The sequence below is a fragment of the Malus sylvestris genome, chromosome 9 (genome assembly GCF_916048215.2).
Source record: "Malus sylvestris chromosome 9, drMalSylv7.2, whole genome shotgun sequence".
In the NCBI taxonomy this organism is placed as follows: Eukaryota; Viridiplantae; Streptophyta; class Magnoliopsida; order Rosales; family Rosaceae; genus Malus; species Malus sylvestris.
Genome location: NC_062268.1, coordinates 2381838 through 2520697, shown reverse-complemented (window position 1 = coordinate 2520697; position 138860 = coordinate 2381838). Strand labels below are relative to the sequence as shown.

General features: G+C 37.6%; 11 protein-coding genes, 2 long non-coding RNA genes and 3 pseudogenes across 17 annotated transcripts; 9 read left to right on the top strand and 7 right to left on the bottom strand.

Moving 5' to 3' along the window:
* The first annotated feature begins 2543 nt into the window (after positions 1-2543).
* On the top strand, positions 2544-3476 carry LOC126583609 (metalloendoproteinase 3-MMP-like). The gene has a single exon (XM_050248063.1). The coding sequence runs from the start codon at positions 2544-2546 to the stop codon at positions 3474-3476; it is 933 nt and encodes a 310-aa protein (XP_050104020.1).
* A 1581-nt stretch (positions 3477-5057) lies between these two features.
* Positions 5058-10068, top strand: LOC126583608 (uncharacterized). Of its 4 annotated transcripts, none has more exons than XM_050248062.1 (12): positions 5058-5229; positions 5349-5384; positions 6663-6818; positions 6917-7190; positions 7290-7389; positions 7809-7933; positions 8017-8098; positions 8243-8363; positions 8612-8769; positions 8859-9335; positions 9435-9529; positions 9768-10068. In XM_050248062.1, exons 3-11 carry the CDS (start codon positions 6675-6677, stop codon positions 9526-9528), a joined length of 1575 nt encoding a protein of 524 aa, XP_050104019.1. In that variant the 5' UTR covers positions 5058-5229; positions 5349-5384; positions 6663-6674; the 3' UTR covers position 9529; positions 9768-10068. The 4 variants fall into 4 exon arrangements, with proteins under 4 accessions (XP_050104019.1, XP_050104018.1, XP_050104015.1 ...); XM_050248061.1 differs by having other exon boundaries at positions 5349-5439; XM_050248058.1 differs by having other exon boundaries at positions 5349-6557.
* Positions 10069-18506: 8438 nt separating this feature from the next.
* On the top strand, positions 18507-21556 carry LOC126583605 (protein NRT1/ PTR FAMILY 5.8-like). Its single transcript, XM_050248057.1, is given in 5 exon segments — positions 18507-18693; positions 18775-18992; positions 19714-20206; positions 20209-20227; positions 20655-21556. Coding segments are annotated over 5 exon segments (1629 nt in total). The 5' UTR covers positions 18507-18641; the 3' UTR covers positions 21502-21556.
* Positions 21557-22651: 1095 nt separating this feature from the next.
* Positions 22652-23901, bottom strand: LOC126583610 (metalloendoproteinase 2-MMP-like). The gene has a single exon (XM_050248064.1). It carries the CDS (start codon positions 23866-23868, stop codon positions 22939-22941), a length of 930 nt encoding a protein of 309 aa, XP_050104021.1. The 5' UTR covers positions 23869-23901; the 3' UTR covers positions 22652-22938.
* Positions 23902-27539: 3638 nt separating this feature from the next.
* LOC126583613 (metalloendoproteinase 2-MMP-like) lies at positions 27540-28465 on the top strand (annotated as a pseudogene).
* Positions 28466-32311: 3846 nt separating this feature from the next.
* LOC126583607 (protein NRT1/ PTR FAMILY 5.8-like) lies at positions 32312-35308 on the top strand (annotated as a pseudogene).
* A 1313-nt stretch (positions 35309-36621) lies between these two features.
* On the bottom strand, positions 36622-37762 carry LOC126583612 (metalloendoproteinase 2-MMP-like). Its single transcript, XM_050248066.1, has one exon. The coding sequence runs from the start codon at positions 37732-37734 to the stop codon at positions 36805-36807; it is 930 nt and encodes a 309-aa protein (XP_050104023.1). The 5' UTR covers positions 37735-37762; the 3' UTR covers positions 36622-36804.
* A 9851-nt stretch (positions 37763-47613) lies between these two features.
* LOC126583603 (uncharacterized) lies at positions 47614-48938 on the bottom strand. The gene is made up of 2 exons (XM_050248055.1): positions 48904-48938; positions 47614-48264 (listed from the first exon to the last, which is right to left on the bottom strand). The coding sequence occupies exons 1-2, from the start codon at positions 48911-48913 to the stop codon at positions 47762-47764; spliced, it is 513 nt and encodes a 170-aa protein (XP_050104012.1). The 5' UTR covers positions 48914-48938; the 3' UTR covers positions 47614-47761.
* Positions 48939-53438: 4500 nt separating this feature from the next.
* Positions 53439-54938, bottom strand: LOC126583602 (uncharacterized). The gene has a single exon (XM_050248053.1). It carries the CDS (start codon positions 54738-54740, stop codon positions 53754-53756), a length of 987 nt encoding a protein of 328 aa, XP_050104010.1. The 5' UTR covers positions 54741-54938; the 3' UTR covers positions 53439-53753.
* A 1155-nt stretch (positions 54939-56093) lies between these two features.
* On the top strand, positions 56094-58592 carry LOC126583601 (uncharacterized). Of its 2 annotated transcripts, XM_050248052.1 has the most exons (5): positions 56094-56303; positions 56947-56982; positions 57260-57461; positions 57564-57636; positions 58331-58592. In XM_050248052.1, exons 1-5 carry the CDS (start codon positions 56119-56121, stop codon positions 58450-58452), a joined length of 618 nt encoding a protein of 205 aa, XP_050104009.1. In that variant the 5' UTR covers positions 56094-56118; the 3' UTR covers positions 58453-58592. The 2 variants fall into 2 exon arrangements, with proteins under 2 accessions (XP_050104009.1, XP_050104008.1); XM_050248051.1 differs by having other exon boundaries at positions 57260-57636.
* Positions 58593-64050: 5458 nt separating this feature from the next.
* On the top strand, positions 64051-65409 carry LOC126583600 (uncharacterized). Its single transcript, XR_007609788.1, has 3 exons — positions 64051-64441; positions 64564-64692; positions 64794-65409. It is a non-coding gene; the product is annotated as an uncharacterized LOC126583600 (long non-coding RNA).
* Positions 65410-70423: 5014 nt separating this feature from the next.
* On the top strand, positions 70424-72940 carry LOC126583599 (ferredoxin-thioredoxin reductase catalytic chain, chloroplastic-like). The gene is made up of 6 exons (XM_050248050.1): positions 70424-70769; positions 71136-71248; positions 71816-71865; positions 72014-72085; positions 72523-72583; positions 72687-72940. Exons 1-6 carry the CDS (start codon positions 70670-70672, stop codon positions 72729-72731), a joined length of 441 nt encoding a protein of 146 aa, XP_050104007.1. The 5' UTR covers positions 70424-70669; the 3' UTR covers positions 72732-72940.
* Positions 72941-81462: 8522 nt separating this feature from the next.
* LOC126583587 (senescence-associated carboxylesterase 101-like) lies at positions 81463-88150 on the bottom strand. The gene is made up of 4 exons (XM_050248027.1): positions 87963-88150; positions 86892-87252; positions 82695-83258; positions 81463-82475 (listed from the first exon to the last, which is right to left on the bottom strand). Exons 1-4 carry the CDS (start codon positions 87968-87970, stop codon positions 81615-81617), a joined length of 1794 nt encoding a protein of 597 aa, XP_050103984.1. The 5' UTR covers positions 87971-88150; the 3' UTR covers positions 81463-81614.
* LOC126583598 (uncharacterized) lies at positions 82963-100769 on the top strand. The gene is made up of 2 exons (XR_007609787.1): positions 82963-83110; positions 100689-100769. It is a non-coding gene; the product is annotated as an uncharacterized LOC126583598 (long non-coding RNA).
* On the bottom strand, positions 98911-105927 carry LOC126583588 (senescence-associated carboxylesterase 101-like). Its single transcript, XM_050248029.1, has 4 exons — positions 105763-105927; positions 104704-105064; positions 100273-100836; positions 98911-100052 (listed from the first exon to the last, which is right to left on the bottom strand). The coding sequence occupies exons 1-4, from the start codon at positions 105768-105770 to the stop codon at positions 99192-99194; spliced, it is 1794 nt and encodes a 597-aa protein (XP_050103986.1). The 5' UTR covers positions 105771-105927; the 3' UTR covers positions 98911-99191.
* Positions 105928-125810: 19883 nt separating this feature from the next.
* On the bottom strand, positions 125811-126770 carry LOC126582507 (senescence-associated carboxylesterase 101-like; annotated as a pseudogene).
* Positions 126771-138860: the final 12090 nt, after the last annotated feature.

Genomic DNA, 138860 nt, shown 5'->3' with positions numbered 1-138860 from the left:
AATTGGTTGTCCGAAACCCGTGTCTCTTGCCTCAATCTATGCTCAATGACTCTCTCCCAGAGCTTCATTGTATGACTCATTAGCTTAATACCTCTATAGTTCATGCAATTTTGTACGTCACCCTTATTCTTGTAGATAGGCACCAAAGTGCTCTTTCGCCACTCATTTGGCATCTTCTTCATTTTCAAAATCTTATTGAAAAGGTCAGTGAGCCATGCTATACCTGTCTCTCCCAAGACTTTCCACACTTCGATCGGTATATCGTCTGGGCCCACTGCTTTTCTATACTTCATCTTCTTCAAAGCTCCAACCACTTATTCCTTCCTAATTCGACGATAAAATGAGTAGTTTCTACACTCTTCTGAGTTACTCAACTCCCCTAAAGAAGTACTCATTTCATGTCCTTCATTGAAAAGATTATGAAAATAACCTCTCCATCTGTCTTTGACCGCGTTCTCTGTAGCAAGAACCTTTCCATCCTCATCCTTGATGCACCTCACTTGGTTTAGATCCCTTGTCTTATTTTCCCTTGCTCTAGCTAGTTTATAGATATCAAACTCTCCTTCTTTGGTATCTAGTTGCTTGTACATATCGTCATAAGCCGCTAACTTAGCTTCTTTCACAGCTTTCTTCGCCTTTTGCTTCGCTCTTCTATACCTTTCACCATTTTCATCGGTCCTGTCCTTGTATAAGGCTTTACAACATTCCTTCTTAGCCTTCACCTTTGTTTGTACCTCCTCATTCCACCACCAAGATTCCTTTTGGTATGGAGCAAAGCCCTTGGACTCTCCTAATACCTCTTTTGCTACTTTTCGGATACAACTAGCCATGGAATCCCACCTTTAGCTAGCTTCCCCCTCTCTATCCCACACACACTGGGTGATTACTTTCTCTTTGAAAATGGCTTGTTTTTCTCATTTTAGATTCCACCATCTAGTCCTTGGGCACTTCCAAGTCTTGTTCTTTTTTCTCACTCTTTTGATATGTACATCCATCACCAACAAGCGATGTTGATTAGCCAAGCTCTCTCCCGGTATAACTTTGCAATCCTTACAAGTTATACGATCCCCTTTCCTCATTAGAAGAAAATCTATTTGTGTTTTTGACGACCCACTCTTGTAGGTGATCACATGTTCTTCTCTTTTCTTAAAGAAAGTGTTGGCTAAGAAGAGATCATATGCCATTGCAAAATCCAAGATAGCTTCCCCATCCTCGTTTCTCTCCCCAAAACCATGGCCACCATGAAAACCTCCATAGTTGCCTGTCTCCCTGCCCACGTGTCCATTTAAATCTCCTCCTATAAATAACTTCTCCGTCTGAGCAATTCCTTGCACCAAGTCTCCAAGGTCTTCCCAAAATTTCTCATTCGAACTCGTATCCAACCCTACTTGAGGTGCGTACGCACTAATCACATTGATGAGTTCTTGTCCTATTACAATCTTGATTGCCATGATTCTATCTCCTACCCTCTTGACATCTACAACATCTTGTGTCAAGGTCTTGTCCACGATGATGCCAACACCGTTTCTCGTTCTACTTGTGCCCGAATACCAAAGTTTAAACCCTGAGTTTTCTAGATCATTTGCCTTAAGACCAACCCACTTAGTTTCTTGTAGGCACATAATATTTATCCTTCTCCTCACCATAACTTCCACTACTTCCATAGATTTTCCCGTTAAGGTTCCTATATTCCACGTTTCTAAACGCATTCTACTCTCTTGAACTCTACCCTTCTGTCCTAGCTTCTTCACCCTCCTCCGTTCAATAGGATCAAAGTACTTCTTTTGTGTGTCCTGTGTAAAGTTGATAGGAGCATATGCTCCCAAACAACTTTGAGTGGAGTCGTTCGAAAATAAGTTTCTATGGCCCCCTTGCTCATTTAACACTGCATCCGGGTGCCGATGGAGATACAGCGACCCTTGCTCACTTATCACTGTGCTCGGGCCACACAGCGCGTCACTTACGGGTGACGCCCTAGCTTTAGCGCGATTTCGTTCTGGATTCATTTTCATAAGGATTCGACGTAACTGAGGAGTGCCGGCTGTCGACTACCTGACGCCCTCCCCCTCCTCCTTTACCCGGGCTTGGGACCGGCAATATAAGATAAACTTACACAGACGGAGTTATATGGAATATTAACATCGACTACAAAAAAATAAAAATAAACTTTGAGGCACATGTTTGGTTTTAGGTCTTTCTCTATTACCCGCTGTGGTATTTATACTCCCAGCTGATATGTTTTATTTATTTTTTTTTAATTTTAAATGATCAAGATCAATATGCATTGTACATAAACTTGCTTTAGTCTTCCACCAATCACTCTCTCAGAATGATTAGTTTAATACCTAACTTATATGAATGCGTCTACATTTTAAAACTCACTTTGTTTTTCTTTCCGGCCATCGTCTCGAACGTCAAAGACCTATCTAGTTACAATCAAAGTCATGATCATACTAATTACTATGGAAGACGCTGCTCAGTCTCAATACCCCTCCAAATACCAAGCTTTTGCATCATCTAAAAGTACTATTTTCCTCTTCACAATGGCATCAAAAAGTACTCTTTGCCTCTTCACAATCACCCTCGTCCTCGTCTTTCTTTCTGTTCTCTCCCATGCAACATCGGCAGAAACCCGCAACCAGAAACCTTCGCCGTTCGAGTTCCTTAACCATCTCAAGGGGTGTCACAAGGGTGACAAGGTCCAAGGCATCCAAGACCTAAAAAAGTACCTTGAAAAATTTGGATACTTGAACGGCCATTCCGATAGTGATGACTTCGACGACATCTTGGAGTCGGCGATCAAAACCTACCAAGTCAATTACCACCTCAAGGCCACCGGAACCTTAGATGCTAAAACAGTATCAAAAATGATAATGCCGCGATGTGATGTCGCTGATATTATCAATGGTACAACCTCCATGAGATCCGGAAAGAAAAGGCACCCTCACCACCACGGCGGACATGGTTCGCCTCACACAGTTGCTCATTATTCTTTTTTCACCGGAAACCCAAAATGGCCTTCTTCTAAGTACCATCATCTCACCTATGCTTTTGATCAAAGCACCCCAACTGAGGCCTGGGACGCAGTTGCGCGCGCTTTCGCAACATGGGCAGGCAACACACACTTCTCGTTCAGTCAATCCCAAAACTATAAGAACGCGGATCTGACAATAAGTTTTGGTAAGGGTGATCATGGAGATGGGAACCCATTTGACGGCCGAGGTGGGATCCTTGCTCACGCATTTCCACCGACCAATGGGAGATTCCACTACGATGCCGATGAGGCGTGGGCTGTGGGAGCTGTGGCGGACGCTTATGACTTGGAGACTGTGGCCTTGCATGAAATCGGACATCTGTTGGGGCTACAACATAACTCTGTTGAAGGAGCCGTCATGTCCCCTGGCGTTCGTAGTGGATTTACCCAAAGTTTGCATGCAGATGATATTCAAGGAATTAAAGCTTTATATAACACTTGATTTCAGATAATCAAAAGTACTAAAAGATAAATCATTAAAGCTCATCAAAAGTCAGCCGTTCATAATTTTTCTTTCATTATCCAATAATTAAGGTACCTCACCTAGAGCGTACTGAGATTCGTTATACGTACTTTAAAGTTTTAGTAGCATATATATGCTGGAAGTTTGATGAGAATATACATCCTGGGAATGCTCTGGGAATGCTCTGGCCCCTTTCTTGTTTAACTTCGGAGTTCCTACGGAACCCGAAGCCAGTGATTTTCCAAAAGACGTCGTGCTAGGTAGAGATGAGAATATACATATAAGGTTTACAGGATCCACTCCCTGAGCAATGTGGGATCTTACAAAGGTAGTATCAAACTCAACATTCACCAAATTCAAAATTAAAATTTGTCGGTTACAAGTGTAAGAAATATCCTAAAGCGTAGTAGTAGCAACTTTGAAGTGAAACCTATTTATTTTGTTAGATGTATGAAAAGAAAACATATTTATTTATTGGTGGTGAATTGCAGGACAGAGATTGTGTTTAGCCATTTTATTATTTAAGTGATTGAGTCCTACCATGATTCTATATCTTTGTAGGGAAACCTATTAGATTTCTTTGAGGTCAATTGCAAAGGTTAAGATTACATAATCCTTATTTCACTAGGACTATCAAATTACTTATGTCGTTAACAACTCCATAAACAAATAGCTTACAACACAAGTAATCCAATACATCATTCATTGTCATTCACAACTTCAGATCATTTGCATGGTTTGCCTTCACAAGTAACACATGCTGATGAATCTCTCTCTTAGTTCAATTGTCAAACGTAACGCATCCAAACATCAAACGAACTCAAAACTTTATTGCTTCTGTTGCCCTAATTGTGCGGATTTATCGACACAAAAAGATGAACAAATTGTAACAGACTGAAAGGAGAGAACCGACCGGTTTGGCGAGTAAAAAACATGAAAACGAAAAATGGAAACCTTAATATTAAAAATGGTGAAAGTTGCATGTCATTATTAATGGAGATTGGACACTCAGTCAAAAGTGTTTTCTGCGTAGGATAAAGAGGCTGCTTTCTGATCATCATGGAATATTATTTTGTGGTAGTAGTAGCTAGTAGTATTATTGAGGATCTCGGAGATCTTTCAATCATGTCTGTTTATTGCATATTGTACGATCAGTTTTTGTCAGATGCTATTAATATTCAATTTGAAATAAAAAATTTACAATGATTTTTTATCGCATGATGTACGATAAACGAATACAATTAAAGAATTTCTGTCATTCTCACATAGAGGATCCTCATTCATCTTTTAGTATTGAATCTTAATTATATGGAAATTACGTGCACAAGTGTGGCACATGCATGTTATTGTTTGTGAAATGTTTACATCAAATCATTAGTTTTGATGCAAAATTATATATATACTAAAATTATATATATACTAAAAGAGAAAAAAGCCTAAAACACTGTTCATAGCACAGTGCACTGACGATTTTGCCCTTGCTTTGGTTCTTTTATTTCCTTTCTGCCAAAATCGCAGTTGGTGCCCGTCTCTGGCGCCACTCCTAATTTACACATGTTGTTGGTAATGTACACGTGTTCGTAATCTTGAAAGAAGAAGGCGGAAAAGCCGACCTTTATCCATTTGCTTCCAGAAACAACGAGCTCTCTCTCGCGCAGCAACCACAAGCTCTATTTTGGAGAAAGTACGAAACATCTCGACTTCTCTCTCAGAGCCCAGCTCGAGTCCTCAGGTAAAAAGGAGAAATGCTGATGGATAATTTTTCTCCGATACTTGATTTTCTTGGTTTGTTTCTACTGATCTTTTGTTTCTTGGGTTGATTGCACTTCTTTTTCGTTATTTTTGATTCAGATATGAAGATGATTTGTGAAGTTGCTGTGATTTCATGCTAAGTTTCTTTGAACGGATTTGAGAATTTGGGATCGTATGGGGTGTTTTGAAGGTTTTTTATTTTATTTTTTATTTTGGGGAAAAAAATGGTTAACAGGTCCTCTGTTAGGATTTTCCTGGCAAAGAGTATAGAGCAAGGGAAGGGAAAAATGAGAGAGACACGGATTGGAGCATTTTTTTTTAATACGGGTTGAGGCTTTTTTTTTAATTGATTTGGGGTTCTGTTTGGGTTTGGGGTTGTGATATTTCTGTGTTTAATTTGGTATTTCATAGTTTGGAGTTGAGCGGTTAATTTTTTGGACCTTATGATCTCATTTGTGATTATCAAGTGCATAATGGTTATTTTTTTTTGAAATGGTGCTCAGAATTATCACCATTTTTCCCCTTTAATTTTCGGTGGAAGCACTGTTCTCTTCATGCTAATTGTTGAATTGTTCGAACCAGTCTGTTGTATATATATATTTTCCCCGTTCCTCTGTTTGTTGTCTGTATAAGTACGAATTCATCAATTTATCAATTGGGTTGTTCTTCGTTTGTAATTTCATTAATTGGGTCTTTAGATACATTTTGTTGTTGAGGAGGTGAGATGTTGCCTACAGTAGGCATCAACTATTACAAAAACCTTTTTAATGAAGAAACAAGAGAAATAGAGACAATGAAGATTGTAATCAACAGCTGGGGGGCATAATCGTTTCTGATATCTTAAAAAGAATGAAAAACAAAACTCAATATTTGGATACAAAGAAAATTAGGAAGTCAGATAGATGTTAACATAATGAAAATAATTCCACCGCTTCCCTCCTCTAACTTGATGACCATCCTTTTGGAACAATGTTTGATGAGTTCTTATTTCGAATGTGTTTGCCTTACCATTGTAAATTGCTGGAGGTCCTTTTGTTCTTTATCTTGCTCACAAGCATATTGATATGTAAATGTATGTAATAATTTGTGTACTGATAGGATATATGCATTACACATGTTATGTTTGTTACTGTTTTAAAGCATTATTAGATAGCATGTTGCATATTCTTTTAATACTTACTTTATTATTGCAAATTTGTGAATCTTATACCATAGCAAATCTTATGAATTCTCTTTTTCCACTATATCCAAGGTTGGGCAGATGGTGTGCTTCAATGTATCATTTTGATAGCTTTTGATAGCTTTTGTGTAATTTTTTTTCACTGCAAGTTTGTAAACATTTACATATTGCCAACATAGATTTTGATATATAAACACACTTTCTTTCTAACAATATATATACTTTGTCTGCAGACTTACAAAACAATGAGCATCGTACCAATCTGTGAATTAAAGCCTTTTAGAAACGATATGAAGATCAAAGTTAGAATATGCCGGTTGTGGAGACCCAAAATGTTTGGACGCCAAAACCAATTCAATGGCTTACAATGTGTACTGGTTGATGAACTGGTGAGAAAACCATTTTGTTTAAATGTAATATAGTTAAAACTATAATTTCAAAAAGAAGAGAAAGCTATAAATAACTCTTTATAATTTTTGTAATGCAGAATGATGCCATTGAAGCCTCGGTCTTAGAAGTAGACTATGAGATAGTAGCTCCAAAAATTAAAGTTGGTTGTATATATGAGATCACACGGTTGCATAGCCGTTCCAGTAAACAAACGTACAAGGTCGTACCACACACTGTACAACTATACTTCAATGGGAAAACAACTTTCAAACAAATACCAGAAAGACCTCCACACATTCCTGAGCACCGCTTTTATTTAGTGGATTACAGTGAATTGTTATCCCGTGTAGATAAAGTTGAAATTCTCACAGGTAATTAAACACATTTATAAACCTACATCTATATGCCATTTTTGTTTGTCACATTTTTTCATGCTATAATCTTATGATATTGGATTGCCAAATTGCAAGATGTTATGGGACATATCACAGCAGTGCAACCATTGGAAGAAAGAATGGTTAACAAAGAAAGACCGGAAACAAAATGTGACGTTCACCTTCAAAACACCAGGTAATCATTTTATCATGTGGTAATTGTTCATTAGACATTGAATACGTGTCAAGCGTATATTCAACTATAACATGACTGACATTATGGGAAAGAATAGGCAATTGTATTTAGATGGGTGGAATACAAAAACTATTGATGCGGGAACCTGAACCTATGGTGATCCATATGCAATTTAAGGTGATTTCATTAATGAGTAATCAAGTTCTGTTTTTAATTTTTTCTTCTTTTGATATGTGAATGTTGATTGTTGAAGAACTGAAGGTTGCTAGGTTGGTGAAAATATGAAGGTAAACGAGTTGGAAATGCTGTGCACAGAAATGGAGTGTTCTGCAAATGGTTTTCACACACACATATATGGACTCCAAAAGTAAACGAGTTGGAAATGTTTCTTAATATTTTGCTCTAACTTCTTTGGTCAGAAACGAAGAAGTGAGAGTTACACTTTGGGGAGACTGCACCAGGACCTTTGATATTGAAGTTGTAACACAACAACCATCAACAATTGTGGCTGTGTTCACAAGTCTCAAAGTAAAACGGTTCCTAGGTACATAACTTAACTTTACTTCTTTCCAATGTTTACATTGTATTACAAAAAAATAACATGCTTCCACATCTGCAAACCCACAGGAAACACAGTGCTTAGCAGTACCGGATGCACTTTGTTTTTCATAAACCCAAAAATACCAGAAGCAGCAAATTACAAATCGATGTAAGTTTTTTTTACCATTTTCTGAACAATATATATATATATATATATATATATATATATATATATATATATCACTCAAATAATATTAAAATTCAATCTCATTGGGTTACCACTTAACACAAAAATGTGCAAAAACTTTGCCAGTTCCAGTCATGCTTTGAAAATGATTCCAACCTCAGCACAACTAATGACACCAGATCAATTGGATGCCGCTGAAAAACTATCAGTAGGGCAATTGAATATCTTGGATCCAAATCTTTATCAGGTAAAATGGAATGCATTCCAAATTTAACAATGTTGTATATTTAACAGTGTTATATTGGTCTCAAAATTCATTTTTCTGGGTTGTCAGCTTTTGTATCCATGCAATTAGTATAATAGAAATTATGTTTTGATTGCACAGACAGTTTTCATTGATGTCTGAAACATTTCCTGAAAACTAGATGAAGAGTATAAGAATGTAGGTTCGTGTCTGTTCAAATTATACTCATCATTCTTTAACAAATATTGTAGAACACTCCATTTCTGTGCAGAGCCGCAATTGCACGGTTTGATTTGAGTAACGGCTGGTGGTACAAGGCATGTCTAATCTGCTTCAAACAACTAAAACCAAAGCCTCAAAGTGACCTGCTGGTTTGTCCAACTGATGATATTCAAAACCCTATTGCTTGGTAATACAAAATTACTCTGAATCTATTACTATATAAAACATAAACTTAATTATACTTCTTTATAAATAATCACATCAATTTCAACGCAGGTTCAAAGTTAGTTTAATTCTTGAAGATGCCAATGACGAAACCAATGCCATCATTATAGGTAAATCAACCGAAGAACTATTTGGAATCACATGTGAAGAATTAGTAATCAACAAAAGTTTCTGTGACCAAAATGAATTACCACAACAAATACTCCGAGTAAAAGGTCAAATCAAACTTTTCCAACTCAAACTTGGGAAAGTTAAAAGTGACACAAGCAGAAATGACTTGCTCATCCAAACTGTTATCAAGGATCAAACACAAATTCACCCTTCAAACAACAACAAAAATGATGAAGCAATAAGTAACCTTGGGAAGAAACATATGGTTCATGAAATGTTACCATGCACACCACCACTCTCACTCAAGAAATCTCTACCTTCATCTCCAACTGAGAGCAGTTCAAGTTCAAAGAAACGACAAAGGGAGCCAGTCAAAAAGAGTCTTTTCACCTCTACACCAACAAAAAAATCTAAAAGGTTAGTCTTTATAAAAAAATAAATAATTGACATAAACCTTTTTTCCATTACTAGATGTGCACTGATGCTTTAATCTCTCTTCATTTTACATGATCCAAGTGATACCACAAGTGGATACAGTGAAGAGACCTATGCATTTGAAGAGACCGATGACGAGAATGTAGCAAACACAGATAAAACTCCCAGTGAATAGAGTATGGATCCCAACACTCATAAATCAATTTTCTTAACAATTTTTTTTCCCATCTTCAATGAGTAGTTTCTCTAACACAGAACTATATCTTATAAATATTGCATAATATAGATATAAATATTTCATTTGGGTTGCCGATGAGACCAACTGGAAAATCTAGAGAGTTTATTTAGTATGGCTGCAAAATATATGCAATTTAGAGTCATTCAATTCTTATGTCAATGTTTTTTTTTCTTCAGTTCATCGTTGTCATGCAAGATGGAGGAGGCACCATTAACGTGAGGAGTTACGTATATGGGTGTCTTTAGTGAAACAAATCTTACTTTTTGAGCTGTACAGTTTTAGATGTAAAAGTCTCCCTGGGATAGGACCATAGCTTTTGAAAAACAATCTCTGAGGATGATATACTAACATCCTCAACTTTTTGCATGTAATATATAAATATAAATAGAACTCTCTGGCTATGGCGTAGGACCATCCCAATTTTTGTCGTGTAATATAAGAATGTAATATATGTATATCCCTTACTTTGGCACATAATTTCTCATGTATATAAGCCCTACTTTGTACACGTTTAAGATCATTTTGAAACCCGCAGCATCGCACGGCCCTCAATTGCTAGTAAATCCGATATGCGAAATAATTTGACAATATATAAGATGTTTATGTTATCATTTTGAATATACGAGTATTGTTTCCTAAATTGGTTTTATTTACTTTCCATTTCTCATATGAGAAATGTGAAGTAAATAAAATTAACTTAAAAATGACTGTTTTTTTTTATTGTCTTTCTGTTGGGTTTATAATTATAAAAGGCTTATTTTATTTACACATCACGTATTGTTGAATAAACCCTACATACTTAATACACATCACATTTACTTTTTCAATTAAACTTTATTTTAATACATCCCATTTACTTTCCCATATTACCCTCCCACCCCCATTCTCAACATACATCTTACATTTTCTATATACACCCCACATTCTTCACATCTTATAATACTCGGTCACAATCAAGATTGGAGGAAGATGAGGCTGCTGCGACTCTGTTAAAGGTGGCAAACGAGGTAATAAGCTGAGGTTTAATAACAAAAATTCGAGGGTAAAAGCAGCAAGGGAAAGGAGAACAATCAAAAGGTCTCTTGTAATGTGAATGGTGCTAGGACTTTGCCCATATTGGCAAAAACGTAGCTGAATGTTGATGTAGTTTCATTGCATTTTCATATGTAAGAAAAGAAAACACATTTATTTATTGGTGTTGAATTGCAGAACAGAGATTGTGTTTAGCCATTTTATTACTATTATCATTTCTTTTAATTGGGGTTATGCTATGAGACGACATATATAAAGAAATATTGTTAATTTCTTCGCACTCCATTCAAGTTCTAATCCGGTAGTTTTATCATTTTGCTTGCATTTGTTGGGAAGACAAAAAAAGTAGATAAATAATACGTTAAAAGTGATTTGGGTTTATTCAGAAATTTTTTATTTTTTATTCTAACCTAATAAGGTCGAAATTGGCATTGCATAATAGGGTGTATAAGTCATTTAATATCAAATTTGAATGTGAGGTGTTTTCAACAGTATGTGGTGTGCTAATAAAAAAAATCTTATAAAATTGTATTTTGATGACGATGTTTTTCGTTTTATTTGTTTAATAAAATACCTATTACCTTAAAAAACAATAATCACAGAGAAAATTCTAAAAATTAATGAACCTATTCTAACATGCCTTTGATGTATGGTTGGCAAAAAAACATGAATGGTTAAGTAAGCTACTTTTAGGGTTTAATTGCATGAAAGTATCCCATTTATTTATCATCCATCAACTCTATATGGTTTATATAATTACTAGTTGGAACTTAATTGGAATAACCTTGGTAATCTTCCATGTATATCACGAGAGATTTTTCAGTGTTCCCGTCATACGAAGTGGTACACCACGTGTCCCTATATAAATGGTCGGTTATGTGTATTAAAAGATTAATAACTTAAAAATTAAAATTCTCCACCACTTGCATAAAAACACATAATGTACCCTCCGTATTTCCGTCACAACTAAAATTGTACCTACTATCACATGATTCGCATCACATGGAACACAAAGCAGGAGGGCTGGCCCCATCCTACGTGTCAAACGCTCCACGTGTTCCATTATGTGGCACATATATCAGTAGGATATCAAACAATGAACGTTAGAGACTGACGTATGGGGCTTATTTTGTTGCATCAGATCATTGCTCTCTTGGTCACGTCGCCATGAAGACAACATGCCCAAAACTGAAAAAAAATAAAATAAAGTGGAATCCATTAAACTTTGATAGCTCTTTCCATTGCCTAATAATTTTGTGCGAGCATTGTTGGAGAGCTTATCATTATATATACAAAACATTTTCACAAGTGTTTGGGAAGGAAGGAAATATATTGCCAATGATGAAAACAACTCCGCCTATGTCTTACATGGCCGGTCCCAAGCCCGGATAAAGGAGGAGGGGGAGGGCGTCAGGTAGTCGACAGCCGGCACTCCATGATCACGTCGAATCCTTATGAAAATGAATCCAAAACAAGGATGAGGATGGAAAGGTTCTTGCTACAGAGAACGCGGTTAAAGACAGATGGAGAGGTTATTTTCATAACCTTTTCAATGAAGGACATGAAATGAGTGATTCTTTAGGGGAGTTGAGTAACTCAGAAGAGTGTAGAAACTACTCTTTTTATCGTCGAATCCGGAAGGAAGAAGTGGTTGTAGCTTTGAAGAAGATGAAGCATAAAAAAGCAATAGGCCCAGACAATATACCAATCGAAGTGTGGAAACTTTTGGGAGAGACAGGTATAACATGGCTCACTGACCTTTTCAATAGGATTTTGAAAACGAAGAAGATGCCAAATGAGTGGCGAACGAGCACTTTGGTGCCTATCTACAAGAACAAGGGCGACGTACAAAATTGCATGAACTATAGGGGTATTAAGCTAATGAGTCATACAATGAAGCTCTGGGAGAGAGTCATTGAGCATAGATTGAGGCAAGAGACACGGGTTTCGGACAACCAATTCGGGTTCATGCCAGGGCGCTCAACCATGGAGGCAATCTATCTCTTACGAAGATTGATGGAAAGATATAGAGATGGGAAAAAGGATTTACACATGGTCTTTATAGATTTGGAAAAAGCGTATGATAGGGTCCCAAGAGACATTCTTTGGAGGATTTTAGAGAAGAAAGGAGTACGAGTAGCATATATCCAAGCTATAAAGGATATGTATGAAGGAGCAAAGACTGCCGTAAGAACTCATGAAGGACAAACCGAAAGCTTTCCCATAACTGTAGGATTACATCAAGGCTCATCCTTAAGTCCTTACCTTTTTGCGTTGGTAATGGATGAGTTAACAGGACATATTCAAGATGATATTCCTTGGTGTATGCTTTTCGCAGACGATATAGTGTTGATAGATGAAACTCAGGAAGGGGTAAATGCAAAGCTTAACCTTTGGAGAGAAGTGTTGGAATCTAAAGGTCTTCGCCTAAGCCGATCAAAGACAGAATATATGGAGTGCAAGTTCAGTGCAAATGGAGGCCAAAACGAGTTAGGGGTGAGGATCGGAGATCAAGAAATACCAAAAAGCGACCGTTTTCGTTACCTAGGATCTATCTTGCAAAAGAACGGAGAATTAGATGGAGATCTCAACCATAGAATACAAGCTGGATGGATGAAGTGGAAGAGTGCATCCGGCGTGTTGTGTGACCGCCGTATGCCATTGAAGCTCAAGGGAAAATTTTATAGGACGGCAATAAGGCCGGCGATGCTGTATGGCACAGAATGTTGGGCGGTGAAACATCAACACGTACACAAAATGGGTGTAGCGGAGATGAGGATGCTTCGTTGGATGTGTGGGCACACGAGAAAGGATAAGATTAGGAATGAGGATATCCGGGGTAAAGTAGGAGTAGCCGAAATTGAAGGAAAGATGAGAGAAAATCGGTTACGGTGGTTTGGACATGTGCAAAGAAGGCCTACTGACGCTCCGATTAGAAGATGTGACTATGGGACAGAGGTTCAGGGCCGAAGGGGTAGAGGAAGACCTAGGAAAACTTTGGAAGAGACTCTAAGAAAAGACTTAGAGTACTTGGATCTAACGAAGGACATGACACAGGATCGAGCACAATGGCGTTCTAAGATTCATATAGCCGATCCCACTCAGTGACTTGGATTTTCCAAGTCTCCAACCGAGAAGTTTTCCTCACTCGGGAAATTAAGGGAACACTACCCCAACCTACATGCTCCACTCAGAAAGCTTCAACATACAAGCTTCAACAAAAGAAAATTCAAAGAACTTAGCGAAGAAGGCTTTGGTGTATTTAACACAATACGTTGAAATGAAGGAAAGCTTATTTATTGATATCCCCGATCAGCTACAAATATGTACATATACATGAGTCAAAATAAACACACAAGACGGAGCCTTCACAAAGGTTGCTTAGGAGAAGTCTCAGCAGTCGGTAGAGCCCCAGAAAGAGAAGGCACCGGAGGGGGATCATTTGGAGCCTCAGTACTAGACAAAACCCTAGAAGGAGGAGGCATCAGAGGTTGATCATTCGGAGCTTCATTACGCGGTACAGCCCCAGAAGACGAAGGCAATAAATGCCTTTGGAACAAACCCACAAATCTCTGATGATCAAGTAAAACCTGACCATCAGTTTCCTTCATCTGGTCAAGCTTCCTCTTCATGTTTGTAGCATAGTCATGTGCGAGCCGGTGCAACTGTTTATTCTCATGCTTGAGCCCTCTAATCTCCTGTTTGAGACTCATCACTTCAGCCGCCAAGGATTCAACTTGGCGGGTTCGAGCAAATAGGCGTTGGGCCATATTAGACACAGAACCTGCACACTGAACACTGAGAGCCAGCGAATCCTTAACAGCTAACTCATCAGACCGTTTGGAAAGTAGTCTGTTATCTTTGGGAGTGAGAAGGTTCCTGGCCACCACCGCAGCGGTCATATCATTCTTCATCACGGAATCCCCAACGGTAAGAGGACCAGTAGGGGAGACGAAGGATGGGCGCCATATGTTGTCTGGAGAAGGCGGGGCTGCCTCTTCAACAAGGTTCAAGTCAAAACGACGGTCGGAGGGGCCAGACATTTTCAAAGGTGTTGAAGAGAGAAGAGGTCGGACAAATCAAGATCTTAGAAGTGCAAGAATGAAGCTTCTACTGGTGGAGATTCAAGTGTGCTTTGGAACTTAATGTCAGCCTCTATAAAAATCTGCACTCGACGGAGCTTCAGAAATCGAAGAGGCGCCTGCTCAGAAATCGAAGAGGCGTTTGCTTTCTCAAAAGCTGGGCTGCTTAGAGATCACGAGGGTTGATCTCAGAAATCGAAGAGGCATTTGCTTTCTCAAAAGTTGGGCTGCTCAAAGACCACGAAGGCCGATCTCAGAAATCGAAGAGGCGCTCGCTTTCTCAAAAGCTGGGCTCCCTAGAGACCACGAGGGCCGATCTCAGAAATCGAAGAGGCACCTACTTTTCCAGCCTTGTCAGCACCCGTCACACGCACACTCAGCTTTGCAGAAATTATGGGCATTCTGTCGAAGACTTCTGGGGAAGTAGAAAACACATGAATCTTACTGTTCAATCACCCACTTCCCACACGCAACAATAGCTCATGGGTACCACAGATAACTTTGCCAAAGTTCTCTGCCAAAGTTGAGCACGTGAAGCTTGCAGCTCCCACTACATCGCTCTGACCAAGAAGGGTAAAAGAATAGCAAAGAAACAGCACTAACAAAGTTTAGACCCATAAATTTTGAAGGTCTAGCTACCATATTATTACCCACAAGGGTAAAGGAACAGTACCACTGCTGGATAATTGGAAAGTCCCTGTGTGTCAACCTCTGTGCTTCGTGGCAAGGTAGACTAGCAAACATGCCCAACCTTTACTCACATTCGAGAAAACACTCCCAATAAGATTGCTTGCTCCAAAATCGAAGAGGCACCGTCCTCCGAATCTCGAGAGCCAGACTCCCAACATGACTACTTTCTTAAAAATCGAAGAGAGGGTAAAGGAACAGTACCATTGCTGGATAATTGGAAAGTCTCTGTGTGTCAACCTTTGTGCTTCGTGGCAAGGTAGACTAGCAAACATGCCCAACCTTTACTCACATTCGAGAAAACACTCCCAACAAGATTGCTTGCTCCAAAATCGAAGAGGCACCACCCTTCGAATCTCGAGAGCCAGACTCCCAACGTGATTACTTTCTCAAAAATCGAAGAGACACTGCTCCCCGAATCTTCGAGAGCCAGACCCCCAGCATGATTGCTTTCTCAAAAATCGATGAGGCATCGTTCTCCGAATCAATCGAAGAGGCGCTCGCTTTCTCAAAAGCTGGGCTGCTCAGAGACCACGAGGGCCGATCTCAGAAATCGAAGAGGCACCTACTTTTCTAGCCTTGTCAGCACCTGTCACACGCACACTCAGCTTTGCAGAAATTATGGGCATTCTGTCGAAGACTTCTGGTGAAGTAGAAAGCACATGAATCTTACTGTTCAATCACCCACTTCCCACACGCAACAATAGCTCATGGGTACCACAGATAACTTTGCCAAAGTTCTCTGCCAAAGTTGAGCACGTGAAGCTTGCAGCTCCCACTACATCGCTCTGACCAAGAAAGGTAAAAGAATAGCAAAGAAACAGCACTAACAAAGTTTAGACACATAAATGTTGAAGGTCTAGCTACCATATTATTACCCACAAGGGTAAAGGAACAGTACCACTGCTGGATAATTGGAAAGTCCTTGTGTGTCAACCTCTGTGCTTCGTGGCAAGGTAGACTAGCAAACATGCCCAACCTTTACTCACTTTCGAGAAAACACTCCCAACAAGATTGCTTGCTCCAAAATCGAAGAGGCACCGTCCTCCGAATCTCGAGAGCCAGACTCCCAACATGACTACTTTCTCAAAAGCGAAGAGAGGGTAAAGGAACAGTACCATTGCAACTGGCAGCTCCCACTACCGTGCTATGACCAAGCAGGGTAAAGGAATAGCATTACTACTTGTTGTTAGGGAGACTCCTATATATGTCGACCTCCATCCCCAACGGACAGGCAGACCTGCAAAAATGCTCAACCCTTCATCATATCTGAGAGGGCACTCCCAACGAAGCCTTTCGAAATATTCAGCTTTCTTTCCCCCCGATAATACCTCTGCAAACAAGCTATACTAGAGCAAGAATATCTCATATCATCAGGGTTAAAAGCAAGAGTATCTCATATCATGCTTTTTCCCTGTCTTTTCCTTTGGCCTTGTTTTTACCTGCAAGACAAGGAGAAAGAGAGCAATCAGTCAGCACTTGGAATCAAGCTTCCAGCCAGGAACTGACTGCCTGGAACCCCTTACCTGATTACTTACCTGGCATTGCTCTCGAGTACTCATCTTCAACATCTTATGTTTCCAGGGAAGATTCTGCATCTGCTTGAGGAACAGATAGGGCAAGTGCGAAGGATACAAGGAAGCATGTGGAGACAAGCGTAACAGCACACGTGCCGATACACCCATTACTCTGTCAAAAGCAAAAGTATCCCATATCAGTAGGGTGGAACGTACTCTAGATTTGATGGACTTGTTTTGACCCTCAAATTCTTCAGTCGGCCTTATACTCTGGAGGAAACCAGAAAACCCTCCAGCTCAGTTCAAGAATAAGCCTGTGGAAAGTTACTTCTTCAAAAGCAAAAGTATCTCATATCATCTCTTCTCATTTTTCTTCTCTTTATCCTTCATGCTGCTGCAAGATGGGGAGAAGGTGAACAATCAGTCGGAGCTCTGATTGCTTACCTTGTCTGTCACCTCTTCCAGCAGACCCCCTAGCTCGGCGACTTGGGGGACTCCTACTACATGGTTTGTATCGCGCTTGACCAAGCCTGAGACTACAAGTAAGCTTCAAGTGAAATTGATACATTACCTTGTGCATCTCCACCAGTTAAAGATACCACCCCTGGATGGAGGAAGAGTACTTTCAGAGAAGATGCCACATCTACCTATGAGACAGATAAGGCAAGTCAAGACGACACCACACTCCGATACTTAGAAGTTTCGTGATTACGAGATCATTCTCCCACAATATTTCCTAATGTCATTTGTACAAAACCATTCACTTGTACTCACTAAAGGAGAGCTTGAACCTATGTACTTGTGTAAACCCTTCACAATTAATGAGAACTCTTCTATTCTGTGGACGTAGCCAATCTGGGTGAACCACGTACATCTTGTGTTTGCTTTCCTATCTCTATCCATTTATATACTTATCCACACTAATGACCGGAGCAATCTAGCGAAGATCACAAAAAGCGACCGTTTTCGCTACCTAGGATCTATCTTGCAAGAGAACGGAGAATTAGATGGAGATCTCAACCATAGAATACGAGCTGGATGGATGAAGTGTAAGAGTGCATCCGGCGTGTTGTGTGACCGTCGTAGGCCACTGAAGCTCAAGGGAAAATTTTATAGGACGGCAATAAGGCCAGCGATGTTGTATGGCACAGAATGTTGGGCGGTGAAGCATCAACACGTACACAAAATGGGTGTAGCGGAGATGAGGATGCTTCGTGGGATGTGTGGGCACACGAGAAAGGATAAGATTGGGAATGAGGATATCCGAGGTAAAGTAGGAGTAGCCGAAATTGTAGGAAAGATGAGAGAAAATCGGCTCCGATGATTTGGACATGTGCAAAGAAGGCCGACTGACGCTCCGGTTCGAAGATGTGACTACGGGACAGAGGTTCAGGGCCAAAGGGGTAGAGGAAGACCTAGGAAAACTTTGGAAGAGACTCTAAGAAAAGACTTAGAGTACTTGGATCTAACGGAGGACATGACACAAAACCGAGCGCAATGGCGTTCTAGGATTCATATAGCCGACCCCACTTAGTGGGAAAAGGCTTTGTTGTTGTTGTTGTGGTAGGAATATGAAAACAACTGTAGCAGCACAGTAATCTCCGAATGATGACAGATTTATAGGAGAGCTAAAGCCGAGCTCCGTGGCTATAGCTTAATACTCTAGTAGCTTCGCATCACATCAAAGCAGAGGGATCACGAGCAGCCATCCTTTGATATAATTTTGGACATCATGGCTGGATCAGGAGGAAAAAGACTCGGCTCCTCTTGCTTTCTTCTGATAGGTAATTTAATCATACTCTCTTCATGATATGAGTTTTACAGGCTAGATGGGTTAATTTTTGTCTGTTTATTTATAATTATAGTGATTGCTGGGATGGAGAGATTTGCATACAAAGGAGTGGCATCGAATCTAGTGACTTATTTAACCGATGTGGTCAAAATGAGCAACTCGGCAGCGGCCAAGACGGTAAACAGTTGGTGTGGGTTCACATCCATGCTCCCACTCTTAGTTGCACCCCTTGTCGACTCTTACTGGGATAGATATCCCACCATCTTGGTCTCTTCTTTCCTCTATGTTGCAGTAAGTGTACACATTCACTTTGTTTTCTACCTTCCCTTCCTTTGTTTTTGACAAAAAGGGATATCTCTAACTAGTTGAAAGTGAGATTCAAATTCTAGCGCAAGGTGTGCACGCTACACTGGTCAACTGACCTGACCCACATATGCACTTACTCTTTGATTCTTGCATAATATCAATGACTATCTATAAAATAGTTTTAACGAATTTAGGCCAATTATCTTGATCATAGGATATCATTGATAAATAGGAATTTCTATAGTTAAAAGTGGATGCATCTACTTAGGTATCTTATTGAACAGAAATTCCTCGTTTGCTAAAAGTTTAAAAGCTCAGCACAAATAATGTTTTTTTTTTCTTTTGGAATTTTTTTATCAAGATGTTGCTGATGATAGATTTAAAATGGAGTATGAGTCATCTGCACTAATCTTTTTTCCATTAGAATATAGTGGAGATTTTTAGAAATGCCTCTTAATTTATTGTTGAAGAATATAAAGTCATAACGAATGGGTTTACTGTTAAAAAAAAAGGTAAAAAAAACAAGTAGGTTTACTACTAATTGCACTGAGGTCTTTTATAAATAAAACCTCCGAACTACAACTACCGTTTATGATCTTTTTCTGATTTGGGCTCTCGACTTTCAATTTGGTCACGATAAATTTTTGCTCTAAATGTGTAGGAAAGGTGCAACTATAAGCTCACATATACATGGTTTTGTTTTTAGGGGCTTGTGGCATTGACATCAAGGGCATTCACCCGGGCAACACCTGCTGCAAACAAAACAAGTTCCAATTTATCATTTCTGTTTTGCTCTCTGTACTTGATTTCTCTAGGTCAAGGTGGATACAACCCATCGCTGCAAGCATTTGGAGCAGACCAACTGGACAGTGAAGAGGAACTTCCTAGCAGCAAAGACGATCAAAAATCAAGCAAAAAGAGAATGTTTTTTCAGTGGTGGTATTTTGGTGTTTGCAGTGGCAGCCTCATGGGTGTCACTCTCATGTCCTACATTCAAGACACTTTCGGTTGGATTATAGGTTTCGCCATCCCCATGATATCGATGGTTATATCGGTTGTGGTGTTTGTGTGTGGAAGCCGAATCTATACATATAGAGAGAATGATGAGGCCATGGATTATAAGCCTATTTTCAACATAGTTCAAGTCATCAAGGCAACTGCATTAAAGTTAATGAAATGCAGAATCATATTACCGAATGAAATAATGTTACCGAGCTAGAGTAAGTTAACTAATTTCTAACATGGTACTTCTTTTTGTGGTTTTAACGGTCAAGTTTACAATTAAAGAAATGTTTTTCCCACACCGTTTTTCTCCCATGCACTCCTCCCTTACCTGTTGGGTTGAATAAACAAGGGAGAATGAAGTGACATAAATAAATGGACGACTGCCAAAAGGAGAAAATGAGAGTGTGGATAAAAAATATTCCCTTAGGATTACGGAAACTTTAACGAAAAGCTTTTGGTACTGTTCACTTTAATGAAAAACCACATTTTTATACTAAAAAGTCAATCCTAATACTATTCACTTTACCCTTTATTTTGTCATTATCGTTAAAACTCAAAGTTTTTAAGCCATTTTCATTAGAATTAATGTACATGAATTCTGATGCTAATGATATATTATTTGGCTGGTTTTATACTATATAGGCTTCAAGAGAAACCGCTTTGCCGTCAAAATAATAGCAGCACAGCAAGCTTGGTTGGGAATCCCAAAAGTGGCTTCTACGTGCTTGAAAATGCAAAAGTGCTTTTGAGGCTTCTGCCAATATGGATTATGCTTTTGATGTTTGCAGTGATTTTCCAACAGCCTCCAACATTTTTCACCAAACAAGGCATGACGATGAAGAGGAACATTGGAAGCAACTTCAAGGTTCCACCAGCAACTCTTCAAAGCGCTATCACACTTTCCATAATCCTCCTGATGCCTCTATATGACAAAATAATGATCCCGATTACGCGTCTGGTTACGTCTAATGAAAAGGGTATTAGCGTGATGCAACGAATGGGGATCGGAATGTTCGTTTCGGTCATAGCAATGGTCATTGCAGCGGTTGTGGAAGCAAAAAGGCTCAAGATCAGCAGAGAAATGGAAATGCTGGGATCTCAACCCGAAACTGTACCGTTTAGCATCTTTTGGCTGCTTCCACAGTACATTCTTCTAGGTATTTCAGACATTTTCACCGTTGTTGGAATACAAGAGTTCTTTTACTCCGAAGTCCCCAGAAGAATGAGAACAATGGCCTTTGCATTGTACACTAGTGTTTTTGGGGTGGGAAGTTACCTGAGTACCCTTTTGATTGCAACAGTTGAAGCAGTTACAAGTTCAGGAGGAAGGCAGAGCTGGTTCTCCGATGACATGAATGAAGCTAGACTTGATAAATACTACTGGTTTTTGGCCTCACTAAGTGCATTGAGCTTTGTGTTTTATGTAATTTTGTCTAGGTGTTACACGAGTATGAAGGATTTGGACTTGGAAGATGAAATCTGTAAATAAAGCTCTTTGTAATTTTGTCCAACATATACATACCGGTACAACTTTTATTTGTTTATTATTTGATAACATTTGGGTACAGTTTATTTGATTGGAGAATCTTAATTATCGTCAGTTATATGCTCATAGGAGAATTTTTACCCGTTATCAGATAAATTTTTTCGTACAATAGGTATATTTATTTGATACAAGAAATTAAGAAACATTATAAGTTCATGGATTTTGACAAATTTATTTGATACAGAAAATTTTGAAAAATTATAAGTTCACGGCTTTTGATGAACTTACTAATAAGTGAACGTGGTGATCATCATCGATCCAATGTTGTATAGAGCTTTGATTCCACTAATATCATCCCTAGTCAATCTCCGGCGTGTGAAGCCAGAGCTAATGGTGGGAAGCATTACAGCTCCTCGAACAGAGAACTATGCCCAAGCCCAAGCAGATGCCCAATTTCATGCCAAGCCACAGACTACAAGTCATAAGCACCCGTCACAACATCCACAGCCCACCGTTCATCCGCGTCGAAGTGAAATCTCCCATCAGTAGGTGCAAAAGAATGGGCCAAGACTCCACGGTGGCCATCAAACGAAAAGTTCAAACAAATTTTAATTTTAATAAAAAATGACAAATAAAGGTATAATGAATAATATCAGGAAAAGGTAAAAATGTGGTTTTTCGATAAAAGTAAACAGTACCGGAAGTGTTTCGTTAAAACTCCAAAAAAGAATAATGCTCAACCATGTTAGTCAAACCATGTCCACCGTTATGGTGAGGTTTATTTCCTGATTGCATAGAGGTGGTGCCGTTGACAATATCCGGAACACCGTATCAAGACTTCATCATATTCCGTACAGTTTCCGCGTCTAGTTTTACGGTAGAATTGAGGCTGTAGTTAAGCTGGTAAGTTTTGATGGAAGACTCCAACTGGGAAGGAGAGGAAGGAGGAGGAGAGCAAAAATACTATTCTATCATCTATTTGTTATAAGGTATTCTTACAATCTTGTAGTTTTCTTCCCTTATAACTAATCTGTACACATATTGGCGGATTGGCCTCAATACAAAGAAGAATATAATAAAGAAAATTTTCAAATATTTTAGCAGAAACATAATTACACAAAACAAATTGACACAAAACAAATTGAAAGTTGCATTATATGTGCATGTTCCTAAAACATCAGAGTTAACACACGTTCAACATATAGAAGGCCAGACATCCATATTTCTATAAGCTTCAAAAGCTCCACAAAAAAAATCATATTTTCAGCATATGTATGCTGCTACAACTTTAATTAATTATTGCAGAATTTCAATACACTCAAGTTGAGGTACCTTATTTGATTAAGGGATGAAAAAAAGGGTGAACTTCAATAATAAATACTACTTAATTTAATGATTAATCTTTGAGTACTCTTGATTATGTGAATATGCATGTGAAGATCAAGTATTATATAAAGCTTTAATTCCTTGAATATCATCTGCATGCAAACTTTGAGCAAATCCAGTACGAACGGTGGAGGACATCACAGCTCCTTCAACAGAGCTATGTCGTAGCCCCAACAGATGTCCGATTTCATGCAATGCCACAGTCTCCAAGTCATAAGCACCCTCCACAGCTCCCACAGCCCACGGCTCATCGGCATCGTAGTGGAATCTCCCATTGGTCGGTGCAAATGCATGAGCAAGGGTCCCGCCTCGGCCGTCAAATGGGTTCCCATCTCCATGATCACCACTAGCAAAACTTATTGTCAGATCCGCGTTCTCATAGGTTTGGGATTGACTGAACGAGAAGTGTGTGTTGCCTGCCCATGTTGCAAAAGCGCGCGCAACTGCGTCCCGGGCCTCAGTTGGGGTGGTTTGATCAAAAGCATAGGTGAGATGGTACTTAGAAGAAGGCCATTTAGGGTTTCCAGGGAAGAAAGAATAATGAGCAACTGTGTGAGGCGAACCATGTCCGCTGTGGTGGTGAGGGTGTCTTTTCTTTCCCGATCGCATGGAGGTGGTACCATTGATGAGGTCTGGCACACCGCATCGCGGCATCATCATTTTTGATACGGTTTTGGCATCTAATGTTCCGGTGGCTTTGAGGTGGTAGTTGAGCTGGTAAGTTTTGATCGCTGACTCCAAGATGTCGTCGAAATCATCATTATCGGAATGGCCGTTTAAGTATCCAAATTTTTCAAGGTACTTCTTTAGGTCTTGGATGCCTTGGACCTTGTCGCCCTTGTGACACCCCTTAAGATGGTTGAGAAACTCGAATGGCGACGTGTTTTTGTTGTGGGTTTCTGACGACGTTGCATGGGAGAAGAGAGAAAGGAGGACAAAGAGAAAAGTGATTGTGAACAGAGAAAGAGTACATTTTGAAGCCATTGTAAACTACTTAAGCACTTATGATTAAGCAGATTGTGGATATATTGCAAAAGCTTTGTATTTGGAGGGCTATTTATAGGTCTAATAGCGAGATAAATTATTGCACAAATTGAGATTGAGCTGGGTCTTCAATAGTAATATGATCATGACCTTGACTATGCATGGCTAAGTCTTGCAAGGTTCGAGATGATGGTCCAGAAGAAGAAATAAATAAATAAATCGGGAACAAAATTAGTAGACTAATTCTTGGTGCAGACTCCAGAATATACGTATAAAACCAGCCAGTCAAAGAGAGAAACTGTCGGAATAATAAATTAAAGTTAACTAGAAACAAAGACCTAACCCAAAAATTCTACATATGCGTCAAAATTAAGGTTTTCTAACCTAAGTATGTTTCAAATGTTGTATAGTGGAGACACAATGAAATACCATTAAAAAAAAATGGGTACGTAACATCCTAGAAATCACTTGCGAATCGCTCTGTTTTTATGTATTGTTTTTAATTTGATTTTTCTGTTTTGTAAAATGGTCCATACGACTCCTGTGTAAGGGTGGTTCGGTATGGGATACCATACTGAAACTAGTATCCCGAATTCCAAATCGAAAATTTTCGGGACAGGAATTTGAAGACCATTCCCAAACCAAATTTTCGGGAATCCCAAAATATTTTTGGGATTTCGAGACAAATCAGGAATCCCAAATTGAAATATGAAATTATGAATTGTTCTTCAAATATATAATTCAAGAACCAGAAATGTCATTTCATTCACACTACCATTTAATCGAACACTCGCATGCCTGGCTATTTTTATCAAAGTTAAAATTCAAATTAATTAAACCCTTTTTGCAATCTGTTAAGAGATAAAAGAATCAAATCTTCTGAAATCATCAACCATGGTAGCAGCAATAATAAAATCCAAATAAATATTAAACAGAAAATGAAAAATATGCAAGGTGTAGGGCATTCCAAGTTGCAGAGCATGAATTAGAAACTACTAGCATCAATTATAAAAGAATAATATATATATATATATATAATATATATGTAGAAATATATATATAATAATAATTAATATTATCTATTTTTGGTTCGGTATGGGATTCCCGAAATATCGAGAAACCAATCCTGAATCCCGTACCGAATTTTCGGGATCGGTTCAGGATAGCATCCCAAAATTTTGGGGAATTTCGGTTTGGGAAATTTTTGGTTTGAGATCGGAATTTTTTCGGTTTTTTTCGAGATTTTTGGGAATTTTTTCCACCCCTACTCCTTTGTGCGCTCTACTTTGCCGGCCTAATTTTTTTAATCAAGATAAACTAAAACTAATCCCTAACAACAAAAAGGAATATATTTTACGTGTAATTGTCTTTGGCTTGTTTTTTTTTACATAGCAAGCATGAACCCTAGCCTTCACCATCATTCCTCTGCAATTCTTTTATTCTTTCTTCCTCTTCATCTCTTTCTTTTTCAAATCCTAAGCCTCTCTATACAATTGAAGGGGCGAATCAAAATATATAACTAGGTTTAGAGGATTGCAAATAATGTAAGCATATGGAATCTATGAGTTTAATCTTTTTTTATTTGGTAAACTATGAATTTATATTTTATGGTTGTGGATATATTTTGTTGGGTGTTATTATTATTATTATTATTATTATTATTATTATTATTATTTTGTTCCAGTTTATATGTTCATAAGTGATGATATGATATTCAATTATTCACAAAAGACAAATTCTATGATTGTTATGCATTGAAGATTGAAGGGCCCACAAAAAAGTAGCAATCCATGTGAGCAAAATTCTATCACTCTCCTTCTACCTGCGAATACACTTATATTCTCCTTTTATTATTTTTAATTCTTTTTTCTTAGTTATTTTTCTTGCAATTTGGCTAATTAATGATTGTTTTAAATTCCATAAGAATTAAAATTTCAAATTGATTTAACGTTCATGGGCATTGATGAGTGAAATTTTCAAATAAATTTTTTTTTTTAAATTGTATGATACTAATTTACTAATTGGTGTTAGGTAAATTGTTGTGTTATACATGAAAGTCAAATTATTCAGAGGGCAAAGTGGGGGTTTGCTTCTTTCAACGGATGAGATTGAGATAGGGGAATCTAATCCAACAAACGATTGATAAGTGATGAAATCTAACCTTGTCACAATTTGAACTTTTTAGGTTGAAGGGTTCATACAAAAAAAATTAAGATAACACGTCTAAAAATCTACTTAAGAAAAACTAACACACGAAAATAAATCATCGCTTAATCAAATTACTACATAAATAAATATATATAGCCCTATATAGAGCCCGAAAGATATAGCCCCTCATTAGAAGAGATTCTTTTATAAAGCCCCAAAGATTCCTTGGAGCTCAAAAATTAGTTATATCCATCACTTTTCTAGCCTCATATAGAGCCCCTCATTGCGGACGCTCAACAATGACTTGCCTAAGGCCATGTAAGTTGTCTTTTTTGAATTCTTAAATATATTATCATATCATCTATCATGAACATCTAGACTAAAACAAAAAAAAGATTATATTCATAGTCTTCTATATGCTTTCCTTGAGTTGCAATCTTCTAAACCTAATGATATATTTTGATTCACCCCTTCACCTGTATAAAGATACTTAGAAATTTGAAAAAGAAACAGACAGAGAGGAAGTGAGATAAAATGAATTGCAGAGGAATGATGGTGAAGGCTAGGGTTCATACATGCTATGTAGAATATAATTACACTTGAAATACGTTTCTTTTTGTTGTTAGGGGTAGTTTTAGTTTGTCTTGATTAAAAAAATAAAGACGGCCCCTCTTAAATGTACATGGTATGATCCTTTTTTTCAAAATAGAAAAATTGAATTAAAAACAATTCATAAAAGAATATCACACACGGGATTTGAAACACGAACCTAGGGGGAAAAAGCTTAAGTGTTTTAAAAAAAACATTGCTTTGTCATTATTTCTACATTTATTAAATATTAAATATCATATCTCTACTAATTAATTAAAATCTCTTTGTTAATCAAAAGAGGGTGAAAAGACAAGTTAGTCTTCTATCACAAAAAAAAATGGTGGGCAATAATGTACTTTCACAGATCCAAATTTTACTGTTTTTTATTGAAACCTCACCTACATGTGATGTTAAAATACCTCCAATATTATAAAAAAAAAAACCAAAAACAAAAACCTCCCACCTCCCCACGGTCTCTCTCTCCCTCTCTCCTTCTCATTTTCTAAAAAAATGTGTAAGCAAATGCTAGTATCTATTAAGTAAAAACGAAAATTTTGGACCCAGCGAAATCAGGTGCTCCCGTCAAAGACGGGTCTGTGAGCATACCCCTCAAAGTGCATGGATTTGTCAAAAGAAAAAAAACACATGAATTTGTAAGCAATGTGCCCAAAACAATGTTTTAACTTTACCAAGAACCCTAAAAAGACTAATTTGTGCGCTCTAAATCATCTCTATTCTCCAATTGAGAAAGTGAAAGACGCATTAGATGTGTTTAAAATGCCACCACAAAAATATAATGTCTCATTTTTGTTATACATATGGAACATTAACATCGACTACAAAAAAATAAAAATAAACTTTGAGGCACAAATAAATACCCCTCCAAATACCAAGCTTTTGCATCATCTAAAAGTACTATTTTCCTCTTCACAATGGCATCAAAAAGTACTCTTTGCCTCTTCACAATCACCCTCGTCCTCATCTTTCTTTCTGTTCTCTCCCATGCAACATCGGCAGAAACCCGCAACCAGAAACCTTCGCCGTTCGAGTTCCTTAACCATCTCCAGGGGTGTCACAAGGGTGACAAGGTCCAAGGCATCCAATACCTAAAAAAGTACCTTGAAAAATTTGGATACTTGAACGGCCATTCCGATAGTGATGACTTCGACGACATCTTGGAGTCGGCGATCAAAACCTACCAAGTCAATTACCACCTCAAGGCCACCGAAACCTTAGATGCTAAAACAGTATAAAAAATGATAATGCCGCGATGTGGTGTCGCTGATATTATCAATGGTACAACCTCCATGAGATCCGGAAAGAAAAGGCACCCTCACCACCACGGCGGACATGGTTCGCCTCACACAGTTGCTCATTATCTTTTTTTCACCGGAAACCCAAAATGGCCTTCTTCTAAGTACCATCTCACCTATGCTTTTGATCAAAGCACCCCAACTGAGGCCTGGGACGCAGTTGCGCGCACTTTCGCAACATGGGCAGGCAACGCACACTTCTCGTTCAGTCCCAAAACTATAAGAACGCGGATCTGACAATAAGTTTTGGTAAGGGTGATCATGGAGATGGGAACCCATTTGACGGCCGAGGTGGGATCCGTGCTCACGCATTTCCACCGACCAATGGGAGATTCCACTATGATGCCGATGAGGCGTGGGCTGTAGGAGCTGTGGCGGACGCTTATGACTTGGAGACTGTGGCCTTGCATGAAATCGGACATCTGTTGGGGCTACAACATAGCTCTGTTGAAGGAGCTGTCATGTCCCCTGGCGTTCGTAGTGGATTTACCCAAAGTTTGCATGCAGATGATATTCAAGGAATTAAAGCTTTATATAACACTTGATTTCAGATAATCAAAAGTACTAAAAGATAAATCATTAAAGTTCATCAAAAGTCAGCCGTTCATAATTTTTCTTTCATTATCCAATAATTAAGGTACCTCACCTAGAGCGTACTGAGATTCGTAATACGTACTTTAAAGTTTTAGTAGCATATATATGCTGGAAGTTTGATGTTTTTCAAAGTTATGGATTTCCTTTCTATAAATTTTCATTTTTTGAACGTTTTAGTTTTTTATGCACTTTTGTATAAATCATATATTTACTAGGAGTTGGGAAATAAGGTTGTCAAATCCCGGCCCGGCCCCCACCACATCCCGAGCTCAACTCCACCGTAGCACGATATTGTCCGCTTAGGGTCCCGGCCACGCCCTTACTGCTTTGTTTCTGGGAACTCACGCGAGCAGAACTTCCCAGTGGGTCACCCATCCTGGGAATGCTCTGGCCCCTTTCCCACCCATCCTGGGAATGCTCTGGCCCTTTTCCCGCTTAACTTCGGAGTTCCTACAGAACTCGAAACCAGTGAGCTCCCAAAAGGCCTCGTACTAGGTAGAGATGAGAATTTACATATAAGGCTTATATGATCCACTCCCCTGGGCGATGTGGGATCTTACAATCCACCCCCCTTAGGGGCTCGACGTCCTCGTCGGCACACATCTGGCCAGGGATTGGCTTTGATACCAAATTGTCACATCCTGGCCCGGGCCCTCACCATATCCTGGGCTCAACTCCACCGTAGCACGATATTGTCCGCTTTGGGCCCCGGCCACGCCCTCACGGTTTTGTTTCTGGGAACTCATGCGAGCAGAACTTACCAGTGGGTCACCCATCCTGGGAATGCTCTGGCCCCTTTCTCGTTTAACTTCGGAGTTCCTACGGAATCCGAAGCCAGTGATCTTCCAAAAGACCTCGTGCTAGGTAGAGATGAGAATATACATATAAGGTTTACAAGATCCACTCCCTGAGCAATGTGGGATCTTACAAAGGTAGTATCAAACTCAACATTCACCAAATTCGAAATTAAAATTTGTCAGTTACAAGTGTAAGAAATATCCTAAAGCGTAGTAGTAGCAACTTTGAAGTGAAACCTATTTATTTTGTCAGATGTATGAAAAGAAAACATATTTATTTATTGGTGTTGAATTGCAGAACAGAGATTGTGTTTAGCCATTTTATTATTTAAGTGATTGAGTCCTACCATGATTCTATATCTTTGTAGTGAAACCTATTAGATTTCTTTGAGGTCAATTGCAAAGGTTAAGATTACATAATCCTTATTTCACTAGGACTATCAAATTACTTATGTCGTTAACAACTCCATAAACAAATAGCTTACAACACAAGTAATCCAATACATCATTCATTGTCATTCACAACTTCAGATCATTTGCATGCTTTGCCTTCACAAGTAACGCATGCTGATGAATCTCTCTCTTAGTTCAATTCTCAAACGTAACGCATCCAAACATCAAACGAACTCAAAACTTTATTGCTTCTGTTGCCCTAATTGTGCGGATTTATCGACACAAAAAGATGAACAAATTGTAACAGACTGAAAGCAGAGAACCGACCGGTTTGGCGAGTAAAAAACATGAAAACGAAAAATGGAAACCTTAATATTAAAAATGGTGAAAGTTGCATGTCATTATTAATGGAGATTGGACACTCAGTCAAAAGTGTTTTCTGCGTAGGATTAAGAGGCTACTTGCTGATCATCATGGAATATTATTTTGTGGTAGTAGTAGCTAGTGGTATTATTGAGGATCTCAGAGATCTTTCAATCATGTTTGTTTATTGCATATTGTACGATTAGTTTTTGTCAGATGCTATTAATATTCAATTTGAAATAAAAAATTTACAATGATTTTTGATCGCATGATGTACGATAAACGAATACAATTAAAGAATTTCCGGCATTCTCACATAGAGGATCCTCATTCATCTTTTAGTATTGAATCTTAATTATATGGAAATTACGTGCACAAGTGTGGCACATGCATGTTATTGTTTGTGAAATGTTTACATCAAATCATTAGTTTTGATGCAAAATAAATCCGATATGCGAAATAATTTGACAATATATAAGATGTTTATGTTATCATTTTGAATATACGAGTATTGTTTCCTAAATTGGTTTTATTTACTTTTCATTTCTCGTATGAGAAATGTAAAGTAAATAAAATTAACTTAAAAGTGACTGTTTTTTTTTTATTGTCTTTCTGTTGGGTTTATAATTATAAAAGGCTTATTATATTTACACATCACGTATTGCTAAATAAACCCTATATACTTAATACACCTCACATTTACTTTTTCAATTAAACTTTATTTTAATACATCCCATTTACTTTCCCATATTACCCTCCCACCCCCATTCTCAACATACACCTTACATTTTCCATATACACCCCACATTCTTCACATCTTATAATACTCGGTCACAATCAAGATTGGAGGAAGATGAGGCTGCTGCGACTCTGTTAAAGGTAGCAAACGAGGTAATATGCTGAGGTTTAATAACAAAAATTCGAGGGTAAAAGCAACAAGGGAAAGGAGAACAATCAAAAGGTCTCTTGTAATGTGAATGGTGCTAGGACTTTGCCCATATTGGCAAAAACGTAGCTGAGTGTTGATGTAGTTTCATTGCATTTTCATATGTAACAAAAGAAAACACATTTATTTATTGGTGTTGAATTGCAGAATAGAGATTGTGTTTAGCCATTTTATTACTATTATCATTTCTTTTAATTGGGGTTATGCTATGAGACGACATATATAAAGAAATATTGTTAATTTCTTCACACTCCATTCAAGTTCTAATCCGGCAGTTTTATCATTTTGCTTGCATTTGTTGGGAAGACAAAAAAAGTAGATAAATAATACGTTAAAAGTGATTTGGGTTTATTCAGAAATTTTTTATTTTTTATTCTAACCTAATAAGGTCGAAATTGGCATTGCATAATAGGGTGTATAAGTCATTTAATATCAAATTTGAATGTGAGGTGTATTCAACAGTATGTGGTGTGCTAATAAAAAAAATCTTATAAAATTGTATTTTGATGACGATGTTTTTCGTTTTATTTGTTTAATAAAATACCTATTACCTTAAAAAACAATAATCACAGAGAAAATTCTAAAAATTAATGAACCTATTCTAACATGCCTTTGATGTATGGTTGGCAAAAAAACATGAATGGTTAAGTAAGCTACTTTTAGGGTTTAATTGCATGAAAGTATCCCATTTATTTATCATCCATCAACTCTATATGGTTTATATAATTACTAGTTGGAACTTAATTGGAATACCCTTGGTAATCTTCCATGTATATCACGAGAGATTTTTCAGTGTTCCTATCATACGAAGTGGTATACCACGTGTCCCTATATAAATGGTCGGTTATGTGTGTTAAAAGATTAATAACTTAAAAATTAAAATTTTCCACCACTTGCATAAAAACATATAATGTACCCTCCGTGTTCCCGTCACAATTAAATTTTTTCCTAATATCACATGATTCGCATCACATGGAACACAAAGCAGGAGGGCTGGCCCCATCCTACGTGTCAAACGCTCCACGTGTTCCATTATGTGGCACATATATCAGTAGGATATCAAACAATGAACGTTAGAGACTGACGTATGGGGCTTATTTTGTTGCATCAGATCCTTGCTCTCTTGGTCACGTCGCCATGAAGACACCATGCCCAAAACAGAAGAAAAATAAAATAAAGTGGAATCCATTAAACTTTGATAGCTCTTTCCATTGCCTAATAATTTTGTGCGAGCATTGTTGGAGAGCTTATCATTATATATACAAAACATTTTCACAAGTGTTTGGGAAGGAAGGAAATATATTGCCAATGATGACGAAGTTTTCATTATTGCTTGTTGGTAGGAATATGAAAACAACTGTAGCAGCACAGTAATCTCCGAATGATGACAGATTTATAGGAGAGCTAAAGCCGAGCTCCGTGGCTATAGCTCAATACTCTAGTAGCTTCGCATCACATCAAAGCAGAGGGATCACGAGCAGCCATCCTTTGATATAATTTTGGACATCATGGCTGGATCAGGAGGAAAAAGACTCGGCTCCTCTGGCTTTCTTCTGATAGGTAATTTAATCATACTCTCTTCATGATATGAGTTTTACAGGCCAGATGGGTTAATTTTTGTCTGTTTATTTATAATTATAGTGATTGCTGGGATGGAGAGATTTGCATACAAAGGAGTGGCATCGAATCTAGTGACTTATTTAACCGATGTGGTGAAAATGAGCAACTCGGCAGCGGCCAAGACGGTAAACAGTTGGTGTGGGTTCACATCCATGCTCCCACTCTTAGTTGCACCCCTTGTCGACTCTTACTGGGATTGATATCCCACCATCTTGGTCTGTTCTTTCCTCTATGTTGCAGTAAGTGTGCACATTCACTTTGTTTTCTCCCTTCCCTTCCTTTGTTTTTGACAAAAAGGGATATCTTTAACTAGTTGAAAGTGAGATTCAAATTTTAGCGCAAGGTGTACACGCTACACTGGCCAACTGACATGACCCACATATGCACTTACTCTTTGACTCTTACTTAATATCAATGACTATCTATAAAATAGTTTTAACGAATTTAGGCCAATTATCTTGATCATAGGATATCATTGATAAATAGGAATTTCTATAGTTAAAAGTGGATGCATCTAGTTAGGTATCTTATTGAACAGAAATTCCTCGTTTGCTAAAAGTTTAAAAGCTCAGCACAAATAATGTATTTTTTTTTCTTTTGGAATTTTTTTATCAAGATGTTGCTGATGATAGATTTAAAATGGAGTATGAGTCATCTGCACTAATCTTCTTTCCATTAGAATATAGTGGAGATTTTTAGAAATGCCTCTTAATTTATTGTTGAAGTATATAAGGTCATAACGAATGGGTTTAATGTTCAAAAAAATGGTAAAAAAAACAAGTAGGTTTACTACTAATTGCATTGAGGTCTTTTATAAATAAAACCTCCGAACTACAACTACCGTTTATGATCTTTTTCTGATTTGGGCTCTCGACTTTCAATTTGGTCACGATAAATTTTTGCTCTAAATGTGTAGGAAAGGTGCAACTATAAGCTCACATATACATGGTTTTGTTTTTAGGGGCTTGTGGCATTGACATCAACGGCATTCACCCGGGCAACACCTGCTGCAAACAAAACAAGTTCCAATTCATCATTTCTGTTTTGCTCTCTGTACTTGATTTCTCTAGGTCAAGGTGGATACAACCCATCGCTGCAAGCATTTGGAGCAGACCAACTGGACAGTGAAGAGGAACTTCCTAGCAGCAAAGACGATTAAAAATCAAGCAAAAATAGAATGTTTTTTCAGTGTTGGTATTTTGGTGTTTGCAGTGGCAGCCTCATGGGTGTCACTCTCATGTCCTACATTCAAGACACTTTCGGTTGGATTATAGGTTTCGCCATCCCCATGATATCGATGGTTATATCGGTTTTCGTGTTTATGTGTGGAAGCCGAATCTATACATATAGAGAGAATGATGAGGCCATGGATTATAAGCCTATTTTCAACATAGTTACCGAGCTAGAGTAAGTTAACTAATTTCTAACAAGGTACTTCTTTTTGTGGTTTTAACGGTCAAGTTTACAATTAAAGAAATGATTTTCCCACACTGTTTTTCTCCCATGCACTCCTCCCTTACCTGTTGGGTTGAATAAACAAGGGAGAATGAAGTGACATAAATAAATGGATGACTGCCAAAAGGAGAAAATGAGAGTGTGGATCAAAAATATTTCCTTAGGATTACGGAAACTTTAACGAAAAGCTTTCGGTACTGTTCATTTTAATGAAAAACCACATTTTTATACTAAAAAGTCAATCATAGGACTATTCACTTTACCCTTTATTTTGTCATTATCGTTAAAACTCAAAATTTTTAAGCCATTTTCATTAGAATTAATGTACATGAATTCTGATGCTAATGATATATTATTTGGCTGGTTTTATACTATATAGGCCTCAAGAGAAACCGCTTTGCCGTCAAAATAATAGCAGCACAGCAAGCTTGGTTGGGAATCCCAAAAGTGGCTTCTACGTGCTTGAAAATGCAAAAGTGCTTTTGAGGCTTCTGCCAATATGGATTATGCTTTTGATGTTTGCAGTGATTTTCCAACAGCCTCCAACATTTTCCACCAAACAAGGCATCACGATGAAGAGGAACATTGGAAGCAACTTCAAGGTACCACCAGCAACTCTTCAAAGCGCTATCACACTTTCCATAATCCTCCTGATGCCTCTATATGACAAAATAATGATCCCGATTACGCGTCTGGTTACGTCTAATGAATAGGGTATTAGCGTGATGCAACGGATGGGGATCGGAATGTTCGCTTCGGTCATAGCAATGGTCATTGCAGCGGTTGTGGAAGCAAAAAGGCTCAAGATCAGCAGAGAAATGCTGGGATCTCAATCCGAAACTGTACCGTTTAGCATCTTTTGGCTACTTCCACAGTACATTCTTTTAGGCATTTCAGACATTTTCACCGTTGTTGAAATACAAGAGTTCTTTTACTCTGAAGTCCCCAGAAGAATGAGAACAATGGCCTTTGCATTGTACACTAGTGTTTTTGGGGTGGGAAGTTACCTGAGTACCCTTCTGATTGCAACAGTTGAAGCAGTTACAAGTTCAGGAGGAAGGCAGAGCTGGTTCTCCGATGACATGAATGAAGCTAGACTTGATAAATACTACTCGTTTTTGGCCTCACTAAGTGCATTGAGCTTTGTGTTTTATGTAATTTTGTCTAGGTGTTACACGAGTACGAAGGATTTGGACTTGGAAGATGAAATCTGTAAATAAAGCTCTTTGTAATTTTGTCCGACATATACATACCGGTACAACTTTTATTTGTTTATTACTTTATAGCATTTAGGTACAGTTTATTTGATTGGAGAATCTTAATTATCGTCAGTTATATGCTGAGAGGAGAATTTTTACCCGTTATAAGATAAATTTTTTCGTACAATAGGTATATTTATTTGATACAAGAAACTAAGAAACATTATAAGTTCATGGATTTTGACAAATTTATTTGATACAGAAAATTATGAAATATTATAAGTTCACGGCTTTTGATGAACTTACTAATAAGTGAACGTGGTGATCATCATCGATCCAATGTTGTATAGAGCTTTGATTCCACTAATATCATCCCTAGTCAGTCTCCGGCGTGTGAAGCCAGAGCTAATGGTGGGAAGTATTACAGCTCCTCGAACAGAGAACTATGCCCAAGCCCAAGCAGATGCCCAATTTCATGCCAAGCCACAGACTACAAGTCATAAGCACCCGTCACAACATCCACAGCCCACCGTTCATCCGCGTCGTAGTGAAATCTCCCATCAGTAGGTGCAAAAGAATGGGCCAAGACTCCACGGTGGCCATCAAATGGGTATCCATCTCCATGAGCACGTTTACGAAAAATAGAAAATTAATGAAAAGTTTAAAAAAAATTTAGTTTTAATGAAAAATGATAAATAAAGGTGTAGTAAATAGTACAAGGAAAATGTAAAATACGGTTTTTCGTTAAAAGTAAACAGTACCGGAAGTGTTTCGTTAAAACTCCAAAATAAAGAATAATGCTCAACCGTGTTAGTCAAACCATGTCCACCGTTATGGTGAGGTTTATTTCCTGATTGCATAGAGGTGGTGCCATTGACAATATCCGGAACACCGTATCAAGACTTCATCATATTCCGTACAGTTTCCGCGTCTAGTTTTACGGTAGAATTGAGGCTGTAGTTAAGCTGGTAAGTTTTGATGGAAGACTCCAACTGGGAAGGAGAGGAAGGAGGAGGAGAGCAAAAATACTATTCTATCATCTATTTGTAATAAGGTTTTCTTACAATCTTGTAGTTTTCTTCCCTTATAATTAATCTGTACACATATTGGCGGATTGGCCTCTATACAAAGAAGAATATAATACATAAAATTTTCAAATATTTTAGCAGAAACACAATTACACAAAACAAATTGACTGTAAATACAAAACAAATTGAAAGTTGCATTATATATGCGTGTTCCTAAAACATCAGAGTTAACACACGTTCAACATATAGAAGGCCAGACATCCATATTTCTATAAGCTTCAAAAGCTCCAAAAAAAAAAAAAATCATATTTTCAGCATATGTATGCTGCTACAACTTTAATTAATTATTGCAGAATTTCAATACACTCAAGTTGAGGTACCTTATTTGATTAAGGGATGAAAAAACAGGGTGAACTTCAATAATAAATACTACTTAATTTAATGATTAATCTTTGAGTACTCTTGATTATGTGAATATGCATGTGAAGATCAAGTATTATATAAAGCTTTAATTCCTTGAATATCATCTGCATGCAAACTTTGAGCAAATCCAGTACGAACGGTGGAGGACATCACAGCTCCTTCAACAGAGCTATGTCGTAGCCCCAACAGATGTCCGATTTCATGCAATGCCACAGTCTCCAAGTCATAAGCACCCTCCACAGCTCCCACAGCCCACGGCTCATCGGCATCGTAGTGGAATCTCCCATTGGTCGGTGCAAATGCATGAGCAAGTGTCCCGCCTCGGCCTTCAAATGGGCTCCCATCTCCATGATCACCACTAGCAAAACTTATTGTCAGATCCGCGTTCTCATAGGTTTGGGATTGACTGAACGAGAAGTGTGTGTTGCCTGCCCATGTTGCAAAAGCGCGCGCAACTGCGTCCCGGGCATCAGTTGGGGTGCTTTGATCAAAAGCATAGGTGAGATGGTACTTAGAAGAAGGCCATTTAGGGTTTCCGGGGACGAAAGAATAATGAGCAACCGTGTGAGGCGAACCATGTCCGCTGTGGTGGTGAGGGTGTCTTTTCTTTCCCGATCGCATGGAGGTGGTGCCATTGATGATGTCTGGCACACCGCATCGCGGCATCATCATTTTTGATACGGTTTTGTCATCTAATGTTCCGGTGGCTTTGAGGTGGTAGTTGAGCTGGTAAGTTTTGATCGCTGACTCCAAGATGTCGTCGAAATCATCATTATCGGAATGGCCGTTTAAGTATCCAAATTTTTCAAGGTACTTCTTTAGGTCTTGGATGCCTTGGACCTTGTCGCCCTTGTGACACCCCTTAAGATGGTTGAGAAACTCGAATGGCGACGTGTTTTTGTTATGGGTTTCTGACGACGTTGCATGGGAGAAGAGAGAAAGGAGGACAAAGAGAAAAGTGATTGTGAACAGAGAAAGAGTACATTTTGAAGCCATTGTAAACTACTTAAGCACTTATGATTAAGCAGATTGTGGATATATTGCAAAAGCTTTGTATTTGGAGGGCTATTTATAGGTCTAATAGCGAGATAAATTATTGCACAAATTGAGATTGAGCTGGGTCTTCAATAGTAATATGATCATGACCTTGACTATGCATGGCTAAGTCTTGCAAGGTTCGAGATGATGGTCCAGAAGAAGAAATAAATAAATAAATCGGGAACAAAATTAGTAGACTAATTCTTGGTGCAGACTCCAGAATATACGTATAAAACCAGCCAGTCAAAGAGAGAAACTGTCGGAATAATAAATTAAAGTTAACTAGAAACAAAGACCTAACCCAAAAATTCCACATATGCGTCAAAATTAAGGTTTTCTAACCTAAGTATGTTTCAAATGTTGTATAGTGGAGACACAATGAAATACCATTAAAAAAAAATGGGTACGTAACATCCTAGAAATCACTTGCGAATTGCTCTGTTTTTATGTATTGTTTTTAATTTGATTTTTCTGTTTTGAAAAATGGTCCATACGACTCCTGTGTAGGGGTGGTTCGGTATTGGATACCATACTGAAACTAGTATCCCGAATTCCAAATCGAAAATTTTCGGGACGGAAATTTGAAGACCATTCCCAAACCAAATTTTCGGGAATCCCAAATTTCGGGAATCCATAAATATTTTTGGGATTTCGAGACAAATTGGGAATCCCAAATTGAAATATGAAATTATGAATTGTTCTTCAAATATATAATTCAAGAACACATTCATGAACTAGGAATGTCATTTCATTCACACTACCATTTAATCGAACACTGGCATGCCTGACTGTTTTTATCAAAGTCAAAATTCAAATTAATTAAACCCTTTTTGCAATCTGTTAAGAGACAAAAGAATCAAGCCTTCTGAAATCATCAACCATGGTAGCAGCAATAATAAAATCCAAATGAATATTAAATAGAACATGAAAAATATGCAAGGTGTAGGGCATTCCAGGTTGCAGAGCATGAATTAGAAACTACTAGCATCAATTATAAAAGAATAATATATATAATATATATGTAGAAATATATATATATAATAATAATTAATATTATATATTTCTGGTTCGGTATGGGATTCCCAAAATATCGAGAAGCCAATTCCGAATCCCGTACCAAAATTTCAGGATCGGTTCTGGATAGCATCCCAAAAATTTCGGGAATTTCGGATTGGGATCGGGATTTTTTCGGTTTGGTTCGAGATTTTTGGGAATTTTTTCCACCCCTACTCCTGTGTGCACTCTACTTTGCCGGCCTGATTTTTTTTAATCAAGATAAACTAAAACTAACCCCTAACAACAAAAAGGAATATATTTTACGTGTAATTGTCTTTGGCTTGTTTTTTTTTACATAGCAAGCATGAACCCTAGCCTTCACCATCATTCCTCTACAATTCTTTTATTCTTTCTTCCTCTTCATCTCTTTCTTTTTCAAATCCTAAGCCTCTCTATACAATTGAAGGGGGCGAATCAAAATATATAACTAGGTTTAGAGGATTGCAAATAATGTAAGCATATGGAATCTATGAGTTTAATCTTTTTTTATTTGGTAAACTATTAATTTATATTTTATGGTTGTGGATATATTTTGTTGGGTGTTATTATTATTATTATTATTATTTTGTTCCAGTTTATATGTTCATAAGTGATGATATGATATTCAAGCATTCACAAAAGACAAATTCTACGAATGTTATGCATTGAAGATTGAAGGGCCCACAAAAAGTAGCAATCCATGTGAGCAAAATTGTATCACTCTTCCTCCACTTGCGAATACACTTATATTCTCCTTTTATTATTTTTAATTGTGTTTCTTAGTTATTTTTCTTGCAATTTGGCTAATTAATGATTGTTTTAAATTCCATAAGAATTAAAATTTCAAATTGATTTAACGTTCATGGGCATTGATGAGTGAAATTGTAACATCCCACATTGCCCAGGAGAGTGATCCTTAAATGTATATTCTCATCCCTACCTAGCATGAGGCTTTTTGGGAGCTCACTGACTTCGAGTTCCGTAGGAACTCCGAAGTTAAGCGAGAATGAGGCTAGAGCATTCCCAGGATGGGTGACCAACTGGGAAGTTGCTCGTGAGTTCCCAAAAACAAAATCTTGAGGGAATGGTAAGCCTAAAGCAGACAATATCGTGCTACGGTGGTGGAGCAGGCCTGAGAAGTGATATGCCCCGGGTCGGGATGTGACAATTGGTATCAGAGCCAATTCCTGGCCAGAAAGTGTGACGACGAGGACATCGGGCCCCTAAGGGGGGTGGATTGTAACATCCCACATCGCCCAGGGGAGTGATCCTTAATTGTATATTCCCATCCCTACCTAGCACGAGGCCTTTTGGGAGCTCACTGGCTTCGGGTTTCGTAGGAACTCCGAAGTTAAGCGAGAAGGGGGCCAGAGCACTCCCAAGATGTGTGACCTACTGGGAAGTTGCTCGTGAGTTCCCAGAAACAAAACCGTGAGGGCGTGGACAGGGTCCAAAGCAGACAATATCGTGCTACGGTGGTGGAGCGGGCATGGGATGTGGTTCGCCCAAGCGGGGATGTGACAATTGGTATCAGAGCCAATTCCTGGCCGGAAGTATGCCGACGAGGACGTCGGGCCCCTAAGGGGGGCGGATTGTAACATCCCACATTGCCTAGGGGAGTGATCCTTAAATGTATATTCTCATCCCTACCTAGCATGAGACCTTTTGGGAGCTCACTGGCTTCGAGTTCCGTAGGAACTTCGAAGTTAAGCGAGAATGAGGCTAGAGCACTCTCAGGATGGGTGACCCACTGGGAAGTTGTTCGTGAGTTCCCAAAAACAAAACCGTGAGGGAATGGTAAGCCCAAAGCGGACAATATTGTGCTACGGTGGTGGAGCGGGCCCGGGAAGTGATCCGCCCCGAGTCTTGGTCCTAGGTAAATTGTTGTGTTATACATGAAAGTCAAATTATTCAGAGGGCAAAGTGGGGGTTTGCTTCTTTCAACGGATAAGATTGAGATAAGGGAATCTAATCCAACAAACGATTGATAAGTGATGAAATCTAACCTTGTCACAATTTGAACTTTTTAGGTTGAAGGGTTCATAAAAAAAAATTAAGATAACACGTCTAAAAATCAACTTAAGAAAAACTAACACACAAAAAAAAAAAAATCATCGCTTAATCAAATTACTACATAAATAAATATATATAGCCCCATATAGAGCCCGAAAGATATAGTCCCTCATTAGAAGAGATTCTTTTATAAAGCCCCAAAGATTCATTGGAGCTTAAAAATTGGTTATATCTACCACTTTTCTAGCCTCATATAGAGCCCCTCACTGCGGACGCTCAACAATGGCTTGCCTAAGGCCATGTAAGTTGTCTTTTTTGAATTCTTAAATATATTATCATGTCATCTATCATGAACATCTAGACTAAAACAAAAAAAAGATTATATTCATAGTCTTCTATATGCTTTCCTTGAGTTGCAATCTTCTAAACCTAATGATATATTTTGATTCACCCCTTCACCTGTATAAAGATACTTAGAAATTTGAAAAAGAAACAGACAGAGAGGAAGTGAGATAAAATGAATTGCAGAGGAATGATGGTGAAGGCTAGGGTTCATACTTGCTATGTAGAATATAATTACACTTGAAATACGTTTCTTTTTGTTGTTAGGGGTAGTTTTAGTTTGTCTTGATTAAAAAAAAATAAAGACGGCAAAGCAGGTTCTTAAATTGCACGGCCCCTCTTAAATGTACATGGTATGATCCTTTTTTTTCAAAATAGAAAAATTGAATTAAAAACAATTCATAAAAGAATATCACACACGGGATTTGAAACACGAACCTTGGGGGAAAAAGCTTAAGTGTTTTAAAAAAAAACATTGCTTTGTCATTATTTCTACATTTATTAAATATTAAATATCATATCTCTACTAATTAATTAAAATCTCTTTGTCAATCAAAAGATGGTGAAAAGACAACTTCGTCTTCTATCACAAAAAAAATGGTGGGCAATAATGTACTTTCACAGATCCAAATTTTACTGTTTTTTTATTGAAACCTCACCTACATGTGATATTAAAATACCTTCAATATTATAAAAAAAAAAAAACCGAAAACAAAAACCTCCCACCTCCCCACGGTCTCTCTCTCCCTCTCTCCTTCTCATTTTCTAAAAAAATGTGTAAGCAAATGCTAGTATCTATTAAGTAAAAACAAAAAATTTGGACCCGGCGAAATCAGGTGCTCCCGTCAAAGACGGGTCTGTGAGCATATCCCTCAAAGTGCATGGATTTGTCAAAAAGAAAAAAAACACATGAATTTGTAAGCAATGTGCCCAAAACGATGTTTTAACTTTACCAAGAACCCTAAAAAGACTAATTTGTGCGCTCTAAATCATCTCTATTCTCCAATTGAGAAAGTGAAAGACGCATTAGATGTGTTTAAAATGCCACCACAAAAATATAATGTCTCATTTTTGTTATACATATGGAACATTAACATCGACTACAAAAAAATAAAAATAAACTTTGAGGCACATGTTTGGTTTTAGGTCTTTCTCTATTACCCGCTGTGGTATTTATACTCCCAGCTGATATGTTTTATTTATTTTTTTTAATTTTAAATGATCAAGATCAATATGCATTGTACATAAACTTGCTTTGGTCTTCCACCAATCACTCTCTCAGAATGATTAGTTTAATACCTAACTTATATGAATGCGTCTACATTTTAAAACTCACTTTGTTTTTCTTTCCGGCAATCATCTCGAACGTCAAAGACCTATCTAGTTACAATCAAAGTCATGATCATACTAATTACTATGGAAGACGCTGCTCAGTCTCAATTTCGAATTTAATAAAACGGGAGTTTTATCATTAATTAATCTATGTTTGCTCGTCAATAAACCTATAAATACCCCTCCAAATACCAAGCTTTTGCATCATCTAAAAGTACTATTTTCCTTTTCACAATGGCATCAAAAAGTACTCTTTGCCTCTTCACAATCACCCTCGTCCTCGTCTTTCTTTCTGTTCTCTCCCATGCAACATCGGCAGAAACCAGCAACCAGAAACCTTCGCCGTTCGAGTTCCTTAACCATCTCAAGGGGTGTCACAAGGGTGACAAGGTCCAAGGCATCCAAGACCTAAAAAAGTACCTTGAAAAATTTGGATACTTGAACGGCCATTCCGATAGTGATGACTTCGACGACATCTTGGAGTCGGCGATCAAAACCTACCAAGTCAATTACCACCACAAGGCCACCGGCACCTTAGATGCTAAAACAGTATAAAAAATGATAATGCCGTGATGTGGTGTCGCTGATATTATCAATGGTACAACCTCCATGAGATCCGGAAAGAAAGGGCACCCTCACCACCACGGCGGACATGGTTCGCCTCACACAGTTGCTCATTATTCTTTTTTCACCGGAAACCCAAAATGGCCTTCTTCTAAGTACCATCTCACCTATGCTTTTGATCAAAGCACCCCAACTGAGGCCCGGGACGCAGTTGCGCGCGCTTTCACAACATGGGCAGGCAACACACTTCTCGTTCAGTCAATCCCAAAACTATAAGAACGCGGTGTAAATCATAAAACAATTAAGCCAAGATCATCGAACTTCATGATTTTCACATACAAATAATTTACGGAAAATACATTAAACAATCAAGCGTACCTTGATCCATGACAACGAACGCGAAGAAATCCCAAACTGATTCTGTCAGCGGCGGAGGAAAAAGGGTGTTCTCTCTCTTGCCTCTATTTGCACGTGAAAACCCTAATCGTGTTTTTCTATCAAGTGCATATTAGATGGGTATATGCAATATATATAAGTGAGGCAGAGAGAGGACCCGTTTCCATTTAAAGCCCATAATCAATTACCACCCATCACAGTAATTCGATAGGAAACATTTCTCATAATTTGACCAATAGGATTATTTATAAATGATAATATCAGTTAAACCCTACATATCATATGGACCGTGTCATATGGACCACTTTAGAATATTAAAATATTCTTACATTCTCCCACTTGGTCCATAGTGACACATGTTCCTTTTCAGGTTTAACAATTAAACATTGAGCGCGCAGTAAAGTTCGAAATAATCCTTACTATCAATTGGTTAACATAATTACTGATCTTAAGTAATTCACTAGTGTGAGTCATGGCGGTCGTACATCAACGAGCTACATAGTCCCTTCCATGCACCACAGCACTAGCAATTACCTAAAACAGTCTGTTAGTGAGAAATACATATATAGGTCCGATAATGTCTTTGTCAGAGACATTCCTGTTATCATTCATCCAATCTCATAAATGTATACATATAATGGAAAACAGGAAATACCAGAAACATGTTCAATTATCGAGCTCAGAGTGTCAAGCACAATATTGTCATTAAACAAATTCTCATAAACAAAATAAAAAATGACAATCATCATGGACTACGACCAAGACCCATTCTTTCAACATGATCATTAAATACCTTCGGCCCCAGTCCCTTTGTTAAGGGATCTGCGAACATAAGCATTGTGCTTATGTGCTCAATAGACACTCTTTGTTTCTGAACCTCCTCCTTAAGAGTCAAGTATTTTATATCCATGTGTTTAACACCATTAGAATACTTGTCATTCTTGGAGAAGAAGACAGCGGCAGCATTGTCACAAAAAATTCTCAACGGCTTAGCAATGGAATCAATAACGCCAAGCCTTGAGATAAAATTCCGTAACCATAATCCATGATTTGTAGCCTCAAAGCATGCTATAAATTCAGCTTCCATGGTGGATATAGCAATAGCATCTTGCTTTGTACTCTTCCAAGAAATTGCTCCTCCAGCTAAGAGAAACAAGTAACCAAGAGTTGATCTTCTGCTATCAATACATCCAGCAAAATCTGAATCTGAATAACCAATAACTTCTAGGTTATTAGATTTTCTATACGTGAGCATATAGTCTTTCGTTCCTTGCAAATACCGCATCACTTTCTTTGCAGCTTTCCAATGATCCATTCCTGGGTTGCTTTGGTATCTGCCTAACATCCCAACTGCAAAACTGATGTCTGGTCTGGTACAAGTTTGTGCATACATCAGACTTCCTACAATAGATGCATAAGGAATACTTTCCATTTGTGCACGCTCCAATTCATTTTGTGGGCATTGCATAAGGCTAAACTTATCCCCTTTCTGAATTGGAGCAACACTGGATGAACATTTTTCCATACCGAATCTCTCTAGAACTCTCTCAATATATGCTTTCTGAGACAAGCCTAACACTCCACGTGATCTATCTCGGAATATTTCAATTCCTATCACATAGGCCGCCTCACCCATATCTTTCATTTCAAAGTTCTCCGAGAGAAACTGCTTGGTCTCATGTAATAGACCAAGATCACTACTAGCAAGCAAAATGTCATCAACATACAGAATTAGAAAGATAAACTTGCTCCCACTGACCTTCAGATATGTACATCGATCAGCGATGTTTGCTTTAAAACCGAAGGATACAATGATATTATCAAACTTAAGATACCATTGTCGTGAAGCTTGTTTAAGTCCGTATATTGACTTCTTTAGTTTACAGACCATGTGTTCCTTTCCCTTTAATGCGAAGCCTTCAGGTTGATCCATGTAGACTTCTTCTTCCAAACTCCCATTCAAGAATGCTGTTTTCACATCCATTTGATGTAACTCTAAATCATAATGAGCTACTAATGCCATAATGATTCTAAAAGAGTCTTTCTTTGAAACTGGTGAGAAAGTCTCTTTGTAATCAACGCCTTCTTTCTGAGTAAAACCTTTGGCCACCAATCTGGCTTTATATCGTTCTATATTGCCATTAGAGTCGCGTTTGGTCTTAAAAACCCACTTACACCCAACTCTCTTACAACCTTTAGGCAATTCAACGAGATCCCAGACTTCATTTTTGTCCATTGATTTTAACTCATCACTCATGGCATCAAACCATTTACTAGAATCAATACAGTTAACGGCTTGTGAAAACGAAACCGGATCTTTATTTATTCCTATATCAACGTCAGACTCTTGTAGATATACCACATAATCATCTGAAATAGCACTTTTCCGTTCTCTTTGAGATCTCCTTAATGCTATTTCTTGTGGTTCTTCCACTACATGTTCATTTGTGATAATCTCATTTTGGAGTGGATGGTCATTAATTTGTTGTTCAACATTGTCTAACGGTTCAACATGTGTAGGAACAACAACTTGCTTAGAAATTATAGGTGTAGGAATCTGCACCCTAACTTCATTAATGACCAATTCTTTAGGTTTTTCGCTCCCACTGATTTCACCACTTTCAATGAATCTGGCATTGCCGGTTTCAACAATTCTCGTACTATGATTAGGACAGTAAAACCTATATCCTTTGGATTTTTCTGGGTAACCAATAAAGTAACCACTAATCGTTCTAAAATCCAACTTTTTTTCATGCGGATTATAAATTCTTATTTCTGCTGGGCAACCCCAAACATGCAGGTGCCTTAAACTAGGTTTCCTTCCTGTCCACAGTTCAAATGGTGTTTTGGGAACTGCCTTACTAGGAACCCGGTTTAACAAATATACAGCAGTCCTAAGAGCATACATCCACAATGATATAGGCAAAGATGCATTACTTAACATACTCCTAACCATGTCCATAAGAGTACGATTACGCCTTTTAGCAACACCATTCTGCTGTGGCGTACCTGGCATAGTGTATTGGGCACATATGCCATGCCTTTCAAGGAGTTTTGCAAATAAACCAGGACATTGTCCTGATTCATCATATTTTCCATAAAATTCACCACCTCTATCCGACCTGACAATCTTCACCTTTTTATCTAATTGTCTCTCAACTTCAGTAATGAATACCTGAAGAGCATTCACTGCTTCAGATTTTTCTTTCAATAGATAAATATAGCCGTAACATGAAAAATCGTCTATAAAGGTGATAAAATATTTTTCTCCACCAAAAGATGGAGCATCAAAAGGTCCACATATGTCTGTATGAATTATTTCAAGAAGCTCTGAACTTCTTGTGGCTCCTTTCTTGGTGTATTTGGTTTGTTTGCCCTTAATACAATCCACACATACACCGAGATCAGTAAAATCTAGGTTCGGAAGAATCTCATTCTTTACTAATCTTTCTAACCTTTCTCTGGATATATGACCCAGTCGTTTATGCCACAAGAATGAAGAATTTTCATTGTTTAGGCTACGCTTAGTTCCAACATTATGATGCAAGGTCAAAAGTGTTTCAGCAAAACGATTATTGAGCTTTAAATTATACAGCTCACCTATTAGAATACCAGAACCAACAAAAGAGGTATTCTTATATAAACTAAAACATTCATTACCAAACTTTATAAAAAATCCATTACGGTCAAGCTTCGAAACTGAAACCAAATTTCTGGAACAACTAGGAACATAAAGTGTCTGAAATAAATCCAAACAATATCCAGTATCCAAAATTAAACGAAAGGTTCCAACAGCTTCAACTGGAGCTTTGACTCGATTCCCCATGAAAATGAAATTTTCATTTGGATTTAAAGTTTGGGTCGTAAGGAATCCCTGCATCGAATTAGAAATATGAGCCGTAGCACCAGAGTCAACCCACCAAGTATTATAAGGAACTTCAGTTAAATATGATTCAAAACTTACATAAGCCAAGGGCTCACCTTTCTTTTCGAACCATTCTTTGAATTTCTGACAATTCCTTTGATAATGCCCAAGCTTCCTACAGAAGCGACATAAATCACTTTTCTGTTCCTTATCATGAGCCTGAGTAGCATCAGCAGGTCCATGCACCTTGGGTGGTCCTCTTTTCTTTCCTTTTCCAGGCTTTATTCCAAATTTTCTTTCAGCTCCTTGACTTACTAAATGAACGGAATGCTCTCCTTGCTGCTTAAGCCTTCCCTCCTCTTGAACAAGTTTAGTGGCCAATTCATCAACATTCCACTTGTCCTTAATAGCATTATAGTTGATTTGAAATGGCCCATACTAAGGAGGCAAGGAGTTCAAAATAAATTGAACAAGAAAGGAGTCATCTACATTCATTCCAAGAGTCTTTAGCTTTGCTGCTATATTAGTCATTTCAAGGACATGCTCATGCATGCTTCGCATACCATCAAATTTCTTGGTGGTAAGCTCAGCCATTAATGTCCCAGCAAGAGACTTGTCAGCAGTCTTGAAACGAGTTTCAATATTTTTCAAGTATTCCTTAGCAGTTTCAGCTTGAGGAAGGCCAGTCTTTATGTTGCTCGCTATAGTCATTCGCATAAACATTATGCTCAATCTGTTCGATCTCTCCCAGGCATTATAAAGAGATTTTTCCTCAGTGCTGCTTGTATTCGTAAGAGCAGCAGGTTTATCAGTTCGGAGTGCTAAATCAAGATCCAGAACACCAAGGTGAAACTGAACTTGCTCACTCCAATCTGAGAAATTTGTTCCATTAAGTGAGGGAATAGATGGAGCAAGCGAATGAAGAGAAACAGGCACTGACACTTCACGTACAAACCTTTAAAACATAATAAGATTTTGTTCGTTCATATGCATCATCCTACCATGAGTAATTGATTAATCATCATTTAATTTGAATCCATGTGATCTTTCTAGTTTGGCCACTTTGGTGACTAACAAATAATTTCCATAAGACGAATTACAAATTAAATGAATGACGTTTATAATCGTAATGATCGGTCATAGGTATTCAAATTACTTTAACTAATTCCAACTTAAAAAGAATCGCCCAGATTGCATCCATACCCAAATATGCAATTCGGCAAAAAATATAATCATGTCTGCCTTGATCAAACATTGAACCCTTATTAACCAGCAAGCATACAAATAAAATGCTAACAGTAAGCAGCAACATACAAATTATGCTTATAGAAAGCAGCGGCAAACAAATTAAAAACAACGATTAGGTTATTTCCAAAAAAAAAAAAACGCTTATTTCGAAATAAAACCCTAATCAAGTCGATTCAATTAAAGTTCATAATCGTAAATGGAAAATCATGAGGGCTCTCAACTAGGCTCTGATACCACATGTAAATCATAAAACAATTAAGCCAAGATCATCGAACTTCATGATTTTCACATACAAATAATTTACGGAAAATACATTAAACAATCAAGCGTACCTTGATCCATGACAACGAACGCGAAGAAATCCCAAACTGATTCTGTCAGCGGCGGAGGAAAAAGGGTGTTCTCTCTCTTGCCTCTATTTGCACGTGAAAACCCTAATCGTGTTTTTCTATCAAGTGCATATTAGATGGGTATATGCAATATATATAAGTGAGGCAGAGAGAGGACCCGTTTCCATTTAAAGCCCATAATCAATTACCACCCATCACAGTAATTCGATAGGAAACATTTCTCATAATTTGACCAATAGGATTATTTATAAATGATAATATCAGTTAAACCCTACATATCATATGGACCGTGTCATATGGACCACTTTAGAATATTAAAATATTCTTACACGCGGATCTGACAATAAGTTTTGGTAAGGGTGATCATGGAGATGGGAACCCATTTGACGGCCGAGGTGGAATCCTTGCTCACGCATTTCCACCGACCAATGGGAGATTCCACTACGATGCCGATGAGGCGTGGGCTGTGGGAGCTGTGGCGGACGCTTATGACTTGGAGATTGTGGCCTTGCATGAAATCGGACATCTGTTGGGGCTACAACATAGCTCTGTTGAAGGAGCTGTTATGTCCCCTGGCGTTCGTAGTGGATTTACCCAAAGTTTGCATGCAGATGATATTCAAGGAATTAAAGCTTTATATAACACTTGATTTCAGATAATCAAAAGTACTAAAAGATAAATCATTAAAGTTCATCAAAAGTCAGCCGTTCATAATTTTTCTTTCATTATCCAATAATTAAGGTACCTCACCTAGGTCCCGGCCACGCCCTTACGGTTTTGTTTCTGGGAACTTACGCGAGCAGAATTTTCCAGTGGGTCACCCATCCTGGGAATGCTCTGGCCCCTTTCTCGCTTAACTTCGGAGTTCCTGCAGAACTCGAAACCATTGAGCTCCCAAAAGGCCTCGTACTAAGTAGAGATGAGAATTTACATATAAGGCTTATATGATCCACTCCCCTGGGCGATGTGGGATCTTACAATCCACCCCCCTTAGGGACTCGACGTCCTCGTCGGCACACATCTGGCCAAGGATTGGCTTTGATACCAAATTGTCACATCCTGGCCCGGGCCCCCACCATATCCTGGGCTCAACTCTACCGGAGCACGATATTGTCCACTTTGGGCTCCGGCCACGCCCTCACGGTTTTGTTTCTGAGAACTCATGCGAGCATAACTTCCCAGTGGGTCACCCATCCTGGGAATGCTCTGGCCCATTTCTCATTTAACTTCGGAGTTCCTACGGAACCCGAAGCCAGTGATCTTCCAAAAGACCTCGTGCTAGGTAGAGATGAGAATATACATATAAGATTTACAGGATCCACTCCCTGAACAATGTGAGATCTTACAAAGGTAGTATCAAACTCAACATTCACCAAATTCGAAATTAAAATTTGTCAGTTACAAGTGTAAGAAATATCCTAAAGCGTAGTAGTAGCAACTTTGAAGTTTAAGTTGAAAGATTATATAAGAGCAGGTTCAATATTTTACTTTATTGTTATTTCCATTTTAATTACTACTCAAACTATGGATGCAAAGTGCGAAGCATGGGATAGATTTTTAACTTTAAGTATGTCGGGAATAAGGCCGAATAAGGCTTGATACAACAAGTATTATAATACATGGAAATTTCTTTTTCAAATATCCAACTACTACCGGGCTTATATTCCTAACATACTGAAAAATCTCTTGAAGAAAGGCAATAAATTATTAGAGTAAAAGAGGTGAGAAATCCCACTCAAACTAGGGTTTATAATCCCAATTCCCCACTCAAAGTCCCACTCCAATCTACTTCAATTCCCATTGAAATATCTGTAAGTTGAGCGGTAACTTTATCATGGGCAAGAACGAAGTCTTCTCACCAAAGGCAATCACCAATCGAAATAAAGCCAAGGGACTCCAGACGCTGCGATGGTACTGCCCCGATGTGCCAAAAACCATACACTTGTTAATATTTAGTGCAAAGCGTAAGGTTGAGGAGACGTTAAATGTTTGGCTTATTACGTATAATAAGAGAGAGTTTTCAATGTGCCCATAACACAAATATATGTCAGATGCCATTGTCATTATATAAGTGGATAAACGCTTGAAGAAAAAAACGCTTCCTTCAATGCCCCATGCTCTGGACACATTGAAAAATCTTTCCTATAGTAGTGACCGAAGTTCTAATTTTGATACGCGTTTTAAGGAGAGGATGAAGAAGAAGAGGACTAGAGCGTGTATAATGGAGGAGGAGAAGCAGGAGAGGGAGATTAAGAGGCGGATTGAGAGGGTTGCTCAGTTGTTGATTCCATTGAATTTGATACAACAGTTGTTTCACGGAATCGATCATCTGCATGCATTTCCTATTTGTAACTAGGATGACTAGACTTCAAAACAAACTATAGTAACATATTTGAAATGCGGTACAAGAGAGTTGGAAGACTCTTCTTCTGGTTTCGTGCTGCATTTATACATTCAGTTTCAACCGGCTTCCTGAACTCGATTGTCGTTGTTGGCATACGATGACATACTGATATAAAGTAGTCCTTTGTAACTTTTCTGTAGCTACATATTCTATATGGATCAGCTCATCAGCTTATATGGGAATGAATGAGTAAGGATTTGGAAAATGATGTAATAATTCTTTAGTCTTTGATCTTAAATGGCATTAAGTTTCCTACATCTTTTCTAAATTAAGATCGTGAAAGTAAATCGATGTCTGATCTTTTATCAAGCGTGCCAACGTTCATCAGTTGGCTGCTGAGTGATATGATGCCACTTGGCATCATATTATTGTGACATGTATATCATTGGGTGATTAGAAAAAAAAGTACTTTAATGAAAAGCTTCCGGTACTGTTTACTTTAACGAAAAATCACATTTTTACACTAAAAAGTTAATTTATTACTATTTATTTTACATTTTATTTTATCTTTATCATTAAAATTCAAAGTTTTCTAAATTACTGACTTCATAACGTGGCCAAATGAGAATAGCCCACCTGTCTTCTCTAAAAACATTGGTTATCTTTGTAACCAAACATCAATCATCTTCCTCACCATCAAGCGTCGTTTTCTCCTTGCACCCCAACAGCAACCCCAAGCCTTGTTTTCTCCGTGCACCCCAACAGCAACCCCGTCAAAAAGGACTGGAGTGGGATCGCTGTCGAAGAGGACTAGGTGGGGTCGCCGTCAAAGAGACGATTGACGTTGGACTCGCCGGCGAACAGAGGGGTTGGGGTAGTTGAGGTCGCCGGAGGAGAGATGGGTGGAGTTGGGGTTGCTGGGGAAGGAAGGGATTGGGGCGAGCTCACCGGAGAATTGAGGGATTTAGGGTTAGTCTCGCCGGAGAAGAGAGATGTTGTTCTCACCGGGGAAGAGGGGAACCGCCGAAGAAGGGAGGGGGTTGTCTACACGGCAAGAAGGGAGGAAGAAGATGGTGTTTGTTTGGTTACCAATATAATAAGAGTTTAGAGTGAAATTCATTTGACATGTTATATCTGTATTGGGCCATGGAGGGTTGTCAGTAAGTTGGGTACTCTCTAGTGAGTTCTCAAGTATTGTCCGATTAGAAATTGTAACTAATTGTGGTTAAAGCTGTTAGTTTATTGCTTAGCAGATAAGTATGTTCATAGTTGGTATAAATGAATCCGGATCCTCTTTGTGAGATCACGGAAATTAGTAAATCGTGTATATTCATCGTATATCGTACGGTCATAAATCATTCTAAATATTTTTATTTAAAATTGAACACAAACAGTACTTGATAAAAACTGATCAAACAATGTACGATGAACAAATACGATTCATGAATTTTCAAGATCCTCACAAAAAGAATCTAGAGAGTATTGGAGTATAAATAGGGGTTCTTGTAAAGCAGCATGCGTCAGTTGTAAAGTTGTCATTTGTGTAATAAAGAGTTACTTTTACAGGGCTATTGAGAAACACGTAGAGAGGGTCTTAACACTAAGTTCAGTAACGTTGCACCTTATTTGCATTTTCTTGGAGTCGGACATACTTGGATAAGGGTACACTCAATTTCTTGGAGTCGGACATACTTGCATAAGGCGCAGATTTGCGTCCGTAGATCCATAGAGTCTCAGTATGCGAGTAACGGACTCCCGAACCCAGCCATGTTCACGCTACTCCGATTACAGAGCAGAGTATGCAAGAAGTCTTCAAGAAAATCCAGGCAATTGAAGAAAATCAAGCTAAAATGTGGAGTTCCTAAGGTCCTTCTGAATCGGCAATTCGGAAACTTGTTGGCTAAACATGAAAGTTACATATTGAACCTGCTCCTATGCAATCTTCCAGCTTAAACACACAAATACATAAAATTCTTATACGCCCTCAGTACGAAGAACTGCTTACAAATAGATTTAGGACATCAACATTCGAGTGTAAAAGAAGGAGGAAACTATTAGTCCTATATCCTAATATGTCCGACTCCATGAGAATATAAATAAGATGCAACTGAACTCAGCAGCCGAACTGAGTTACATGAGTAAAAGATTAACAAACTGATGAACATTGGCACGGTTAATAAAAGACCAGACATCAATTTACTTTCACGATCGCAGTTTAGAAAAGATCTAGGAAGCTTAATGCGATTTAAGATCAAAGATTGAAGAATTATTACATCATTTTCCAAATCCATATATGCTGATGAGCGGATCCATAAAGAATATCTAGCTATAGAAAAGCTACAAAGAACTACTTAATATCAGTATTTCATCCGAACGCCAACAACGATAATCAAGTTCAGGAAGTCAGTTGAAACTGAATGCAAAAATGCAGCATGAAACCAGAACAAGAGTCTTCCAACTCGCTTATCAAAATTCGGTAAGATATACCTCACTTGTGAGAACCATAACCGTTCACACCCAATTCCACTTCGCCGGCTCTCTGCATTGCCAAATTCCCCTCCTCTTTAATCTCGTCATCCTCATCAGAATCCAAAGTAAACCGGCTCTGATTATCAAACTGATGTATTTCTGTGCCAAGCGGCTTATAGTGCGAAACATCAACCCGAACTCCGCCACTCTTCCTACTGATAATCGAGTACACTCCCACAACCATAACCACCATAAAAGCAAGATGGCAGTTAAACTGAAGCGTGACGATGGCTCTAGCCCTGTGATACTCAGGGTGCCCCTTACATTTCACTGTGTAATTCCCCCTACTCTTTTCGTGCAACGAGCATCCGTGCGCTATGAAGCCGGTGTACAAAGAAATACCCATTTGCAGAAACCACATTCCTTGCAGAACCAGCCCAACCCCACGAGCCAATTTCGGATAATTCGATTTGGGGTTGTTGAATTCAAGCATTGTAGAAAATATACACACAGCAATAGGCACAAGCAACAGATCAAAGTACCGATTTTCGATTCCGAAAGTGTCTTTCCTTTGCAGGTAAAACATTAAAAATTCTTCAACGAATGCGAAAAGACCGATCAAACTAAGCAACGAACAAGGCAAAGTTGAATTCGTGAATTTTACCAGAAGACCCGTGATCGCGTAGAGCAAGAACAGCGATGCGACCGCCAGGACTTGCAATTGCATAGCTGACCCGACTCCGTCGGCTGAGTTGAGCGCATCAAAGAAAGAAACCAAAGAGTTCAAGATGAACAGCAACGAAACAACGGCGGCGGCGAGGTAATAAATCGACGACGATCGAGACTGGGTTTTCGGCGGCGGCGGGGGACGAATCGGAGCTTGAGGCGGCGACGGCGGAGATGAATCTGAATCTGCGTTTGGGTTTTGGATTGTGGAAGAAATGGCCTCGTATGCGCCCATCAAAATCAGGCCGCCGCCTGCGGCGGCAAAGGTGAGAAACCCCATGTGCTTGATCTTCGGATTGGTGGTTTTTTCCCTTCTCAGAGCAGAGATGTTGATGGGCTCCAATTCGAATGGATTGTTGGGATTTCTGAGACTGTCGGGTGGTTGATCTTGCTGGCGTGCGCCGACATATCGGACTCTTTCAGAATTGTCTAATCGATGATGATGTTTCCGTTGACAATTACAGAATGAGCTCCCTTCTGCTTCAGCGAATTTGCGAACTAGCCGGGTGGGCTTCCGCTACTCCAACTGTTTTGTGGTCAAGCCCAATTGTGAAGCCCAACTTTTATGGGCTTCTTGATTTGATATTTTTTTAGCTCATTATATAAACTCAACAAATGTTGCGAGGTAGATGAATACATGAGCTCATGTGCATGAATAAACAGTCAGAATCCAAGTATTATCCTTTTCGTTTTATATATTTGTGCGTTTATACTTTATGGTCGTGGGTCATGTGACTAGTGACTTGTGAGTGTTGTATAAGCTTCGCATGGACAATTCATGTGAATTCTCAAAAAAAAAAAAAAAAAAAAGTGAATAGAAAAGGGAATAAAAGCCAGAGGAGAAAAAACATGGGCCGGATAAGGTAGATGGAGACGTTATCCAGAATTTAAGTGAGAATATGGATAGGAACACAACTATATACATTAAGTATCATAATTAGGCTGCAATCAAGCGCATGCAACTTTCTTTTTAATTTTAATTTCCACTTCTTTTTTATTCATTTTCTACAAGATTTCTTTAGACAGCTTATATTCTTAATAAAGTTGAAGTTTTATTTCTCTACAAAGGATTGTAAAATCATGTCAATTAATAAAATTATTTTTTTGACTAATGTACCAAGCATTTATCACATCACGCATGGTATAAATATATGGTATCCCCATCATTATTCGTTTTTTTATTAAGGAAGTAATGCAGGCACTTGGCACACTTCTTTTTATCATGTACGCACTTCTTCCAAAGGTTAGAGACACACTAAAGGGTGCAAAGGGACAAAGACAGTGTGCGAAAATCACTTCCAATTAATTATATAAAATTCATTTGCACTGATTATCGTTCTTTAGGAAAATAATAAGAAAAATAAATGAAAAAAAAACAGGAGAAATGTGTGGCTACATCCATTACTGGAATGCTACCTACCTTCTCTATTTGCCTTTTCATATTTATCTTTCACACTCATCACTTTATAGGTGCATTTTACTACACCCGCTTGCAGAGGATAGAACCTCCTCCCCGCATGCTCACAACCGGTAATTCGGGGGTCAGCCCGTAAGATTTCGAGTATAAAAAGCACGTTCCCCGTATAGTATCATGCTCATCTCCTTCTTTCCCTCTCTCTTTCTACACAAAAAACACGACAGAAAACAGACAGAGTCCGATGACGACGACGAAGAAGATCAAAGGGCTTGTTCACTTCGTTTTCTCAATCTACCTGGTTTCTCTGCTATCGGATGTCCAAGTGCCCGTGCAAAGCCGAGTTCTCTTGCAGAAGAAACCCGACCCGGAGAATGCTGCTGCCAGTGCTCGTTGGTTGGTCTCCCAGAATATTTGGGGCGTCTTGGAGTAATGATCTCTTTTCTATCTTCTCGTATTTTGGTGCTGTTTCTGTTGGTTTTTACTTTACTGTCGTGCGTTGATTTGGGGCGCTCAGTTTTGATAGTACAGAGGCTTTTGGCCTACAATGCATGGATACATGATACGACACAATACGACATGGATCAGATGCATAAAATTAACAAGAAGAATTGATATATGACCACAAGAGAATACGACACAGAGATACGTTACGACACGGCACATGATATAAGGGGATACCACCGTGTCAATACATACATTTTGGCTATGATTAAGTTTGCTGATTAGAGAACCAAATTTGTGTGATTTTAATTTGGTTTCTTATTGGTCAAATTGGAGATCTGATTTCGAACCTTGTGTGTTGTGATGAAATTCAAACATGTGTTGGGTGCTCTAGAATCTTGCTTGTAAATTGGTGTTAGAAAGTGTTTTTAGCGACGTGTGCCATTAAAATTTAAAAGTGTTTTTGATTATGGAAGCACTTGTTGGGGTCATTTGTAATTACTTTTGTAAGAAGTACTTCAGCTCATAAGTGTTTATGCTAGAAGTGTTTTCATTAGAAAGTAGTTGATATTTGTGTTTGGATGTTAGACATTTCATGCTTACTTGTGTATTTTTTTTCCCTTCACAGTACTATCTCAAGCGATTTGGGAGGAGCACCCTTCGGGTAAGATTTCTTATTTCTTCTTGTTATATATATTATCGCGTTAGATATACTACTCAATGCTAGTATTTGAGTCAAGTGTTCCTCACGAGTACAAGTTTAGGCAAAAGCGAAATATTTCGCAGGTTCAATCGAGGCCAGACATACACTCCTAGGCCTCGCTCCATAGAGAGAATTAACTTGTGTAGGACTATTCACTATATTAAAAGTATTTTAAAAGAAGAAATGAATGACAAATCCTTATTTTCTCGGATAAAATAATTTTGAAAATACGATGCAGGAATGTGGTTTCATTTAGCGACGGAGAACCTGGAAATGGCAGTGGTATCCCTTACTTCTACTTGACAACTCTTGATCCGACTGCAAGAAATGCACTGAAAGATCCAAGAGCTTCGTTGACAATTAGTGAACATCCTATCGGAACCTGTGGCAAGACAGACCCAGAAAATCCCACTTGTGCAAAGCTTACACTCAACGGGAAGGTGTGTCGCAACAGAAAATTTATTTGTTATCCGTACTATCCTCGAGAAGAAGGAGAAATCGCATTGATTTTGGCTAACCTGGAATGCATGATATTTTTTCAGCTGAAGCTTGCGGATCCCAAAAAAATAGAATTTGCTAAAAGGGCCTTGTTCTCGAAGCATCCGGAGATGAAGGGTAATACACAAATATACTGTTTGAATTTTTTCAACACGGTTGATATTTTTGTTAAAAGGGCGACTCCAACCCAAAAAGGCTTCTTGCTTTGCAAGAGTCGGTGGAACATTTATCGTACACAATCTTACTCTTTTTTGGTCAAGAGGTTGTTTCCACAACTTGAACCTGTGATATTTTAGTCACAAAAAACCTTTCTGTTGTGCTAAGGCTCGCCCTTCATCCCACATCAGAGAAGCTGTTAAATTTTGGCCAAAATTGACAAGTTTTGTTAATATTTCCGACATATCGGTTAAATATTGACAAATTGTCATATGACATTTTCCAAAAGCAACCGATATTGTTATCAATAACGATATATCTATCAATATTTTCATCAATTTATTTATCGATATTTCTACCAATACCGATATTATAAACATTACACATTAGTACACCGTCTGTAGTTATTTTGTAATGGGTAATGCTAGGAAGATTAAATTTGTAGACAAAATTGAAAATTAAAGGACATGGAAGCTGATGATTGGTATATTACTTTAGCGTTGATAAATGTGTTTATTCCTATTAGTAACACATAATTTAATTTACAAACTCCGAATTTAGTCTCCTAGCATTACCCCTTTGTAATTTCAGCTTTTCGTTTCATCTTCCGCTCAACTATCAAGAGTGATATTTGTTTTTGCTGCATGGTTAACAGACTGGCCCACGACTCACAACTTCCAGTTCTTCAAATTAGACATCGAGAACATCTTTCTGATCAACTGGTTCGGCGGTCCAAAACCTCTCACGGTCGATCAGTACCTTCATCCAAAAAAATAAATTTAGCCTCATGTTATCATATCTGAATCAATAAATTTACTTTCATGTCTTCATGTGCTTAATTCAAAATAAATTTACTTTCATGTCTTCAAGTGCTTAATTCAAAAGTTTCTGTTTGTTTTTCGACTTCCTGAAAACGAATCTCCGCCATCTACAGTACAGAGAACGCCTTGACTCGGGGATTACTCGTGATCAACTGTGATTCGTCTTGCTTGTTTACGAGCTGGCTGGATCTGCATTTGGATTGTGCATAAGAATTCTGTTGTATAATACAGGAGACAAGTATAATTGTATATAAAATCCATATAATTTCTATAAATTGTTGCACGAGGACGCTGAAGATATATTCGAACTTGAATGCACAAGGAGAAAGTATTTTTGCTCAAACGAATGTGGCCAAGTCCACGTTTGCCAATACATGAGTATATCAAGATATAAAAAAAATCTAAGCTGATGGCGTTATACTGCAGTGATGGAAAACCTGTTGCGAGTTATATATTAGTTAAAGTGTAAATAGGAGTTTATTGTCCCACATTGGTGAAGTACATATGTAATACCAATTGTAACTCCTATTTATACTCCACTCTGGAGATTAATGAATATATAAGAAATTCTCAAATATTGTCATATATATTTTTGGCATTTACCATGTTTAGTTTGATATGGCATCAGAGCAGTTTGCTTTTGGTGACCTGTGTGCTTTAATTTTGTGCCCACCTTTGTTGTGATTTCCTTCGTTGAAAAAAAAAGGTAAATAGTGTCGCGCTACATTACATCGCTTGCTACATTGCATGAACAGTGGTCTGCTTTGTGAACAGTGATCCTCTACAATGTCGTAAACAGTGATTGCTACAGTCTTGAATAGTCTGCTCCTACAATGTTCTGGTAAATTGTTTTCATTCCGCTGCGTATCTTTTGTGCCCTTATTGTTTGTGATTTAGTTCAATGACTCAATATAATTATAGTGTTGTTATGCATCTTGGTGGAACAAATAAATAGATAATTGATACTGGGACCACTGATCATATGACTAGTGATCCTAGAGTGTTTGATGAGTTATGTGACTATGTTCGTGATCCGTATATTACTAGTGCAAATGGAGCACATTCCCCTGTGAAGGGTGATGGCACTATCTCTCTTATTCCGACCTTATCACTGGTTCATGCTTTACTTGTTCTTGATGTTAAGTGCAATCTTTTGTCGATAGGAAAACTTCTTGATACCTTATATTGTTCTGCTCACTTCTACCCTACGTATTGTTATTTTCAAGACATTCAAACTCAGAAGATAATTGGTCGTGGTAAAAGAATAGGGGGTTTGTACATCTTGACTATGGAGGATACTGTTGTTTCCAGTTCAAATAATCATCAAGTTTTAATTGCTAAAGTGGATGACAGACATCAAATTTGGTTGTGGCATCGACGATTGGGACATCCATCATTCAGTTATATGAAGCATCTATTTTCTTCTTTGTTTCACACTTGTAGTGATTCAGAGTTCAAGTGTGAAACATGTGTCATGGCTAAAAGTCATCGTACCTATTTTTTCATAAGTGATTCTAAATCTACTTTGCCATTTGATTTGATACATTCTGATGTGTGGGGTTTGACGAAAGTTACTTCTAATGGATTTCGTTGGTTTGTTACTTTTATTAATGATTGTACTCGGTTAACTTGGGTGTTCTTGATGAAGAATAAGAGTGATGTTTCGTTGCTTCTTCAAGAATTTTGTACAATGGTGTCTACTCAGTTTTAGACCAAAGTTAAGGTTTTCAGGTCTGATAACGGAGGAGAATATGCGAATCACACTTTTGCGAACTTTTTTCGTGATCCTGGTATTATTCACCAGACGACTACTCCGTTTACACCCCAACAAAATGGTGTGTCTAAATGGAAGAATCTTCAAATAATGGAGGTTGCTCGCTGCTTGATGTTGGATAAATGTGTTCCTAATCATTTGTGGGGTCATGCTATTTTGGTTGTTGTGTATTTGATCAATCGTGTTCCAAGTAGGGTTCTTGATTTTCAGACACCACTTGATGTGCTACAAAAACATGTTTATCTTGTTTCAGTATCAAAGGTTCCTCCGAAAATGTTTGGGTGTATTGCATATGTGCATGTTTACTCTCATCAGCGGAGTAAACTTGATGCATGTGCTTTCCGATGTGTCTTTATTGGGCATGCTAACAATAAAAAGGCTATAAGTGTTATCATCCGACTCAGAAAACTTATATTACCATGGATGTCACCTTCCACGACGAAGTTTCGTATTTTGTGAAACACCCTTCCGACTTTCCACTTCATGGGGAGAAGGGGAGTGAAGTGCAAATTCGAAGAGATGGTATGGATGATGTGTTACAGGTAGAGTTGGGGACAGAACCTATTATGTTGCGTAATACTGATCAGTCGGCTACAAATAGTGATCGGTCACCTGTTATTCCCGGAACTATTTCTACTGACGACAGATCAGATGTGCCCAGCGACTTGCCTGTTAGTATGTCTAACAAATTACCTTCTGATAATCAGTTGCCTGCTGCTGGTATGTCTAACGAGTTGCCTGATGATGGTTTGTCCAATGATGATTCTTCTAACAGTTTGGTACAAGATGGTGGCATACATGAGGTAAATTCTGATGATTCTTTTACTTATCAGTTGCTTTCAAGAGCTAATCGTGGAAAACCTAAAGTACAATATGAGCCTGATATGCATGCCAAAGTCAAATATCCTATCAACAATTATGTGTCTACTCATTGTTTGTCTAAACCATATACATCTTACATATGTCAGCTATCTAGTGTATCAATTCTAACAAAATTGCAAGATACTTTGTCTGACCCTAAGTGGGTTAATGCCATGAAAGTTGAGATGGAAGCTTTGGAAAAGAAATCTACTTAGGATTTGGTTCCTTTACCAAACGAGAAGAAAGCTGTTGGATGTAGATGGGTGTTCACTATTAAGCACAAAGCAGATGGTTCTATTGACCGATATAAAGCCAAATTAGTTGCTAAGGGTTATACTCAAACCTATGAGGTGGACTATCAGGAGACTTTTGCTCCTGTTGCCAAACTTAATATTGTGCGTGTTCTTCTGTCCTTAGCAGTAAATCAAGATTGGCCTTTGTTGCAGTTTGATGTTAAGAATGTTTTCCTTCATGGTGATCTTAATGAGGAAGTTTATATAGATCTCCCACCTGGTATCGGAACATCTATTGGAAAAGGTGTTGTATGTAGGTTACAAAAGGCTTTGTATGGTTTGAAACAATCTCCTAGAGCGTGGTTTGAGAGGTTTACAAGTTTAATGAAGAAGTTTGGGTATATCTAGAGTCATTCAGATCATACTTTGTTTCTAAAGCGAAAAAATGGTAAGCTAATTGCATTGATTATTTATGTTGATGACATGATAGTGACTGGTGATGATCAAAATGAGATACAACGCCTTCAAAAGTACCTAGCTACTGAATTTGAGATGAAAGAATTGGGTGAATTAAAGTATTTTCTTGGAATCGAGATTGCATGATCCAAGCATGATATTTTTCTGTCGCAACAGAAGTATGTGCTTAATTTGTTAGCTGAAACAGGTATGTTAGATTGCAAACCTGTTGACAGTCCGATTGAGCAGAATTATCATCTGGGCTTATTTCCAGATCAAGTTCCTACTCATAAGGAACGGTATCAGAGGCTTGTGGGGAGATTAATTTATTTGTCTCACACTCGTCCTGACATTGCTTATGCAGTTAGTGTGGTAAGTCAGTTTATGCACTTACCTAGTGAACCTCATATGGATGCAGTAACCCATATTTTGAAGGCTCCTGAAAGAGGCTTGGTTTTCTCCAACAATGGTCATTTGAATGTTGAAGGATATACAAATGCAGATTGGGCAGGTTCCATCACTGATCGGTGATCTACATTTGAATACTTTACGTTTGTGGGTGGTAATTTAGTTACTTGGAGAAGCAAGAAACAAAAAGTGGTGGCTAGGTCAAGTGCAAAAGCTGAGTTTCGTGGTATCTCATGGTGTATGTGAGTTGTTGTGGTTGAAAAAACTGTTGAGAGATCTTGGGTTTAAACTCAAAGGTGCTATGAAACTTCATTGTGATAACAAGGTTGCTATTGAGATTGCTCATAATCTAGTGCAATATGATCGAACAAAACATGTGGAGATTGATCGACATTTCATCAAGAAAAAGTTGGATGCTGGAATTATTATGTTTCCGTTTGTGGGGTATGAAGATCAACTTGCTGATGTTCTTACTAAGGCTGTGTCTAATAGTGTGTTTTCCAACTCGCTTGACAAGTTGGGCATGCGTGACATCTTTGCACCAACTTGAGGGGAAATGTTGCGAGTTATATATTAGTTAAAGTGTAAATAGGAGTTTATTGTCCCACATTGGTGAAGTATATATGTAATACCAATTGTAACTCCTATTTATACTCCACTTTGGAGATTAATGAATAAATAAGAAATTATCAAATATTGTCATATATGTTTTTGGTATTTACCATGTTTAGTTTGATAAAACCTAAGCAGATGCCTATGCACTCTGGCGGAAAACTTAAAACGCTGAATTAACGACGAGTGACCTAATTCCATCATTTAAAATATCAAGTTACGTAATTTAACTCATCTCCCCTGAAACCTGATGATAATGGTGCTTTTGGTTGGAAACATGTTATAAATACACCTAGTTTCACTGCCATGGAATCCATTATGTCAAGGATCTTGTCTCAATCTAGACTTGTTTATTTTGTGGAAAAATAATACATACTAATTTGTGTAATTACTTTCTGTTTTGAGCCTTCCCCAATCTCATATCCACTTCATCTGATTCCTCTTTGTTTGTTTCCTGCTTTGACATGCAGTCCTTGAAACTTCATGTTTTAAGGCTTAACGAAAACATAGATGAATTGAAGTTTCAGTTGGTGAGTTGTGCTGGGTTTCTATGTTTCTGTTTTATCATTTTCTTTCAAAAATCTATGTCTGTTGTTCTCGGCAAAGTGAGGCAAATTGTGCTATGTTTACTTGAACTAGGATAAAGACAAGGGATGCAGAAAATACGCCCTCGGTTAACGAATCAAGAACTCAATTGGTGAGCTATCTTATGTTTATATACTTCCATGCCCTTCAAACCAAATTAAGTATAACATGAGCTAAACTTAACAGTTTTGAAGAGGATGAACATGGAAAAGTTGAGCCAGGATCTTCAAATGAATCTGTTACAAATAAAGAGGATGAAACTGGTACAGTCGTGACTGGATCTTCAAATGAATCAGTTACATACGAAAGATGTGCAAATTCGCTCAAGGATATAGATGGAGAAGTTGAAGACTTATTTACATCTTTTGCCGAAGATGTTATGGTAATATCAATTATCATAGTCATATGCATGTTTATATTTAGTACCTCCTTGGTATCTTCTGCAGCTTCAGAAGCGATATCTGAAATAGCGTACATTGTATTTGTCAAGGCTAGAGACAAACAAGAAGCTCATGTGACTCCCGTGAAATTGGAAGATGACACGGGCACTGTAGTAAATGGTCAGCTAGCCACAAAACAAAATATGGCGATTACATCTTCTTCGATCTGTGGTGAGGATGAAAATGGTAAAGTTGATCCAGTATCTTCAAATGAACCAGCTATAAGTCAAACGGTTGCAAATTTGTTCGATGATGTTAATGGAGAAGAGGGAGTCCCCGTCTCTACATCTGTCTCGGTAATAACAGTTACCATGAAGTCCTATGCATGTTTATATTCTATATCCTTTTCGGAAACTTCTTATGTTGTTAATTCAGTCAAACGGTTCGAGCTGTTCAGCAACTGTTGGCAAACAGCGTTGCATTTCTGGCAATAGTGAATCAGACCGTCAGTCCCAGTATTGGCAAGAAAGAATTTTAACGAGAAGCCCCCGTGAACAGTGCATCTTTCCAACAATGAGAGGCTTCTTCTGCGAAAACAAGCCCTCAAGATGAAAAATCGCCCTGTGATTACAGTTGGTAATTTTATATCCAAATTAAGTTTTCTGGTTTACCTCTTATTGTTCATCTACCATTATGCTAAAACGGTTGTTTATTTGGTAAGAAACTTTAAGCATTTAGCTTCTGTTATCACCTTTTAGGAAAGAACAATATTGTTACTGGTGTTGCTAAGACAATCAAGCAGCACTTTGAGAAGCACCCTCTTGCCATAGTGAACGTCAAAGGCATAGCAAAAGGAACTGGCCTGGGAAGTGGTTTTCAAACTCGAGGTCTGCACGCCCAAGTTCCTTCTATTTCTCTTATCCCCTCCTTTTTTATTTTTTCTTACATTATAAATTGGTTGATCTCTCTCTTTCTGTCTCTCTTATAGCAAGCAACAGGTGCAGTCTTAGTTTCCCACGAGCCTAGCAAAGTTGTACTTTACAGGGGTTGGGGCGCAGGAGATTATCCCGGCCTTAATGATAGGAACGGAATTAACACAGGGAAAAAGGCTTCTTCTCAGGGTGTTGTGTCTCCCGAACTCCTGGCGGCAATAAGACTTGAGTGCGGATTCAAGTTTCGTGAAGACAAAGATGCAGCTTCTTAGGTTGGAATCTTAGCTTCTGCCAAAAGGTACCATTGGTATCATCTATCCCTTGATCATTGCCTATGGTAGTATGCGTGCACGTGCACGTGCACTCACTGTGTACATAGAAGTCACTGAAGCCCATGATCATCGACGAGTGTGAGGTTTGGTATCTCAAATTCCAGGAATTGAGATGATGACTCTGGAATGGTGAACAACCTCTGTACATAGATTGATTTATTGCTGCAAGAAGAAATGCACGCACTCCGTCGACACATTACATCCAGTGGCCGAAGTTTTACGCTGCAAGTCCTGAGAGCTGGTTGAGTTGAGGTTCAGAAACAATAACATGAGTTGATCAGAACGTCATGTAATGGTAAAGTCGTTTTAAGGAATGAGAAAAACCGACATTTTCCCTTTAGGTATTGTCCAACCAAAACTCCTCATTTTGAGAACATGCATAAAGCATGCGAAAGAGATTCTCTTCGGATCTTTCCTACCAAAGTCACTAAGTTCACTCATTCGGAAATTTAAAATTTGATTTAACGGCTACAAATAAAGGTCCCTTAAAAATTTATAATAATTTTAACCGTTAGATTAAATTTTAAAAATTCGGATAAATGAACTTGATAACTTTGGTGAAAGAGATCCGAAGATGATCTCTTTCCTAAAACAGGATGTTAATGCGACAGTGTTTCCAACCTAAGTTGTCGTATTGAAAGTTAAAATTTTTTGATATTCCGTCGTTACCTCGAGATGTTACTCGTCTCATATAAATCTTTCGCACATTTAAGTCTTTTTCCTTTTTCCACTTGTGTGGAAGTGGAACCCACGATGCTTTATTTGGAGAATGTCCTGACACTACAGGCCCCACCAGCCATTGCCTAGAAGCATGCGTTTTGTTTCTCTGTCGATATCGAAAAAATAATGTTTAGTTCATATCATTTTAGATGACATTTGATATAGATAGTCATATCATTTGAATTAATCAAAATTTTAAATTTAATTCATTATTTAATAAAATAATAATTAAGAAAAACTAGTTAATTAAATAATAATTGTAGTATACGTCTTTCTTCTTTATTTCCTTGGATTTTGTAAATTTTTCAAATGATGTGGCTATCCACATCAGATGTCATCTAAAATGATATAAAAATATAGTATAAAAACATAGTATGAATAACATTATTGATAATGTTAAGGTCTGTGAAAGTGGATTACGGATGTGTTTGGATGTTTTAAGCTTTAAGTAATGACGGGTAACCTGGCATTATCAAGCCAGTCAAAGTCAAAGATATGTGGCTCCAAATGTTCCACCCGCCCTAACTCCTAAGTTCAATAATTAATCAATATTAGTTTTTATGGTTTAAAAACCTGAATCAACTTTTGCATTTTAACATTTGGATAGCCTAATATAACTTCTAGACACTGTTATAAAAATCTTCGTTTAGCAGCTCATAGGCATTAGGTGACTAATTGTTGCCTGAATTAATTAGTATTTAAAAATTAAGAAATAACACTTAAACTTGCATAAGCATCCGTCTAATCTGCTAGACTCCGGCTAGGTGAGACGACACTTACAAAGTTGGCTGAGAAACCATCCATTGTACCAAAGAAAACAATACAAACTCTCTTTTTTAATAATTATTTTGTTTTTAATTTCAGTTTTATTTTATTGAAAAATTAAAATGTTTTATTTTTTGTTAAACGATAGATTTTATTAGATTAGATATTATACTAGTCATATGATTCGTTAATTATATTTAATTTAAAAAAGAAACTAAAAACAAAAAAATTACAAACTATCCTTTTTAGTTTTTAGAATTTGTCTTTTAATTTTTATTTATTTATTAATTAAACTGAAATTAATTTTAAACAAAATTTTTAGTTTTAAGTTTTTTAAAAATATTAAAAATTAAAAGGGTTATCAAATAGTTCAATAATGCATATAGTGGCTTTAAAATAAAGAGATGAAAATGAGGATTTTCGTTGACACGTACCCGCCTTGAGTTCAGATGAAAAGTAGCTAGGGTTTGGCCTGATCAATGGATGTCATCATCACTCACACACAATCTCTCTCTACCCTCTAAGCATATGTGTCAGATGAGAGAGAGAGAGAGGCACAAAAAACCTAGACATTTTCTTTGCCTTTCTTTCAAGGCCAGAAGCCAAACAGCAATCATGATGTCCTCTCCTTACCTTCTTTATCGCCATCATTGCTACCACACCATCCCCTCCTGCAACTTCATCACCTCCTTCAACCACCCCACCACAAAAGCAGCATCATCATTGTCCTTAATATTATCACCAACAAAAAAGAAGAAGAAGAAGAAGCGACGACCCAAAGAGAAAAGAAAACTTTCTCATCATGATTTCGAGCGGCCAGCTGAAACCCTAGCTCAGCTCAGCTATAGCTACTACCTTTCTCACTCCTTGGTGAGAGAAAGTGAAAGAGTATGATGAGTCTCTCTCTCCTCTCCTTGATATATTTCAAAGATTCTGTCCAAGTCTTTGTTGCTTTTGGGGAATCAAGCATCGTGGTCCGACGACGACGATTTGCTATTGCTAGTGTGTTGTATCAAAGCAAGCAAATCTCAAATTTTCATGTTCTTGCAACCTGTTTCTTTACATACTTTATTTGTGTGAACAACTTTAGATCATGTGTTTTAGCTTTAAAGATAGAGGGTTTTCCGTTCCTGGTCTTGTCTGTTAGTTATCAAGACTCAAGTTACTGTTTAAGTAAGAAACTCCTCTCTCTCTCTCTCTCTCGATTATCCTGTTGCAATGATCAGAACTATTAATTATATGTGGATCAATTTATCTATGTTTCAAAATTCATGATGGAATGGAAGTCATTGTATAATTTTTTCTGGTGGAAAAAATTATTTGTATTTAGCCTATAACATGTACTGGTTTTGGAAAATAATAATTTTCATCTAAAATTAATCCCTAAGTATTGCTGAAATTAAGTGTGCACTTGATTTTTACATGAACATATAAAACAACATGCACTTTAAGCTGGGAATCTCATCGATCTGTCCAGGTTGCGAAGTAAGAAAATCTTGTTCTTTTACCCAAATTATATGAATGCTGTGTACATTTTGTCAGATATGGGTGATGTACTTGTGAGAGAATGTGAGGATAAAGTGTGAGGATAAAGTCTCACATCGGTGAGGGATAAATTTTACCTTATAAGAAATTGAATTATTCTCCATATTTTTATGCGAGTTTTAACGAAAAATCCGCGGTATTGTTCATTTTAACGAAAAATCACATTTTTACTCTAAAAAGTCAATCATGGTACTATTCACTTTACCTTTTATTTTGTCCTTATCGTTAATACTCAAAGTTTTCAAACCATTTTCATTAGTTTTCCTTATTTTTATTTGGTTTTATGGTGGAATTTCAACTTTCTTCATGGTATCAGAGCATGTTGTCTCACATGTGAATCTTAAAGTATGGCCTCTATATCACCATGTTTGTGTTGTTTACGTGTTAGACTTGAAAATGGAGTGTATGAGATTGTGAAGACAAAGTTTCACATAAGGGGCGTGTGAGAATACGAAGACAAAATCCGACACCAGTGAAAGATTAATCCATGTAAGGATTTATAAAAGATTGAGTTATTCTCCATATTCCCACGTGTGAAACTTCAAAATGTTGTGCTCCTACCCTTCTTGTGTATGCATGTGAAACTTCAAAATGTTGTGCTCCTACCCTTCTTGTGTATATTATGCTCTCTTGAAGTGCTTATATTAGCTAGTTTGGGAAGAGAGAGAGAGAGAGAGAGAGAGAGAGAGACAGAGACAGAGACAGAGTTGGTCATGGTGATCTTTTTTCCACTTTGTTTGACAGTGCAGATTAACAGAGATATCGAGATTACATATATAATTAATATAGAATACAGATGAAATGGAGAAAGTACTGTAAGAGAGAGAGAGAGAGAGCTGGTCATGGTGATCTTTTTTCTACCTTTGTTTGACAGTGTAGATTAACAGAGATATCGAGATTACATATATAATTAATATAGAATACAGATGAAATGGAGAAAGTACTGTATAGGGTTTGCTTCACTCAAGAATTTCTCAATGAAATTATGCCTTGCCCTTAGTGGCGTAGCCAAATTTTTTAAATAATGAGATCATAATATCAACCAAAAAGCTTCATTGGGCATTTCATTGAGCACCTAGTAGACACCTGCCAATTTCTGTAAACATATGCCGAAAGTTTATGCCAACATATGTCGACAACTACAATTACTAGTAGAGGCTTGTTGAGGGTAGATGTAGGACACTGTTGTTGAAGACTGTCAAACCTTTTCAACTAAAGTATTTCATACAAGAAGAGATAAAGGGAAGACAAATGTGATAGAATAAAATAGAAGAAGTAGGAAGAGGAAATTGTAATTTAGTTTGTCATAACTGTTTATGGGAATCAAATACAATATACAAACAAATACATATGGGGTTTTTAAAGTTATTGGGGTCAAGAACAACCAATAACCCCATGCTGACTCCGCCACTGCTTGCCCTAGCTAGCTAATGGTTCTGGTTCTGCCAACACTTCTTTTGGCCCCGTTTGGCAATTAGCTGGGCAACGACAAGACTATGTATTTCAATCAAATTGAATTATTTCATGTGGTACATGTTTGGTGCTCGTAGTAGAGAAGAAACTCGACTCATGAAATTGGACAACGGTCTCACACTTTAGAAAATCAAGTAGGCAACTTATTGGCTAAGGCTATTGGCTTTGGTAAATGCAAGCCATGTATATCAAGCTCTTAAGACTTGTTCATACCTTTCTTTTCGGCTGTGGACGGAAAATCTTATTTTCCGGCACAGCAGGACTGAAGTCGGATGTAAAATCTGAGTTCAATTCACACCATTATTCACTCCAATTTGTTTGAAGATTAAAGATTGCATTTTATGCCACTTGCGCCCTGGTTTAGCAATAATTCTCTCTACTTGTATGTTAGAGGCCTCAAGTTTGAATACTTTTCATGAATAAGGAGTTCAAACTTAATTACGACTACTCGCAATGTGACTTTACTCAAACCGCCAACAAAGGTACTACCAAACTAATTGCCAATATGGAGAGTAGTCCAACTACTTCAAGTACAAGGTCCATTCCTTCTCCGATGTAGAATTCACTCTCAACACGTCCCCTCACATGTGATGAATTTTCAATCTTAACATGTGGACAACACAAATCGGGTGAAATGGAGCACGTGCGGCCATTGAGCTTCACATATGAGACAACATGCTCTGATATCATAAAGTAAGTTGAGGTTCCATCATAAAACCAATTAGCAATATGAGGTCAGAATTGATAAATTCCCCCAGATATAAATGGGTTGGGCCGATAAACCGAGAAGGGAAAAGGGCCAAGGCCTATAATATAAGGAAAAGAAGGGAAGGGGATTGGATTCGTTGGTTGAGGCGGCGAGCGGACCGAGTGGTTGGGGTGTTTCCTTAACCGATATTCACAACGTGTGGCGGGCAACGGCTCCTCCTACCACAACTCTATTAAATCCCAATTACCAAAACCCTCCAAAAATTAAATCATAAATCCCCAAAATTCCAAAACTAAAACCCCCAGAAATTATATAAGCGAACGGATTATTACCCAGAAAAAATAATTTAATTTCACAGCGGTCCACTCTCTCATCAGTCTCAGAGGCCATGACTCCGCAACTCCAAGCTCCGTCGTTCGCCGCCGGCATTTCGTCCTTCGTTTCTCCTCTCAACCGCTCCACGCGCCGCCCTGTAATCCGAGCTAAAGGTTAGCAATTCTTCAACTTCTTAATCTTCTTTTTTTTTTTTTCATTTTTTTTGTATTTTAATTTATTGAGTTTATAATTCGTGAGCCTTCAGATTTACAGCACCAATTGAGCGTTCTTAGATTAGATGCGATGCCAAATTAACAAAAAAAAAAAAAAAACAAACAAACTTGCTTGATTAGCAGACTTGAACCTTGAGGGAGCATAGATTTTAGACATTTTTCGGCTTCAATTAGAGTTTGGGATTTCATAATTTTGTTGTTTGATTGCAAAGCTCGTGACTTTTTGATATTTTTCAGCTTCAGTCAGAATCTAGCTCGTGAATGTTGCATTAATGGATAGTTTAAATTTTATGTGTTTTCTGGCAGCGGAGCCGTCAGATAAGTCTGTTGAAATCATGAGGAAGTTCTCTGAGCAGTATGCTCGCAAGTCCGGAACATATTTCTGTGTCGATAAGGGAGTTACTTCTGTTGTTATCAAGGTGTGTTTTAATTTACTTGTTGGATATTTTACTTGTATTGTTGTATGCTTAATTGGAACTGTCTATCTAATAAAATTAAAAAAAATGAAACTGTCGTAGTAGTTTCGTTGTCGTTGTATGCTTGAATGACTCAACTCGAGAAATAATCTTTTAGTTAGCATTCCGATGAAGAAGTCATTGATTCTTTCGATTGGGATTCATATTGAAAATAATCAGGCTTCAAAACCGATTACTTCATGAGCTTCCAGCCTTCCACTGTGGGTTGGAACAGTAAAGAACATGTACCCTGACCCCCTAGATCCTATAGAATATGAAACACCTTTAAATTATTCCCTCCAATCGAACCCCATATGCATAATTCTTCAGTTCAGTTTCTTGCTGCTGTAGTTCTTTATCATTTTGTCACAATTCTAAGAGATTTTATTTGGGGCAAAAAGATCGCTTACAGATGGATATGGCATCCTGAGATTATGTATATTTGGATCCTTCATTATCGTCGTTGCAGTTGCTTAAACTGTATTTATACGATGATATATGTGAGAGAAACTCATCCTGGAACTTCAACAGGGATTGGCAGACCATAAAGATTCGTTGGGCGCACCACTCTGCCCTTGTCGGTAAGCATCTGTTCTTTGATAGTTTTTCTTGACCATGAGTCTATGGTGTTCTTACTTTGCCCTATGCCTCAAACACCTTACCAGTGTCAAACTTGATTCATATTCATGTCATATTGTACTTTCCAAGTCTGAACTTGTTGTGTTGCAGGCATTATGATGATAAACCTGCCGAGGCAGGCCAAGGCTTTTGGAACTGCCCATGTGTTCCCATGAGAGAGAGGTTTGTATCGTTTCATAATTTTATAAGATTAGTATATCAAATAGTTTTTCTCTACAGTTTCGATTTCATTTGTTTGTAAATTTGTATACCTAACAGAAAAGTAGTGTTAAAACTTAAAACCCGTGCTAGATTATGATATATTGGTAAATCTTTAGCAGCATTACATTTTTGGTGCTCAGACATTCAAATCGAAGGTAAGTAGGCTTTATGTTAGATATTTTTAAGGGCTAAAAATATAATAAGAAACAAAATCTACTTGGAAATTTCCAGCGAAACACGAATAGTTGCTGCAAGTCTCAATCCAGCTTGACAGTCACAAGCTTATCAACTCACTTTAGCTCTAACATTTGAACTCAAACGATCGTTATATGAAAATGAGATGTGTACACATGTAAACCTGGTTGGTTCTTATGAAAACTGTAAATCGGTGTTGGCAGGAAGGAATGCCACTGCATGCTCTTTCTCACTCCTGACAATGATTTTGCCGGACCGGAACAGGTAATTTATGCATCATTCTTTGAGAAATCTTATGTAGTCGTGTTCTTCGGTTACGGTATTTTATAACCTAATTACTTACCTCAATAATTCTTATGCATTGCAGACCATCTCCTTGGAAGAGATCAGAGAATCGACAGCAAACATGTAACAAGCTTTGAGTGTGTATTGTAAGTTATGTGTAAACAGTCCACTTCTGTATTTGCAAAAAAAAAAAAAAAAAAAAAAAAAAAAAAAAAAAAAAGAGGGCTCATCTTTTGAATCCAATTTTTCGAGAGAAATAATTTCCGTACTCTTTTTCTCCTTGATGATCTTTTGTTTTATTCAATCAAAATTAACCCTCTAATGGTTCAATATTAACTCGGAAGGTGCAGAAAAGGAAAAGTGTGTGCGAAATCACGCTTTCCTTTTCTTTTTTTTCTTTTTTTTTATTTTATTTTTTTTCTGGGATACACACTGGTTCTAGAATTATGGTGCAGCCCCTAGACTTTGCCGTATTCTCATGAACCCCAGCATTCTTTTCTTGTAATATAACTTTGCCTTATCCACAAAACCAAATGAAGCTTTGCCACATAGCTTTTGTGCTTCAAACCAACGTTCACTTGGATGTGTTCCTGAGACAGGACAAATATAGTTTGTCACTAGAAATTGAGCCCACGTAATGCTGCGGGTTTTAAAACTGTGTTAAACATGTGAAATGTATTAAAATATATTCTCATCCATATCACTATATATTTACATGCTAATGTTCAATAAAGAAAAAACCAGTCTACAAAACTACGCATAATTGTCTTACTTGATCAATCTTCCCAAGACATCAACAACCAATTACGAAATAAAGCATATATCTCGTTATTCAAACAAAACTAAATTACTGGTCTTACCCTCACCGCTAGAACCCTAATCTCATAAGTGTGACATATAATGCAGGCAAAGCCCATGCCATGTCCCAGTTCAGGAACTCTTCAATAAAAGCATTGCATAGTTCACCATCAAACATTAGTCAGCAACAAAGGTTAAATCTAGTGCAACAACAGAGATATATAGTATAGGATCATGCAAAAGAAAGTTATATAGTTAAACATTTTAACCAATCCATTCAACTGGAAATGGAGAAGGAAAATAGAGCATAAAAAGTAACAGGCTTAGCAACTAAGTAGAAGAATGTTTGTTCAAGTTGATGCAATGAGAGTTCTCCTTGTACATCAACACTAAGAAAATTAACTGGGTTAGTTTGTGGATATGCAACCCAAAATTAACACCAATAAAAATAGCTCTTGAATCAAATGCATAAACAAAAGCAGATGTTAAACATGAGAAAAACTACATGGAAAAGAAAACAATGTTAAATATCCTAGGTGCTATTGCAGAGATGGGCTCATTTTTGGGGTTCTGGAGGATCGTCGAGTTGGTGTTGTGGCTGCTAGGGTTTGGGAAAGGGGAAATGAAGGCCAAATGGGTGTGTCTCTGTCTGTCTTTCCCATTCATCTCAATCTCTCAATCTCTCAGTCACAGACATCTACCCATTAATTTAGGCTTCTAGTGGCAATTTTGACACCTCAATCCCGACACCAACCCTTGATTTGAGGAGGAAAAAATCAACCCTACCTCCTTTTTTAGGCAGCCTCACTCCTCCCTCTTCCTCGGAGTAGGATTCTCTTTTCTTCTCTTTCCATCTCCTTCTTTCTCCTCCTCTCACATTCTCTTTTTATGTAAAATTAATATAAGATGTTAACGTGACTTAACCGTGATTGTTCAAATAGGAGGGAAGGGAAGGAGAGGGGAAAAAAAGAAGGAAGAGAATCCTACTCCCTCCCTTCCCCTCCCCTCTTTGCCATCCCACACCTATCTCCCTCTCTGTCTCTGCAACCAAGGTTTTAAATATCGATATTATCGGCGATATTTCGCCGATAATATATTTTTTTTTAGGACGATATTTTCATACTCAACCACTTCATTATCGTCAATATATCGACATTTTTGTCGATATTATCGCGATAATATCGAAAAACGATATTATCAGTATTTTAATGCATTATTTGGGCAATATATCCTGATATTATCGATAATATCGCGAGATAAAACCCAAAAATACTTAAAAATGCTGAGAAGTCTCAACACATACTACACTTGATCATAGCCCAAAGGCCAAGCAAGGCATGCTTTTCTCAGCTTGGGAATGTGGGTTTTATAGGCCTGTTTGCTTGCTTACTGCCCTCGCATGGGCGATGTGGGACTCTAGCAATAACAGAAACCAAAACGTTTTGCCGCAAGGGCTGGTACATGTGAACTTGTGACTCCAACTAGGTAAGAGCCAGATCTAATTTGGGGCATTCTATCCTATAGCCAGATCTAATTTGGGGCATTCTATCCTATATTTGTGGACAACCATCAAATGCTAAAGATTAAACAAATATAATATGTTCTACTGCTTAGCAAAAAAAGCTACAAACCCTTTGCTTATCAACAAAAAAAGACAAGTCCTTGCACTAGATATACTTTCAAATTACGTTAAGTAGCAACCTGATATATGTATTCGGACGAATTATAAAACAATTGACACACTCTTGGCTTCCAAAATTCAATTCTTTTACTTTATATAAACTTGAAAAAACATAATCGGCATCCAAATTAAAGTTTAGTCTTATTCAACGTATTGATTTTCAATCGTTAATTGATATACTATAATTTGGAACTTCAACGCCTAGACGCATGCTTATGCGTAAGAAATTTAAAGTGTCAAATTCATCATTTTATTCACTTCTTTTTTTTTTTTTAATATCCTAAATAAAACCTCCCAATATTGTACTAATTCATTATATATAAATGATTATGGTGTGTTTAAACTTCTTTCATTAATTACTACATATTTTCTACACTCACAATGTTTGCCAACTCGCTATATAATCAACTTAAATTAGTTAAATCCATCATGCAATGCATTTCCTTCCAATTTTTTGTGATAAACTAATAGATAATTGACTAAACAAACATCCTGCAAAGTTTCAATAAAAATTTCCAAGTTTTTCTTACAATTTCCGTGGTTTCCATATTATTTTTATTGATATCGATAATATCATGATATTTCCATCGATATTTCCGTGTTTTTGGACTACCGATATTTCCGATATTACTGATATTTAATACCTTGTCTGCAACCCATGCTTGTTGACAATGGAAAAAATGTAAATCATGCAAAATCGAGGGCCCATCTCACAACAAAAATGGCCAAACTGTAAATATATGAAAGCTGGTCAGAAACAAAATTACCCTCCTAACTTTTTATAATTACCCTCCAACCGAGTCACATATATGATGGTAATGGTGTAAATAAAGCAAAATCAAGTGTCAATCACTTGAATGTAGCTAAGCTACAGTCAAATCCCTCCTCAATTTTAGAATAGATAATCAACACCTATTGGTGCTTTTTAAAACTTTTGTTTTTATTTTTTATTTTTTTTTTATTTTTACAAATGATAATAATAGTGAGTTAAATAGTTGAATATTAAGAGGAAGGAATCCTTGGAAATTAAACCCGCACCTAAATGTATAGACATTATAGTTGTTCGTAATTGCGGCAAAAACGCCATGCGCATTTTTAACTTTTAATTTTTGCAAATTTATGATGATTTTTGAGACTTCATAAAATTGATTAAAAGTCGTGACTTAATAATAGTTTACAGTTTTGGATAAAAATATAACATTTTTATATTTTTCTGTAAACTTTTTAATATAGTAATTGACATTTAACATTATGCCATTGCGTAATTTTTATGTAGAATTAATTCCTACGTAATTTAGTTGACATAAACTATAGTTGTGCAATGGGCCTGAATTATATTAATCTCTAAATAAGTTTGCTTGAAAGGCGGTGGGTCCGCGGGAATATCTTGGGGCCATCCCAGGAGATTGAGTTGACCGGGTGGCAACTGCCAACTCCGCGCAAGGACAACGCAGCATCGATGGAATGGATGATGGTACCTTTTCTTTTGCAAAACGCAGCATCTGCACTGCAGCGTTAGAGAAAGAGAGATTGAAATTAGGGTTTTGCTTTTCCTTTTCTTCTTCTCGGATCTTTGAAATTAATTGAGGAATTTGACTTTCAAAAATGTCGAATTCCAGGCTTGAAATTAATTGAGGAATTTGACTTTCAAAAATGTCGAATTCCAGGGTCACCATCATCGCTCTGGTTAGGTAAATTCTTCTTCTTTGCATACCTTCTTGTTTCTGTTTCTTTTTTTTTTTTTTTTTTTTGGGGAAACTCTTGTTTCTGTGTTTTTTCTGCGCCAATTGAATCTGTGAGGAAGAATGGGATGGATGCAATTATCCAAATTGTGTAATTTTCCTCATTAATCAAGCTTCAAAGCAACTATACGTGTGTAAGTTTATCTTACATTATCAGTCTCAAGCCCGGATAAAGGAGAAATGGGATATTATCAGGTAGTCGACAGCCGGCACTCCTATCTTTCGTTGAATTCTTATGATGATGAATCATAAACGAAATTACGCTAAAGTTAGGTTGTCACCTATAAGTGAGGGCTAGAAAAAAAATCCCAAAATCTCGAATCATACCGAAAAAATCCCGATCCCAAACCGAAAAAACCCCGAACCGAAAATCTCGAAAATTTGGTACCGATCCCGAACCGTTCAGTACGGGAATCGGTTTCACATTTTTCTTTTTTCGGGAATCCCAAACCGATATATACATATATTTTAATCAACCCACCAAGCCGTTCCTCCGGCCAATAACTTTTCTTCACTACCTTTTCCCTTTTTTATTCTTTCTTTGTTTCATTGTTTGCCATCTTGGTTCTTATTTCTTGAAACCATCATGGTTTCTTCTTTCTTTATTCTTATTTCTTGAAACTACCAGATAAGAAACCATCGAAACCATCAAATGGTTTCTTCTTTCTTTTATTTCTTGAAACCAATAACCCTCTCTCTCTATCTCTCCCCTTCTACAGTTCCACCGACGTCCTCAAATGCAGAAGCAAGCCCAAGGCCTCCAAATGCTTTCTCAATCTTCTAAAGCAGCCACACCTGCAACCTGCTTTCCCAAAACACCATACCCATTGTAGCCTTCGTCTAAGGAACCCAATCATTCTTCCATGACATTAGATCTATCACTGCAAGCCTGCAAAGCAGAGTAGCCCTCTGATGGTGATTTTGTTTGGCAAGACATGGAAAAGCTCATACATTGATGATGATCAGTACCTGATTCTGTTCAATGCACTTTGCAAAGCCCTCCGAACTCCCGAAGGCAACAAAGACAAGCCTAAGAATGAGAGGGTTTGAAGATGGGGGTAAGGAGGTCGATGAATCTGGGATGAGGTGTGGCCGTGTGGGCTGGCAGGGAAGGTGGGAGGTCGATGAATCCTGAACCATACCAAAATCCTGAAAAAAAATTCAGGAATCCCGAAATTTAGGAATACCTAAATTTCGGTTTCAATTTTGGTTTCCAAAACCTTGTCCCGAAAAAAATCGATTTGTAATTTGGGATCCCATTTGAGGTTTGTGATCCCATACCGAACCAGCCTTAGTGATAAGTGAGTAAGGGTCGCTATATCTCCATCGGCGCCTGGATGCAGTGCTAAATGAGCAAGGCGGCCATAAAAACTTCATTTTGAACAACTCCACTCAAAGTTGTTTGAAAACATCTACTCCCATCAACTTTACATAGGACATGCTAAAGAAGTATTTTGACCTTACTGGACGGGGAAGGGTGAAGAAGCTAGGACATGAGAGTAGAGTTCAAGAGAGTAGAATGCGTTTAGGAATGTAGAATATATGAACCTTAATAGGAAAATTTATAGAAGTAGTGGAAGTTATGGTGAGGAGAAGATAAGTATTATGTGCCTCCAAGAAACTAAGTGGGTTGGTTTTAAGGTAAATGATCTCGAAAACTCGGGTTTTAAGGTATTTAGGCACAAATAGTACAAGAAATGGTGTTGGCATCATCGTGGACAAGACCTTCACACAAGATGTTGTAGATGTCAAGAGGGTAGGGGATAGAATTATGGCAATCAAGATTGTAATAGGATAAGAACTCATCAATGTGATTAATGCATATGCACCTCAAGTAGGGTTGGATACGAGTTTGAAGAAGAAATTTTGGGAAGACCTTGGAGATTTGGTGCAAGGAATCGCTCAGACAGAGAAGGTATTTATAGAAGGAGGTTTAAATGGCATGTGGGCAAAGAGACATGCAAGGCAACTATGGAGGTTTTCATGGTGGCCATGGTTTTGGGGAAAGAAACGAGGATGGGGAAGCCATCTTGGATTTTGCAATGGAATACGATCTCTTCTTAGCCAACACCTTCTTTAAGAAGAGATAAAAACATGTGATCATCGACAAGAGTGGGTCTTCAAAAACACAAATAGATTTTCTTCTAATGAGGAAGGGGGATCATATATGTCACATCCCGGCCCGGGCGCGGATCACTTCCCGAGCCTACTCCACCACCGTAGCACGATATTGTCCGCTTTGGGCCCCGACTACACCCTCACGGTTTTGTTTTTGGGAACTCACGAGCAACTTCCTAGTGGGTCACCCATCTTGGGAGTGCTCTGGCCTCCTTCTCGCTTAACTTCGGAGTTCCGACGGAACCCAAAGCCAATGAGCTCCCAAAAGGCCTCGTGCTAGGTAGGGATGAGAATATACATTTAAGGATCACTCCCCTGGGCGATGTGGGATATTACAATATAACTTGTAAGGATTGCAAAGTTATACCGAGAGAGAGCTTGGCTAATTAACATTGCTTGTTGGTGATAGATGTACATATCAAAAGAGAGAGAAAAAAGAACAAGACCTTAGAGTGCCCAAAGACTAGATGGTGGAATCTAAAAGGAGAAAAACAAGCCATTTTTCAACGAGAAAGTAATCACCCAATGCGTTTGGGATAGAGAGGGGGAAGCTAGTCAAATGTGGGATTCCATGGCTAGTTGTATCTGAAAGGTAGCAAAAGGGTATTAGGAGAGTCCAAGGGCTTTGCTCCATACTAAAAGGAATCTTGGTGGTGGAAGGAGGAGGTACAAACAAAGGTTAAGGCTAAGAAGGAATGTTGTAAAGCCTTGTACAAGGATATAACTGATTAAAATGGTGAAATGTATAGAAAGAGGCAAATAAAGCTGTGAGAGAAGCGAAGCTAGTGGTTTTTGATGATATGTATAAGCGACTAGATACCAAAAAAGGAGAGTTAGATATCTATAAACTAACTTGAGCAAGGGAAAATAAGATAAGAGACCTAAACCAAGTGAGGTGCATCAAGGATGAGAATGGAAATGTTCTTACTTCAGAGAACGGGGTCAAAGACAGATTGAGAGGTTATTTTCATAATCTTTTCAATGAAAGACATGAAAGAAGTACTTCTTTGGGGGAGTTGAGTAACTCATAAGAGTGTAGAAACTACTCATTTTACCGCTGAATTAGGAATGAAGAAGTGGTTGTAACTTTGAAAAAGATGAAGTAGAGAAAATAAGTGGGCCCAAATGATATACAGATCAAAGTGCGAAAAGTCTTGGGAGAGACGAGTATAGCATGGCTCATAAACCTTTTCAATAAGATTTTGAAAATGAAGAAGATGCCAAATGAGTGGCGAACAAGCACTTTGGTGCCTATCTACAAGAATAAAGGCGATGTACAAAATTGCATGAACTATAGGGGTGTTAAGTTAATGAGTCATACAATGAAGTTGTGGGAGAGAGTAATTAAGCATAGACTGAGACAAGATACACGGGTCTCGGACAACCAATTCGGGTTCATGCCAGGGCGCTTAACCATGGATGCAATCTATCTCTTACGAAGATCGATGGAAATATATAGAGATATGAAAAATGATTTGAACATGGTCTTTATAGATTTGAAAAAAGCATATGATAGGTCCCAATAGACATTCTGTGGAGGATTAAGAGAGGAGTATGAGTAGCATATATCCAAGTTATAAAGGATATGTATGATGGAACAAGGACTGCCGTAAGAATGCATGAATGACAAATCAAAAGCTTCCCCATAACTGTAAGGTTACATCAAGGCTCATCTTTAAGTCTCTACCTTTTTGCATTGCTAATAGATGAGTTAACATGACATATTCAAGATGATATTCTTTGGTGTATGCTTTTCGTAAACGATATAGTGTTGATCGATGAAACTCAGGAATGAGTAAACGCGAAGCTTAACCTTTGGAGAAAAGTGTTGGAATCTAAAGGTCTTCACCTAAATCGATCAAAGACAGAGTATATGGAGTGCAAGTTCAGTGCGAATAGAGGCTCAAACGAGTTAGAGGTGAAGATTGGAGATCATGAAGTACCAAAGAGCGACCGCTTTCGCTACCTAGGATTTATCTTGAAAAAGAATGGAAAGTTGGATAGAGACCTCAATCATAGTATATAAGCTGGATGGATGAAGTGGAAGAGTGCATTGGACGTGTTGTGTGACAGTCGTATGCCACTAAAACTCAAGAGAAAATTTTATAGGACGGCAATAAGGCCAACAATGCTTTATGGCACATAATGTTGGGCGTTGAAGCATCAACACATATATAAAATGGGTGTAGGGGAGATGAGAATGCTTCGTTGGATGTGTAGGCACACAAGAAATGATAAGATTAGGAATGAGGATATCCAAGGTAAAGTAGGAGTAACTGAAATTGAAGGCCTACTAACACTCCGGTTAGAAGATGCGATTACGGGACAGAGGTTCAGAGCCGAAAGGATAGAGGAAGACCTAAGAAGACTTTGGAAGAGACTCTAAGAAAAAACTTAGAGTACTTAGATCTAACGGAAGACATGGCGTATAATCGAGCCTAATGGAATCAAACTACGAGTGTCATTCCTTTTATGAAGTGGAAATTACTACTTTATAATTGAAACATTACCCCCACACAAAAAGAAACCACAAACAAAAATATCCAAAAGTAGTAGCACCAACAAGCCCTGCAAGTAATGTACGTCTCTCTATGAAGATCATGAGCAATACAGCAAAATTAAAATTGCTTTATCTGATTTAATTGCTTGCTTAAAACTTAATTATCTTGGATTATTGATCAGTACGAACTGAGACCCCATCCGCATATTTGCGATAAGTCTTACGCTTCATGACCTCGGTGAATGCTGAGGAGTAGTTACTTCGCACAATTACTTTATACTTGTTCCACCAATGCATGAAGCTGCTATTCTTCAAGAAAATATCATCCCTAACTGCGAAATTATCGAGCATATTCAGAACGTAAAGCTCAAATTCGGTCATTGGCTTAGCATCGGGATTACTCACTTGTTCGTTGCACCAGATAAGCGCTTCCTCGACGTGCGCCCAAAAACAAGAATCATCATTCAGATTAGGAGGTACATTCTTTGCTTTTGAATTGGGCTTGCTTGCGCCGCGCAGTTGTGGGTTCTCCCTTTCTTCCCACTCTCCCCTCTTATTTTCCTCCTCTTCATTGTACCATTGCTCCAAAAGAACAAAATGTCGAGGCCTTTCCTCTATGTAATCTTTTCCACCTTTCTTGTAGTACTCTGCAATGCAAAGCGGTTCGATCATCTTTCTGTAATTCGTACCAGCAAAAAGAAAAGGGGCAGGCATTGCGGCTCCTTCTTTCTGGGGCTTGCTCTCAGCTTCTGCAACCGTGTCCTCCCAGTAATTCGAGAGCCTCTTCTTGTACTCTTTGGCATTCAGGTCACTCGCATAGCGCAAGTTTTTGTACCTGTCATAGTATCCAATTCCCATGTCTTTGGACTCCTCCTTGTACCATTCCATGTAGGCCATGTACTTTTCAATCTCATTCAGTTTCAAGGAGGAACTGTAAACCTTCATCTTCTGCATCGCTAGTTTACGTTCGTGAGTGACCATCTTTTTCATCAGACTTTCGAATTCTATGTTGGGTTGTTGCTGCTGCAATGACTTTTACAAAAGGAGTTGAGAGAAAAGTTAGTAGCTAGAAGTAAACATGGGATGTGATTTCCGCAATCTCATATTCCCCCCCTGCACACCTGTGTTTATTTCTAGTCTTTGGATTAAATAAATCAAAGGAGAATCAAGAGATGGAAATAAACAGGTTTGTGCGGAACCCATTTCCCAAAATCATCATCAAATCAGATATTTCTGTTGAAAGTTTGATACCTGTGAGCTGAGAACTCCTAATATTGCTGCCAACTGTGTTTTAATTCCAGCTTTAAGTGGAACTCTATCCTCTTCAACCAACTCAAAGACATCTCTAGACAATGCCTTAGTCTTGAGATCATTCAAAATCTTTCCGTAATCGAACAACTGAATCCCTGAATTCAGACCTGGATTTTGGGCACACCGAGAGCTGGTTTCCACCAATAGTTGCAAAATGGCATCAGGGTCCTCAAAGCAAGAACCACCCGAAGAGGAGCACAGTAGGAATGTTCCGAAAGGCTTATAACCACTCGCTTGCGAAGCGGTTAGGAAGAATTGAAGTACAGGATCATCGATGGAGGCTACATTCAAGAAGCAAGAACTCCACAATGGGAATTGCAACACACATTGTCCGAATTGTTTGTCACCGATCAAGGGTGAACCAAAAGCGATGCAAAGGGGACGTTTCACTTTCGATAAGTCGAGGCTTTCTAGCAGCCATAAGGTGAAAAGGGTAGCTACAGCGCCTCCAAAAGATTGTCCAGTGACAAGTACCAATGAGTTGGATTTGCTGCTTTCTACCAGCTGAAATATTACATAAAAGTTAGTCAATTACTGAACTGCTATTTAATCAGTTCGGAGACGTCTCTACGAATAAGGTCCTCAGAACTTCATTCATATTAGAAAAAAATACTTAAAACTCGGTTTTGAAACAATAAAGAAAGGGAACTTTCATGAAAAGGCATTTGACTAAATTTATTTCAACAAAAAATCATGCTATAACTTTATTTAATGAAAAATACTTAAATATTAATGAAAAACTCTTAAATTTTAATAAAAAAGACAAAAGAACTTTAAATTTTAATGAAAAAGACATAATTTTTTTAAAAAGAAAAACTAACGCGGGGGACCCGTGCGTCCACATACACATTATTTATGAAACTTACTACACTGTTTATGAAACTTAACTGTACTACATTGTTTATGAAACTTAACAATACTTCATTGTTTATGAAACTTACGAGATTATAGCACTAGACGTGTGTTTGCTTATTTTGTCAAAGGCCTAAAAATAGGTGTCATCGTTGTTACAATTAGCTAATTCATACATAATATCATATGTATGTGTAGTGTGTTTTCATTTACTTTTTCTTATTTGGTTATATTGGGGGGGGGGGGACGCGGGCTGGGCACATGCATGTTTAAATTTTTTATTTTTTTATCTTTCTCATTAAATAAAGTTACTAAATGATTTTTGATTAAAATGCAAAGTTTTAAAGCATTTTTTATTAATTTTCTTTAAAAGGGGAAGAGACTCAACTGTTACTACATTAAGCTCTTAAGGTGTGTTTGTTTAGGCTCACTAGCTCTCATTGAACTAAATATGACTAATTGTTAGTGTAATATTGTGTTTGTTAGACATTAAGTTTAATGGGATTAAGTCGGACTCGCTCCAACAAACCGCTTCACTAGAAGTTCTTAGCGAGAACCCCAATATCACCGGATTGCTAAGACCATCTTCGAGATAGTTGCTCGCTCGTCCTGGTCCTGCTCGCCCATCCTTGTCACGCTCGATCTTCTCCCTCATCCTCGTCCCGCTCCTTCATCCTTGTCCTGTCTGGTAAATTCTGAATCTAACAATCAATTTCTTCAATTTTGTTTTGCAGATCGTAATTATTATTGGGTTTTGATCGATTTCGTTGTTTGCGTGCGAAATCTCTAAATTTTTTGAATTTCTAGCACAAAAATTGGGTGCGTGTACATTTGTGTTCTGTGATTGGGTGTGTTTTTTAATTGATTGCTACCCAATTTATCTGCTACTTTTCCTTCTGTGAACTAATTGCTAAGTTTTTGTAAGTTGATTGCAATTTTTTCTTTGTTCCCTGCTTATTGTTGTTTAATCTTATCCAAAATTCTCCGATTTGGTTACATAAAAATCACCATTTTATGGCCTTTTAACAATCTTTTGAGCATGCAAAAGCACCATTTTCTGATCTATAACCCATATAGCCGTTTTTTTATATTGTTCTGGGCAAGGTTCTAAAAGACGCTAGGCGCTAGTCGGGCGGCAGGTTTGGACCAAGAACCTAGGCGGCTAGACGGGGCCTAGGCGGACTAGGCGGATTTAAGTAAAATCTATTATATTTCGTGTAAATAAGTGCCTATTTATACTTAAAATATATATAATTTCATCATAAACTACAAAATAGAATGACATATATATTATGAAGTATTGGAACATAATGAAATCATGGGGAACAAGGATAAAATGTGTGTTCATTTAAGTATGCAACAAATCTTACAATTTATTGAAAAAATAAAATGCAAAATGAAAGTGATATTTTTTCTGTTTAAGTGAGTCGTGACCTTGGCGGATGCCTAGGCAGGTCTGGACGGGTTAGGCGGTCGAGGAGGGTGCCTCAACAAGTCAAGGCACCCTTTTTTAATTTTTAAACGTCTAGGCATTAATCGGGGTGATGGCCAACTGCCTAACACTTAGAATAGTGGTTCTGGGCTTCCTAATACATAAAGCAGCCCTGATTGATTTTTATTTTGGGTGATAATTTTTTGTTTGATTCTTGACATACATACATAAATTCCTTTGTTGTTAATATTTGACATGGGTACACTGGGTTTTGGTTGTTGAGTTCACATTTTCTCAGATGTTTCATTCCCATTAATGAATTATAGTTTATTGTGTGTACTCAGGGTTTTGGCTGTTAATATTTGACATGAGTACTCTGGGTTTTGGTGGCTGATATGTGCTTTAAAACCGTAGTTTATGACTTTGGCATCGAGCCTTGACCCACTTGCTGCTAGCTAAAACATTCGATTAACCAGAATGAAGTTACCATCTTATCATTCTATTTTCAAGTGCCTCTACTGACTCAAACTTATGGAGATATCGGATTTGCATCCTTAACCATTGTAAATTTATCAACCTTGAGGCCATATAAAAGGCTATCCGCTTTGTGACTTCCACTCATCTTGCATTCCTTTCCCACTTATCTTGACTCCTAAACGTCATCTTGATTTTCTATCTTTTACATTACAAAATCAGTCATCCACACAGGTTTATATGGTTTAAAGCTGGGTGATGGTAATACATAAACCTGAGGTATTCTTATAAATTTACAAATGAACTACAAGAAGAAAGATAGCTTTTCTCAACTATAATATATTAACTATATGTTCTCCGTCATCCACACAGGTTTACATAAATGTCATCTTGCATATAAGTAACCCTATAAATCTCCTTAGAAGAAATCCCTTAATTTGAACTAAAATATTCATCGATGCTCTCCCTCTTCATCCTCAAGAAGTGGTGACTTGCATTAATTTTCTCCTGTCATTTGATTTCATTGAAGCTTATAGTTTATCACATTGAATTAGTTCTATCATTATCTCCCTTTTACAGTAGTAGGGAGAGATTGATAACCACTTTTGCATTTGCAAGCAGGGATTAAAGAATGCAATTTCGGATCAGTGTTATGGAACAATTTCGAAGATCCTGCTAAGTCCTTGACAACCAAACACAAGGTTGTTGCCCATATTAACTAGCCCATAGGATTTACAAAATGTCTTTAATGTGCTATGTTGTATTTGTTTGACAAAATGAAAAACTGCATATATTGCATGTTAGTGTGTGCAAACATTTACTTTGGTATGTATTTATATATTTCATTATTTTTTTTTGTGAGAAGTGTTGTTCACGCATCATTTTTTTTCCCTTCATAAAAAGTATCTGGCAATTTTAAAATCTAGTAAATTGTGCAAATCGATAAGTTTTTCCATTTTTTGGTTCTAATAAAGATTGGTAGTGTTAATTTGAAAGAAAATTATGAAAGTCTCTGCACAATTACAAAGTGGAAAATATAATTATGTTCGTTGCACGTAGTGCATTGTGAAGTTCTGGTGTTCGTAGGACATTTTATTGAGTGAGGTGTGTAACAGGTGGAGGGAGAAGTAAAAAAATTAAAAGAAAATTGAAATTAATTGTTTGAGCCCACTATTCTTATCCTGCATAGTCCAAACCAAGCAAGCTAGTCAAGTCCGAGATAACAAATGCACCCTTATAACAGTATTAATGAGGGGTTTGTATGTGTATCACGCTAACATAATCTAACATTATAAACATGATTTTTAAATGTTTCTCACTAACATTAATAGTCTAAGCGGTTAAACACTATCAGTTATCAGAGAGACAACAATATGCACCTTTGTTCTCAGAAGATCGAGGTTGAGGTTGTCGTAATTCAAGGCGAAGAATTTGATTGCCAAATCATTGACGGTGAAACTTGTGTTGTATTTGGTGCACAAAAACTCAAAGAGGGGAAATTTTTTGTCCCTGAGAGTCAACGACGAAATCATCGCTTGTTGATCTTGAAGTGTGACGGGTGAAGTAAGAAAAGATATGATGGTGGTGTTTGAGTGCTTGGTTTCAGTAACATATAAGGCCGTTTGTGCATTCGGATCAGGAGCTGTGTTGAGCTTTTGCTTCTGAACAGCGTCCCATGACTGGTGCAGGGGAGGAGAAGTCACCAGCACATTTTCTAGTTCAAGCCCAGCACTGCTAATACTGTCATCACCAACAAAATATTGAAACAAAGTTAAATGGAGTATGTAAGCAAATAACACCCAACCATATAATAATAAACACGTTTGAAACTGCTTTTGAAATAGCTAACAATGTCAATCTAACGATAAAAAATGTTTTTCATTATATTGAAAGAAAAACTTAAAAATGTATACGAGTAGGAGAAGTGTTTTCTAAAGAACTTTCGCCGTATTTCTAGTGAAGTCACTTTAGCAAAACACTAGTAAGAATGAAATTCCACATGGGTAAATTATAAGGACGATTATAAAGCCATTGTACTCGTAAGAAACACTCTACTCATAAGCAGTTCTCTTTTACTATGAACAGATTAGACATGTTTATTAAATACTCAAGTGCTCTTTGAAAAAGCACTTGAAAACTTGAATGTTGACATGGGCGGGTCTGAGGTTGCTCAATTTTATTTTTAAAAACAGTTTTTAGAAAAGTTGGAGCTAAAATTGTGTTTGGTAAAAGTCTAGCCATAGCAAGTGCTTCTCCGAAAAGAGCTTACACTATCTAAAAGCGTTTTGTAAGTTTCTTTTGCCAGATTTAACCGTAAGAGCTTTTACTTGTTGAAAAACACCCTTCAGCCATTTCAGAACAATGTCTGCTTAATCAAGACAGTATAAGATCAATCAACGACAAAGGATTCAAAGAAAAATAAGGATACGAGGAGTTTGAAGTTGACTTACTTGTTCATCTTCAAGCTTTAGCCGATCTGCTCAAAAACAGTAGATGGAGAGAGTTGGAAACCAGAATGGTCAATGTCTTTCTTTATACTGATATCAATCAGAGCCATGATGACCAAAGAGGAGTCCGCCCAATCAGGACCGTTTAAGTGCAATCATTCAGTTCCAATTCAAGCTAGCTATATGTCCATTTAATCAATCAAAGCCATGATGACCAATGAGGAATCCCCCCAATCAGGGCCTTACAAATTCAATCATTCAGCTCCAATTCAATCTAGAGTAGAGGAATCAATCCTATCATTATAATTATAATTACGGACGTCTTTGTCCCACCAATCAAATGGCCCCACGAGGAAACTTCCCACCAAGTCGACTATGCACAGGAAAGTCTACTTCGTCGTCAACGGATCTTGTTCCTGAAAGCTTCTCGGAGAACGTTGCCTCGATGCTTTTCCTCGTCTTGTTATCTACGTGTACGTGCTATAGTTCAGATTTATTATTCCCACTTGCTCCTTGTTCAGAGAAATTTTTCTTTATGCTCATAACATAAGTGGTACACATTAGGAAAAAAAAGTTCATCTATCTAGATGAATGCCTGTGAGGGATGAAATTTTTTGCCAAATTACCATACTAACCGAATTACCAACCCTACCATACAGAAGTTGTGCCAAAAAATTTGTACCATTGGTAATGGTACGGTATTTATACCGTACCATACATTTTCGGTACAATATTGATACTTAAAACTATTACCAATGGTATACCCTACCGTACCACCACTATTAATATTATACCGTTTATTTATTCATTTTTATATATAATTATGTATTATTATCATTATGTATGCATTTTATATATTTTTTTCCTAGTCATTTATCAAATCATCTCACCGTTTAGCCTCTACTTTCCCAATAAAAAACATAAGCCTTCTTATTCTGCGACTCTTCATTTTTTCTCTCATCTAGCCATCAGCTTCATCTATGTTGCTCCCGTTCCGAAGATTCTCTCTCTTCGCAATCCATCTCATCTTCTCCTTCATCAAATTGAGATGTCTTTCTCCCTAGCTTCGTCTATCAAGTTAATTTTTGTACAATTTTAAATAATGTAGAAATGGAATTTAAGAATCTTTGAGGTATTTTTTTTCTGGGATGTTGGGTTCTTTCAGCAATTCTTCTATTTATTTACTTCTTGTTTCTTAAATGAATCTCTATAAAATTCTCATAATTAAATTAAAAAGTTTTAGAAAGCCAAAAAAAGTGGCCAAAACACGTTTGGGCCTTGAATTGGGTGGAAAAAGAAAAAGAAAAAGAAAATCAAATTTTGGCCCAAAACAAAGTGGTAATTATCATCACCATACCATGCCGATCAAACTATTTGGCATGCCGAAATTCGGTATACCGAAAGTTTGGCACGGTAATGGTAATAGATTTTGTCATATCATAAGGTTGGTACATGGGTTTTGGTATGGTAATTGTACCAATACTACACCTACCCGTGATAAATTACAATCCACCACGGATACTGTGTTCATTAGTATTCTAGATGTAATAAAAAGTCTCAGTTTCTACGACAGGCTATACCCGTTGTCAATTGCAATATAACCATGGATTGTACCCTTGGTGGATTGGGGTTTAACACCACATGCTATGACCATTGTCGATTACTAATTGACCACAGCTAATGCCCGTTATAAATTATTTTCCAAAAATAAAAAAAATAAAAAAAAAACTATTTAACAAATATATATATGTTTATACCATATTTAGGGCCTCGTATATTTGGGCCTTGGGCCTTGTATTTGGGCCTCACACTAAAGCCCATACTTTGTAAAAGAGGAGGAGCCCCTTATTCTATAAAAGGGGACTCCTACCCTCATTCTAAAGGAGGCAAAAGAGCCAAGCCTAAGAAGGCTAAGAGAAGCTATCATTACATTCAGGAGAGACCTCACACCACCGAGGCTCTCCTCTCCCTTCTCTTCTTTCTCCTCCGGGGGACTTCCCCCAAACACTTGTATCCATACAATTACAGAGAAACAGAATCAACTATCAATGTGGACGTAGCCCAAACCTTGGGGTGAACCACGATACATCTTGTGTTATTTACATTTTATGCAGATTCACGGTCGGATTTACGTTGTTCCAAGACCTCCGGTTTTGTGCATCAACAATATATATATAGACACTCAAAAAATCTCATTTGACACTCCAAACTTTCTATAATTAAAAAAAAAAATACACTTATGAGGAGTGTAGAATAAAATTTTTGGAGTGATAATAACAGTTCCCTATATATATTTGTATTTATATATTTTAGTACATAATAACCAACAAAATTGCATAGGTAGCTGTTATTGACACCCTCAAAATCTCAATCCACACTCCTATATTTCTGATTTATCTATTTTAATTATTTTAATTTGATTTCCAAATTTGCCCTTATATTGTTTTTAATGTGCCTAGAATTTTGGAAACCTCATTAAGTATAATTTTAATGACTAAAATAAATTGGTGAGAATTCTTGGACTTTGAGCATTTTAATTTTTTTAAAATTTTTTTGAAAGCCTCATTAATCTTTCTTTTGGAATTGATTTTGCTGACGAAAAAAAATTGGAGGGATTTTTGGTAGATTTTTCCAGATTTCCTATGAAACAAATAGCATAACAAATGCCACAAATAGCATCTTTCTTCCTTCTTTTCAACAAAATAAAAATGTTGCTAAAGGCAAAAAGTATTCCTTCTAAAATATGACATAATAGTTGTGGCTATCACAGTTCATATCTTGAACATCATAACAAGGAAATTTCTCATTTTTTTTCTTCTAGAATTTTAACCATGTCAATGCAAAATTAAATAATTCTAAACATAGCATCCAAACATATATGTATCAGCAGTTGCCTCCACATCTCAAACCAAGCTTGAAGCCTGTTTCCATTTCCTTGATAATCAAACTCTAATCTTCAATTGCCTCCACATCTCAAAGTTACAATATTCAAGTGGCGGACCCTAACGAAAATATGTTCAAGCGACAAATTTTTTTCAATCAGATATCAAATATGGAATTGGGCATCAAATGTACTCAAGAAGGACCAAATGGGTCCTCGAGCTATGCGCCACCAGCACGCGCTGCCGCACGAGGTGGTTGACCGCCCCGATTTGTTCGAAAATTCACCTAACTCCAAAATTTCTCAAATTATACCAAAATAAAGATCTTGAAGAAGGGAGTAAGTTTTATACATGGGTCGAGGTCTAAGGCCTGATAATACCACGATCCATCGGAAAACCCTAAAAATGGTGCACTTTGATTCATCCTCTTCGTTGCTCTGTTCACCCCAAACTTGTTTGGGTCATGTTCCTGGGCTTAAAGGGTGTTTGTGGGTGGTGGTGGTAAAAAAAATAACTTTAAAAAATGGCAGATCACCAATGCAGGACTCATGAACTCGCCGAAGGAGTTCATCATGAAATTAGAGTAAAACTGAGTTGAGTTTAGGTGAGAATTGAAGAGGGGAGGTTGATGAGTCATGTGGTGGTGATGGATGTCTCCAACTCGTCGAAAAATTGACAAAAAAAAGGAAGCAAAAGTCGCCAGAAACCGGGTCCTGCGGGTTGAGGGAGGATTCGGCTCTGTTGGTTCTATCTTTTCTGATTGGTCAACCTTCCTCCCATTTCTGATTAGTCCATCCTCCCATTAAATGGGCTTTTCCCCAATCTGATTGGTCCCTCTTCCAAATAAAAATAGTAAGTTTTCATTTAGAGAAATTCCTAAATTAACATTTATCTCCAACTTTCGTCACTCATAACTTTGTTATAGCTCCGTTCGTGAACGGCTTTTGCCTACACGTTCGTATGATTGATCTTTTTTGAAAACATTAATTTTGAACTTGAAAGGTCTACAAATTTTAAATGATTCTTTTCAAAATTTCAAACTTTGTAACTAAGGAATTAAAATTCTAAATTAACTAAATTAAATTAAATTTGCAAAAAATAATATAAAATTTCGCGAATACAAAACATGGAAATTATAATAGTGAAATCCAAGAATGTGATTTCATAGTAGCAGCCTAAGCCGAGGCCCAAGCGCGTGCTACAAATGGCCAACTACGTTGAAACAGGGGCTCACGAACCACATGTAAGAGGTCGAAAACGTGACAGCTGCCATATTAGGCCCAGGGAATGAGGCCTAAGCCACTGCAGCAGGTCCAGGTGCACGGAAGACCAGCAGAGCTGGCCAACCAGCAAAAAGAACCCATGGGCAGACGACTAAGGACCAGCTCGTTACCAGTCGAGCCCAACTCACTACTAGCTAGGCCCAGACCCATGAAGAGCAAGCACTAGCCCAGCACGCAGCGCAGGCCCAAGGTCTGATGGCCCACGCGCGCCCCTGTGCACCTACGACCACCCAGGCTGACATGCCCCAACCCCGATATCCTCGAATACTAGGGTAGGCACATGCTGGCTGACACCTAAAGGTGACGAAGCCATTTTAACATGCATGCAAGTGGTATCAGTAAACAAAAGTGACTAAAATATGTAACTATAAAGAAATACGCAATTAAGGAAACGTGTTCAGAGCCTACAACTAAGCAAGAATAATGTGAAAGAATAATTATAAAAAGGCACGAACAAGGGAAATGGGCCATACACTGAGAAGACTCAAAGATACCTATACGGAAGTGCCCTGACGCCGGGATCGTACGTCTCGATTCTAAATCCTGAAGGGGGCGCAAGAATGAAAGGGTAAGTGGACGATAATTTATAATAATAGTAGTAATAATACAAAAAACGTTTTCTTTTTCTGAACATATTAACTCTCTGTTTTGAAAACCCATATAATACTACATAATAGTTTTTTTGGAAACTCTAGCATGCTAAAAATTTTGTAACGATAAAATCCTCTTTGGAAATCGATAGTAACACCCGAAGGCAGATATGAGAATCTCGTAAATAAACTCTGTGATATACTCAACTAGGGGTATCATAGTCGCCCGAAGGCATAATCATCACCTGGAGGTGAAGTTGTACGACTCTAGGTTATGCCGGTGAAGAAACATGGTAGGTCCCATCACCCGAAGGTGAAGCTATACGACTCTGGGTTACGCGAGAGAAGAAAATATAACTATAAACATAACATACCGACACTAGCCGTGGCTATTAAAGTTGTCCGACACTGGTTTCGCCAGTAAAGCTGGGAGTATGTCATAAATATCCTCAACTGTGTCCTATGGCCATAGACGTCTACATAGTCAGGTTGTGTGTATGTGTTGTATGATAACCCACTAGATAAGTATATAAAACATATCTCAAATCTTATAAATCCATAAACGTGATTTCCATAAATACGAGTTCTCATAAACATTAAACCAATGGATTATAAATAATTCTTCAAAATCTATTAAGATAATTCATAAAGACTTCGTGAAAGCAATATAAATCAAATATGAAGCATAAATAATTCATAAAATGTAGAATTATAAAAAATATTATTTTCATGAATGCAAGCCTAATAGTTATGAAAACATGCAATTTGAGAAGGGGTCCACTCACAGGTACTTGCAAGGTTACTGACATTCAGACATGTAAATAAGAATTCGCCAATGCTAAAGAGTACCTAAGCATAATAGAGGCCCATTAGTAAAAACTTAATTAAAACATTTGAATTTGGAGAAACAGACAGCAGATTCAGAATCAGCGCGTCGAATTACCCTACGAGAAGTCCCGGGTAAATTTTGTAAAAAGTCAACGAAAAGTCAACAGTTGACCCAAAAAGTGAATCGAGACACCGAGCCGGTCAACCATATTAAATCTTTATAATTTCACTAAATAGATGTCAAAAACGGACTCAAGGCGTCGAAATTAGTCTAAGAAGGTTCGTGAGAAAATATCATAAAAGTCAACACAAGGAATATTCCAAAGAATATTCTTGGAATATTCTGGAATATTTCAAATCCATTTGGGAATTGGGTCGGGCCGGATCCCAGGGTGGATCTGGCCCACGAATCTAGGCTTGGGCAGGTTTCACAGATCCGGGTCACTAGGTTAGGCCAGGTTTGCTAGGTTAGATTAGGTTGACTGAGTTGTTGGGTTGGGCTAGAACAATGGCCCAAAGGTTTTGGCCAGAAAAATGGTCTGAAACTTGCGGACTTCGCCAGAAAACTAGGGAGTTCATCCTCGAGTGATTTTTGCACCTAAACGTCGTCACAACACGTATACAACTCAAAAATTGAATCAGAACATCAAAAGGGTAGAGATTGAAGGTATTTCGAGTTTTACCTCGGTCGAAAGAATTTGAGAACTTGTCGTAGTTCTCCATTTCCTGTTTTCTCTGATGTGAGGTCCGAGAGTTGCTCGAGTTTAAGCTCTGGGCTCGTGAAGGAATATGGGACGAGCTAGGGGTGGTTTGGGTTCCTTGGATTCGATTTCAGCTTTAGAGATGTAGGTTTCGACCGAACTTTGTCACTTTAGCCCTGCATGTCGATGTATTGTATGTGTTATTGATTGGTGTGATTGTTGGATGGTGTTGGAAAACATATGTGTGGGTGAATGGCAACATGACTAGAGAATATTACTGTGCTTCGTTTGTTATTTGATATGTTACATGGTATGGATGAAGGTATTATATTGAGACATATTTATTTATGTGATGATTGTTCAAGGGTAGTGAAGGACGAACTATGAATGGCTTGATCCCTGTTTATGATACGTAGGCAATCTAATGAGGAGGTTAGATGCAGCCATAAAGTATACGAAAAAAATTACTATGCTTTTGGATCGTGAGTTGTGTTTGGCCCGTATCCTGGAAGTAGGGTATGGTAGATGTACAGGTATTTGGTGACGTCACGTGTCGATTCTAAACGAATGTCCAAATAGGGGCTTGACACATTCCTTGATACTTAACTACAAAAACCAACACCAAAATCAGAAAAACTTACAAAAGTTGCAATCTAAATTACGACAACAGAAAATAAGAGGGAATTTGGCTAAAATGATCATTTTTTACCCAATCACTGAAATTATCAATTTTTCAGTATGTTGTCGATATTTGATTTTGATAAGTTCAGAAATTGAGAATTGAGATATGATTTCATACCATTTTAACCACTTTCCCAAAACAATAACAGATTAGAAACTGTGGAAAAGTGAGACACTCATAAATTTGAAATAAAAAATAAAGAGATTCATAAAACAAGCAACACAAAGTTTGATTTTCCCTTACGTTGTTAGTGATCATGCAAGATTCTTCTCTGAACTATGGGTTTTAGCATAGCAATTATATTATATTAACTAAAAGAGAAAAAGAACTGAAACACTGTTCCTTCGACAATGTTCTTCCCATTTTGCCCTTCAGTTGCTCTTCAAGTCTTGCTTTTTTGTGTACATTACACATTAAAAGGTCGGTTATAACCTTAGGTGTCCAATAAGTCTCTCGACTTCTTCCTCAGAAACCGCAGAAATCCAAAAAGGAAAAAACTGTGCTCTGCAACACGATTGACGATTTTGATTCCGCTTCGTGATATATGTTCGATCTTTGCTTCCTTATCTGTTCAATCTCCTCGCCGCCCCATCGTGCTCCCAATTACTGTAGCCTGTGACAGGTAATTAAATCTCACTTTTTCTCAAATACCCAAAAGCCAAATATTTGATTTTTTTTTATTAAACTCTGTTTACTACCCTAATGTTTCGTGGTTTTCAACATTTAGTACATCAAGTTTTTTTCATCCTAGAGTCATACCTAAAATGTTAATTTTGGGACAGTCTCATACATCCGTTAGTCAAACTGTTAATTATCCCATTAAGTGATAACGTGGTGCCTATGTGGACAATGACTGGGTGCCACGTCTCATTAAAAAAAAATTAAAATAATTAATTAAATATAAATTAAAAAAAAACCCCATCCTTCTCCCCCGCCCCCCCTAGAAGAAGAAGAAGAAGAAGAAGAAGAAGAAGAAGAAAAAAAATCGAATTTGTAACCCAGAAGAAGAAGAAGGAAGACAGGTGGGTCGTGTTCGCGGGACGAGGGAGAAGGCAGGTGGGTTGCAGGGGGGAGGGGGACGAACTGGGTTTGGGCTGCTGTTTTTTTTCTTTTTCTTCTTCTTCTTCTTCTTCTTCTTCCCATATTCAGTTTTTTTTTTCTTCTTCTTCTACTTCATCATTCTTCCTCCTTCTCCTTCTTCTTCTTCCTCTTCTTCTTCCTTCTTCTTCTTCTTTCTTCTTCTTCCCAGATTCGGTTTTTTTTTTCTTCTTCTTCTTCTTTTTCTTCCCAGATTCGGTTTTTTTTTTCTTCTTCTTCCTTCTTCTTCTTCTTCTTCTTCCTCTTCTTTCTCTTCTTCTCCCTCCTTCTTCTTCGTCTTCTTCATCTTCTTCCTCCTCATTCTTCTTCTTCTTCTTCTTCTTCCCAAATTCGGTTTTTTTTTCCTTCTTCTTCTTCCCAGATTTGGTTTCTTTTTCTCCCTTTTCTTCCTCCACCTTTTTCTTCTTCTGGGTTGGGTTGGGTTGGGGGAGGGGGGAAGGAGGGATGGGTTTTTTTTTTAAAACTTTTATTTAATTAATTATTTTAATATATTTAATGACACCTGGAGTCCAGTCATTGTCCATATAGGTGCCACGTCATCACTTAACGGGAGAATAAACAGTTTGACTAACAGATGTATGAGATTGTTCCAAAATTAACACTTTAGGTATGACTCTGGGACGAAAAAAACTTGATGTACTAAATGTTGAAAACCACGAAACATGAGGGTAGTAAACAGAGTTTAACCTTTTTTTTCTTCTTCTTTTTGTTGTGCTTAGTTACTTCTTTGTTGAAATTTGGTGGTGATTTCGGTGGTTCGTGTAATCATCTTTAATAATTTATAATCAGATTACAGAAAAGAAAAACATACCTGTAAATTTGGGGAAGAGAGGAGTGAAACAACTAGAATTTTGGGAAGCACTGTGCTTCTGGTGAGTTTTACAACTTTCTCGGTGTGGGTGTTTCAATTTCGTTTTTGTGATTTTGGATTTGCATATTTGTTTTTGTTCAAATTTCCTTTTGTGGTTATGGGGGTTTTTGTTTATCGATTCTCTCACTCATCTCTTAGCTCTCTCTTTCTCTGTCACTCACTTTTGAGGTATATGCCGTTGGATTCGTTTGCTGCTGCTAATCTGCAGGTAAAGCTTCAATTTCCATATAAAGTTTCCATTTTTCATGATTTCTAGAATTTGGGTTTTAAACAATGGAAATACTGCTAGATTCTTATCATTATGTGCAAATTACTGGTGATTTGGATTGGTGCCTGAGATTTAGAGAATGGCTCGCAGCTTTAATTTCTTTTTCCTTCATTATTACTGTTTTCAAATTTTTTATTGCTGGGTATTGATAATTTGTAGTCTGTGAGAGCTTCAATCTGTTGGAATTTTGAATGGTTATTTCTTCATCAGAATTTGGGTGGTCCAAATTTTGAATTAGAAGAAACCCATTTGATTAATATTTTTGATGGATTATGTGTTTTCTTTATTATTTCTTCCCCAGTTGGAAAGTGGAAGCCCCAACTTTGAGCTCAGAGCTTGAATTTTTCAATCATTCGTTTCTCTGCACAGTCACTCTTGATGCTCTTTCAGGGGAGCACTACATATTTAAAGGTGATGGCGGTATGTGATTCCCACTCCACTCCACATCATCTTTTTTTTTTAATTTTTTTTAATTTTTTATAATCTTAATGGGTAATTTTCAAACGTTTTGTAGTAATTTTCCAGCACTATCAAGTAATTCTCCATTTAATTGCTTCATTGAGGTTTTTTGTTTCTCTTTTTCGCTCTTTCATCAGTTCATTGGCGCTGATGTTGGGCTTAAGTAAATGGGAAATCATTAATTAGCACTGTTCAAGATATAGTTCTGTGTTTTGGGATTTGTGAAACGATTTGGCTAATGAAGAGAGTGATTTTTTGTATATAGATTACACACATGTGGGCTGATCTATTTTTCTAATAAATTTCCCATCTGTTTCAGGGAGACTCAGCTTGGAAGGTCCAGAATTGATTGTAAGGGATAATCTGCATACATCACATGACGGGGAGAAATTCTTTCCAGCTGAGACATCAAGGCTTCGCGGGGAGTCATCTCCAAAGCTTGTTCTCTTTTTTTTTTTTTTCAGCATCTGGGATAGGTTGCAGATATCAACCAAGGTTTTTGCAGTCCAAGTTTTGGTGCAGTGCCTTGGTCAGACAATAAAAGCAAAGAGGCTTATGATGAATTCACTGCGAAAAAGTTCCAGATTTCAAGTGCTAATCCTAACCTTGAGGACAAGGTTGTTTTTCAAGGGGGGAGTAATGATATGATCTGTAATTAGTGATTAGCTTAATCACTATTAAGGGTTTTAATCTTGGGATTATTAGGCTTATTCCTGTTTTAGTGAAGTTTGTTATAATTAGCTAGCTGGCATGATGAGTTGTGACTTGTATAAGACTCAAGAGCACTAGCTCTCACTATTGTAATCAGATGAGAATTTACACAAAAAGAAATATAAACAAAAATATTGGAGCTCCGCTCCTTCTACCTTCCTCCTTCCCTCCTCCTCTCGACCCTCTGTGTTACTTGCCAGTTGATTAAGGGTTTAGAGAATTGGATCGTAACAAAAGGCGATGGTTACGAGGTTTGCAAACCTCTGCTAAGGGTTACAAGGTCGCAAGGGCAAGGGTTGCTGGGGATCTGAGATTCAAAGGAGAGCTCAATAATTGCATAAGAGAGAAAAAGGGACGGGGATAGAGGAAGAAATTATCCCCACCTTTTTTTAATTTATTAATTTTTGAAATTTTAAAATTTTGAATTTTGAAATTTCGGTTTTTTTTTTTTTTTTTTTTGAATTTCCACGTGAACCTTTTAATGACACATGACGTCCAGTTATTGTTCACATAGGCGTCGCATCATCAATTAATGGGAGACTTAACAGTCAGACTAACGGATGTATGAGACTGTCCCAAAATTAACAATTTAAGTATAACTCGGAGACAAAAATAACTTAATGTACTACATGTTGAAAAACACAAAATTTAAGAATACTAAACTGAGATTTACCCCTTGAAACATTACCCCCACACAAAAAGAAACCACAAACAAATTAAAATATCCAAAAGTAGTACTAGTAGCACCAACAAGCCCTGCAAGTAATGCACGTCTCTCTATGAAGATCATAAGCGATACAGCAAAATTAATCTTGCTTTATCTGATTTAATTGCTTGCTTAAAACTTAATTATATTGGATTATTGATCAGTACGAACTGAGACCCCATCCGCATATTTGCGATAAGTCTTACGCTTCATGACCTCGGTAAATGCTGAGGAGTAGTTGCTTCCCACAATTACTTTATACTTGTTCCACCAATGCATGAAGCTGCTATTTTTCAAGAAAATATCAACCGTAACTGCGAAATTCTCGAGCATATTCAGAACGTAAAGCTCATATTCGGTCATTGGCTTAGCATCTGGATTACTCGCTTGTTCGTTGCACCAGATAAGCGCTTCCTCGACGTGCGCCCAAAAACAAGAATCATCATTCAGATTAGGAGCCTCGTTCTTCGCTTTTGAATTGGGCTTGCTTGCGCTGCGCAGTTGTGGGTTCTCCTTTTCTTCCCTCTCTTTCTTCTTATTTTCCTCCTCTTCATTGTACCATTGCTCCAAAAGAACGAAATGTCCAGGCCTTTCCTCTATGTAATCTTTTCCACCTTCCTTGTAGTACTCTGCAATGCAAAGTGGTTCGATCATCTTTCTGTAATTCGTTCCAGCAAAAAGAAAAGGGGCTGGCATTGCGGCTCCTTCTTGCCGGGGCTTGTTCGCAGCTTCTGTAACCGTGTCATGCCAATACCTTGAGAGCGTCCTCTTGTACTCTTCGGCCATAATGTCACTCGCGTAACGCTTGTTTCTGTACCTGTCATAGTATCCTATTCCCATGTCTTCGGACGACATCTTGTACCATTCCATGTAGGCCATGTACTTTTCCATCTCATTCAGTTTCAAGTAGGAACTGTAAACCTTCGTCTTCTGCATCGCTAGTTTACGTTCGTGAGTGACCATCTTTTTCATCAGACTTTCGAATTCTATGTTGGGTTGTTGCTGCTGCAATGACTTTTACAAAAGTAGTTGAGAGAAAAGTTAGTAGCTAGAAGCAAAACATGGGGTGTGATTTCCGCAATCTCATATTCCCCCCCTGCACACCCGTGTTTATTTCTAGTCTTTGGATTAAATAAATCAAAGGAGAATCAAGAGATGGAAATAAACAGGTTTGTGCGGAACCCATTTCCCAAAATCATCATCAAATCAGATATTTCTGTTGAAAGTTTGATACCTGTGAGCTGAGAACTCCTAATATTGCTGCCAACTGTGTTTTAATTCCAGCTTTAAGTGGAACTCTATCCTCTTCAACCAACTCAAAGACATCTCTAGACAATGCCTTAGTCTTGAGATCATTCAAAATCTTTCCGTAATCGAACAACTGAATCCCTGAATTCAGACCTGGATTTTGGGCACACCGAGAGCTGGTTTCCACCAATAGTTGCAAAATGGCATCAGGGTCCTCAAAGCAAGAACCACCCGAAGAGGAGCACAGTAGGAATGTTCCGAAAGGCTTATAACCACTCGCTTGCGAAGCGGTTTGGAAGAATTGAAGTACAGGATCATCGATGGAGGCTACATTCAAGAAGCAAGAACTCCACAATGGGAATTGCAACACACATTGTCCGAATTGTTTGTCACCGATCAAAGGTGAACCAAAAGCGATACAAAGGGGACGTTTCACTTTCGATAAGTCGAGGCTTTCTAGCAGCCATAAGGTGAAAAGGGTAGCTACAGCGCCTCCAAAAGATTGTCCAGTGACAAGTACCAATGAGTTGGATTTGCTTCTTTCTACCAGCTGAAATATTACATAAAAGTTAGTCAATTACTGAACTGCCATTTAATCAGTTCGGAGACGTCTCTACGAATAAGGTCCTCAGAACTTCATTCATATTAGAAAAAAAAAAATACTTAAAACTCGGTTTTGAAACAATAAAGAAAGGGAACTTTCATGAAAAGGCATTTGATTAAATTTATTTTAACAAAAAATCATGCTATAACTTTATTTAATAAAAAATACTTAAATATTAATGAAAAACTCTTAAACTTTAATAAAAATGACAAAAGAACTTTAAATTTTAATGAAAAAGACATAATTTAAAAAAAAAAAAAACTAACGCAGGGGACCGTGCGTCTACATACACATTGTTTATGAAACTTACTATACTGTTTATGAAACTTAACATTGTTTATGAAATTTAATAGTACTACACTGTTTGTGAAACTTACGAGATTATAGCACCAGACGTGTGTTTGTGTTAACTTATTTTGTCAAAGGCCTAAAAATAGGTGTCATCGTTGTTACAGTTAGCTAATTCATACATAATATCATATGTATGTGTAGTGTGTTTTCATTTACTTTTTCTTATTTGGTTATATTGGGGGGGGGGGGGAGAGGGGGACGCGGGCTAGGCACATGCATGTTTAAATTTTTTATTTTTTTTATCTTTATCATTAAATAAAGTTACTAAATAATTTTTTATTAAAATGTAAAGTTTTGAAGCATTTTTCATTAATTTTCTTTAAAGGGGGAAGGGACTCAACTGTTACTACATTAAGCTCTTAGGGTGTGTTTGTTTAGGCTCACTAGATCTCATTGAACTGAATAGGACTAATTGTTAGTGTAATCTTGTGTTTGTTAGACAGAAGAATTAAGTTTAATGGGATTAAGTCAAACTTGCTCCAACAAACTGCTTCACTAGAAGTTCTTAGCGAGAACCCCAATATCATCGGATTGCTACGACCATCTTCGAGACAGTTGCTCGCTCGTCCTGGTCCTGCTAACCCATCCTGGTCATGCTCATTCTGCTCCCTCATCCTCGTCCCGCTCCTTCATCCTCGTCCTGTTTGGTAAATTCTGAATTTGACAATCAATTTCTTCAATTTTGTTTTGCAGATCGTAATTATTATTGGGTTTTGATTGATTTCATTGTTTGCATGCGAAATCTCTAAAAATTTTGAATTTCTAGCACAAAAATTGGGTGCGTGTACATTTGTGTTCTGTGATTGGGTGCGCTTTTTAATTGATTGCTACCCAATTTATCTGCTATTTTTCCTTATGTGAACTTATTGCTAAGTTTTTGTAAATTGATTGCAATTTTTTCTTTGTTCCCTGCTTATTGTTGTTTAATCTTATCCAAAATTCTCCAATTTGGTTACATAATAATCACCATTTTATGGCCTTTTAACAATCTTTTGAGCATGCAAAAGCACCATTTTCTGATCTATAACCCATATAGCCGTTTTTTTATTTTGTTTTGGGTAAGGTTCTAAAAGGCGCTAGTAGGGCGGCGGGTTTGGACCAAGAACCTAGGCGGCTAGACGGGGCCTAGGCGGACTAGGCGGATTTAAGTAAAATCTATTATATTTCGTGTAAATAAGTACGTATTTATATTTAAAATATATATAATTTCATCATAAACTACAAAATAGAATGACATATACATTATGAAGTATTGAAACATAATGAAATCATGGGGAACAAGGATATAATGTGTGTTCATTTAAGTATGCAACAAGTCTCTTACAATTTATTGAAAAATAAAATGCAAAATGAAAGTGATCTATTTTCTGTTTAAGTGAGTTGTGACCTAGGCGGATGCCTAGGCAGATCTAGACGGGTTAGGCGGTCTAGGCGGGTCTCGAGGCGGTCTAGGAGGGTGCCTCAACAAGTCAATACGCCCTTTCTTAATTTTCAAATGTCTAGGCATTAATCGGGGTGGTGGCCAACCGCCTAACACTTAGAACAGTGGTTCTGGGCTTCCTATTACATAAAGCACCCCTGATTGATTTTTATTTTGGGTGATAATTTTTTGTTTGATTCCTGACATACATACATAAATTCCTTTGTTGTTAATATTTGACATGGGTACACTGGGTTTTGGTTGTTGAGTTCACATTTTCTCAGATGTTTCATTCCCATTAATGAATTATAGTTTATCGTGTGTACTCAGGATTTTGGCTGTTAATATTTGACATGAGTACTCTGGGTTTTGGTGGCTGAAATGTGCTTTAAAACCATAGTTTATGACTTTGGCATCGAGCCTTGACCCACTTGCTGCTAGCTAAAACATTCGATTAACCAGAATGAAGTTACCATCTTATCATTCTATTTTCAAGTGCCTCTACTGACTCAAACTTATGGAGATATCGGATTTGCATCCTTAACCATTGTAAATTTATCAACCTTGAGGCCATATGAAAAGCTATCCGCTTTGTGACTTCCACTTATCTTGCATCCCTTTCCCACTTCTTTTTTGCATCCCTTTCCTACTTATCTTGACTTCTAAATGTCATCTTGATTTTCTATCTTTTACGTTACAAAATCAGTCATCCACACATGTTTATATGGTTTAAAGCTGGGTGATGGTAATACATAAACATGAGGTATTCTTATAAATTTACAAATGAACTACAAGAAGAAAGATAGCTTTTCTCAACTATAATATATTAACTACATGTTCTCCGTTATCCACACAGGTTTACATAAATGTCATCTTGCAAATAGGTAACCCTATAAACCTCCTTAGAAGAAATCCCTTAATTTGAAGTAAAATATTCATCGATGCTCTCCCTCTTCATCCTCAAGAAGTGGTGACTTGCATTAATTTTCTCCTGTCATTTGATTTCATTGAAGCTTATAGTTTTTCACATTGAATTAGTTCTATCATTATCTCCCTTTTACAGTAGTAGGGAGCGATTGATAACCACTTTTGCATTTGCAAGCAGGGATTAAAGAATGCAATTTCGGAGCAGTGTTATGGAACAATTTCGAAGATCCTGCTAAGTACTTGACAACCAAACCCAAGGTTGTTGCCCATATTAACCAACCCATAGGATTTACAAAATGTCTTTAATGTGCTATGTTGTATTTGTTTGACAAAATGAAAAACTGCATATATTGCATGTTAGTGTGTGCAAACATTTACTTTGGTATGTATTTATATATTTCATTATTTTTTTTTTTTTTGTGAGAAGTGTTGTTCACGCATAATTTTTTTTTAAGACAACTAATGAAAGAGACTTGAAAACTTTGAGTTTTAATGATAAGGACAAAATAAATGATAAAGTGAATAGTACCAGGATTGACTTTTTAGGGCAAAAATGTGGTTTTTCGTTAAAGTGAACAGTACCGAATGCTTTTCGTTAAAGTTTGTTTTTTTTTTCCCTTCATAAAAAGTATCTGGCAATTTTAAAATCTAGTAAATTGTGCAAATCAATAAGTTTTTCCATTTTTTGGTTCTAATAAAGATTGGTAGTGTTAATTTGAAAGAAAATTATGAAAGTCTCTGCACAATTACAAAGTGGAAAATATAATTATGTTCGTTGCACGTAGTGCATAGTGAAGTTCTGGTGTTCGTAGGACATTTTATTGAGTGAGGTGTGTAACAGGTGGAGGGAGAAGTAAAAAAACTAAAAGAAAATTGAAATTAATTTTTTGAGCCCCTATTCTTATCATGCTTAAGTCCAAACCAAGCAAGCTAGTCAAGTCTGAGATAATACGATGCAATAAATGCCCCTTATAACAGTATTAATCAAGGGTTTGTAAGTGTTTCGCGCCAACATAATCTAACATTTATAAACATGATTTTTAAATGTTTCTCACTAACATTAATAGTCTAAGCAGTTAAACACAATCAGTTATCAGAGAGACAACAATATGCACCTTTGTCCTCAGAAGATCGAGGTTGAGGTCGTTGTGATTCAAGGCGAAGAATTCGATTGCCAATTCATTGACGGAGAAAATTGGGGCGTTTTTGCTGCACAAAAACTCAAAGAGGGGAAAATTTTTGTCCCTCAGAGTCAACGACGAAATCATTGCTTGTGGATCTTGAAGCATGACGGGTGAAGTAAGAAAAGATATGATGGTGGTGTTTGAATGCTTGGTTTCAGTAACATATAAGGCCGTTTGCGTATTCGGATCAGGAGCTGTGTTGAGCTTTTGCTTCTGAACAGCTGCCCATGACTGGTGCAGGGGAGGAGAAGTCACCAGCACATTTGCTAGTTCAAGCCCAGCACTGCTAATACTGTCATCACCAACAAAATATTGAAGCAAAGTTAAATGGAGGATGTAAGCCAATAACACCCAACCATAACAAATACGTTTGAAACTGTTTTTGAAATAGCTAACAATGTCACTCTAACGATCAAAAGTGTTTTTCATTATATTGAAAGAAAAACTTAAAAATGTACACGAGTCGGAGAAGTGTTTTCTAAAGAACTTTCGTCGTATTTCTAGTGAAGTCACTTTAGCAAAACACATTGGTAAATTATAAGGACGATTATAAAGCCATTGTACTCGTAAGAAACACTCTACTCATAAGCAGTTCTCTTTTACTATGAACAGATTAGACATATTTATTAAATACTCAAGTGCTCTTTCAAAAAGCACTTGAAAACTTGAAGGTTGACATGGGCGGGTCTGAGGTTGCTCAATTTTATTTTTAAAAACAGTTTTTAGAAAAGTTGGAGCTAAAATTGTGTTTGGTAAAAGTCTAGCCATAGCAAGTGCTTTTCCGAAAAGAGCTTACACTATCTAAAAGCGTTTTGTAATTTTCTTTTGCCAGATTTAACCGTAAGAGCTTTAACTTGTTCAATCAACGATTTTAAAAAACACCTTCAGCCATTTCAGAACAATGTCTGCTTAATCAAGACAATATAAGATCAATCAACGACAAAGGATTCAAAGAAAAATAAGGATCGGAGGAGTTTGAAGTTGACTTACTTGTTCATCTTCAAGTTTTGCCGATCTGCTCAAAAACAGTAGATGGAGAGAATTGGAAACCAGAATGGTCAATGTCTTTCTTTATACTGATATCAATCAGAGCCATGATGACCAAAGAGGAGTCCGCCCAATCAGGACCGTTTAAGTTCAATCATTCAGTTCCAATTCAAGCTAGCTGGACGTCCATTTAATCAATCAAAGCCATGATGACCAATGCGGAATCCGCCCAATCAGGGCCGTACAAATTCAATCATTCAGCTCCAATTCAATCTAGAGTAGAGGAATCAATCCTATCATTATAATTATAATTACGGACGTCTTTGTCCCACCAATCAAATGGCCCCACGAGCAAACCTCCCACCAAGTCGACTATGCACAGGAAAGTCTACTTCGTGGTCAACGGATCTTGTTCCTGAAAGCTTCTCGGAGAACGTTGCCTCGATGCTTTTACTCGTCTTGTTATCTACGTTTACGTGCTAAAGTTGAGATTTATTATTCCCACTTGCTCCTTGTTTAGAGAAATTTTTCTTTATGCTCGTAACATAAGTGGTATATATTAGGAAAAAAATGTCCATCCATCACGATGAATGCCTGTGAGGGGTGGAATTTTTTGCCAAATTATCATACCAACTGAATTACCAACCGTACCATACTAAAGTTGTGTCAAAAAATTTGTACCATTGGTAATGGTATGTTATTTATATCGTACCATACATTTTCGGTACGATAATGATACTTAAAACTTACCAATGGTATACCGTACCGTGCCACTACTATTAATATTATATCATTTATTTATTCATTTATATATATAATTATGTATTATTATCATTATATATGCATGTTATATTTTTTTTCCTAGTCATTTATCAAATCATCTCACCGTTTAACCTCTACTTTCCCAATAAAAACATAAGCCTTCTTGCTCTGCGACTCTTAGCCATATGTTTCATCTCTATTGCTCCCATTCCAGCGACTCTCTCTCTTCGCAGTCCATCTCATCTTCTCCTTCATCAAATTGGGATGTCTTTCGCCCTAGCTTCGTCTATCAAGTTAATTTTTGTACAAAGAATGTAGAGATGGAATTTAAGAATCTTCGTACTATTTTTTTTAGGGATGTTGGGTTTTCTCAACAATTCTTCTATCTATTTACTTCTTGTTTCTTAAATGAATCTCTATAAAATTCTCATAATTAAATTAAAAAGTTTTAGAAAGCCAAAAAGAGTGGCCAAAACACGTTTGGGCCTTGAATTGGGTTGAAAAAGAAAAAGAAAAAATCAAATTTTGGCCCAAAACAAAGTGGTAATTATCATTACCATACCATGCCAATCAAACCATTTGGCATGCCGAAATTCGGTATACCGAGAGTTTGGCATGGTAATGGTAATAGATTTTGTCATATCATATGGTTGGTACATGGATTTTGGTACGGTAATTGTACCAATACTACCCCTACTCGTGATAAATTACAATCCACCACGGATACTGTGTCCGTTAGTATTCTAGATGTAATAAAAAGTCTCAATTTCTAGGATAGGCTATACCCGTTGTCAATTGCAATATAACCATGGATTGTACCCTTGGTGGATTGGGGTTTAACACCATGTGCTATGACCATTGTCGATTACTAATTGACCACAGCTAATGTCCGTTATAAATTATTTTCCAAAATTTAAAAAAATAATAAAACTATTTAACAAATATATATATATATATATATATATATAATTGTTATTAGCACTTCAAAAATCTCATTTGACCCTCCAAACTTTCTATAATTGGAAAGAAAAATACACTTGTGAGGAGTGTAAAATGAGATTTTTGGAGTGCTAATAACAGTTCTATATATATATATATATATTTGTATTTATATATTTTAGTACAGAATAACCAAGAAAATTTCATAGGAAGCTGTTATTGACACCCCCAAAATCTCAATCCACACTCCTTACATATTTCTGATTTATCTATTTTAATTATTTTAATATGATTTCTGAATTTTCCCTTATATTGTTTTTAATGTGCCTAGAATTTTGAAAACCTCATTAAGTATACTTTTAATGACTAAAATAAATTGGTGAGAATGCTTGGACTTTGAGCATTTTCATTTTTTAAACTTTTTTTTTTTAAAGCCTCATTAATCTTTCATTTGGAATTGATTTTGCTGACGAAAAAAAAAATTGGAGGGATTTATGGTAGATTTTTCCAGATTTCCTATGAAACAAATAGCATAACAAATGCCACAAATAGCATCTTTCTTCCTTCTTTTCAACAAAATCAAATTGTTGCTAAAGGCAACAAGTAATTCTTCTAAAATACGACATAATAGTTGTGGCTATCACAGTTCATATCTTGAACATCATAACAAGGAATAATCTCATGTTTTTTTCTTTCTAGAATTTTTACCATGTGAATGCAAAATTAAATAATTCTAAACATAACATCCAAACATATATGTATCAGCAGTTGCCTCCACATCTCAAACCAAGCCTGAAGCTTGTTTCCATTTCCTTGATAATCAAACTCTAATCTTCAATTGCCTCCACATCTCAATGTTACAATATTCAAGTGGTAGACCCTTGTTGATGCACAAAATCAGTGAGGACTTTGGTACAACAAAAAGTGTTAAGTTTGTGACTTTCGCTAGATTGCTCCAATCATTAGTGTGGATAAGTATGCAAATGGATAGAGACAGGGAAGCAAACACAAGATGTACGTGGTTCACCCAGATTGGCTACGTTCACGGAGTAGAGGAGTTCTCATTAATTGTGAAGGGTTTACACAAGTACATTGGTTCAAGCTCTCCTTTAGTGAGTACTAGTGAGTGATGTAGTACAAATGACATTAGGCAATATTGTGGGAGAATGATCTCCTTTTATAGAAGAGAGTTTCTAGCTTTGTTTTGACATTGACACGTGTCGTGTTGTGATTGGCTTCTGATGTCGACACGTGTCGCGCTATAATTGGCTACTGATGTCAACACGTGTCGCGCTGTGATTGGCCTCCTGGTTGGAAGGAAACTCTTCTGGGTCTTTGACGGTATAACGTTGATCGGTGCTCGGCAGTTTCGGGATTGGTTAAGTATGGTACAAACAGTGCTCCCCTAAGTTCCCGAGTGAGGGAAGCTCCTCGGTTGGGGACTTGCAAGATCCAAGCAGCTGAGTAATCATGAAGCTTTTAAGTACTGAAGTGTGGTATCATCTTCACTTGCCTTATCTGTCTCATAGGTAGATGTGACATCTTCTCTGGAAGTACTTTTCCTCCATCTAGAGGTGGTATCTTTAACCGGTGGAGATGCACAAGGTAATGTATCAATTTGACTTGAAGCTTACTTGTAGTTTCAGGCTTGGTCAAGTGCGATACAAACCATGTAGTAGGAGTCCCTCAAGTCGCCGAGTTAGGAGATTTACCGAAAGAGGTGACAGATAAGGTAAGCAATCAGAGTTCCAAGCAATCAGTCCCAGATTAGAAGTTTGATTTCGAGTTCCGGCTGATTGTTCTCATTCTCCTTATCTTGCAGGCAGCAAGAAGGATAAAGAGAAGAAAAATGAGAAGAGATGATATGAGATACTTTTGCTTTTGAAGAAGTAACTTTCCACAGACTTATTCTTGAACTGGGCTGGAAGGTTTTCTGGTTTCCTCCAGAGTATAAGGCCGACTCAAGAATTTGAGGGTCAAAACAAGTCCATCAAATCTAGAGTACGTTTGACCCTGATGATATGAGATACTTTTTCTGTTGACAAAGTAGTGGATGTATCAGCACGTGTTCTGTTATGCTTGTTTCCACATGCTTTCTTATATCCTTCTCACTTGCCCTATCTGTTCCTCAGATAGATGTGGTATCTTCTCTAGAAGCATAAGATGTTGAAGTTGAGTAATCGAGAGCAATGCCAGGTAAGTAATCATGCAAGGGGTTCCAGGCAGTCAGTTCCTGACTAGAAGCTTGATTCCAAGTGTTGACTGATTGCTCTCTTTCTCATTGTCTTGCAGGTAAGAACAAGGGCAAAGGAAATGGAAGGGAAAAAGCATGATATGAGATACTCTTGCTTTTGACCCTGATGATATGAGATACTCTTGCTCTGGTGTGGCTGGTTTGCATAGGTATTATTGGGGGGAAGAAAGCTGAGTATTTCGAGAGGCTTCGTTGGGAGTGCCCTCTCAGATATGAGGAAGGGTTGAGCATTTTTGTATGTCTGCCTGTCCGTAGAGGATGAAGGTCGACATATATAGGAGTCTTCCTAACAACAAATAGTAATGCTATTCATTTACCCTTCTTGGTCATAGCAATGTAGTGGGAGTTGCAAGCTTCATGTGTAACTTTGTCAGAGCACTTTGAAAAAGTGGTATGTGGTATCTGGAAAGCTGATGTTGCGTGTGAAGATTGCAGACAAATTCTATCCAAGGAAATCTGGCTCTCGAAGTTCGGAGAGCGGTGCCTCTTTGGTTTTTGAACAAGCAATCCTGTTGGGGATCTAGCTCTTGAGATTCGGAGAGCGTTGCCTCTTCAATTTTTGAACAAGAAATCCTATTGGGGATTTGGCTCTCGAGATTTAGATAGCGGCGCTTCTTTGATTTTTTAGAAAGCGATCATGGTGGGAGTCTGGCTTTCGAGATTCGGATAGCGGTGCCTCTTCGATTTTTGAGAAAGTAATCCTGGTGGGAGTCTGGTTCTTGAGATTCGAATAGCGGTGCCTCTTCGATTTTTGAGAAACAATCATGGTGAGAGTCTGGCTCTCGAGAGTCGGGGAGCGGTGCCTCTTTAATTTTTAAGAAAGTAATCATGTTGGGAGTGTTTTCTCGATATGAGTAAAGGTTGGGCATTTTTGCCAGTCTACCTTGCCACAGAGCACGGAGGTTGACACACATAGGGACTTTCCAGTTATCAAGCAGTGGTGCTGTTCCTTTACCAGTGTGGGTAATGGTAAGGTAGCTGGACCTTCAAAATTTATGTGTATAAACTTTGTCAGAGATCTTTCGCAAAGTTATCTGTGGTACCCGATGAGCTGATGTTGTGTGTGGGGATTGTCGACATATTTTACTCAGGAAAAATCTGCTTCTCGAAATCCAGATAATGGTGCCTCTTCTATTTTTGAACAAACGGCCCTGCTGCCCTTTCTTTTATAGGACCACCAATTATGTGCAAGAAGTACGTTTAAATAGTTATTGCTTGTAGGAATTTTCCCTTTATTTTCGTACTTCAGAGATTTATTGGACCTCATTTCTCTTTCATCATTTCTGAAAATGTCTGGCCCATCCGACCGTCGTTTTGACTTGAACTTTGGTGAAGAGGCAACCATACCTCTTCAAGACAACATATGATGCCCATCCTTCTTATCCCTTACTGGTCATCTTACCATTGGGGACTCTGTGATGAAGAATGATATGACCGCTGCGGTGGTGGCCAGGAACCTTCTCACTCCCAAAGATAACAGACTACTTTCCAAACGGTCTGATGAGTTGGCTGTTAAGGATTCTCTGGCTCTCAGTGTTCAGTGTGCAGGTTTTGTGTCTAATATGGCCCAACACCTATTTGCTCGAACCCACCAAGTTGAATCATTGGCGGCTGAAGTGATAAGTCTCAAACAGGAGATTAAAGGGCTTAAGCATGAGAATAAACAATTGCACAGGCTCGCACATGACTTTGTTACAAACATGAAGAGAAAGCTTAACCAGATGCAGGAATCTGATGGTCAGATTTTGCTTGATCATCAGAGGTTTGTGGGTTTGTTCCAAAGGCATTTATTGCCTTCGTCTTCTGGGGCTGTATCGCGTAATGAAGCTCTAAATGATCAACCTCTGATGCCTCCTCATTTTGGGGTTCTGTCCAGTACTGAGGCTCCGAATGATCACCCTCTGGTGCCTTCTTTTTCTGGGGCTCTGCCGACTGCTAAGACTTCTCCTGAGCAACTTTTGTGAAGGCTCCCTTTTGTTTGTTTATTTTGATTCATGTATATATACATATTTGTAACTTATCGGAGATATCAATAAATAAGCTTTGCTTCATTTCAACGTATTGTGTTAAATACACCAAGGCCTCCTTCACTAAGTTCTTTAATTTTTTTTTTCTTTTGTTGAAGCTTGTATGTTGAAGCTTTGTGAGTGAAGCATGTAGGTTAAGGTAGTGCTCCCTTAATTTCCCGAGTGAGGAAAACTTCTCGTTTGGAGACTTGAAAGATCCAAGTCACTGAGTAGTCGTGAAACTTCTAAGTACCGAGGTGTAGTAGCTTATGGTAGGAGTCCCCCAAGTCTTCGGTCGAGGGAGTTGACGAAGGAGGTGTCTTGCTAGTAGCCAAGTTTTCAAAGTAACAAAACTTCACCATTTTCCTTTCTAAGTGGTAGCCTAAAACCCCTCTTTCATGTACATTTGTTATGAAAGTTGTTACGCCCAAAGAATGTGAGGTATAGGCTCTCTTTCTTTTTTTTTTGAATTTTTGAATTTTTTTTTTCTTCAAATTTTGGAATTTTTTATTTTATTTTTTTCGAATTTTCAAAAAAAAAAAAAATATATATATATATATATATATATATATATAAGCTTTGTAGGTGAAGCTTTTGGAGTTGAAGCTTTTGTAGGTAAAGCTTTGGAGTTGAAGCTTTGTAGGTGAAACAGCTTTTGGAGTTGAAGCTTATGTAGGTGAAGCAACTTTTGGAGTTGAAGCTTTGTAGGTGAAGCTTTGATGTTGAAGCTTTGTAGGTGAAACTTTGTAGGTGAAGCTTTGATGTTGAAGCTTTGTAGGTGAAGCTTTGGGGTTGAAACTTTTGTAGGTGAAGCTTTGGAGTTGAAGCTTTGTAGGTGAAGCTTTGGTGTTGAAGCTTTGTAGGTGAAGCTTTGGTGTTGAACTTTATAGGTGAAGCTTTGGTGTTGAAGCTTTTGTAGGTAAAGCTTTTGTAGGTGAAACTTTGGTGTTGAAGCTTTTGTAGGTGAAGCTTTGGTGTTGAATCTTTTGTAGGTGAAGCTTTGTTGGATACCATGAATTGATTTTGCTTCACACTATCTTGATCAAGATAGTGTGAAGCTTTTGAGAATTTGTAGTTGCCCTCCATTTGTTGAAGCTTTTGTTGGTGAACCTTTTGTGGTGAAGCTTTGTAGGTGAAGCTTTGTTGGGTACCATGAATTGATTTTGCTTCACACTATCTTGATCAAGATAATGTGAAGCTTTTGAGAATTTGTAGTTGCCCTCCATTTGTTGAAGCTTTGTATGTGAAGCTTTGAGGTTGAAGCTTTGTTAGGTACCATGAATTGATTTTGCTTCACACTATCTTGATCAAGATAGTATGAAGCTTTTGAGAATTTGTAGTTGTCCTCCATTAATGAAGTTTTGTTGAATTTCCCAATTTTTTTTTTTTTTGGAAACTAGAAATTTGAAAATGTGGGAGAGATAACATTTACAAATTTTGCTTCTACACTATTGAGCAAGAGATTGTGATGCAAGCCACACCTTGTAGTAGTCGAAGGTTTGGATGAACCATATAAATTTAATTTGCTTCGAACAATCTTGATCAAGAGTGTGTGAAGCTTTCTACGAGTTGTAGTGTTGGCATTGTTACAGAAGAGAAATGTCTGGAGCAGATGCAAGAGGGCTGAAGAGCTTGATCTTCGTATACCATGCACTGAAGCCATTGTTGGCTTGCAATAAGACTTTGTTGGTGACTATAACTCTTGTTAGGCATAAGACTGTGTGAAGCTTGAGGGTTTTTTATTATTTGTGAATGCTAGGAGTTCACATGTACAAGTTGTACCACTCGTCTTTTGGTTGGTGGAATGAATGGTGAGTTGCTTTCATCACTTGGTTGGTGGTACGAAGGTGAGTTCCTTCATTACCTTTCATCACATTTCATCACTTGGTTGGTGGCATGAAGATGAGTTCCTTCTTCACCTGGTTGGTGGCATGAATGGAAAGTTGCCAAATGATATTAGAGTACGGGTTGTACATTTCATCACCTAGTTGGTGGCATGAAGAAGAGTACGGGTTGTACATTTCATCACCTGGTTGGTGGCACGAAGATGAGTTCCTTCTTCACCTGGTTGGTGGCATGGGTGGCAAGTTGACAAATGATATTAGAGTACGGGTTGTACATTTCATTACCTGGTTGATGGCATGAAGGAGAGTACGGGTTGTACATTTTATCACCTGGTTGGTGGTATGAAGATGAGTTTCTTCTTCACCAGGTTGGTGGCATGAGTGGCAAGTTGCCAAATGATATTAGAGTACGGGTTGTACATTTCATCACCTGGTTGGTGGCATGAAGATGAGTTCCTTCTTTTACATTTCATCACCTGGTTAGTTAGAATAAGGACAAGGTGTCGAGGCACATTGTAGCAAATGTTGAATGACACAAAGTATGTTGAACCTTTTCGAAGCACAGTTGGCATATGTATGGATGTGTTGGAATGTATGATGTTTATGTATGAATGTATTGGAACGTATGATGTTTATGTTGATTGACATGAGTGATGCTTATGAATGTTTTGCTATGCATGAAGGGATCTATGTTTTCGATATGTGAATCATGTTGGTTGTAACACTTAGTATCACATACTTTGTGTCAAAGTATGCATGTTGAAGCTCTGAGTTGGAGTATAGGGGTAGTCAGCATAGACCAAGTGTTCCAGTGCTAGGAATGCAAAAGACTCAAGAGAAGTTGTCTGAATTCCTTCTTCTTTAAATAGTTGCCGAATGGCTTGTGTGACAAAATATCTCAAGCGATTAAGGGTCAAAACATTTGTAATGTATATGCCTTCTTATAATAGCATTTCCTTCAGTACCTAGTCCTCTGCTTTGAAAGAGTGAGGCTTGGCCCCATAGTCATAATAGTCAATGGTACATTCACCCCTCGTTGTCTTGATACGAACTATTATCCCTCTTGTTGTAATGGGCTTGCTGAGAGTAAAAATCATTCATCTTACCAAGAGACAAATACGTTTGGTGACTTAGCGAGTAGCTAAATGAGCTAGGAGATAATGCAATGGGTGTCTGAATGGTCAATATATCCTCACTTGGTAGAACTTGACTTCCACTTCCTACTTGTTGATAGGGGTTAACCATATGGGGGTTCCTTTGGTATGTCCTTGCTTAGGCGGAGGCGTGGTTGTAAGCCTGTGTCATCACCTCAGAGTAAGTCCTCTAAGTGTTGGCATTGATCATGTACTTGAAGAAACAATCACGTAGGCCTGCCGTGAAGGCCTTGAGAGCGGTCTTGTCATCTGCCTCAACGCAGCGAGAATACTTATGGCTGAACGTAGTAACTCGTCCAACTTTTGGCTAATATTGTACAAGTCATCAGTTTAGAGCATCTGATATGCCATGGTGGACTCAAAGAGGTTAAGGTGTTCAATCGAGTCCTCTATTTCAGTATAGAGTTGTAAATCAAGCTTTTGTTTTGTCTTCGCTTGAAGGGGGTGTCAAGGATCCTTCTTGTGAAAGGGTCAGGCCTGGGTTGGTTCCAGTCAGGTATCTCGGCCTGATGTTTGGCCTTCAACTTGTTTACTTCCTCAAGAAGCTGTAGGACAAAGGGGTCCTGAGTGGAGTCATGTACCACTGGAATTTTCTTCCGTAAGTTTCCATCGCCTTTTGGAAGTAGGAAAGTTTGAGCAAGAGCGTGTGGTTTTTCCTTGGACTTGCCGTATTGACTTCTAAGGTGAGTCTATCGGAATACCTCCGAGTCTTCTGTACCTTCATGTTCCTCTGGGACATGTCATTCCTTCCCTAGATTGGCAGCTGGCCTGGGTCGTGGGAGAGGACCGAGTCTTTTAGAAACTATTGGGTCATTGATCTTCGAGCTTATGTAGGGGAGGGATTCTCTCGACGTTACTTTAGGAAGTCTCGGCAGTCACGATAAACGGCTTTCGATCTTTCTAACCCTTCTACAAGGATGTGTCTTCCTCCACTTCTCCTGCTTCAGGTCGAAGCAGTTGGGTTAAGAGAAGTCTCATGTTGATCAATGTTTTGATGATTAGCTCACTCCTTATCAGGGATACCCATGTCGAATGAATGTGACCCTCTGTGTTGGGGGGCATCCAGATGATGGTTGATGTCCATAGGGGTAACGAGCTCGCGTGTTTGAGTACGCCTAGTTTCGTGGAGAGTCTTAAAGAGCTTCTCATACTGCTCCTAAATGACCTCATTCTTCATTGCTAACTTGTTGTTCTGAGCTTCTAGCTCATCTACTTTAGCTTGAAGAGCAGCCCTCTTTCCTTCATTCTTTCGTTGCTTCGCACTAGGTGCAAGATGGGTGTCATTCTGTGTGCTGTGGCTTCCTTCGCTCCCCATGTTAGAGAGGGATGCTTGGTCAAAAGAGAGTGTACGAATGGTGGAAACCAGCTTGACAAAGCTGAAGAGAGTGGGAATAAGTGTCGTTCCCACAGACGGCGCCAAATGTTTATGCATAAAATCAGTGAGGACTTTGGTACAACAGAAAGTGTTAAGTTTGTGACTTTCGCTAGATTGCTCCAGTCACTAGTGTGGATAAGTATGCAAATGGATAAAGACAATGAAGCAAACACAAGATATATGTGGTTCACCCAGATTGGCTACGTCCACGGAGTAGATGAGTTATCATTAATTGTGAAAGGTTTACACAAGTACATAGGTTCAAGCTCTCCTTTAGTGAGTACTAGTGAATGATTTAGTACAAGTGACATTAGGCAATATTGTGGGAGAATGATCTCCTTTTATAAAAGAGAGTTTCTAGCTTTGTTCTGACATTGACACATGTCGTGTTGTGATTGACTTCCGATGTTGACACGTGTCATGCTATAATTGGCTTCTGATGTCGACACGTGTCTCGCTGTGATTGGCTTCCTGGTTAGTGGGAAACTCTTCTGGGTCCTTGACGGTATAACGTTGATCGATGCTCGGTAGTTTCGGGATTGGTCAAGTATGGTACAAACAACCCTAACGAAAATATGTTCAAGAAACAAAATTTTGTCAATCGGATATCAAATATGGAATTGGACATCGAATGTACTCAAGAATGATCAACTGGGTCCTCGAGCTACGCGCCACCGGCATGCACCACCGCACGAGGTGGTTAATCGCCCTGATTTGCCGGAAAATCCACCTAACTCCAAAATTTCTCAAAGTATACCAAAATAAAGATCTTGAAGAAGGGAGTAAGTTTTATACATGGGTCGAGGTCTAAGGCCTGATAATACCATGATCCATCGGAAAACCCTAAAAATGGTGCACTTTGATTCGTCATCTTTGTTACTCTGCCCATCCCAAACTTGTTTGGGTCATGTTCCTGGGCTTAAGGGGTGTCTGTGGGTGGTGGTGGTCAAAAGAATAACTTTCAAAAATGGCAGATCACCAACACAGGACTCATGGACTCGCCGAATGAGGTCATCATGAAATTAGAGTAAAACTGAGTTGAGTTTGGTTGAGAATTGAAGAGGGGAGGCTAGTGAGTCATGTGGTGGTGATGAATGTCTCCAACTCGTCAAAAAATCGACAAAAGAAAAGGAAGCAAAAGTCGCCAGAAACCGAGTCATGCGGGTTGAGGGAGGATCCGGCTCTGCTGGTTCTCTCGTTTCTGATTGGTTAACCCTAATCCCCTTTCTGATTGGTCCATCCTCCCATTAAATGGGCTTTCCCCCAATCTAATTGGTCCCTCTTCCAAATAAACATAGTAACCTTTCATTTAGAGAAAGTCCTAAATTAACATTTATCTCAAACTTCCGTTGCTCATAACTTCTTTGTTATAGCTTCGATTCGTGAACGGCCTTCGCCTACACGTTCGTATGATTGATCTCTTTTTGAAAACATTAATTTTGACCATAAAAGGTCTACAAATTTTAAATGATTATTTTCAAAATTTCAAACTTTGTAACAAAGGAATTAATATTCTAAATTAACTAAATTAAATTAAATTTGCAAAAAAATAATATAAAATTTCACGAATATGAAGCATGGAAATTATAATAGTGAAATCCAAGAATGTGATTTCACAACAGCAGCCCAAGCCGAGGCCCAGACGCGTGCTACAATGGCCACTTGCACTGAACATGGACTCACGGACCACATGTAAGAGGTCGAAAGCGTGACAACTGCCATATTAGGCCCAGGGAATGAGGCATAAGCCACTGCAGCAAGTCCAGGTGCACGAAAGATCGCTAGCCAACTAGCAATATGAGCCCATGGGCAGACGACCCAAGGCCAACTCGTTGCCAGTCGAGCCCAACTCACTACTAACTAGGCCTAGACCCATGAAGAGCAAGCACTAGCCCAGCACGCAGCGTAGGCCCAAGGTCTGCTGGCCCACACGCGCCTCTGTGCATAGTACGACCACCCAGGCTGACATGCCCCAACCCCGATATCCTCAAATACCAGGGTAGGCACGTGCTAGCTGACACCCGAAGGTGACGAAACCATTTTAACATGCATGCAAGTGGTATCAGTAAACGAAAGTGACTAAAATATGTAACTATAAAGAAAGAAACGTGTTCAAAACCTACAACTAAGCAAGAATAATGTGAATGAATTATTATAAAAAGGTACGAACAAGGGAAATGGGTCATACACTGAGAAGACTCGAAGATACCTATGCGGAAGTGCACTGACGCCGGGATCATGCTCCTCGATTCTAAATCCTAAAAGAGGCACAAGAATGAAAGGGTGAGTGGACCATAATTTATAATAATAGTGATAATACTAAAACCGTTTTCTTTTTCTGAACATATTAACTCTCTATTTGAAAACCCATATAATACTACATAATAGTTTTTTCTGGAAACTCTAGCATGCTAAAAATTTTGTAACGATAAAATCATCTCTGGAAATCGTATCGTAACACCCGAAGGTAGATATGAGAATCTTGTAAATAAACTCTGTGATATACTCAACTATAGGTATCATAGTCGCCTGAAGGCATAATCATCACCCAGAGGTGAAGCTGTACGACACTGGGTTACGCTAGTGAAGAAACATGGTAGGTCCCATCACCCTAAGGTGAAGCTGTACGACACTGGGTTACGCTAGTGAAGAAACATGGTAGGTCCCATCACCCTAAGGTGAAGCTGTACGACTCTGGGTTATGCTAGAGAAGAGAATATAACTATAAACATAACACACCGACACTAGTCGTGGCTAGTGAAGCTGGCCAACACTGATTTTTTCAATGAAGCTGAGAGTATGTCATAAATATCCTCAACTGTGTCCTATGGCCATAGACGTCTATGTCACATCCTGGCCCAGGGCGGATCACATCACGGGCCCACTCTACCACCGTAGCACGATATTGTCCGCTTTGGGCTTACCATTCCCTCACGATTTTGTTTTTGGGAACTCACGAGCAACTTCCCAGTGGGTCACCCATCCTGGGAGTGCTCTGGCCTCCTTCTCGCTTAACTTCGGAGTTCCTACGGAACCCGAAGCCATTGAGCTCTCAAAAGGCCTCGTGCTAGGTAGGGATGAGAATATACATTTAAGGATCACTCCCCTAGGCAATGTGGAATGTTACAATCCACCCCCCTTAGGGGCCCGACGTCCTCGTCGGCACACTTCCGGCCAGGGATTAGCTCTGATACCATTTGTCACATCCTGGCCCGGGGTGGATCACATCCCGGCCCACTTTACCACCGTAGCACGATCCTATAATCCTCAAATATTACGGATCGGGAATCTGATTTATGGATCTTTCGGAATTGGAGTTGTAAGTTCATAATATAGAATGTTAACCGTCACTTAGTTTTGGGATTGACGGAGATCCGACCATTGGATGATAATGAAATTTTAGGATGTTGTCCTAGAGGTATATTGTGGACCTCTGGAAGTTATGGATTTGAAATCTGAATTGCAAATCTTCCGGATCGAACTACGTAATGACGTGTTTTATATAAGTTATATATTCTATCGATATGATTCTGAGGTTGGATTTGATTATTGTTCTAGGCACCGATCGTCTTGACGCCTTGATGTGTTGTGCTAGGGAGTTGTAGGGCGAACTCCAGGTGAGTGGGCAGTTTTTATTTTTAGTATTACCTATATACTATTAATTGTCCCAGAAATTGAAATTATATGAAAGTATGTTTTCAATTGCCATGATGCATATTATAAATTATATGAATTGATATTGATGCATATATATATGTGAATTGGTGCTGTGGACGCACATGTGAGTATCAGGTGAGTTTATATGGTTTATATGAATGAATGATGATGTGAATTACGTTGAGAGCTCGTAACCTGCACCCCTGGTGTTAGTGCTTATGTTATTCACCCTGCATCACACGCTCACCTAGGATCCAAGTAGATGCTAGTCGTACAGACCACTAGAGGTGGTTCCGACATGCCAGTCGTACAGACCATTAGAGGGGTTCCGACTGGTAGGTGACCTTAGATTATGTGCACATATGATTAATGAGAGAAGCACTAGAGCGTATTATTTCACCATCTTAGTCGTACAGACTACTATAGGTAGTTCCGGCTTATGTGCAGTGTAGTGCCGTACAGGTCATAGTTGGTGACTCCGGCAGGGCCGTACAGGTCACAGTTGGTGACTCCGGCTGGTTGGAATATTGAGCTATAGAATCAGCCGTACAGGACCACTGTAGGATCTCCGGTTGATTTATTATTTCACCTGATTTATATTGATGCATTTTTATTATATTTTGGCATATAGCTTGGCATGGCATATTCTTTCTGAAAAGCGTTGAAGGATTATAAATTGAGCTTTTGGTGATATATATAGATATATATATATATATATATATATATATGTTTATATACTATTATGTTATTTTCTGGGAAAGTATTCAGGTTTTACGGCGAGGGGTTAGTAATGTTTTAAATGAAATGTTTTCGAAAAACTTTGTTGTACTGACCCACTCAATTTTGTTTTGCGCCCCTCCAGGTTCAAGTTAACAGAGCTTTGGTAGCCACGAGGAATCCAACGGTGTTCTGACAGAATTCACAAAAGTAGGATTCACCCTCGGATGTTATATCTTAGTAATTGTATCTTTAAAGCTTCCGAACTGTGTAAATGGTTACGTCACTCTTACGTGACGGCCAGCATGCCCTCCTTCGGAACGGGGTGTGTTAGTCTACATAGTCGAGTTGTGTGTATGTGTTGTATAATAACCCACTAGATAAGTATAAAAAACATATCTCAAATCTTATAAATCCATAAACGTGATTTCCATAAATACAAGTTCTCATAAACATTAAACCAATGGATTATAAATAATTCTTCAAAAGCTATTAAGATAATTCATAAAGACTTCGTGAAAGCAATATAAATCAAATATAAAGCATAAATAATTCATAAAATATAGAATTATAAAAATATTATTTTCATGAATGCAAGCCTAATAGTTATGAAAGCATGCAATTTGAGAAGGGGTCCACTCACAGGTACTTGCGAGGTTACTGCCATTCGAACATGTAAATACGAATTCGCCAATGCTAAATAGTACCTAAGCATAATAGAGGCCCATTAGTAAAAACTTAATTAAAACATTTGAATTTGGAGAAACAGATGGCGGATCGGAATCAGCGCGTCAAATTACCCTAAGAGTAGTTTCGAGTAAATTTTGTAAAAAGTCAACGAAAAAGTCAACAATTGACCCAAAAAGTGAACTGAGACACCGAGCTGATCAACTACACTAAATCTTTAGAATTTCACTAAATAGATGTAAAAAAGGGACTCAAGGCGTCGAAATTAGTCTAGGAAGGTTCCTGAGAAAATATCATAAAAGTCAACACAAGGAATATTTCCAAGAATATTCCAAATCCATTTGGGAATTGGATCGGGCTGGATCCCAAGTCGGATCTAGCCCACGAATCTGGGCTTGGGCTGATTTCACATATCCGAGTCACTGGGTTGGGCTAGGTTTGCTAGGTTGGATTAGGTTGACTGAGTTATTGGGTTGGGTTAGAACAATGGCCCAAAGGTTTTGGCCAGAAAAATGGTCTGAAACTTGCGAACTTCGCCAGAAAACCGGGGAGTTCATCCCAGAGTTGATTTTTGCACCCAAACGTCGTCACAACACGTATACAACTCAAAAATTGAATCAGAACATCGAAAAGGTAGAGATTGAAGGTATTTCGAGTTTTACCTCGATCGGAAAAATTTGATAACTTGCCGGAGTTCTCCATTTCCTGTTTTCTCCGATGTGAGGTCCGAGAGTTGCTCGAGTTTAAGCTCTGGGCTCGGGAAGGAATATGGGACGGGCTAGGGGTGGTTTGGGCTCCTTGGATTCGATTTCAGCTTCAGGGATGTAGGCTTCGACCGAACTTTGTCACTCTAGCCCTGCATTTCGATGTATTGTATGTGTTATTGATTGGTGTGATTGTTGGATGGTGTTGGAAAACATATGTGTGGGTGAATGGCATGATGACTAAAGAATATTATTGTGCTTCATTGGTTATTTGATATGTTACATGCTATAGATGAAGGTATTATGTTGAGACATATTGATTTATGTGATGATTGTTCTAGGGTAGTGAAGGACGAACTACGAATGGCTTGATCCCTGTTTAGGGTACGTAGGCAATCTAATGAGAAGGTTAGATGCAGCCATAAAGTATACGAAAAAAATTACTACGCTTTTGGATCGTGAGTTGTGTTTGGCCCGTATCCCGGAGGAGTGGTATGGTAGATGTACAGGTATTTGGTGACGTCACGTGTCAATCCTGGACGAATGTCGAGATCGGGGCGTGACACATTTCTTGATTCTTAACTACAAAAACCAACACCAAAATCAGAAAAACTTACAAAAGTTGCAATCTAAAATTACGACGACAGAAAATAAGAGGGAATTTGGCTAAAATGATCATTTTTTTACCCAATCACTAAAATTATCAGTTTTTCAATATGTTGTTGATATTTAATTTTGATAAGTTCATAAATTGAGAATTGAGATATGATTTCAGACCATTTTAGCCACTTTCCCAAAACAATAACAGATTAGAAACTGTGGAAAAGTGAGACACTCTTAAATTTGGAATAAAAAATAAAGAGATTCATAAAACAAGCACCACGAAGTTTGATTTTCCCTTACGTTGTTAGTGATCATGCAAGATTCTTCTCCGAACCATGGGTTTTAGCATAGAAATTATATTATATTATATTTACTAAAAGGAAAAAACTGTTCTCTGCAACACGATTGGCGATTTCGATTTCGCTTTGTGAGATCTGTTCGTTCTTTGCTTCCTCATCTGTTCAATCTCCTCGCCACCCCATTGTGCTCCCAATTACTGTAGCCTTTGACAGGTAATTAAATCTCACTTCTTCTCAACTACCCGAAAGCCAAATATTTGATTTTTTTTTTTTTTTGTTGTTGTGCTTTGCTACTTCTTTGTTGAAATTTGGTGGTGAATTTGGTGGTTCATGTAATCATCTTTAATAATTTCTAATCAGATTACAGAAAAGAAAAACACATCTGTAAATTTGGATTGGTGCCTGAGATTTAGAGAATGGCTCGTTGCTTTAATTTCTTTTTCCTTCATTATTACTGTTATCAAATTTTTCATTGCTGGGTATTGATAATTTGTGGTCTGTGAGAGCTTCAATCTATTGGAATTTTGAATGGTTATTGCTTCATCAGAATTTGGGTGGTCCGAATTTTGAATTGGAAGAAACCCATTTGATTAATATTTTTGGTGGATTGGCTCTCTGTGTTTTCTCTATTATTTCTTACCCAGTTGGAAAGTGGAAGCCCCAACTCTGAGCTCATAGCTTGAATTTCTCAATCATTTGTTTCTCTGCACAGTCACTATTGATGCTCTCTCAGGGGAGCACTACATATTTAAAGGTGATGGCGGTATGTGATTCCCACTCCACTCCACATCAACTCTTTTTATTTATTTATTTTTTTTTAAATCTTACCGGGTAATTTTCAAACCTTTTGTAGTAATTTTCCAGCATTATCAAGTAATTCTCCATTTAATTGCTTCATTGAGGTTTTTTTGTTTCTCCTTTTCGCTCTTTCATCAGTTCATTGGCGTTGATGTTGGGCTTAAGTAAATGGGAAATCATTAATTAGCATTGTTCAAGATATAATTATGTGTTTTGGGATTTGTGAAACGATTTGGCTAATGAAGAGAGAGATTTTTTGTATATAGATTACACACATGTGGGCTGATCTATTTTTCTAATAAATTTCCCATCTGTTTCGAGGAGACTCAGCTTGGAAGGTTCAGAATTGATTGTAAGGGATAATTTCCATACATCTGATGACGGGGATAAATTCTTTCCAGCTAAGACATCAAGGCTTCGCGGGGAGTCATCTCCAAAGCTTGTTCTTTTTTTTTTCAGCATTTGGGATGGGTTGCAGATATCAACCAAGATTTTTGCAATCCAAGTTTTGGTGCAGTGCCTTGGTTAGACAATAAAAGCAGAGAGGCTTATGATGAATTCACTGCGAAAAAGTTCCAGATTTCAAGTGCTAATCCTAACCTTGAGGACAAGGTTGTTTTTCAAGAGGGTGAGTAATGATATGATCTGTAATTAGTGATTAGCTTAATCATTATTAAAGGTTTTAATCTTGGGATTATTAGGCCTATTCCTGTTTTAGTGAAGTTTGTTATAATTAGCCAGCTGGCATGATGAGTTGTGACTTGTATAAGAGCACTAGCTCTCACTATTGTAATCAGATGAGAATTTACACAAAAAGAAATATAAACAAAAATATTGGAGCTCTGCTCCTTCTACCTTCCTCATTCCCTCCTCCTCTCTACCCTCTGTGTTACTTGCCAATTGATTAAGGGCTTAGAGAATTGGATCATAACAAAGGGCGATGGTTACGAGGTTTGCAAACCTTTTCTGAGGGTTACAAGGTCGCTAGGGCAAGGGTTGCTGGGGATCTGAGATTCAAAAGAGAGCTCAATAATTGCAGAAGAGAGAAAAAAAGGACGGTGAGAGAGGAAGAAATTATCCCCACCTTTTTTTTAATTTATTAATTTTTGAAGTTTTTAAATTTTGAATTTTGAAATTTCGATTTTTTTTTTTTTGAATTTCCACGTAGACCTTTTAATGACACATGGCGTCCAGTTATTGTTCACATAAACATCACATCATCAATTAACGGGAGACTTAACAGCTATACTAACGAATGTATGAGACTATCCCAAAATTAACACTTTAGTATAACTCGGGGACAAAAATAACTTTATGTACTAAATGTTAAAAACCACAAAATTTAAGATGGTTTGTCTAAAGGAAATCCTGGTCCTGCTGCATGTGGAGGAGTTTTCAGGAATTGCCATGGTCGTTTTCTTGGAGGTTTCTGTCAACGGATTGGTCATTGCAACTCTTTTTTTGTAGAGTTATCAGCAATTATTATTGGTATTGAGTTTTCTTATCAGCGGGGTTGGCATTGTCTTTGGTTGGAAAGTGATAGTTCTAGTGTTATTTTTGCTCATCAATCGTCTAATTTTGATCCTCCTTGGCCTCTTAATAAGCAATGGTCTATTTGTTTGGATCGCATTCGGAAAATGACTTTCTACGCACCTCACATATATCGCGAAGGAAATCTTGTTGCGGATAATTTTGCTAACATGGGCTTTTCTTCTCCATCTTTAACATGACATGATTCTCCTTCGATGGCAATTCGTGCTGCTTTGTTTTCTGACTATGTTGACTTGACTGGTTACCGCTTCTCAAATTAATGTGCATGTCGGCATCTAGGTTTGCCTCACTTTCTTTTTTTTTCTCCTATCTTTATGGTGTTGTTTGACTTGTTTTGCAGGTTTAGACCTTCATGTTTGGTTCTAGAGATGTTAGGTTTCATGTTCCCCCCTCTTTTCTTTGTATCATTCTCGTTTTTTGTTTCTAGAAGGGTAAGATTTATATCCCCCCTTCTTTCTAGTGTATTCCTTTTCGTTGTCTCTGTTTTTTAGGGGTAAGGTTTATGTCCCCGCTGACTAGGTGTAACTTGTTTTTTCGTTATCAATAAAATTCCTCTCGTACTGAGGTTTTCCAAAAAAAAGAATTAAATAAATAATAAAAAAAAGTAATGCACGTCTCTCTATGAAGATCATAAGCAATACAACAAAATTAATCTTGCTTTATCTGATTTAATTGCTTGCTTAAAACTTAATTATCTTGGATTATTGATCAGTACGAATTGAGACCCAATCCGCATATTTGCGATATGTCTTACGCTTCATGACCTCGGTAAATGCTGAGGAGTAGTTGCTTCCCACAATTACTTTATACTTGTTCCACCAATGCATGAAGCTACCATTCTCCAAGAAAATATCTACCGTAACTGCGAAATTCTCGAGCATATTCAGAACGTAAAGCTCAAATTCGGTCATTGGCTTAGCATCTGGATTACTCGCTTGTTCGTTGCACCAGACAAGCACTTCCTCGACGTGCGCCCAAAAACAAGAATCATCATTCAGACTAGGAGCCACGTTCTTCGCTTTTGAATTGGGCTTGCTTGCGCTGCGCAGTTGTGGGTTCTCCTTTTCTTCCCTCTCTTTCTTCTTATTTTCCTCCTTTTATTGTACCATTGCTCCAAAAGAACGAAATGTCCAAGCCTTTCCTCTATGTAATCTTTTCCACCTTCCTTGTAGTACTCTGCAATGCAAAGCGGTTCGATCATCTTTTTGTAATTCGTTCCAGCAAAAAGAAAAGGGGCTGGCATTGCGGCTCCTTCTTGCCGGGGCTTGTTCCCAGCTTCTGCAACCGTGTCATGCCAATACCTTGAGAGCGTCCTCTTGTACTCTTCGGCCATAATGTCACTCGCGTAATGCTTAAAAGAAAACGGACGTGAATATAACCACGATGAATTAATCATATTTACCACGGGCCGACTTTGACCGTGATAATTGCTTCCTTTCTACCATGAGCTTCTAAAGTCCATGATAAAATTGTCGTGGTAAATATAATGTTTTGTTGTAGTGCTTGTTTCTGTACCTGTCATAGTATCCAATTCCCATTTCTTTGGACGACTTCTTGTACCATTCCATGTAGGCAATGTACTTTTCAATCTCATTCAGTTTCAAGTAGGACCTGTAAACCTTCGTCTTCTGCACCGCTAGTTTACGTTCGTGAGTGACCATCTTGTTCATCAGACTTCCGAATTCTATGTTGGGTTGTTGCGGCTATAATGACTTTTACAAATGAGTTGAGAGAAAAGTTAGTAGCTAAAAGTAAACATGGGATGTGATTTCCGCAAACTCATATTCTCCCCCTGGACTCCCATCTTTATTTCTAGTCTTTGGATTAAATAAATCAAAGGAGAATCAAGAGATGGAAATAAACAGGTTTGTGAGGAAACCATTTCCCAAAATCATCATCAAATCAGATATTTCTGTTGAAAGTTTGATACCTGTGAGCTGAGTATAAAGGATAATATTGTAACTACACTATCTAGAGATATTACTTAGTGGTTAAGTTTTCTATTAGATTGTTACATTTTGCTTGTCTAGTGGTTACAATATACTTGTATATAAATACCCAAAGTGTAATTTTATTTTTCATGAAATGAAATCATATTTTTCCTAATATGGTATCACCCGGCTTTCTGTCTCACGACTCCTCTTTCTTCGATCCCAACCGTCGCGCTTCCTTATGCGATCTTCTCTGATTCTTGCTCGCAGCATGATCTTCGTCTCTAATTTCTTGATCATCGTTTGTGTTCTTCGATCCTCCTTCATCGTTATCTATCAATGGCGACCTCTGCATCTCCTTCGTCGGAATCGGTTTCTCCGAATGTACCTTTAAACCCTAATTCTTTCGTTTCTTCCTCCATTACGATCCAAAACATTGGATCCATGGTGCCGATCAAGCTCACCACCACCAATTACTTAACCTGGAGTGCTCTCTTTGCTCCAATTTTTTGTCGGTATAATCTGATTGGTCTCATTGATGGATCCATGGCGGCGCCGCCTCAGTTTACTTTTGATTCTTCAGGAAATCGCATCCTCAATCCTGCCTATGTTTCTTGGTATGAGAATGATCAGAATATGCTCATCTGGATCAACTCTACGCTCTCCAAATCTCTCATTCTTTATATTGTCGGTGTGAATTCGACTCAGAACTTTGGGCGAAATTGGAATCCAGACTTGCCACGGCTTCTCAATCCCACATTCATGAGCTTCGATCTCGCCTTCGTAATCTTACCAAAGGTGAATCCACTGCTGCTCATTATCTTCAGCAAATTAAGACCATTGCTGATGCCCTTGCTAGTGCTGGTTTTCCGGTTGAAGACTCCGATTTGATCTTGGTCACTCTTCATAGTCTTCCTCCTGAGTATGATTCGTTTGTTGATGCTATTCAATTTCGCCTTGGATCCACCACAATTGATGAACTATATAGTCTGCTCCTCAGCAAAGAGATCCAGTTGGCCAATTGCAAGAAAAGTGGATCTGATTTATCACCGTTTCAAGCTCTACAAACCTATGCTGGTATTCTTCCACTTCCTGCATCAAACCCTAACTCTCAGGCCTTTGTTGCTCAGTCTTCTACCTTCACTAATCAAGGCCATAGACTGGCTCGTAATCACAATTGTGGCAACTCTCGATTCTTTAACAATCAAAGGTCAAGTAACTTCAATCACTTTAAGAATACTAATCAGCGTTCTAATCGTGGAGGTCGAACTACTTTCTCTTACAATAAGAAGAACTCTTGTCAAATCTATCATCAGTTTGATCATGAGGCTTGTGATTTTCCTCATCGCATGAATCCGGCCTATGGTGGCAAATCTTCTCATTCAGCAATGGTGGCAAACACATCATCATACCCTCCTACTTGGATTGTGGACTCTGGAGCCACTTCACACATGACCAATTCTTATGCTACTCTGTAAAACCCTGAAGCCTATACTGGTCCTGAATAAGTGTACATTGGTGATGGCAAAGGTTTGCCCATCACTCACTCTGGTTCTACTATTTTGTATACTCCCAATAGTGTGTTTAATATGAATAAAGTCTTATATGTTCCTGATTTAAAACACAATCTTTTATCTGCAAATTAGTTTCTGATTGACAATCATTGTTCATTGCATCTTTATCCATCTTACTTCACTGTGAATGATCTTTCTTCGGGGAGGATGCATTTTAAAGGACCTGTTCAGCATGGTCTCTATCCATTTCCATTCTCATCCTCAACAACTGGTTCTCCTAAAGCTCTTACTGCCTTTGTGAAAGCCTCAAAAGATCTCTGGCACAACAGATTGGGTCACCCTTCTGTAAAGATTATCAATAAACTAGTCTCTCAATCTTGTATTTCAGTTTTACCTAATGCTGCTAAGTTTTTTTGCTCAGATTGTGCGTTAGGCAAATGCTCTCGGCTTCCTTTTGTATCTACTATTTCTACAACTAGCAAACCTTTAGAACTCATTCATACTGATGTTTGGGGCCTCTTACCCATCACATCTTATCAAGGTTTCAAGTACTATGTCATTTTTGTGGATGACTATACAAGATATTGCTGGTTCTATCCCTTGAAATACAAGTCTGATGTACTGTCCACTTTTAGTCAATACAAATCTATGGTTGAAAATGCTTTGTGCACAAAGATTATTGCCTTAAGGTCTAACTCTGGTGGAGAATTCTTGAATACCTTTTTCTCAACTTTCTTGGCTCAACATGGCATTCAGCACCAACTTACTTGTCCTCACACCCCCAAACAGAATGGGTGTGCAGAACGCAAGCATCGCCATTTAGTGGAGACTGCTCGAACCCTTTTGGCAGCTTCTAAAGTTCCTCACATTTACTGGGTTGAGGCATTTACCACTGCAATCTATCTCATCAATCGATTGCCTACAGTTTCTAGATCATCTCCTTGGGAATCATTGTTTCATCGCCCACCCAATTATGTTTTTTTGAAAATATTTGGATGTGCGTGTTTCCCTTGGTTAAAGCCTTATACATCCGCCAAGTTAGATCCTAAAAGCAAGGCTTGTGTCTTTCTTGGCTATAGTTTGATATTGCCACCAAAAGACTGTACATTTCCAGACATGTTTTGTTTAATGAATCCAGCTTTCCTTTTCATCATATATTGCCTCTCAAACCTGCCACAAATTCACCTTATAGCTCCGGATCCTCCATTCCTTTAACTTTAACCTTTACTTTTCATTCTTCACCTACCACTTCACCTATCACTTCCTCAATACACTTTTACCTTCTTCCTTACACTCTGCTCCTTTCATCACTCGTCTTCCAAGTCCTCCTGTAGCAGTCTCCGAACCTATAACCACCAACCCCACCCAACCCATTAACACTCATTCAATGCAAACAAGGTCCAAATCGGGAATTTTCAAGCCTAAAGCCCTCACTGCTACTAAACACCCCTTACCTTCTCATCTTTCAGTAGATTATCTACCTGCAACCTATCTTCAAGCTTCAAAGTATCCTCATTGGCGCAAAGCAATGTAGGAAGAAGTCACTGCACTTCTCACTACTGGAACCTGGTCCCTTGTTCCTAAATCTTCTTCACAGAATGTTGTCGGATGCAAATGGGTGTTTCGTATTAAGAGGAAACCTGATGGTTCTGTTGACCGGTATAAAGCTCGGTTAGTTGCAGAGGGTTTCAACCAACAGGAAGGTCTTGACTATAAAGAAACATTTAGTTATGTTGCCAAACCAGTGACTATTCGGCTTCTCCTTACTCTTGCAGCTCAGTATGATTGGTTCTTAAACCAACTTGATGTTAGTATGCCTTTTTACATGGTAGCCTATCTGAATAAGTGTTCATGCACCAACCTCCTGGTTTTGAAGATTCTACTAAGCCTTCTCATGTGTGTCACTTGCACAAATCATTGTACGGTTTAAAACAAGCTCCGAGAGCTTGGTATGAGAAGCTCCATGGGGCTCTTCACTCTCTTGGATTTGTAGGATCTCACAGTGATCATTCTCTGTTCATTAAAAAAGCTCCAGATTTGGTTTTCATTATCATCTATGTGGATGACATTTTGGTCACTGGTCCTAATACTGGAGCATGTAAACAAGTGATCCAACAGCTCATTGGTCCTAATTTTGACACACCTTTTGAAATTCACGTAACGTTAGTTTAATGAAACTAGCGTCGAATTAAAAGATGATAGCTTCGGTAAAAACCGACATTAAGTCTCTCCATCCATTTCCTCGTGCAGAACAAGTGGGAAATTTCCCGCCTAATATTTCAAATTATCCGACCAATGCCGTCGGCTAAAAGCAACAACATACTAGTTTTAAAAAAATGTTTAATCCAAAGAAAAAAAATAACCAGCTTTTACATTTAAGATTTTAATAAATAAAATACGTAATATAAAACATAAATATAATTTTATTATATAATATCATCACATTCTAATTGAAATATAGTCTAATTAATACTTAAAATACATAAAATAATTAATATATTTTAACTCCGATTTTGATTATTTATTATAGCTACACTCCTTGATCCTATATGAATACAATGAATGAATTCGATCTTCAATTTAAAATATTTACACTAGTGGATACCACAAAATCTTATGTTATACTTAATGAAAGTATAAATAATCTCCCACGAAACTAATTTTAACGATCCAACCGTCAAACTTATTTGTATATGCTTCGAGATTGCATACGCTAAAAATAGCAAAAAATAAACATTCAGAGATCAAGTAACGGGACAAAACTTTTTCACGTTTATCAACAAAAAATCACGATTTAACGGTTATTTTAACTCCGATTTTGATGATTTTTTTACAGCTACACTCTTTGACCCTATATTAATACAATGAAGGGTAAATTACACTTTTATACCTTAGGTTTGGGGTTTATTTCAATTCCTTACAACATCTTCAAAACATTTCACTTTCATACCTTAAGTACTATTTTATTTCAAAATAATACATCCGTTACATTTTTCATTCATTGATCTGTTAAATGCTGACGTGGCAGCCAAATGTCTGCCACGTGGCAAATAAAATAATTTTTTTTTAAAACCTGAATTTTCTCAAAAAAAAAAAACCCCAATTCATCCCACCCAAGCCACCTCTTTCTCCCATCCCCTATCACCCCTCCCAAAAATCCCCAATCACCCACCCCCAAAAATTCCACCTGACATTAGGTGGATCTACTACAAAACCAGTCCAAAAATCATCTCAAACTCAAAGTATTTTCAAAACTCACCCATACTAAAAATCACGAGATCCTAACCCGCGGGGAAGGGGAAAAGGGGAAGGTGGCGCGACGCCGGAGGGGGGGGGGAAGGGAGGTGGGTCGCGAGATGGGGGAGGAAGAACTGGGTTTGGGTCGCGGGTTGTGGGGGGGGAGGGGGACGAACTGGGTTTGGGATTTTTTTTTCCTTCTTCTTCTTCCTTTTGCTGCTGCTGCTGCAGGTTTTTTTTTTCTTCTTCTCCTTCTTCCTCCCTCTTCTTCCTTCTTCCTCCCTCTTCTTCTTCTTTTTCTTGCTGCTGCCGCTGCAGGTTTTTTCTTCTTCTTGTTGCTGCTGCTGCAAGTTTTTTGGGTTCTGGGTTAGGGATAAGGATGTGGGTCACTGGGGGGATAGTGGGTTTCAATTTTTTTGAGAAAATTTAGGTTTTAAAAAAAAATTAAAAAAATATTTTATTTGCCACATGGCAAACATTTGGCAACCACGTCAGCATTTAATAGATCAATAGATGGAAAATGTAATGGATGTATTATTTTGAAATAAAATAGTACTTAAGGTATAAAAGTGAAATGTTTTGAAGATGTTGTAAGGAATTGAAATAGACCCCAAATCTGAGGTATGAAGGTGTAATTTACCCTACAATGAATGAATTCGATCTTCAATTTAAAATATTTACACTAGTGGATGAATGAAAGTATAAATAAACTCTAAGTGTTAGTGAATCTATCGTTTTGATGGGATACACATTCTACGAAACTAGTTTCAACGATCCAACTGTCAAACTTGTTTGTATATGCTTCGAGATCGCATACGCCAAAAATCGAAAAAAACAAACATTTAGAGCTCAAGTAATGGGACAAAAAATTTCAACGGTTATCAACGAAAAATCACGATTTAACGGTTATTTTAACTCCGATTTTGATGATTTTTTACAACTACACTCCTTGACCCTATATGAATACAATGAATGAACTCAATCTTCAATTTAAAATATTTACACTAGTGGATATCACAAAATCTTATGTTATACTTAATGAAAGTACGAATAAGCTCTTAAGTGTTAGTGAATCTATTGTTTTGATAGGATACGCATTTTACTAAACTAGTTTCAACTATCCAACCGTCAAACATGTTTGTATATACTTCGAGATAGTATACGCCAAAAATCGCAAAAATAAATATTCAGAGATCAAGTAACGAGACAAAACTTTTCGACAGTTATAAACGAAAAATCACGATTTAACGGTTATTTTAACTCTGATTTTGATGATTTTTTACAACTACACTCCTTGATCCTATATGAATACAATGAACTAATGTGATCGTCAATTTAAAATATTTACAGAAATGGATACCACAAAATCTTATGTCATGATGATCAATGAAAATTGAGGATTTTGTAAAAGCAATAACATGCAAGCTTTGAGTTCCATTGGCAAGATTTAAACTTTTGCGAAAGGCTTCACAACCTTGAAAACAAAAACTCTTTCATTTTGTATATCCTTGCACATTTAACATTTTGTAATAGACTAGTAGTGTATGGATGTTTGTTTATTAGACCTTTATTTTCAAGTGTAGATGTAGTACTTAAATGACAAATGTGTTTTAATGTTTTGAAGTAATATTTATGTGGCAATGTGTGTTATGTGCAAATTTAAGAAAAAAAATATATTTTTCTTAACGAGTGTTACACGAAAACGATAGAAGAAAACACGTGGGAGAGTACCATCAATCTATCGCTTACTGTCACATCTCGACCCTGGGACGGACCACTTCCCAGGCCTGCTCTACCACCGTAGCACGATATTGTCCGCTTTGGGTCCTGACCACGCCCTCACGGTTTTGTTTCTGGGAACTCACGAACAACTTCCCAGTGGGTCATCCATCATGGGAGTGCTCTGGCCACATTCTCGCTTAACTTCAAAGTTCAGACGGAACCCGAAGCCAGTGAGCTTCCAAAAGGCCTTGTGCTAGGTAGGGATGGGAATATACATTTAATGATCACTCCCCTGGGCGATGTGGGATGTTACACTTTCAACCAACATCGGGGTTTCAAAATATTAAAAAAAAAACTAAAATCTATGTCGCTCAGAACCGACACAAGCTTTAAAATATTTAAAAACAATAGTTAGTGTCAGCTAGAAGCAACACTAATACTTTATATCGCTTAAAAGCGACACTATTTTTTTTAAAACGACACCATTATTTAAAAATTATTAAAATGTGTGTCGGTCATAAGCGACATTAAATGTTTACGTTGGTTAAAAGCGACATAGACAGTTTATGATGCTTACAAGCGACAGTAAATCCAACGTCATGTTTCGTAAGTGTCATAAATGTCTTGTCCGCCACTATATTATATTAAATCGACATCACCCACTAACACTATAAGGCCCTTTGTAGTAGTGTCGAATCTTGCATTTGGAAATCTATCTTCCTTATAATTGCTCGAACTGATTTGGCAACTTGCCCGCCAAGAAGTCATTGCATGCAATTTGCAACCAGAACTCCAAGTCCAAGTCATATAAAAAGACACTGTTAGCTCCTCGTCCTTTCAAAACATTGTTTATAGGATTTTTATCACAAATGGTTCATAAGATTGATCAAACTCATCATTTTGATCCCACTTTCAAAATAAATCAATATCGTCCCTGACATTCACTACCGCATATCAATTTAGTCATTCCGTTAAGATTCTGTCAACTATTATATTAGTTTGTATGTGGGACCCACAAGTCCAATGAAATAGTAACATGTGGATTACACAAAATAAGGGTTTTTATCGTTAATGGTCTCTAACATTGATCTAACTCCTCATTTTGGTCCCTGAGTTTCAAAAAGCGATAAATTTGGTCCATGACTTTCACTACCACACATCAATTTAGTATTTCCTTTAAAATTTCGTCAATAGTTTTCGTTTGTGTGCTGATGTGGTCCCACTAATCCAACCATATGGCTCCACTTGGATTAATTATAAGAAACTATTTTTTTCAAAGTGAACCGACGAACGAGTATTCCGCACTGACATTTCTTGCATCCCAATTGAAGAAAAAAAACTCAATCTAAATTTGATAAAATCAAATCCAAGTTCAATTCAAATTTGATATGATTATAACTAACTATAGAGAATGAAGAGTGAGTTCAGGAGGCCAATTAAGTACTTTAGTGGTGTCATGGTGCCTTCATTTTCTTTTTGAGATATCCTGATGAAGACGACGATGACTTTTTTTTTTCTTTTAGTTTTGATTTTTAGTTTCTTATTTTACTTTAAGTTTTAAATCTCAAAAAAAATAGTTTCTTATAGTTAATCCACGTGATGTCATATGATTGGATTAGTGAGATAAAAATATTGACGAAACTTTAACGGAATGATTAAATTGACATGTGGTATTGAAAGTAAGGGACCAAATTTATTGATTTTTGAAACTCAGTGACCAAAATGAGGAGTTTGATAAATGTCATGGATCATATGCGATAAAAACCCTTATTTTGTATAATCCATGTGTCACAATTTCATTGGATTTGTGGGTCCTACGTACAAACTAACATAATAGTTAACGGAATGAGAAATTAGGTTCACATCCTTCTTTTTGCTACTCCATTGATTAGAATCCTATTTATTTTCAATTTTTGATCAAGGTCCTTGGATGTTAATAACATCATTAATTATTTGAATAATAAAATATTTTTATTTTAAAATATATTCCTTTAGTGTTAAAAATGTTACAATTAGTATATTTATATTTATGGCTAAATTTTTTATCATATATTTTTATTTTTAATTTGTACCAATTTTTTTTTCATTTTTAATTTGTACCAATATATTAGTTTCTTTTTGTGCCCATATTTTTTAAAGTTTTATTTGTGCTTGTACTCATGTGTATACCATCACGTGACATTGTATATTTAATCAATAATAGAAAAATTACATATGGTATGTTTATGCTTTATGCCTAAACTTTGTATCATATATTTATATTTTTAGTTTGTACCCACTTTTAATTTGCTACATTTTTTTAAATTTGTACTATTTTCTTTTTAGTTTTATTTTGTACCAGTGTATTAATTTCTTTTAGTGCCTATATTTTTTAAAAATTCATTTGTACTCATAATTTTTTAATCTTTTATCTATACCCTAATTTATTTATAATGTACCCATTCTTCTTTATTAATGTACCACTTTGTTATATGTGATATGTACCAATTTTTTTTAACACTATGGATACATTCTTTTGCCATTTATTATTTCTTATTTTTACATAGTTTTTATCCATTTATTCAATCAAAATGTTTGATTTTTTTTGTTGTAACCGTTTCTAATAGTATTATAACGAGGGATTTTAAATTTATAGGATTATAACTCTCATAAAATATCAAACAATTAATGTCAAAACTATAAAAACATAAATATTAATTGTAATATAATGAGGTGTACAAAATCAAGGGATTTTGATCAAACTTTGAATATCATTAAGGTTTTAGTCAAAGAATGTTAAGGATTAGGGACCGTATCCAAAGTATCCCTTAACGGAATATTAACATAAGGACCAAATTGATGTGCGATAGTGAATGTTAAGGATGACATTGATTGATTTTGAATGTAAGGGACCAAAATGATAAGTTTGATCAATCTCAGAAACCATTTGTGATAAAAACCCTTGTTTATACATGCATATCTGGCATCCATTTGGGTGTATTATATGGTTCATTTGACTATTAAGAAAGATAGCTAATCGAAGTTTAATCCTAATGCGCATTTTGCAGTAGTTTTAACAGTGGGGTCTAAAAGTGGTCGATTTAGGGTGTATTATATGGTCCACCCTCATATTCATCCTTAAAATCTCTATTAAGTATAGTAGAGCACCACTAAATAGGTAATATAATGATCTAGTACATTGTGGTCTTAAGTTCAAATTTTGTAAATGGCTTACCGCTTACCATGAATAATTAGATAACTGAACTTACTCCTAAAAATACTATATGTTTTTGGACCTGGATCTAAAAGCCCCTTGTTCTTTCCACTCTCCATAAGAACAATCAATTCTTTTGATTAATTATTTTCGGATTTAATTAATTATTTTTAATTAATTTCAAATTTAATTAATTAATTAATTTTTTATTATTTTATCAACGGACTCATCCTTTCAGATGAAAGTTTGAAGTGTGAAAGAACACAGAAAGAAAACACCCATCTGAGAAGATGTCTCTAAACATATGCATCCCTTCCTCATACCTGTTGCGAACATGCATAATCATATTATATATACATCTATCTGTATGGCATTTAGAACATAAAAAATTAACATTCTTCTTCTACAATCACAAATATCATTTCTGTGAGAACCACACAGAAATTCGCCAGAAGTCAAGTTTTCCGGTGTTGGAATTCTGACTTGATCGTTGAATCTTGATGAAGCAGACTTCCGTAAAACTACAAGCACTGAGTAGGGGCGAAATTTCTGTTTCAAGGACATTGCGGTACGCAAGCTTTGATCTTCAATATTTCTGTTCAATATTATTTCATTGTTCATACACTATTTTCATTTTATTATTTATTAGCATATACAAATTTATCACAGATTGTTGCAATTCGATATGATTGAATGATTTGTGAGACCACTTATACACTTAGCACTTCTACGTTTACTCCGGTGACCCTCAATTTCCTTGTCTTCTAGGCTGCCTTTTCTTGAATCAATTTACCTATTGCAACTTAGTTTGATCCTTCTCTGTAAATTAGAGCAGATTATCGTAATTTGTGTAATCACTTGTGTTCCTCATTCACTATTTACTCCGCTTCATTTATCGAAAATCCTTTCTTCGAACCGGGGTCCCATGTCCCATTCACCACTCCTCTAAACATTATATTTCCCTCCATCACTGCATACAGACTATCTGCAAGAAGCCTCTCACCAATAAGCTTGCTGTAATTTCTCAGATTCTCAATCCCGTTACACCATCACCAACTTCTCTAGAGCAATTATGCAAATTACTAATTAATTACAACTTGACTTCTAAAATAATTAGTAATTAACCACTAGCTGCTGGAACTTTCTAACTGTATTTTTTAATTGCTTGCTGAGGTGTATATAGTTAGCTGTTGTTATATTATAAGACATAGTCTCTACAACTTGTGTTTGTTTCTTTCCTAATCTTTTTCCTGCCTCTTTCCCTTCCCCATACCAGGACTCGGTCGTTTCTCAACTTTAGATGCCAAGATTTATATTATTATGGACGATTTTTTGTTTTTGTAGACTGAAGTAGTTTGATCAATCTCAGTAACCATTTGTGATAAAAATCTTTATTTATATATGCATATCTGGCATCCATTTGGGTGTATTGTATGGTTGATTTGACTATTAAGGAAAGATAGCTAATAGTCGTTTAATCCTAATGCGCATTTTTGCAATAGTTTTTAGCAGTGGGGCCTAAAAGTGGTCCATTTGGGGTGTATTATATGGTCCACCCTCATATGCCTCCTTAAAATCCCTAATAAGTATAGTACAACACCACCAAATACGTAATATAATGATCTAGTACATCATGGTCTTAACTTGAAATTTTGTAAAGGGAAATTTTATTTAAACTCATTTAACCTATTTCTACACCCAACATACTCTTTGCACCCATTTGATTTTTAACTAAATTATTAATATCTCTTTAAACCCATATTTAATACCTAATATATCCTCATAAACCCAATTCAATATGTGGATTTATTTTTACACACATTTCTTCAACAATTGCTTCATAAGTTAATATCTAAATAGGCTTTATCCTAAAGATGGGCATTCAGTGGACCCATCATTCATGTGATACTGTGGTGATGAGCAGTGAAATTAACTTATCGATCACAAAGCATACAACTAATTCTGCCATTTTTGTACCCTGCCTTTTCTGGCAGGCGTATTACATGCACAAAATATCTGCTTTACATGAAACTATGAACATTTTAGAATTATGTGTGCAATATTTCTGGTTAGGTTGCAGACGACTTTCTGGATTGCAAGGAGAACGAAAATATGAAAGTGATTTGATAAGGCAGTGGTTGGCTCATCCATTGA

Coding starts and splice junctions, on each gene's coding strand:
- LOC126583599 (XM_050248050.1), top strand. CDS start 70,670: ATGACTCCGCAACTCCAAGCTCCGTCGTTCGCCGCCGGCATTTCGTCC. Junction 71,249..71,815: donor TTACTTCTGTTGTTATCAAG/GTGTGTTTTAAT, acceptor GAACTTCAACAG/GGATTGGCAGACCATAAAGA. Junction 71,866..72,013: donor GCACCACTCTGCCCTTGTCG/GTAAGCATCTGT, acceptor GTTGTGTTGCAG/GCATTATGATGATAAACCTG.
- LOC126583601 (XM_050248051.1), top strand. CDS start 56,119: ATGACGACGACGAAGAAGATCAAAGGGCTTGTTCACTTCGTTTTCTCA. Junction 56,304..56,946: donor AATATTTGGGGCGTCTTGGA/GTAATGATCTCT, acceptor TTCCCTTCACAG/TACTATCTCAAGCGATTTGG. Junction 56,983..57,259: donor TTGGGAGGAGCACCCTTCGG/GTAAGATTTCTT, acceptor AATACGATGCAG/GAATGTGGTTTCATTTAGCG.
- LOC126583612 (XM_050248066.1), bottom strand. CDS start 37,734: ATGGCTTCAAAATGTACTCTTTCTCTGTTCACAATCACTTTTCTCTTT.
- LOC126583610 (XM_050248064.1), bottom strand. CDS start 23,868: ATGGCTTCAAAATGTACTCTTTCTCTGTTCACAATCACTTTTCTCTTT.
- LOC126583588 (XM_050248029.1), bottom strand. Junction 100,837..104,703: donor TCGATCTTCTGAGGACAAAG/GTGCATATTGTT, acceptor GTAATATTTCAG/CTGGTAGAAAGAAGCAAATC. Junction 100,053..100,272: donor TAGGAGTTCTCAGCTCACAG/GTATCAAACTTT, acceptor CTTTTGTAAAAG/TCATTGCAGCAGCAACAACC.
- LOC126583609 (XM_050248063.1), top strand. CDS start 2,544: ATGGCATCAAAAAGTACTCTTTGCCTCTTCACAATCACCCTCGTCCTC.
- LOC126583602 (XM_050248053.1), bottom strand. CDS start 54,740: ATGGGGTTTCTCACCTTTGCCGCCGCAGGCGGCGGCCTGATTTTGATG.
- LOC126583587 (XM_050248027.1), bottom strand. Junction 83,259..86,891: donor TCGATCTTCTGAGAACAAAG/GTGCATATTGTT, acceptor GTAATATTTCAG/CTGGTAGAAAGCAGCAAATC. Junction 82,476..82,694: donor TAGGAGTTCTCAGCTCACAG/GTATCAAACTTT, acceptor CTTTTGTAAAAG/TCATTGCAGCAGCAACAACC.
- LOC126583608 (XM_050248059.1), top strand. CDS start 6,675: ATGAGCATCGTACCAATCTGTGAATTAAAGCCTTTTAGAAACGATATG. Junction 6,819..6,916: donor GTGTACTGGTTGATGAACTG/GTGAGAAAACCA, acceptor TTTGTAATGCAG/AATGATGCCATTGAAGCCTC. Junction 8,770..8,858: donor ATTCAAAACCCTATTGCTTG/GTAATACAAAAT, acceptor ATTTCAACGCAG/GTTCAAAGTTAGTTTAATTC.